The sequence below is a fragment of the Rattus norvegicus genome, chromosome 5 (genome assembly GCF_021556685.1).
Source record: "Rattus norvegicus strain SHRSP/BbbUtx chromosome 5, alternate assembly SHRSP_T2T, whole genome shotgun sequence".
Classification (NCBI taxonomy): Eukaryota; Metazoa; Chordata; class Mammalia; order Rodentia; family Muridae; genus Rattus; species Rattus norvegicus.
In genome coordinates, this window is record NC_141538.1 from 80,432,324 (window position 1) to 80,576,502 (window position 144,179).

The 144,179-nt window shown below is 42.2% G+C and overlaps 1 protein-coding gene, 3 long non-coding RNA genes and 2 pseudogenes across 13 annotated transcripts; 2 read left to right on the forward strand and 4 right to left on the reverse strand.

The window, feature by feature from the left end:
- Positions 1-33,935: 33,935 nt before the first annotated feature.
- LOC134478990 (uncharacterized) lies at positions 33,936-66,480 on the reverse strand. Of its 6 annotated transcripts, none has more exons than XR_015620914.1 (3): positions 65,761-66,480; positions 56,667-56,858; positions 33,936-34,504 (listed from the first exon to the last, which is right to left on the reverse strand). It is a non-coding gene; the product is annotated as an uncharacterized LOC134478990 (long non-coding RNA). The 6 variants fall into 6 exon arrangements; XR_015620918.1 differs by having other exon boundaries at positions 34,043-34,504; positions 65,954-66,480; XR_015620915.1 differs by having other exon boundaries at positions 34,137-34,492.
- Positions 66,481-66,717: 237 nt separating this feature from the next.
- Positions 66,718-68,691, forward strand: LOC148005824 (uncharacterized). The gene is made up of 2 exons (XR_015620926.1): positions 66,718-66,869; positions 68,094-68,691. It is a non-coding gene; the product is annotated as an uncharacterized LOC148005824 (long non-coding RNA).
- Positions 68,692-70,459: 1,768 nt separating this feature from the next.
- On the reverse strand, positions 70,460-77,761 carry Zfp37-ps2 (zinc finger protein 37, pseudogene 2; annotated as a pseudogene).
- Positions 77,762-78,892: 1,131 nt separating this feature from the next.
- Positions 78,893-84,739, reverse strand: LOC134478989 (uncharacterized). 3 transcript variants are annotated; one of them, XM_087551605.1, is made up of 7 exons: positions 84,585-84,739; positions 84,143-84,276; positions 83,840-83,913; positions 83,036-83,146; positions 82,587-82,688; positions 82,371-82,416; positions 78,893-79,154 (listed from the first exon to the last, which is right to left on the reverse strand). In XM_087551605.1, exons 1-6 carry the CDS (start codon positions 84,681-84,683, stop codon positions 82,391-82,393), a joined length of 546 nt encoding a protein of 181 aa, XP_087407731.1. In that variant the 5' UTR covers positions 84,684-84,739; the 3' UTR covers positions 78,893-79,154; positions 82,371-82,390. The 3 variants fall into 3 exon arrangements, with proteins under 3 accessions (XP_087407731.1, XP_087407730.1, XP_087407732.1); XM_087551604.1 differs by having other exon boundaries at positions 78,897-79,229; XM_087551606.1 differs by lacking the exon at positions 78,893-79,154 and adding an exon at positions 79,880-79,914 and having other exon boundaries at positions 84,585-84,735.
- A 3,534-nt stretch (positions 84,740-88,273) lies between these two features.
- Positions 88,274-91,834, forward strand: LOC148005825 (uncharacterized). Of its 2 annotated transcripts, none has more exons than XR_015620925.1 (3): positions 88,274-88,506; positions 89,671-89,762; positions 89,916-90,630. It is a non-coding gene; the product is annotated as an uncharacterized LOC148005825 (long non-coding RNA). The 2 variants fall into 2 exon arrangements; XR_015620924.1 differs by having other exon boundaries at positions 88,275-88,506; positions 89,671-89,734; positions 89,916-91,834.
- Positions 91,835-125,067: 33,233 nt separating this feature from the next.
- On the reverse strand, positions 125,068-133,817 carry LOC134478992 (major urinary protein-like; annotated as a pseudogene). The gene is made up of 6 exons (XR_015620906.1): positions 133,593-133,817; positions 133,134-133,268; positions 132,831-132,904; positions 132,024-132,134; positions 131,360-131,405; positions 125,068-126,899 (listed from the first exon to the last, which is right to left on the reverse strand). The product of XR_015620906.1 is annotated as a major urinary protein-like, transcript variant X2 (transcript).
- Between the last annotated feature and the right edge of the window lie 10,362 nt (positions 133,818-144,179).

Consider the following 144,179-nt stretch of genomic DNA (forward strand, 5'->3'; position numbering starts at 1 on the left):
TCCTTGAACACATTGACACAGGAGACAAATTCCCAAAGAACACAAATAACTCTGGGCTACAGAGCTAAGCAGAGAATTCTCAACAGAGGAATCTGGAATAGCTGAGAAGCACTTAAAGGAATTTTCAGAGTCCTCAGTCCTCAGGAAATGCAAATCAAATGACTCCGAGAGCCCTTCTTATACCAATCAGAATGGCTATAATTAAAAACTGAGGTGACAGCACAGGCTGGTGAAGATTGGGGAAAGGGGTTATTCACCCATTGCTGGTGGGAGGGCAAACTTGGACAATCACTTTGGAAATCAATTTGGCAGTTTCTCAGAAAATTGGAAATGAACCTGAAGTCTCAGCTATATGCCCCAAACATACCCCGCTCTACCACAAAGACGCTTGATCAGTTGTGATCATAGCAGCTTTATTTGTAGTAGCCAGGAATTGGGAATAGCCCAGATGTTCCTCAACTGCTGAATGGAGAAATGAAAATGTGGTACATGTAGACAATGAGATACTATTCAGCTATTAAAAACAAAGACAGCGTGAAATTTGTGGGCCAATGTATGGAACTAGAAAATATAGTCCTGAGTGAGGTGATTCAGATCCAGAAAGATACGCATGCTATCCAGTCACTTACAAGTAGACATTAGCCATAAAGTACAGGATGACCATACTACAATCCACAGACTCAAAGGTAATTAGGAGGGCCCAAGGGAGGCTTCATGAATCTCACTCAGAAGGAAACAAAATAGTCATCAAAGGGAGATAGGTGGGAGAGGGGGTAATGAGGGGAACTGTGATCAGGTGTGGGGAGAGGGTGCTGGGGAGGTCTGGGTGTGAGAACAGAAACTGGTGGGGACAATTCTGGAAGTAGGAGATCTAGGATAAGGGAGGCTCTGGGGAGTCTATAGGGATGACCTACCTGAGACTCCTACTAGCAGGGAATTTGGAGATTGAAGTGACCATCTCCTATAGCCAGGCAGGATTTCCAGTGGAGGGAGGGAGACATTAATCCACATACAAAACCTTCAACCCAAAATTTTCCTGCCTACATGATGTTCAGGGACAAATGTGGAACAGAGTTTGAGGGAATGGCCAACCAATGACTGCCCAACATGAGATCCATTCCATTTGAGAGAGTCAACCCCTGACAGTCTTAGTGATACTCTGCTATTCCTGGAGACAGGAGCCTGGCATAGCTGTCCCCTGAGAGGCTTCATCCAGCACTGAATGGAAACAGATGGAGACACCCACAGTCAAACATCAGGCCGAGCTCGGGGACTCTTGTAGAAGAGCTGCGGATAGGACTGAGCGCTAAGCTGAACAGGGCAAGGACACCACTTGCAGAACTACTGTTGTGCAAGAACCTCTTCTGGTAGTAAAATCTGTATTAGTCAGGGTTCTCCAAAGAACTTGTAGAATGAAAGAGAGGGGCTCTAATCTCTACTTCCTCCATTCTGTAATGTAAATTATATTTCATCATTTTCAGTTGAGTTTTTCCTTTTTCGGTAGTTTCTGGAGGTGTAGAATTTGGTTGCCACTTGAGGTAGTTATACAGGGGGTATCTACTGTTATAACCTTTGACATTGCTTTTTCACCCAGTAAACTGTAACGTCCTGTTCTCATCCCATTGTCTTGCAACATTTTCTAACTTACTTTTGAATTTATCCTTTGAACCGATAGTTATCTATATTTGCTTTATTTAATTTCCACCAATTGCTCAAATAAACTCTGCCCACTACCCCAAGTTCTTAACCCTGGATGACTTCTTCAAAGCCTCTACTGTTTGTTTTTAAGCAATATTCATCCATGACCCTGAGGGCCAGACTCTGTCACACAGAAACGCTTATGGGTCCTAAACCATTCACGGATTCTCAGAAGACAAACACTGTCTGCGTTGATCTTATGAGTATCAATAAAGACACCGTGGCCACCAAGATGTGCTCAGATTCTGGTTAAATATGAGACGGTAACAAAGGGAATTTTTTAGCATCTGAACATAGTGAAAATTCCTTAAGGTTTGCTCGGTCAGTGTTGGATAGAGGGAGAACCTGGTTTTGACAGGCTGTACTGTGTTGTGTCATTCCCCATATCTAGTCCAGGGGTGATTTTTGGTTTTGTGTTTTAAACTCTTTTTCAGAGAATGGTAGGTTGTGGGTTGAAGTGGAAACTTAGAGGCTCTTTGGAAAGTCTGTTGTGTGGGATGTCACACAGGTGAAGGCAGGTACAAGATAGAATGAGGCCTGCCATTGGATGAGAAGGGGGGATGAGGGGAGAAAAGTTTTAGAGAGAGGAGGAAAATGGAGTGAGGCAGAGGAAGCAGCAGAGAGAATATGGAGGCTGATGTGAAGATTCCTCTCTGCACATTTACGGGTTATGAATATTCTTAAGGGATGGATGTGGACAGGGCTTTGTATGTATAGGTGGGCAATTGTATCTTATCAATTGAATCAGAGGTTATTGTGTTGTTTGTTCTTTCATGTGGACATTTAAATCAAAGAGGGTTATGTGGCAGCTGGACACCCTAAGCTGCCACGGACTTGGGAGGTATATTTCTGGCCTGGTTCAACCTGCCTTGGGAACTGGAGAGATTGCTGCCAGGCTCAGAGAGTAGTCATAGGCAGTGTGGTATGGGATGAAGCAGAGCAGGTGAGAAGCTTTGCTGAGTGAGATGAAGATATCTACCAGATATCTTGGGGCACTATGATGCTGGATCTAGTACAGGAGAAAAGAAAGGTATATTTTATAATTTTACAGCAACACAGTTGGATGGTGTTTTGCTAAGGCAAACACATGAAGGAATGTTTGGCTGAAGCAGACACAGGAGAGATGATATTCTGATAAAGCAAGCACAGGAAAGGACACACGATGAAGGATTCTTTTCTAACAACATGCATTATTGGTCCATCTTACATGGCATGTTCAGGTGCAGTTGTTAGGACTACATAGAGAGAAATGCACCAAAACCTTCTGGTAGAATAGTGGTGTGCTGCAGTTTCTTGGCAGGCTCGGACTGATTGGATGCACATGCTGAGAGTCAGAACCCATGCTGAGGCACGACATATGGTGGACACATGATGCTTGGAGGGTTTAAATAGGGCTCCACAGAGTGACAGACAGGGCCTAGCTTACTTGTACAGCTGGCTGTACAAAGCTTGTGGATCTCAAGGCTTTGTCGCTCTTCACTTCCATGAGACAGACACAACCAAGAACTTCTGGCGTTCCTGTTGGCCCCTGCTGACTGGATCCAGGCTGAAGCCTGGCTGTCTCCACTAGGTTGTTCCCATTGTTGCTAACTGGATTCTACCAAACTTGACTACTGGTGTATCTGTGAAGTGTTTCCCCGTGGATTGAGCTGCTGCTGCTGACGCACGAACCTAACTGCCAATTTCTGGACAACACAGATTGGAGTTGCTCCAAAGTGTCCTGCGCGCGACCTCTCGCCAGCAAGAAAACACGCGGGGACATACGGATCCTTGCGGCAGCCAAAACTTTTATTCAATCTTAAGGAGAGCCCTGCGCGCCCACATGGGGCAGCTTATATACACCCTAGTGCGGCGCATCCACACCTGATTGGTCGCTTACCCATGATCTCATTGGGCACGCCCCGGAGTGGGCAAAGACCTGGCACAAAGGCACTCTTGCACATGCGCATACAGTCAAGTTCCTGAAAGGAAGTCGGCTGGCACGGCAGAGGCCAGCGCCATCTTGTAATGGCAGAAGCTATCCTGGCCTTCCACGTGGGGCACAGTGGAAGCCAGCGCCATCTTGTGGTGGCGAATGTTAAAGCGGCCCTCTACATCTCCCCCTATTTATTTATGTATTAATAACAGTCATGATTACCTTATCGCATGCAATGAGGAAACCTCAGCGATGTGGAAGGGCTGATCAAAGGATCATTGAGTCTCTCTCATCCCAGTGCAATGGATCCACAGATCCAAGGGGTGCAAGAGCAGAGAACTCAGATACAGAGAGAGAGTCTCTCTCATCCCAGTGCAATGGATCCACAGATCCATGGGGTGCAAGAGCAGAGAACTCAGATACTGACTAATTTTTGAAGATAGATAACCAAATTCCAGGGGAGGCCCCTAGTTCAATGGCCACAAGTGCTTGAGTGATAACGGCCTTGTCACGTTTCTGTCGAGATCTGAGTTTGAAAACCAACCATAGCATGAACACTAATCCACAGCATAGGGCTGCACCAAACAGAGCCACTCCCGATAAGTAGTGGGCACCTCATTTGGTTCTCTACAGCTGTTACCACCAAGGGCCGTAGTCAAGCCGCTCCTATAATAAAATTTTGAACTCGCAATTGTTAGCAACTACTCCAGAAAGTTCACCCACTGTGTTTGTCTAACAATAGATTGGGGGAGGATAACTCTAGACACTGCAGACACAATGTCTGCAGCAGTAATGGCTGCAAAAGTGTCAAGCGAAATACAATAGCAGCGAAAGTGTCAAGGTCTTTTCTGGGACAGTTTAGGATCAGTCATTTTTCTCTGGAACAACCAGCAGACAATGGAACTATTTCTGAGATCTGTACATCCAGTGAAGAGTTCCCCAGTCCACAGCAGCTTTACGCAGGTGGCATTTCTGTGAAGCTACAGTCTGTAAAATAACCAGTTAAGGCAGCAAGAGTCACCAGGGAATGAGGGGGGCAGTAACGGCTGGAGTCCAGTCTTCTCCAGCAAGCAGCAGTGCAAAGAGGGTCAGAGAGCGGGCCATAGTTGGACGGGACACACGCAGCGGTAACACTGACTGCAGCAATGCCAAAATCTCTGTGATGACAAAAGGTGAGGGGGAATCTTCTATCTTCCTCTCAGGGCAGAGGAATGACTCCAGGGACCCGAACCATGAGAGCTGAATCTTCATGTAACCAGGATCCGCAAGTCTCAGCAACCACTCAGGCAGCTGGCACACTCTTGTAGCATCCTGTAGAAAAAACACAAACATTCCCTCTTCCCCATATAAAATATCTGGACAGGTTCATGTCAATATGTGGATCTCTCTATTTCACCTATGCAGAAGTATGCCTAGTTGTAGGGTACCATAAACTTTGGCATCCAAATTTTAAAATTGAAATAAAAGGAGCATTATTTAGCGTACAAGGATAACTCCCCTTTTTATTTATTAAGATATAGTGAAGATATTATTTATTAAGGTAAGTCCTCGAGGATTAAATTGAGGACACTGAGCACTTGACTTGTATACCAAATTATTGTCTCCAGCATTATTGTTTTGGATATATAAAGAATGAGATTTTTTGACTAATTGTTCCTATGTAAGGCCTACAATCTGTCTGGTATCATTGTCCTCCCTTGTTAAGGAGCCCAGACAATCCAGTTTGAGTTCTTAAATGGTCTATTAAGGAACAGTACTTAGTGCTCTTAACCACTAAGCAATTTCTCTAGCACCTCACAAACTTTATTTACCTAAACATAAGCATTAATTAGAAATGTCAAATCCTGTAAATATTGTCCAATTTCAGTCTTACTAGAAATCCCTGAGCTGGCAGGACGAGGCTGAGAATTGAAAGTAAGCAAATGGAGTCTTCCTCTTTTTATATTAACTCCATTACCATTTTCAAAGAGCTGGGTCTATGGTTTTGTTTAGTTGTCTGAGCCAGGGCACTGAAAGGACAGTGAGTTGTCAGACAATTCACACTGAAATCATCACTCACTGATTTCATGTAGAAAACGTGCCTCTAATAAAGCATTAAGTAATTGAAATCAATTGTAAACCACAAGCCACACATTGGCTATCAGTATATGATTTGAAGGCTTGATTTAAAAAGTGGCTAAAGCACGGAATTTAATAATGTACTGAAGCAACAGAAACTCAAGAGAATAAACAAGTGATCCAATCATACATGTAGCCTTTTCATTAGATGAACCACCTATAAATACAGTAAGCACATTTCCTATGGGTTGTATGCACAAATATACAGGAAGTACAAAAGCATGCAAAGAGTAAAATTATCAATTTTGCCTGAAAAATTTGTATATGTAATAGGCCAAATATCAGGCCAAATATTTTGTAATAACCAATTAACTGTTGTTTGGAATAAGATATGTTTTATCAGCTTTCTTTTTAAAATACTTCCATGACTCTAGTCCACAACTCTGTATTAACACAGCTGAAGCTTTATCTCCAATGTGCATAACAAAGACCTAAGTCCTCTGGTAAGGTGAGGTACTTAGCCAATTAACATATCCTTAGAAGCTTGAAATTAGTTTCAAATATTCTTTTCTGGAGTAGTGCAACAGCTACTCCCCAAATATTAAAGCTCATTTTGAGAGCAAAGGTTTGTAGTAAAAATTTCCATATACACTGAAAGATTTAAAGTTCTAACTTTTTACATTGAAGAAGCGACAAAATTACATAATATAAGGCTGTTAGCCATTCTTAATGATATCACTTTATGGGCTCTCCAAAACTATAAGCAAGCTCACGGAATGAAAACTCAAAATCAATCCTCTAAATCTATCTTGAAATGGCAGTTGGAGTAAACATTCTGGCTGTAATGTTCTCACAAGTTCTAAAACCTCATCAATCTTTCATAAATCTTGTAACAATCTCTACCTGTTTGATTTTTTCTTAATTAAAAATAAGTTTGAGTTAGTCAATGTAACACTGGCAATCCTTAATCACAATCTTTAAGTTCTCTTTGTAACACTAGAGCATAACCACAAGGTCACCTGAGTTCTGAGTACATGACTAGGCAGCTGTCCTTGGGGTAGTGGAATTAGCATCAAAATACAGATAGCTTTAGGGCAAACCACAACTTTGGAAAGCAAAACTCGACCTCCAACAAACTAGTACAAAGTTTGACTGCCAATTCCTATATATGAACGCACGATGGTGTAGTCTCCAGTACCTCAACAAAGAGACATTGTCCTAAATTCTTTTAGAAGCCTGGTTTCTAGGATAAGAATTCCATAAAAATACTATCTCAATTTAGACCTGTTTCCCTGGGTGGGCTCATGCCACATGTTGTCTAGAATGTCTCCATACAAATTACCAGTTTTATGTCAACTTTCTGCTACCAATATTACACCTTTTTAACCACATCTAATAACTAAAAAGGCCAACAATCTATGACCAAGGCAAGTAGAGCATATTTACACATTTAAAACCAATCAGAAACAAAATTGAAGTGGCTACACATATCTTTAATATTTAGACCTAACACCATTTTTACCTTTTTAGCTATGATTTTAAGAGAAGCACCTTGTCACCTGTTGAGTCAAATAATAAGTCAGGGATATCTCTAAGAGAAACAGCTGTCAGCTCTTGTATCAAAGAAGCTGAGAAGCTGCTGGCGCCTTTAATATCAGCTCGTGCAGACGCTTAGCTCCTGGGCAGCTTCTCCAGCTGACCCAGACTCCTGGCTGCAGGTGTAGGGCTCTAAAGGCCTGATTGAAACTGTTTTTTATTCAATTGTTCCTTTTTGAAACGAGTTAAAACCAAATCAAGGTGTGAACAACCAGCAGATAAAGTTTTTACCATTTTTTCTTTTGAACATGAAACATAAAACATTTAAACAACAAGAAGCAAGAACCACAGACATAAACTGACAGACATGGGGACATCCTGGTGCACCAAGGACAGACAATAGACAAAGAGGGAAAAAAACCAGATGGTGTTCATGGTGACTATCCACTCGAGTGGAGTCGATATGGACGATGGATTGTCTCAATTCCTGGACTAGTCCATCAACGTGTTGAAACCCAATTCCTATAAGATATTGAGATATATTATCTGACCAGCACGACTGACATTCGCCAATGGTATGGAAGTGAAACACAACCCTGAATATTTTCACTCACAACCCAATTACATTAACTCCATCAAGCTGTGCATGGGCATTGAGATGTTCTTTTGTTTGATTCTCCTGAATAAATTTTCAGCGGTCTGCCTCTATCAAGTCTAATCAGTATGACTCTGCAAAGCTTCCAGAACCTAATCACGCCTTTTACAAGCACAAAGACATAGTTTTTCTACCAAAATACTGTGTTCCTTTTATCTCCTTTTCTTTTCGTTTTTTTCTTCAGAGACCTTTTCTCCCTCCAACATACTTTCTTGTTGTTCTGTAAGGACCCTCTGACCTGTCCTAACGGCTGTAACGGCTTCCCACACAAAGAAAAAAATACACAAAATTACCTGCCTTGTCCACGAAGGATCCATAACTTTTGGTTTCTTCACAGTGGCTCTCCACCTAGGCCCATATCTTTCTTCTTCATAGCGAGCTGCCTCATCTTCTAAATCCTCTTCCTCAGAGGAGCCAAGCTCGTCTGTTTCTGAACTATCAAGCCCCAAAACCTCTAACTCCATTACCAGATAAAGGCTTTTTTTCGGGGTTTTCTCCTCCTTTGCCTGTTTGTTTAATTTAATCTTAGCAGGGAGGCCCCCTTTTTTATTCAGGTTCCCTTTGTCTTCGGGGACCCCGTTTTTGCAGGGGTCCCTCCCTCAGTAGCTGAGGTGGCCACTGTCCCCGGGGCGTCCTTTCCCCGTTCTAGCACCTCTGACGGTGGTAAGACCGCAGAGGGGCCTGGTGCTTGAGATCGATCAGTATCATTTTTTCATTGCAACCTTTCACTACGCTCCGTTTCTGACATGCTTTCCTGAATTTCGTCCAGGGTCTCTTGGCCTGCCGCTATTATAGGACGAAAAATGTCTTTACCTAAACAATCCTTAACCATCTGCCAAATTCCTAACGTTCCCGGCCTCAGACTATCATGTAATAGAGGCCTCAACATCACCCTCAGCAGAAGGAGAAAGATACGTTAGGTCAAGACCAAACAATTCGGAAATTATCATGTCTCTCGGAGCTTACCTCAATTCTTGCCGCTTCTGGATTCTCTCCCTGGACGGAGGACTCCCTCTCGGCACCTGGCGATGGTGTGGCTTTTTTTATCCCAGGTTCTCGGCACCAGATGTCCTGCGCGCGACTTCTCGCCAGCAAGAAAACACGCGGGGACATACGGATCCTTGCAGCAGCCAAAACTTTTATTCAATCATAAGGAGAGCCCCTTGCGCCTGCATGGCATGGCTTATATACACCCTAGCACGGTGCATCCACACCTGATTGGCCGCTTACCCATGATCTCATTAGGCACGCCCCAGAGTGGGAAAAGACCTGGCACAAAGGCATTCTTGCACATGCACACACAGTCAACATCCTGAAAGGAAGTCAGCTGGCGCAGCGGAGGCCAGCGCCATCTTGTAATGGCAGAAGCTATCCTGGCCTTCCACGTGGGGCACAGTGGAAGCCAGCGCCATCTTGTGGTGGCAAATGTTAAAGCAGCACTCTACACCAAAGAACTTTTCTAAACAGGTCAACTTACCTTATATCCTTTCCTTTTTACTGCCTCTGGTGGGTGGTGGGTTACAAGGAAGGATAAAGTGTTTAAAAACCATCATTAAAAATAGGATTTGAAAAAAATTAAAGTTACAGTGGATTGTGTCACCTTAAATATGCTTGACTCCTCGGAAGTGACATTAGGATGTGTGGCCTTGTCAGAATAGGTGTGGCCTTGTTGGCAGAAGTTCATCACTGTGGAGTCGGGCTTTGAGTTCCTATCCTCAAGCTCCCCCTTGGCTACCCACATTAGACAGTCTCTTCCTGGCTGCCTTTGGATCAAGATATGGAACTCTCAACTCTGCCACGTCTGCCTGGATGCTGCCTCGCTTCCCACGGTGATGATAATGAACTAAACCTCTAAAATTGTAAGCTGCCCCAATTAAATGTTTTCCTGTATAAGAGTTACCTTGGTCATGATGTCTCCTCACAGCAAGGAAACCCTAAGGCACAGATCATTGAGTTTAAAGTCAACATAAATCATAAAGGAGAACTTTCTCTTTCACTTCAGGCTCAGCTGAGGGGAACTTTTCTGCTTCTCTGGAGCTGCTTAGAGCAGATATGGGTGGAACAGAGGGAGACTCACCTTAGGTAGCTATTTCCTCCTCCCTGTGTTCATGCTGCTTAGAGGAAAGGGACCCTGGATGAGAGGCCTGGCCTCTCCCCACGTCCTCACAGGGAGCAACATTGATTGAGACTGAGAGTCAAGCAACAAAAGAAGCAAGTGCTCCTGCTCCCTGAGTGGGTCATGTGGAGGGTGTGTGGGTGTGTGTGTGTTTGTGCGCGTGCATGTGCGCAAGTGTGTGTGCATGTGTGTGTGTCTGTGTGTGTGTGCATGTGTGTGCATGTGTGTGTGTGTGTGTGTGTGTGTGTGTGTGTTTCTTTCTTTTGGTGACCTGGCAAAGCTAAAAGCATTTGGGTCCCCAACAGGATTGGGCATAGGTCTTAAGCAAGGGGCCTTTCATACCAGAGGACGCCACTGGTCATTACAGGTAAACAGAACTGACAGAGACACATAGAAACACACAGACTCACAGATGGATTAGGCCCTGAGTTCTGGCAGTCAGTGCTGTCTACACACTGCTTACAGCCTGAATGGTACCTCCATCACGGATGGAGTTATAGGATCTGGGGCCTCTTACACTCCCACTACAGACATAAGTGTTTGGAGATAAAATGAAGGCTAATTCAGAAACTCTGGGTTCTCTTTTCAAATACATCTTAAACTTGCTCTGTGGGCTCACATCAACCACATTCTGTCATTGACCCACCCTCCTATTTCTAAAGTATAAAGGTCATTTGGGCCAAAAGAGGCTGATAAGAGTGTCTCCCTTCTAGTGAGAAGCACCTTGGAGTCCAGTTTATCAGTCACAAATATGTCATAATATGCTCCCAGTGAACAGGTCCCCAGACTTAGTAGGCCCCAGGACTTGCTGTGTGAGTGCAGGGAATCAAAGCCAGATCCTGTGGGAGAGAATCCAGTGCTCACTGGAACCATCTCTCCAGCCCCTACATCCTAAGTCTTAAAGAACTCTTCTTTAAGACTCTCTGAGCACATGCTTTAGAACACTGAAGAACAGAAGTTTTGCTTTGAAGAAAACTGCTATATGACAGACACATGTACAGTGCACCTTTGTCGCCAAGCAGAGCCTCGTTCTAGCTCATTGAAGCAGTCACTTAAATTCTGACATTTAGATATAGTGGGGAGAAATCTGGAGTTCTCTGATGCTTGACCTGGATTTGGTGCAACCCGTGCATGCCTGGCCTTCCTTCTATGTAGTTGCTGGTCCTTATCCTTACATTTCAGTGTCTACTGAACCACCCTCAGCCTGAACATCTACTTCTCTTACTTTTTTTTTTCATTCACCAAAGAGAGAATTTATTTTTACTACACAAAATGACTTGAAGCACTCATGTCTACCATTCAGGATACCCTTCTAAAAAGATGCAGGCTTGGGGTTGGAGAGATGGCTCAGCAGTTGAGAGCACTGACTGCTCTTCCAGAGGTCCTGAGTTCAATTCCCAGCAACCACATGGTGGTTCACAACCATCTGTAATGGAATCTAATGCTGTCTTCTGGTGACTGAAGACAGCTACAGTGTACTCACAAACATAAAAAAAAAAGATGCAGGCTTTCTGCAGGTCTGTGTACAGTGCCGGACTTCCACTTGGAGAGAAATTACCAATGCCAATGGATCTCATATTGCACTTTTTTCACTTAAGAGCAATTATTTGGATATGAAAGCATAATATTCCTAGGGTAATCAATAATCCCCCAATACAAGCAGGCACATGTGAACACACAGACTTTACCCATATGTATGCTCATTGTTCTCTGAAATGAGCACATTGGGAAGAACCAGAATGAAGTAATTAATCACCTATGTTTGGGGCCTACTATTGTGCTACACTGCTTGTAGATAAAATACTGAGGGGAACGAAACAGGTCTAGACAAGTTCTAACGACTGGGCCATGGTGTTTTGAGATGGGATTTAATGAATATGCTGTGAGAATATAAAAGGTTACAGACAATCAAATATTTTCTTTTCAGGGAAGGGGGTGAGATGGGCCTGTTTTTGTTTTGTTTTGTTTCACTTTGTTTTGACTGGAGAGACTGCCGTGGGTGCTGGGAACTGAATATTTCTTTCTCTGGTTGTGAGATTATCCTTTAATGACCAAGCCATCTCCAGCCCAAGAGTATATTTTGTAAGCTTGCTTCAGAGACATCATCTTAAACCAGTTTCCCAAGTTGGGATTATGATGTGTGAAGGGGATGTCAACTGAGAAAATTCTCCTGCTAGAAGGGTATGTGGGAAAGCCTGTGGTGCACTTTGTTTGACGTTTGACTTGAGAACGCTGCCCAGCTCACTATTGGAGAGGCCACCCTGTTCTGACAGTCTTAATGTACAAGAAAGCAGGCAGAGTATGCTATGATAAGCAAGCCAGTAACCAGTACTCCTCTATGGCCTCTTACCTCTAGGTTCCTGCCCTGAATTCCCTGGATGGTGAGCTCTAAGCTACAAGATGAAACGAATCCTTTGCTTTTAGTCATGGTGTCTTATCAGCAATAGAACCTAGCTAATAGTTTGCAATGGCAGACAGTTCTCTTGAAAACAGAATCATGTTGCTGTACAGAACCTTCTGGAATGCTTCCCCACCAAGCATTCTGAAGCAGACTCTGTGAGAAGCTGAGTGAGCAGCGGTATCTGCTACTGGGTAAAAACAGGGTGTGGAGGCATTTGTCGCAATAAAGCTGAAATCTTCGGCTAAGACACTTGTGAATTAGCATTCTGAATATGAAATAAAAACTCATCTGCAACAAGAATCCATTCTTAGTTTTTAATAGCAAACAAGAGAAATAAAGTAGTTACAGTTATGAGTCATGTTAACAAAATCTTGGTTCTATAGGAAACTCTTCATGAATATCAATACTTCAAACTCATTGTTCATAAATGAGTATAGAAATCTCAGGTCACTTTGTCAACTAACACTGTGGAATAGGCTCGGCTGTATTTTTAAACTGTGTTAATTTGTACATATAAAAGTATTTTAATGTGATATATATTTGAATAAGTCTCATGTACATGATAAAAATGTCAGACATCCATGCTGCACTCCTGTGTTCAGTGGTAGTCCCTATTTTCTTCTAGGTTAAAAAAAAACAAGTCTATTCATGTAGAAATATATCGGTATAAATGCATATATATGTACACAGAGGAATAAAAAGACAGACACGCATACACAGTCTTTGTCCACAGTGAGAACATACTATATACACTGTTCAACAATCTGTTTTCTGTACTTAAACGATATAACAAGTAGCATTCACTACAACACATTCCCAGCTGTTTTCCACATTTTTATTCAACTCTTATTAACAATGTCTAGACAAAATCCCTCAAAGTTTTCTATTGAAGTCTTTAATTCTAGCACTTGGGAGGCAGAGACAGGCACATCTCTGTGAGTTCAAGGCCAGCCCAGTCTAGTAACAAGTTCCAGGCTAGCCAGGACTATATGGTAAGATTCTGTCTCAAACAAAACAAAACAACTCCCCAACATTTTCTATTAATTCAGAAGCTAACGAAGACATTAACAAAGAAAGCTAGATGATACCGAAGGGTACCCTCACCCTAACATCCAGATAATAAAATAAGTGTCAGGAAGGAATGTCTCTGTCTTCTTGGACCCAATGGAAAGAAAGCTACAGTAAACCAGGGAAAAGATCACTGAAAGAGTTGGCTGCCTAGAAACAGGTCTTGTAACCTGTAGAAGATGAAATACACACAAGGATTATTGAACAAACAATGCATTAAGTTAAAAAACAGATTTGTGGTTATGCCAGGTATGGTGGCACATGCCTATTATTCCCAGTACACAGGAGGCTGAAATACCTTTTCATAAGTTTGAGATCAGCTGGAGCTACATAGCAAAGCATTACTAGTCTCCCCACTGTGATTAAATTTAGGATGCCATGATGTAAGTGTTATAAAAGCCATACTTATCCTACTTACCCACACACAGAAAGAAGCAGAAATGTAGGACTACTTGTTCTCAAGAACATAGTGTGCATAGTTTCACTTCCCTGTGACATCTAAGTTTCCAGTTCTTGTTCCTGTTGGAGTCTGGCTAAAGTCTCTACCCTTGGGTTGTAAGAGGTGTACTTTTGCCTCTTCAATAAATCCCTTTATTTTTACTAAGGCTACCTAAAATAAACTAAAACAGAACACATTTTCCAAGGAGAACTGAGGAGCCAGCAGATGACTGGGGCGCTACGAAGGGCAGCTGCTCTTCCCTTCTCTTCCATGAGTAACGTACGAAGGACATGTTTACTAACAACAAACAACTCCATGGTTCCTCTAAGTTCCCTGATGCTTTTGCAAAGTCATGAAATTCCTAGAAACTCACTTGGGAGATGCTTTACCATCTGGGTTTACAGTGGGTGTCCACCTGTTTTCCCAGTGACTTGTGGAATGCATGCCTTTGATCCTGTCACCATTCCAACAGGTGATGGCCAGTTTCAAGTTGATTCATGGCCCGAACACTTGCTCATGTTCTTTTTCCTACACATTGCCCAATTGAAAAATATACATTTATAAACGCTCTTCTTCTCTCAGCCTACTCCCTTACCAGCTCTCTGCATAGAAATGGAATGGAGAAATCATCTGAGGTAAGAGTTTTAAACATTTAAAGAGAGAAACATAGGTAAGAGTGAATAGCCACTCCAGTTTCTATGGAGAAAATCAGAGCATCTGAATGGATGTCGGAAATTCTCATTTTTATGGAGGGCATTTAGGATATCCTGGTTTGGGGTAAACTATAGTGGCTGCATTCATGGGGCAGAGTTCCAGATCAGTCAGGGCTACATAATAGAAATTCATGAGAGAGAAAGAGAGAGAGAGAGAGAGAGAGAGAGAGAGAGAGAGAGAGAGAGAGAGAGAGAGAGAGAATGTTTCGCGGAAATCTGTATAGCATAGACGGGAGAGTCCAGAAAAGCTGAACTGGAGCCACTCTTTCACCCAAGGACACAAGATTCGCATCCTGGGATAGAGAGATGAGCAGGACTCTCCAGGCAGCAGGACTCTCCGTCTTCTGATACCTAGTGATGATGGAGACAGGGACAAATTTCCTTCTTAAAAGGAAGTGATCAAGACTTACATCTGTTCTCTTGACATGTAAGATTAAAACAATCTTTGCCCGTGTGTACACATGTTCATACAGATGTGTGCACATATCCACATGCCCATGCGTGTGCGTGACAGTTTGTCATCAAGCCATTCCTGGACTGTTTTCTTCATCTTAGGTTTGAAACAAGGTTTCTCACCAAAGAGCTCACCAGTTGGCTAGACATGCTGGCCAACAAGTCCCAGCTCCGGTCTCCACCACCCTGGTGCCATATTACATGTGTGCACCTCCAGGCACAGCTTCTTACATGGAGGTTGAAGAGCTGAACTCAGGGTCATGCTCATGAGGCCAGTACTTTACAAACTGAGTCATCTCTCTAGCCCCATAACCAACTTCCTACAGGGATGGATGGAGCTGTCACAATGGGTATCCACTCCCCTAAAAGACAGAAAGTATGAAAAGACAACTTCACTATGAAGGTTTTATGAATCACAGTCATACTACACGACAAGATCATACCAGGGCACTAATAATTGATGAAGGGTGAAATAATTTTCTCTTCCTTTCTTGTTTTTTTCTTGTTTTTCAAGGCAGGGTTTCTTTGTTTAGCCCTGGCTGTCCTGGAACTCATCTGTAGACCAGGCTGGCCTCAAACTCACATAGATCTGTCTGCCTATGCCTCCTAAGTGCCAAGATCAGAAGTGTGTGTATCCCCCTTCTCAGGAAAATAATTTTCTTAATTTGAGACAGCAAGTGGAAACTGAATTTTAAGAGAAACCAAATGTATCTTCAGAAACTGAAGCATGGGCTCACTGGGACCTGCAAGTGCAGGTAATGCTTATGAGTGACACATCTGTACTGCAAATCAGGGAACTTGGACTCGTTAAACCCTCCTAAGTACTAGACTTAGAGATAAGACAAGCCGGATTCGTGTAGTGTCAGTGACAACTAAGAAAAACCAACAAATGGGACTTGACAAGAGGATCATGGAACACAGGTCAAAAGTAGGGAGCGTTAAGGGAGCCTCTGACTAATAAAAATGAGACTTTCCATAGCTGAATTTCCCACAAGCCACTCCAATAAGAAGGTACGACAAAGATGTCAGAGATGTCCACCTAGAAGCTGCCAGTCTAGAAAAATTAGCTTGTATTTGCATACTGGGAGATCTTTTGGAAAGATGCAATAGAGACTAGAACACCAGGACACATGACTTTAAGGGACCATCAGCAAAGTAAGGGAGCTGGTAACGCATACATTTAAAGACACAGCAAGAACTTAAGGTTGACAGCCATTAACAAGGGCACTAGAGGGCAAGAAGGTTGCTAGAGAGTGATGGTATTAGTTACTTTCATATTGCTGTAATAAAACGCCATGACTGTGACAACAGGGGGCAGATGGTTTCAGAGAGATATGTCTCTCTCTATAGTCATGACAGGGAGGCATGTCAGCAAGGGACCGTCACAGAGCAGGAAGCTGAATGTCACATCTTGAGCTGTAAGTAGGAAACAGGCCATACCTCTGTGTGTGGCACACACACAGTTGCGGCAGCCCTAATGAAAACACCCACCAACTGGGTGATGTCTCAAATGCCTGAGACTATGGGGGGATATCTCTTTCAAATCATCACAGGGATTAAGGACAGATGGACACTTACAGAGCAGGGGTATGAGGAGTTTTGTAGTTCATGGAAGGAAACAAAATTATTAGGAGTGTCCACCATCTCCAGAGATGCAGAAAAGAGACTGATCTAAGAATGTCTAAACTTACTATGAGAAAATATGACAATTATGGAACTGGCGTGCAGGGTGAGGACAGGGAAAATTGAGGTTTCTTTTTTAAATATGGTGAAGAGGAACGAGTTTGAACGTTGAAGAGTGTTCCGGAGGCTAAGCAAGAAGTATACAGTAGGGAAGGGGCTAGGTGATGGAGGTGATTTCAGGCTACTGAGCCCCGGATTTCAGCTTTCTCCATACCACTGTCAGAATGGTGACTGACTATATTCTTGCTCCTTATGGAACACCATGCCTCTCGGGCTACCCTGTAGCATGGCATTTGGAATTGCTGCACCTCCTCTATAAAGAGATTATGCATGCCTACCCCTGAGCCAGGCGGCTCGCTCTGACCATTTGAAAGTGAGCTACAGTGGGTAACTACCACATCCAAGCAGTGATTTAAGGAGTAATTAAGTGGTTCCATTCACCCATTCTTTTCTTCTCCGTGAAATACAAGCTTGTTGTGAGCTGCTCATGTGGACAGGTTTACAGAAGGTGATAATTAGAATCTCCAAGGTAAGAAAACATCTGAACTGTGAATTCCTTTTCTCCTGAGAGATTCTGGTGTTTTTCTACTAGTTCCTGGTTAAGAGACAAAAACCCGGAATTTTTAAGAAAATTTTTTTTTTCCATATTGGGGATTAAATCTAGGTCATTGTGCGAAATCACTCTCTATTTTGAGCTGTATCCCCAGCCCTAATGAAAGTTTTCAAATTACTCTTGGAAGAATCCCAAGCTTACCATCAAGGAACCAAAGACTTACTTGCACTGGTTCCTGTTTTCTTGAGTCTGTGCAGACTACTTGGGCTGTTCTTATTCACCCTTCCTGAAGACCACCGCTCTTCTTCTCCATCCAACTTAGAGACTAGGCCTTGTCTGGGATCTTGATTTCCTACTCATAAGAAATGGTAGACACTGAGGGTTGGACCAACCATTCAGAAATCAAGCCCCAAATTTTTTACTTCAGGGTCTTTCAAGGCTAGTGAACATATATGGCTTCTGATGTTTCAAAATAAGGATGCCCATGAACCTCCCTTTTAAGCACACCTTCCTTTTTGGAGTCAATGGCACAAGCATCATTCATAGCACTTGTTGCCATTCTGTCTAAGCTCCACCCCCACAGCTACTTGGCAGCATCCAGGTATGCTCTGCCTCACAGTTGCCTAGCAACAGCCATATATAGTACCTGACACTCTATAAGGAGCTTCTTCCCCCGCCCTCCTCTTATTCCCTCTTACTTTTTCTTTCCCTCTTGCTCTTTGTTCTTCCTGTTCTTGCCCCACTGCCCCCATGTACCCATGACTGGGCCACCTTTCCTCTCTTCTACTCTTCTCTCATTAAACCTCACCATGTGAAACCATGGTGTCTTAGTATTTTCTGTCCAGGCATGGGCTGAGATTCAAAACCTTAACAGTATTAAAAAGGTCTCAAAACTCCCTGATCAACCACTACCACCACCACCACTACCAAAATAAAACAAAACAAAACAAGAAAACATCAAGGGGAAACATGAAGGACTTGAGGAAGGAGGGACCACAGGGAACATGTTCTGGGTGTTGGGGAACTGTCCTTACCCATCGAGGCTGGATTACTGCAGTTTTCTAGCTTTGTATCCTTGTACACATTTCTCTGCCCAGGTTCCAACTGCTCCCATTCCTTCTGAGGAAAAGCCACAGACACATCCATGAACGTTACTGAGTCCTATCATTCTTATTCAGTTCACAGAGAATTGGACAGTTCGACCATATCAACCCTCACCTCTTCCCTCCCTTCTTCTTTACAAAGGGATTGGCTCTGTCTCTGGTGTTTAGAATTTCTTCCTTGGCTTTGAATGTTTCTACTATTTCACATCTCATTTCCACAAAGTGTTTGGTATCGAAGGGAGAAGGCTTTAGGGTGAACTCCAGCTGCCATGTTGACCTGGGACTAGTGAGTTTGTCTGGACCTTTCTCTGGGTTGCAGTCCCCTGGCTTATGGCACCATTATCAGGCCATTTTCTATCTTCCACAGAGTCCAGGCCTGGAACTGTTACCTAATTTTGTAAGTATTCTCAGGGATACCTTAGCTTGTGAACAATTTGTTTTGTTTTGTTTTTTTCTTTTTGTCTCTTAAATTTTTCCCCAGACTAAAAGTGAAAAGCCAGGCACAGTGGTGCATGGATGTGGCTGAAGCCACTGAGGAGGCTTTCGTCAGAGAATGATGTGGACCGTGGCAGGGGTGGGGGAGACAGGGAGATAGAGAGACAGAGAGAGATTTCAGCAATATTGGTTGGCTCTCTCAACAGCATTTTGCCATATTGTAGCAAACCACAGCAAGAATTTGATTCAGGATCCTGAGCTTGAACCAAATTTAATCTCTCGATCTATGGGCCAGCGGATCCTATGGGATGCTGGGCAAACTTTTGTCTTTATCCATTGGGCCTCTAATGACCAAACCTCCCCCGACCCCTAGCATGTCCTGAACTCTAGAGAGCTGCGACGTGCCGCGCCTCAAAGATGGCGCTGGTTACTGCCTTCCACCCTCCCAACAGTGAGTGCTGCTTGCAGTAAACAAGTCCTTATTTGGCTATGTCTGGCTAGCCTGCTATCTTCCACATAGTGACAGCCTATCTACATGACCCACGTGGCTTGTTAGGAGTGGCCAGTCCTAGCTATTTAAGTATGATGCAGGGCGTTCCCTGGGGAGAGAGAGCCAGAAGAGAGAGAGAGTCAGAATATTGTATCAAGGTTCCTGAGTAAAACTGCTTGAAGAAGATCTCCTGTGGTCATGTCTTCCTTGCTGGTCGAGGTTGGGCGTGGCAAGTGGTGGCCCGTACGGGGAATCCTTGAATCCAGCATAAAGGGACTCAACTCTCTCCGAGATCAGAACTTCTTTCAGTCAGGGCAGTGCTGGAAAGTTTCCAAGGTAAGGTGGGACAATAAGGACCGCAGGAAATAAGCGGCTATAAAGTCTCAGGGTAGTGAGCAAGTAAAGTTCACGGTAACAGCGAACTGAAAGTAAAGTTTGTGGTAGCAGCGAACTGAAAGTAGCAAGACGCGCGGTGAATTTAGCCATAGCAGCATAGAAAGTTTTTGTCATAGGGACCTCACAGTCTCGTCCAATTTTTCTGGCTCTTCAAGAGCTGTTTGAGCGAAAGAAACTAAAAATAAAAAGAAGCACCATAGAGAGATTTTTGAGCGAATGCGATGCCATTGCACCCTGGTTCGCAGCCTCTGGTAATCTCATGGTGGCGAGCTGGGACAAGTTAGGGAAAGACCTTGATTTTGCCCGGGAACAGGGGACTCTAAGACCTGGGGTCCGTACAGTATGGTGCTTAGTGCGTAGCTGCCTTGAGGATCAGAAATGTTGTCAGGCAGCTATAGAGAAGGGGCAAGCTGCCCTAGAAATGCTTCAAGAGGAGAGGTCAGAAAAGCAGGGAAGCGCAAAAGAGACAGACTCAGAAAAGACAGATACAGAGGAGGAAACAGATGAAACAGATTCAGAAGAAGAGTTACAAGAGTTGATAGATCAAATGCGGAAACAGTCTCTAAGGAATAGACAGAAGAAGAAAAGGAAAAAGCCTAAAATGGTGGAGGAACCTCCTGGGCAGTTCCCCTCGGCTCCTCCTCCCTGCAATGTTGTAGAGGGAGGAAGTAGAGGTTCGGGTAGTACATTCTGCCCAGAATGTGGAAGGCAGTCCGCACAGAACTATATCTGGCCTATCCTGTTTATGTGGATGCTAATCAACAAAGGTATCATGAGCCTTTAGACTTTAAGGTGATCAATTCCCTGTCGGAATCAGTCAGGACATATGGCATTACGGCCTCATTTGCCGTAGCTCAGGTTGAGGCCTTACACAGATTTTTCATGACTCCTGGTGATTGGACTAACCTTGCTCGGGCCTGTCTTAGTCCGGGACAGTATTTGGACTGGAAAGCTTTTCTTATTGAGTTTGCCAATGAACAGGCTACCACTAATTTGGCAGCGGGGGTAGGCCAGGCTGCCTGGGATAGGGATATGTTGCTGGGTCAGGGACGCTTTGCCAATGCTCAGACAGGGTATCCAGGACAGGTTTACCAGCAGATTAATGAAGTTGCAACAAAGGAATGGAAATCCTTACCTAATAAGGGAGAAGTGAGTGGAAACCTCACCAAGATCCTTCAAGGACCTATGGAGCCATTCTGTGACTTTGTAGCCTGATTAGTAGAAGCAGCGGGGAAAGTCTTTGGAGACCCCGATACTGCTATGCCCTTGATTAAACAGTTGGTCTATTAACAGTGCACAAGGGAATGCCGAGCCGCTATCACTCCTTACAAGAACAAGGGACTTGAAGCTTGGATGAAGGTCTATAGAGAAATAGGGGGACCTTTGACTAATGCTGGACTTGCGGCTGCTGTTATGCAGATGACGCAGAGAAAAGGAGGAAGCTCGGGAGCGTGTTTTAAATGTGGTAAACAGGGGCACCTAAAAAGGCAATGTCCAGAAAGGGGAAGTCTAGTTAGTACAGGAAGTGGCCAATGCCCAAGGCAACCAGGGCTGTGCCCCAAGTGCAAAAAGGGGAATCATTGGGCTAATGAGTGCCACTCGGTAAAAGACATCAATGGGCAGCCTCTTAGCTCGGGCTTTGGTGGAGCACGTCCAAAAAATGGACACCGGGGCCCCCGACCCCAGGGCCCACAAATATATGGGGCAGTCTAGAATCAGGATGTAGGACAGAGTCACGAGAGATGGCCGTCCCTTCGCCATCTGAGGGGCCAAGGAGAGCCACTAAGGGCTCCACAGGACTGGACCTCCGTTCCACCACCAGACTCGTACTAATTCCTCGGATGGGGGTCCAGTTGATAGAAATTGATTTTAAAGGACCCCTTGAGCCTGGCACAGTAGGGTTACTTATAGGGAGATCATCTACAGCTTTAAGAGAACTACATGTCCATCCAGAAGTTATTGACCCAGATTATACCGGGGTTGTCAAGATCATGGTAGAATCACCAAAAGGAATTACTGCTATTTCCCCTGGAGATAGAATAGCTCAGTTGTTACTTTTGCCTAGCCTTCATGAAAGATTTGCCGCTCAACAGAGAGAAGGGAATCAGGACCTGGGTTTTTCCTAGGGGCAGCTGAGGAAGGCATTCCCATTACCTGGAAAACAGAGGAGTCGGTGTGGGTTCCTCAGTGGCCGCTTTCCTCTGAGAAGCTTGCTGCAGCTAAAGACCTGGTAAATGAACAGCTGGCTATGAAGCATATGAAACCATCAGTGTCACCTTGGAATACCCCAATATTTGTGATTAAAAAGAAGTCAGGGAAATGGAGACTGTTGCATGATTTACGGGTTATTAATCAACAGATCCAAATCATGGGCCCAGTGCAACGCGGGCTTCCTCTTTTATCCTCTCTACCAGCCTGTTGGCCTGTTGTAGTGATTGATATAAAAGATTGCTTTTTCTCCATACCTCTTTGTCCAAGGGATAGTGAAAGATTTGCTTTTACTGTTCCATCATGCAATCATGAAGAACCTGATCAAAGATATGAATGGGTGGTTTTACCACAAGGTATGGCCAATAGCCCTACTATGTGTCAACTTTTTGTGGGCAACGCCATCGCCCCATTAAGACAAAAGTTTCCCACACTGAGATGTGTACATTTTATGGATGATACCCTTTTAACTGCAAAGAATGAAGAGATTTTAGATTTAGCATATGGATATTTAGTTAAATTGCTAGAAAGTAAAGGATTGATTATTGCCCCTGAAAAGGTACAAAAGAGCAATCTTGTAAATTATTTAGGAACAAAAGTAAGCCCTTATATCATTATCCCCCAAAAGGTTGAATTGAGGAAAGATAACCTTAAGATTCCTAATGATTTTCAAAAATTATTGGGAGATATTAATTGGGTCAGATGTTATTTAAAATTACCAAATTATGAATTAAAACCATTGTATAATATTTTGGCTGGGAATTCGGCCTTGGATTCTCCTAGACAATTGACTGATGAAGCAAGGGAAGCTTTAAAGAAGGTTGAAAAAGGATTACAAGGCACAATGTTACATCGATGGAAGGAGGGTGTGCTATGCATTCTAGCCACCTACATGCAGCCCACAGCATTGTTGTGGCAAGATGGCCCTCTGCTTTGGGTTTATCCCAGAGCTTCTCCAGCTAGATCAGTAGAGTATTATCCTATAGCAGTTGCACGATTAGCCCTGAATGGGATTCAACAGTGCATACAATATTTTGGTGTTTCCCCAACCTCAATCATAGCGCCCTATACAGGTCAGCAGATGAAGATCTTGTGTGGCACTGTGGATGACTGGGCTATATTACGCTGTGGATTCCATGGAGAGATAGATAGTCATTATCCAAAACACCCTCTGCTATCCTTCTTTAAGGAACATCCTGTGATTTTTCCTAAGGTAACCTCCAGTGTTCCCATACAGGGGGCCCCAAATATTTTTACAGATGGATCCAAAAATGGCTGTGGAGCCTATATGGTTGACCATCAAGAGCCAATTTTGTGTCAATATCAACCCTGCTCTCCACAAGAAATTGAACTCAAAATTGTGCTGGAAGTGTTTAAAATTGTTCTTTTGCCTTTAATTTGCTCTCTGATTCATCATATGTTGTTAATGCAGTGAAGATATTAGAAGTGGCTGGCCCTATTAAAATTAGCAGCACGGTATGCCAGCTGCTGAGGGAACTTCAGGAATTGATCTGGAAATGAGGTCACAAGTTTTTTGTCCAACATATTAGAGCTCATACAGGTTTGCCTGGTCCTCTCAGTGAGGAAAATGATCTTGTGGATAGATGTACCCGAATGGAGTTTATCTTCTTAAGCTCATCATTGGATCAAGCCCGACAGTTTCATCAACAATTTCATGTGCCTACCAAAACCTTACAGCAGAAGTTTCATCTGTCTCGAGCAGATGCTCGACAGATAGTTTTAGGATGTCAACAGTGTATCACTTTCCATCATCCCCCTAGTGTGGGGGTTAATCCCAGGGGCTTACTGCCTCTAAAGATTTAGCAAATGGATGTAACTCACATATCTGGATTTGGGACTCTAAAATGCATTCATGTTTCTGTGGATACCTGCTCAGGTGTCATTCATGCTACCCCTATGAGTGGGGAAAAGACACACAATGTTATTAGACACTGCCTAGGAGCCTGGGCTGCTTGGGGAAAGCCTCAACACTTAAAAACTGATAATGGCCCAGCATACACTGCCCAATCTTTCAAATCCTTTTGTAAACAGATGGATGTGCAGTTGAGCCATGGTCTGCCTTATAATCCCCAAGGTAAAGGTATTGTTGAGCGAGCACATCATACCTTGAAGGAATGCTTAATTAAACAAAAAGGGGGAATAGGCCATGGCAGAACTCCTAAGGAACAGATATCCTTAGCCCTTTTTACTCTTAATTTTTTAATTTTGGTTGATGATGGCCTTTCTGCCGCTGACCAACATCAGTGTTGGGCGGGCACATTGAAAGGTTATGTGAAGTGGAAAGATGTGCTCACTGGCTTATAGCATGGGCCAGACCCTCTGTTGGTGTGGGCAAGAGGGTCTGTTTGTGTGTTTCCTCAGGACCGGCAAGATCCGTTGTGGGTCCCTGAAAGATTGACCAGGAGGTGCAACAAGAATGAAGATCCTGCTGTTGCTGACACTTCTCGGTGTGACCCTAATGCTGGTCAAAAGGGAGCCCCAGTGGGGGATACTACCGGTGTTCCCGAGACTCATGCCAATACGTCATGACCTTTAAGCCCACTCCTCTAATTTGTCTAAACAGTTGTCAAGTTATCTTTTAGGTAATTGGACTGGAGAATTCGATTTCTTAATGGATCAGCTACATGTAGCCATCGTGACCGTGAACTCCACATGTGCAGACGCTAGACTGGCTATGGAATTGTCATCTTGGATTGCTGTTGCTATGAATCATCTTAGAGAGTGGGTGGGTATGGGAGCCCTGGCTGGACTCTTGCTGCTGGTCTCCCTAGTGAGCCTGTGGTGTCTCTGTAGAATGAGGTTTATTCAGAGGCGGCACGTGGCTATGGTGGTACAGACATTTACAGCCATTGAAGCAGGACAGTCCCCTAAAGCCTGGCTTATGGTCATTCAGAAGACCTAGTTGTACCTCGCCCCTGAGTATATGTGAATGACCTTGCCCAGCGACAGGCAACTACCTTTCTACCTAAGGCACGGAACCTTGTGGGCGACGAGGTGTCCTACGATGGGTTTAATGAAGGGATGAGCCTAAGACAAGGGGGGTCGCCATGCTCAGTGGTACCTTGCCTGCTTGATTAATTAAACAAAAAGGGAGAACTGTAGAGAGCTGCGACGTGCCAAGCCTCAAAGATGGCTCTGGTTTCCGCCTTCCACCCTCCCAACACTGAGCGCTCCTTGCAGTAAACAAGTCCTTATTTGGCTATGTCTGCCTGGCCCACTAGCTTCCGCATACTGACAGCCTATCTACATGACCCACGGGGCTTGCTAGGACTGGCCAGTGCTAGCTATTTAAGTATGGTGCAGGGCGTTCCCTGGGGAGAGAGAGCGAGAAGAGAGAGAGAGTCAGAAGGTTGTATCAAGGTTCCTGAGTAAAACTGCTTGAAGAAGATCTCCTGTGTTCGTGTCTTCCTTGCTGGTCGAGGTTGGGCGCGGCCCTTGTTAATGGCTGTCAACCTTAAGTTATTGCTATGTCTTTAAATGGATGAGTTACCAGCTCCCTTACTTTGCTGATGGTCCCTTAAAGTCATGTGTCCTGTTCTAGTCGTCTATTGCATCTTTCCAAAAGATCTCCCAGTATGCAAATACAAGCTAATTTTTCTAGACTGGCAGATTCTAGGTGGACATCTCCGACATCTTTGTCGTACCTTCTTATTGGAGTGGCTTGTGGGAAATTCAGCTATGGAAAGTCTCATTTTTATTAGTCAGAGGCTCCCTTAACGCTCCCTGCTTTTGACCTGTGTTCCATGATCCTCTTGTCAAGTCCCATTTGTTGGTTTTTCTTAGTTGTCACTGACACTACACGAATCCGGCTTGTCTTATCTCTAAGTCTAGTACTTAGGAGGGTTTAACGAGTCCAAGTTCCCTGATTTGCAGTACAGATGTGTCACTCATAAGCACTACCTGCACTTGCAGGTCCCATTGAGCCCATGCTTCAGTTTCTGAAGTGACATTTGGTTTCTCTTCAAATTCAGGTTCCAGTTGCTGTCTCAAATTAAGAAAATTATTTTCCTGAGAAGGGGGATACACACACTTCTGATCTTGGCACTTAGGAGGCATAGGCAGACAGATCTATGTGAGTTTGAGGCCAGCCTGGTCTACAGATGAGTTCCAGGACAGCCAGGGCTAAACAAAGAAACCCTGCCTTGAAAAACAAGAAAAAAACAAGAAAGGAAGAGAAAATTATTTCACCCTTCATCAATTATTAGTGCCCTGGTATGATCTTGTCGTGTAGTATGACTGTGATTCATAAAACCTTCATAGTGAAGTTGTCTTTTCATACTTTGTCTTTTAGGGGAGTGGATACCCATTGTGACAGCTCCATCCACCCCTGTAGGAAGTTGGTTATTGGGCTAGAGAGATGGCTCAGTTTGTAAAGTACTGGCCTCATGAGCATGACCCTGAGTTCAGCTCTTCAACCTCCATGTAAGAAGCTGTGCCTAGAGGTGCACACCTGTAATATGGCACCAAGCTGGTGGAGACCGGAGCTGGGACTTGTTGGCCAGCATGTCTAGCCAACTGGTGAGCTGTTTGGTGAGAAACCTTGTTGCAACCTAAGATGAAGAAAACAGTCCAGGAATGGCTTGATGAGAAACTGGCATGCACATGCATGGGCATGTGGATATGTGCACACATCCAGATGAACATGTGTACACACGGGCAAAGATTGTTTTAATCTTACATGTCAAGAGAACAGGTGTAAGTCTTGATCACTTCCTTTAAGAAGGAAATTTGTCCCTGCCTTCCACCATCATCACTGGGTATCAGAAGATTTGTGCTGCCATGCTACCTAGAGAGTCCTGCTTCCCGGAGAGTCCTACTCATCTCTCTATCCCAGGGTGCGAGTCTTCAGTCCCTGGGTGAAAGGCTCCAGTTCAGCTTTTCTGGACTCTCCCTTCTATACTCTACAGATTTCCACCAAACCTTCTCCCCCCTCCCCACTGAGAGCTGAGAGTCTCTCTCTCTCTCTCTCTCTCTCTCTCTCTCTTTCTCTCTCTTTGTCTCTCTCTGTCTCTGAGTGTGTGTGTGTGTGTGTGTGTGTGTGTGTGTCTTTCTGGTTCTCTGTCTCACTGTTATGTGTTTTCCTTTCTGTTCTTTCTGTATCTGTATTTGTCTCGGTATCTCTGCAGCTCTCTCTCTCTCTCTCTCTCTCTCTCTTCTCTCTCCTCTCTCTCTCTCTCTCTCTCTCTCTCTCTCTCTCTCTCTCTCTCTCTCTCTCTAACATGAATTTCTATTATTTAGCCCTGACTGGTCTGGAGCTCTGCCTCATGAATGCTGGGATTAAAGATGTGTGCCACCGTAGTTTACCCCAAACCAGGATCTCCTAAATGCCCTCCATAAAAGTGAGAATTCCAGACATCCATTCAGATGCTCTTATTTTCTCCACATAAACTGGAGTGGCTATTCACTCTTACCTATGTTTCTCTCTTTAAATGTTTAAAACTCTTACCTCAGATGATTCCTTCAAGATGGTCTCAGTTTGATGATGTTAGAGTCTTTTTTAGGAGTATGAATCTTTACATGAAATCATTAGATGGTAATAAAGTTTAAACTTCATCCTAAACCTTTACATGAAATACTGTGTTTTTACACTTGTTACAAATTTTTCTCCATATTTAGATTAAAATAGGAAACTCTTAAAATTGTGAACAAGGAGATGAGGAGATAGCGTAATCAGTAAAAGCTTGTTAAGCGGTATATGAATCCCATCCCTACGACCCACTTCAAAATCTAGATGTGCTGCTTTGTTCTTGCAACCCCATAATTGGGAAAGTTGAGACAGGAGAATCCCTGAGACTACCTGGCCAACCAGACTTGCTTAATTTACAAGCCATAGGTCAGAGGGAAAAACTTTTAAAGACAGGGTACAGTGCTCCTGAAAAACAGTACTTGTGTTAACACAGAGACACACACACACACACACACGCTCATTTGTGAAAATGTTAATTAGAGCAACAAACAGTAAAATACAATAATTCATGAACTTTTTACGCGAGTGCTTAGCCACCACAATTAGTATTTAATTTGCATTTATGCTTACTGCATACTTATGGCCTGTGTAAAATACAGGTGAGGGTACCCTCTGGTATTGCCTAGCTTTCTTTGTTAATGTCTTTGTTAGCTTCTGAATTAATAGAAAACTTTGTGGAGTTGTTTTGTTTTGTTTTGTTTGAGACAGAATCTTACCATATAGACCTGGCTAGCCAGGAACTTGTTATGTAGACCAGGCTGACCTTGAACTTTTTATGTAGACCCGGCTGGCCTTGAACTCACAGAGATGTACCTGTCTCTGCCTCCCAAGTGCTAGAATTAAAGACTTCAATAGAAAACTTTGAGGGGTTTTTGTCTAGATATTGTTAATAAGAGTTGAATAAAAATGTGGAAAACAGCTGGCATTGTGTTGTAGTGAATGCTACTTGTTATATCGTTTAAGTACAGAAATCAGATTGTTGAACAGTGTATAAAGTATGTTCTCACTGTGGACAAAGAGTGTGTATGTGTGTCTGTCTTTTTATGCCTCTGTGTACATATATATGCATTTATACCGATATATTTGTATATGAATATGTTGTTGTAAAAATATAAAAATAAAAAAAAAGTATGGATATCTTTTACCCCGTTATGTCTGCACCGTGGTGCCCCAAGATGTCTGCTAGGTATCTTGGTCGAAACACATCCTGGCCGCACACTTTCTTACACTCAAACCCTCACATAAAGGAACACACAATACAACAATCTTTGACCCAATTGGTAAGATATAATTGCCCACTTAAACATACAAAATCCGGTACCATCCATCCCTTGAGAACATTAATAACAACCTATAAATACACAGAGCAGAATCTTAACATCACCTGTCATCTTGTCCTGCCACGGTTTCTCTCCCTCTCTCCCTACTGTCTCTTCCTCTCTCCCTCAGTCTCCTCCTCTTCCTTCAAACTTCCCTCCCGCCCATCCTTCCTTCTCCTCCAATGACAGGCCTCCTTCTATCCTGTACCTGCCCCTCCCCAGTACTTTACAAATTCAATGGAGAGGTGGTTCTGGTGAAGTCACCTGAGTTCTGAGTCCTTGACTAGGCAGCTGTCCTTGGGGCAGTGGAATTAGCATCAAAATACAGTAACTTCAGGGCAAACCACAACATTTCACCCTTTTTGTCCAGTTAAAAAGCCTTGTCACTTATATATTGAGTACAATTACCATTCTACAATTTATAAAGCATTTGATATACTCAACACCCAGTCCATCACTATATCAGTTAAACAGAACATTCCATTCCATTCCAGCTTAAGAAAGGCTTAAAATCTATATCTTGCCTAGCTTGTATACTACCTGATAACTATCCAATAAAATATGTATATTTAGAGTTAAACAGCCTGATAGGCTATTTGACATCTTCAACCCCGTCAGAAATCTGGGAATGACCAAATATCTATACACAAAGGAAGCCTAACACAGCTTCCAGAACTGAGAGGTTGTAGAGACAAATCTCCACTAGCACAGTCCCCTGTTAGCAACATGTGAGCGCAAGACTTCAGCCTTCTGGCCCAAAATCAACTGAAAGACTCTTGAAATGCAGATTTTGAAGGGCTGATCACCCTGTTTTGGCAGAGTTTATCAGTCAACTATACTGCATAATTTGTCCTTTTCTGGACAGTATTAGTCTGCAGATGAAACATGCAGATTTGCCTAGTGGCTGCCTAGCCACAATGTATTGCCTCACCTAGAGGTAGAGATGTTCACAATCTTCATTAAATCCACCAAAGGGTAACTGTTAGGAGCAGATATGTCTCAACAAAAGATAAATAACTTTAAATCTCAAATTTTGTGGATTTCTGATGTTTTTGAAAATCATCTATCTATATAAGACAATCTGGACTGTTGTCCCCATATCCTAAATTTTATCTTGAAAGCACTCTCAAAAGCTCAGAGCCATGACTTTGCTATTTGAATCTTAACTCACAGGTGTAATCAACTCAGAAGTTTGTAATGACAACAATAGAAGGACTGGCTCTAAACCTTGTACTTTTAAACTTTAAACAAATAAGTTCTACATCAAAGCAAAGATATGATTTTAGCTTAGTTACCAAATGAGATTATGACTGTACAATTCAATCTAGCTAATTACTCCCTGTTAAATTACTACCAATTTTAAATTCCTCATAAAAACAATGTTAGAATAACCACTTTCAGCCCCCCAAAGTCCAGGGAATTGGGGCGATGACTCCTCCATAACTTCTTCAAGCTGTACATGGGCGTTGAGATATCCTTAGGGGTAGGGGGAAGGAAGAATGAAGCAAATGCTGTAGCAGGATGTGTCCTGACTGGACCCAGGTGAAAGTCCTTGAGACCAGGAATCCAAGTAGGCACACTCTGTAAAATACAACTCTCAAGACAAAAGTTTAGAATCGAGATATTGAAAGAGCGTACGCCCAAAACGGGGAGCCGCGTCTCTCGCTCCGATCGCAGGGTGGGGTGCCCCCAGGAATCACGAGGAGCCATTCTTGATGTAACAGCAAGAGGTAGCTTTATTAACGAGATCCCGGGTCTTAGCGGGATCCTGGGTCGACACGTGTCTCACACAGGAGACAGAGGAATCGACCCTGAGCTTCCAAACTCAGGGGTTTATATAGGGGAGGTTAGGGGCATTCGCGAGGGTGCACATGATTGGTCAATTCAAATGGTGCACAGTTACTTTCGGCGCAAAATTACATCAGCAAGGAGTACGTGTTATCTAGCAGCTCGGCAGGCAGGTAGGGTAGCTCATCTCACTCAGGGGGGTGAAGGAAGGGGAGGGTGTCCTTGGGGAAGGAAGGATGGTCAGTGTCCTTGGGGCTGATAGCTGGTTTGGCAAGTCCTATCTCTGGCTCTCCCTCAGGCATGTCCGGCCCTGCACATCCGGACTCTGACAATGAGCAACCTTTATGAAACTCTAGTTCTACATTCCCCACTTCTTTTTTTTTTGTTAATAGTTCTACTCCTAGAACTTCATGGAGAACTCAGCTTCATCTAGCATAACAGCTTGGTATTGTAGTCTTAACATGAGGATTCTAACCTGGACACTATCCAAGCCTATCCACCAAGGTCATGAGTAGCTTTTAGAACTTCTAAGCTTATACAGACTGTGATCCCTGAGGCACAGTCCCAAGAAGTGTTAAGAGTACTAACATATGCAATGTTACATCATTTGTAATGGAAATCAAGCCTATCCCACACCTATCTTGATAGAACCCAGTACAAACATGACTGAATTTCCCTCTAGGTCCCATCTCTCAGCCCCAACAGCTAGTATGCGGCTGGTGAGGGCTGAGAATTGACAGCTCTCAGGGTGGTCAGCAGCACCAGGTACGGTCCTTTCCAGCGAGGCTCGAGTGTCTGGGCTCAGTGTAGCTGCAATCTCCGACCTGGAACTGATGGGATGTCTCAGGGGTCTCCGGGGCATAGGCTGCTGTCAGCTGTGAGCAGATTTCTTTCTGTATCACCTGAAGGTCTTTCAGCCTGGCACACAAATCATTATTACTATGGCACTATGACATGTTGGTTCAGTAACATCATCTAATACAGTCAGGGGAGCTGAGGCCCCATATAAGATCTCAAAGGGGGTAAGGCTGAATCTGGAAGGGGTATTTCTTGCTCTGAAGAGAGCAAGAGGGAAGGAGTGTCACCCAGTCTGCGCCAGTCCCCATGGTTAATTTAATTTGGTCAGGGTCTCTCTTAAAATTTTATTTATTTACTCTACCTGTCCTGAACTTTGAGGTCTGTAAATACAATGTAATTTCCAATTGACCTCTAAATACTTGGCCACACCCTGGCTTACCTTGGCAACGAAAGTAGGGCCTTTGTCTGACCAGATTACCTTGGGCATTCCAAACCTGGGGAAGATTTCTTCCAGTATCTTCTTGATGATTGCAGAGGCCGTCTCTCGTTTGGTGAGGAAAGCATCTATCTATTCCTGAAAAAGTATCTACAAGCACTAGGAGATACTTGTGATTATATTTTTCTGGTTTTATCTCAGTGAAGTTCACTTCGACTTTTCACTAAACTCTCTAGGTCTCTTTGCCCTGTTTGCTTGCTAAGCATTCACTTATTGACATACCTTATACTTTTTACTGTCTCTCTGGCTAAAATCTTAAAGTCTGTTACATACACCTTAACTACTTGGACACACTTCTTATCTCCTAAATGAGTCCATTTCTGTATTTGGCAAAGTGAGTCTTTTCTTTGTTCTCTGGGGAGTATAGCTTTCCCCTCAAGTGTGCCATTGTCCTTTATCTTTTAAGCAATTTGGGCCTTTTCTAAGTGAGGCCATCCCTTAGTCCGATCCTAGTTCTCAGTGGCTGTCTCTTGCAGGCCTGCAACCAGGATAGGCTCCTGCTGAAAAGCTCTCAGGGAGAACTTTCCCTCGGGATGGAGACCCTCCAACTCCAAAGACCAGACCGAGACACCACAGGATGCAATCAGCAAGAGGATTTGGTTTATTGTCGGGATACACAGGCACAGGCACCTGCGGGCGCTTCAGTCACTCGGGGGACTGGCGCGCCCCACGGAACCAAGGATGGGCTTTTTATGGGATTTTGGGGAGCAGAAGCAAGCATACAGAAGCAGATGCATGGTTACAGGGATATAATTGGTGGATTCTAATGTGGCAAGGGTTTAGCCCGGGGGCGAGTTTCCTAGCTACCTTCCTGAAACATAAGGACTGACTTGGCCCCCCAAGGGTTCAGCCCGGGGGCAAGTTTCTTAGCTACCTTCTTGGAACATAACGACTGACTCGGCCCCCCACCAGGGTGTGGGACCTCTCCTGGGGCTTTTTTTTCATTGTCAGGTGCTCAACCGAAGTCGTCCTGTTGCCAGGCCTTCAACCAAACACATCCTGTTTGGCAGCCGCTGTGTACTCAGTGTTCTAACCTTTCCCTGAACCAGTCATCTTAAGTACAGCCTTGCAAAATGGCGTTACTGCTGTTAAGCTGGGGTCTTTCACTGCATAGCCATTTTTTGAGCCACTTGATCTGCTTCGTTATTGCCCCATCCCACTGAATCTCTTCCCTCCTGATATCCTGAGCAATGAATAGTACTCACAGTGGTTGGCTTCACCAGGGCATCCAAGAGATGGCAAAAGCATCTGAAGTGCTAATGTGCTGGGGGGGTAGAGGTTCAGCCATCCCAGATGACATTGTGTTGTCCACCATGGCAGCACCCACTTGTCTCTGACCTTCATTCATGAAGAGAACTGTTCCCGTCTGTGGACAAGGTCCTCGGCTTTCAGCAGGGGTCAATCAGCCAGTCGCAGAGGTCTTTCCTCCACCCATGGGCTTCTGCCAGTACTTGACACTCGTGCTGTGGTGGCTCCAGGTCCGGATTGGGCAGCAAGGTGACCAGATTGTTCCCAACCGGTGGAGAATCTAGTCCATGGCAGCTGACCAGTGGTCCCATCTTTTGGGACACTCTATTCAAAGGCAGAACATCAGCCACTCTATCACAGTTTAAGTCCTGGATTGGGTGATAATTGTTAGTGCCCGGCTGGCAGGAGTGATGTGTTCCAGGCAGATCAGGACTAAGTCACACATCTCCCAGCATCAGGTACTGGTGCACTGAGACAGGTCTTAAGCTCCACATACACAGTCTGTAGATATGCATACACATGGCCTCACCCAGCCATTTCAGCCCACGCAAGCCATTTTGGAGAGCAATTTTCTCATGAACAAGGGATAGGGGCAGTCAGGGATGACTATGAACTAGTGGGTGGGTTACCGGGCCCACGCCAAGGTCCACTGTTCTTCGGGCAGTCCATAAGTATTGTTCGTTGCCAGTAGCCCCTTGCACTCAAGGTCTTTGGATATTGGCCCACTGGGGGGCATAGGAGCACAGAGCATTGGGTCCCTGTATCCACACTTCCCTTCTATCTCTGTACATAGCCAGCACTCTAGGACCAAGAGGCTCTCCAGTGTCCCCTCTTGTTCTTTCTGGGGCAGTCCCTGACCCAGTGTCTTTTTTTTCTTTGCATTAGGCACACTGATCTTTAGCCAGGAATTCTCTTCTGTTGCCAGGTACTGTCTTCCTTGGTTCCCTAACTACTGTGGCCAGTATATGTTCCTCTCTTGTCTTTTATCTCTCTTTAGCTCTCTAGCTTCCTCTTCTTTTAGTCTCTTTTCTTCCCTAGCTTCCTGCTCTTTTTACCTTCTTTCTTTCTTTCTTTTTTTTCAGTCTCTCTGCATCTTCTTCTACAGCTATTAGGTGCTGTCCACTTTTCTGCACAGACCCTGAACCACGCATCAACTTATTTTCTCTGCAACTTACAATAACTCTCTCAGTGACTTAGCTTAACCCTTCAAGTTTCTTTAACTTTCTCTTCATATCTTTTCCTTATCTTAGCTAGATTGGTGGGGCACTTTCCAGCCCCTCAGAGACCCACCCTTGGAGCCTGGCGGCAGACCTGGCACTCCCTACCTTCAGGCGTCTGAAGAGAGCAGGCAGAAGTGAGGGCCTTCTATCCGTGTCTGGAACATTTTTTTCTGGTCTCCAGTAGGATTCCGTCTTTCATCAGTGGTAAAGAAGACCTGTAACAGTTACTAACAAGCATCTCAAATGGGATGGTGAGAAAACAAGAGAATCTTGTGAAGAGGGCAAACAGCATTTATCTCTCTTCAGTGTCAGCTCTGTGGCTTTGCCTCTCAAGAGAACCAGCCTTCAAATGACACTAGGCTTTTAGTAACAACTAATAACAAAAGGATGGAGAGATGGTTAGAACCTGGTTGCTAGATGCCAGGTGGCTGACAGAAGAATCGTAATCAGTTCACCTGGGGCTATCAGGACCTCAGTAGTAGCCCTTTACCAAACTGTCTCACTGGGTTTAAAGGGCCCAAGGAAAAGAAAACATTAATCCTGACCTTGGCCACCTCCAAGTAATTTAGTGCTGGAGACTGACTCCTCCCTTGGAATAAAGACAGCAGATAAGGCAGGCTTCCTTAAAGAACTTCTCTAAATGAGTGCTCTCCTACTGTGAGCAAATGTCAGAAATTCCTTTCCTGTTCTTGTTTTCCTTATAGCCCCACCTAGCTCTTAGCCTTTTTAGATTATTCTTCCTGTAGCATTTCTAACACAGCCTGTCCCCCCTTTTTTTTTAGCCTGTTAACAGCATTTCTGATCTTTTAGGCAGTTATGCACTAAGTGTCATACCGGCTGAAACTCTACCTTTAAGATTCTTTGCTCCCAAGCAATATTTACTCACTTCTCTAGCTTATTTCAGCTGGCTGCGAGCACAAGCACAGATAAAACACTGTTTTAAAAACTAACTTTGGCTATCAACCAACACACCGCCACTAGAGCGGGGTCCACAAAATTAAGTTCCTTACTCACTAAGCATTAAGGGGACCAAGTAAAACTCTTCAACGAACAAAGCAAACAGTTTCATGATTTCAAACACAGTCGTCGGTCCAAGATTTTAAACACGGTCGTCAGTCCAAATTCAAACACGAAACAAAAGCCAAAAAAAGACACTCGGCAATACCACAGAAAACAAACCAGACAAGCAAGACTAAAACAAAGCATCCTATAACCAATTTCACAGATGCCTGGTACCTTCAGTACCTGGCCCAAACTGCAGCTTAACCTTAGCTGCTTCTGGGATACCAAACACAGAAACAGAATACAGACAACAAACACTAACACACCTAAGCACACTTGTCCGTGCCTATACTTAAATAGGCAGCCGAACATGACCTCCAAAGTCACAGTCAGATCTTTTTGACTGTCCGTTGCCGGGTCCTCCTGACAAAATTCGGCTCGTGGAACGTCTCTCACGCGTCCCAGAGCCAGGACCCAACAAAGACTGGCTCGTGGAACGTCTCTCACGAGTCCCAGAGCCTGCGCGATTGGGGCGTCCCCTGGTGCGCTTTCTAAAAAGGAAAAAAAGAAAGAAAAAGACTATTCGGAGTAGGAATCCTTCATCTACTCACAGGCGCCATTTCGGGGTGGGGAACCTTCTTCCACCCGTGCACAGGGCAGGAATCCTCCTTCTGCCCAGACAGTACACTCTCAAGCTAGCTTTCTACGGGGTGGGGAACCTTCTTCCACCCGGGCACAGGGCAGGAATCCTTCTTCTGCCCAGACAGTGCACTCTCAAGCTAGCTTTCTACGGGGTGGGGAACCTTCTTCCACCCATGCACAGGGCAGGAATCCTTCTTCTGCCCAGACAGTGCACCAAGACACTAAACCGGTACCGAAAAACACAGACTACAGGACTTAATTCATACACACTCACACACAGCGGCCGCTTTCCGGCACTCACACTTACGTACCTCCAAGTGGCATTTGGGGTTCCGGGGGGTCACACTCCGATCCCGGACGAGCCCCCAAATGAAAGAGCGTACCCCCAAAACGGGGAGCCGCGTCTCTCGCTCCTATCGCAGGGTGGGGTGCCCCCAGGAATCACGAGGAGCCATTCTTGATGTAACAGCAAGAGGTAGCTTTATTAACGAGATCCTGGGTCTTAGCGGGATTCTGGGTCGACACGTATCTCACACAGGAGACAGAGGAATCGACCCTGAGCTTCCAAACTCGGGGGTTTATATAGGGGAGGTTAGGGGCATTCGCGAGGGTGCACATGATTGGTCAATTCAAATGGTGCACAGTTACTTTTGGCGCAAAATTACATCAGCAAGGAGTACGTGTTATCTAGCAGCTCGGCAGGCAGGTAGGGTAGCTCATCTCACTCAGGGGGGTGAAGGAAGGGGAGGGTGTCCTTGGGGAAGGAAGGATGGTCAGTGTCCTTGGGGCTGATAGCTGGTTTGGCAAGTCCTATCTCTGGCTCTCCCTCAGGCATGTCCGGCCCTGCACATCCGGACTCTGACAATGAGCAACCTTTATGAAACTCTAGTTCTACAATATCTTTTTGTTTGATTCTCCTGAATAAATTTTTCAGGCAGTCTACCTCTATCAAATCTGATCAGTATGACTCTGTGAGGTTTCCAGAGCCTAATCACACTTTTAAAAGAACACAAAGACAAAATGTTTCTCCCAAAATACTGTGTTCCTTAGTCTGAAACCAGAAAAGCTTGTATCCTGCACTGTCTCCCAGAGTAATAATATAACCATGAAACTCAAAGTCACACCCATCATGAAGACTAACCAATTTTTTAAAGAGGAAGTAAGCTAAACAATGAGCCTGATAGGCTTTTGTACTCTGGGATATCAGGAAATTAACCCAAAACTCCCATGGAGCCCACGTTAAGAGAATCTGAGCTTCCTGTGGTGGTAGATATCAAAAGTAACCACAAACCCTTGCTAGCCGGCATCAACAAGCCATATGGACTTTAGCGGGGTAATTCATAAAACAAACCAAATACCTTTTATCAATTCCAGTATCAATAAGCAACACATCATACGAGGACTTTAGCCCAAAATGTCTCAATCTGTCATGTAGTGCCATATTGGATTTGGGCCTGGCTGCTTTGTAACTGCATGGCCACAGTTAAGAAGTCATGGGATTGTTGGACAGAGGCCTCTCCCATGTATTTACGGCACAGGAAGAAAATACCAAGTAGTAAACACCCGGTGTCTCCACTGCATGACCTCTGCTGAGCCCAGCTGATGCATGTGGAACCGACACACCTGGACCACACCTGGGTGGTGGTCAATTTACTTCTGCCTTTTACTTCCTCAGCCTTTATCCTTGAGATTTAGGCTGGTCTTCTGGGATTTCTCCCTAATTAATTAAGGTCTCCTAGTCGGTCTTTCGTTACCTAAGTCACGAGCCAGGTAGACACGAGTCAGGGTTTCCCACTGTGCTTCCCAGATATTTTCTACCTGGAGACTTGGGTATATAAGTGGTGAATAAAGCTACAGGAGACTCTCACTCTCACTCTTCTTCCTAACTCTCACTCTTCTTCCTCACTCTCACTCTTCCTTCCGCTCTTCCACTCTTCCTCTGTCTCTCTGTCTCTGTCTCTCTCTCTGTCTCTGTCTGTCTGTCTGTCTGTCTGTCTGTCTCTCTCTCTCTCTCTCTTCCTCCCTCTCTCTCTTCCTCTCTTCCTCTCCTGGCTTGACACGATAACCTGTGTGTGTGTGTGTGTGTGTGTGTGTGTGTGTGTGTGTGTGTGTGTGTTTCTTTCATCCTGTAGGCTTTCGCCCGATTCTCGGTACTGTGTCGGTGCTGGCGCCAACACTGTCAAGCTCTCTACCCGGAGACACAGATTTTTATTTAACCTTAATAACTTCTATAATATATGCCTGCATTCACTCTCCCTGGTGTTATAGACATTAATCACAACTCTCTACTTGAAGGTAGTGACTAATTTTTCCCTATCTAAGATCCGAACCATAGATAAAAATCACCACATGATTCGGGTAATCTCTTTACTCTCCTTAAAACAAACAGCTTCTATCAATTCTAATACCAATAAACAACTTAAAACTCAGGAATTTAATCCAAAATATATCCATCTGTTAAGCTCTCTACCCGGAGCCACAGATTTTTCTTTAACCTTTATAGCTTCTAAAATATATGCCTGCATTCACTCTCCCTGGTGTTACAGACATTAATCACAACTCTCTACTTGGAGGTAGTGCCTAATTTTTCCCTAAGTTCTGAACATCTGGCAATGTGTTGTAGTGAATGCTACTTGTTATATCGTTTAAGTACAGAAATCAGATTGTTGAACAGTGTATATAGTATGTTCTCACTGTGGACAAAGACTGTGAATCTGTGTCTGTCTTTTTATGCCTCTGTGTACATGGATATGCATTTATACCAGTATATTTGTATATGAATAAACTTGGTTTTTTAACCTAGAAGAAAATAGGGGCTACCACTGAACACAGGAGTGCAGCATGGATGTCTGACATTTTTATCATGTACATGAGACTTATTCAAATATATATCACATTAAAATACTTTTCTATGTACAAATTAACACAGTTTAAAAATATAGCCGAGTCTATTCCACAGTGTTATTTGACAAAGTGACCTGAGATTTCTATACTCATTTATGAAAAACAAGTTTGAAGTATGGCATTAAACTTTGATATTCATGAAGACTTTCTTGTAGAACACAGATTTTGTTAACGTGACTCATAACTGTAACTACTTTATTTCTCTTGTTTGCTATTAAAAACTAAGGATGGATTCTTGTTGCAGATGAGTTTTTATTTCATATTCAGAATGCTAATTCACAAGTATCTTAGTCGAGGATTTCAACTGAATTGCGACAAATGCCTCCACACCCTGTTCTTACCCAGTAGCAGATACCTGTGCTCACTCAGCTTCTCACAGAGTCTGCTTAAGAATGTTTGGTGGGGAAGCATTCCTGAAGGTTCTGTACAGCATCATGATTCCGTTTTCAAGAGACCTGTCTGCCATTGCAAACTATTAGCTAGGTTCTATTGCTGATAAGACACCATGACTAAAAGCAAAGGGTTCATTTCATCTTGTAGCTTAGAGTTCACCATTCATGGAATACAGGGCAGGAACCTAGAGGTAACAGGTCATAGAGGAGTACTGCTTACTGGCTTGCTTCTCATAGCATGCTCCTCTTGCTTTCTAGAACATTAGGACTGTCAGCCCAGGGTGGCCTCTCCAACAGTGAGCTGGGCAGTGTTCTCAAGGCAACCGTCAAACAAGAAAGTGCACCACAGGCTTTCCCACGTACCCTTGTAGAAGGAGAATTTTCTCAGTTGACATCCCCCTCACACATCATAATCCCAACTCGGAACTGGTTTAAGATGATGTCTCTGAAGCAAGCTTACAAAATATACTCTTGGGCTGGAGATGGCTTGGTCATTAAAGGATAATCTCACAACCAGAGGAAGAAACACTCAGTTCCCAGCACCCACAGCAGTTTCTCCAGTCAAAACAAAGTGAAACAAAACAAAACAAAAACAGGCCCATCTCACCCCATCCCTGAAAAGAAAATATTCGATTGTCTGTAACCTTTTATATTCTCACAGCATATTCATTAAATCCCATCTCACAACACCATGGCCCAGTCATTAGAACTTGTCTAGTCCTGTTCCGTCCCCCTCAGTATTTCATCTACAAGGCAGTGTAGCACAATAGTAGGCCCCAAATATAGGTGATTAAATACTTCATTCTGGTTCTTCCCAACATCCTCATTTCAGAGAACAATGAGCATAAATATGGGCAAAGTCTGTGTGTTCACATGTGCATGCTTGTATTGGGGGATTATTGATTACCCTAGGAATATTGTGCTTTCATATCCAAATAATTGCTCTTCAGTGAAGAAAGTGCAATACGAGATCCATTGGCATTGGTAATTTCTCTCCAAGTGGAAGTCCGGCACTATACACAGAGTGGCAGAAAGCCTGCATCTTTTTTTTTTTTTAAGTACGTGAGTACATTGTAGCTGTCTTCAGACACCAGAAGACAGCATTAGATTCCATTACAGATTCCATTACAGGTGGTTGTGAGCCACCATGTGGTTGCTGGGAATTGAATTCGGGATCTCTGGAGGAGCAGTCAGTGCTCTTAACCGCTGAGCCATCTCTCCAACCCCAAGCCTGCATCTTTTTAGAAGGGTATCCTGAATGGTAGACATGAGTGCTTCAAGTCATTTTGTGTAGTAAAAATAAATTCTCTCTTAGGTGAATGAAAAAAATTAATAGAACTAGATATCAGGGCTGAGGGTGGTTCAGTAGACACTGAAGTGTAAGGATAAGGACCAGCAACTACATAGAAGGAAGGCCAGGCATGCACAGGTTGCACCAAATCCAGGTCAAGCATCGGAAAACTCCAGATTTCTCCCCAATATATCTAATTGTCAGAATTTAAGTGACTGCTTCAGTGAGCTAGAATGAGGCTCTGCTTGGCCACAAATGTGCACTCTACTTGTGTCTGTCATATAGCAGTTTTCTTCCAAACAAAACTTCTGTTCTTCAGTGTTCTAAAGCATGTGCTCAGAGAGTCCTAAAGAAGAGCTCTTTAAGACTTAGGATGTAGGGGCTGTAGAGATGGTTCCAGTGAGCACTGGATTCTCTCCCACAGGATCTGGCTTTGATTCCCTGCACTCACACAGCAGGTCCTGGGGCCTACTAAGTCTAGGGACCTGTTCACTCGGAGCATATTATGGCATATGTGTGATTGATAAGCTGGACTCCAAGGTGCTTCTCAATGGAAGGGAGACACTCTTATCAGCCTGTGTTGGCCCAAATGACCTTTATACTTTAGAAATAGGAGGGTAGGTCAATGAAGGAATGTGGTTGATGTGAGCCCACAAGTTTAAGATGTATTTGAAAAGAGAACCCAGAGTTTCTGAATTAGCCTTCATTTTATCTCCAAACACTTATGTCTGTAGTGGGAGTGTAAGAGGGCCCCAGATCCTGTAACTCACTCCATGATAGAAAGTACCATTCAGGCTGTAAGCAGTGTGTAGACAACACCGCCTGCCAGAACTCAGGGCCTAATCCATCTGTGTGTCTGTGTGTCTTTCTATGTGTCTCTGTCAGTTCTGTTTACCTGTAATGACCAGTAGTTTCCTCTGGTATGAGAAGCCCCTGGCTTAAGACCTATGCCCAATCCTGTTGGGGACCCAAATTCTTTTGGCTTTGCCAGGTCACCTAAACAAAGAAACACACACACATGTACACGCATGCACACGCACACGCACACAGGCACACACGCACACACACACACCCTCCACGTGACCCACTCAGGGAGCAGGAGCACTTGTTTCTTCTGTTGCTTAACTCTCATTCTCATTCAGGGTTGCTCCCTGTGTGGAGGTGGGGAGAGGCCAGGCCTCTCATCCAGGGTCCCTTTCCTCTAAGCAGCATAAACACAGGGAGGCAGCATCCAGGCAGACGTGGCAGAGTTGAGAGTTCCATATCTTGATCCAAAGGCAGCCAGGAAGAGACTGTCTAATGTGGGCAGCCAAGGGGGAGCTTGAGGATAGGAACTCAAAGCCCGACCCCACAGTGATGAACTTCTGCCAACAAGGCCACACCTATTCTGACAAGGCCACACAACCTAATGTCACTTCCCAGGAGCCGGGGATATTTAAGCCAATACAATCCACTGTAACTTTAATTTTTTTCAAATCCTATTTTTCAATGCTTTAACCTTCCTTGTAACCCACCACCCACCAGAGGCAGTAAAAAGGAAAGGATATAAGGGAAGTAGACCTGTTTAGAAAGTTCTTTGGAGCAACTCCAATCTGTGTTGCCAGAAATTGGCAGTTTAGTACATGTGTCAGCAGCAGCAGCTCAATCCACGGGCAAACACTTCACAGATACACCAGTAGTCCAGTTTGGTAGAATCCAGTTAGCAACAATGGTTACAACCTAGTGGAGAGAGCCAGGCTTCAGCCTAGAATCCAGTCAGCAGGGGCTAACAGGAACACCAGAAGTTCTTGGCTGTGTCTGTCAGGGAAGTGAAGATCGACAAAGCCTCGAGACCCACAAGCTTTGCACAGCTGTACCAGTACGCTAGGCTCTGTCTGTCCCTCTGTGGAGTCCTATTTATACCCTCCAAGCATCATGTGTCCACCATGTGTCGTGCCTCAGCATGTGCATCCAATCAGCCCGAGTCCGCCAAGAAACTGAGCACACCACTATTCTACCAGAAGCTTTTTGGTGCATTTCTCTCTATGGAGTCCTGACAACTGCACCTCAACTATGCCATGTAAGGTGGACAAACACATGCATGTTGTTAGAAAAGAATCCTTTGTAGTGTGTCCTTCCTTGTGCTTGCTTTAGCAGAATATCATCTGTCCTGTGTCTGCTTCAGTCAAACATTCCTTCACATGTTTGCCCTAGCAAAACACCATCCACCTGTGTTGCTGTAAAAATATAAAAAAAGCTTTCTTTTCCCCGTACTAGATCCGGCACCATAGTGCCCCAAGACAACTGGTAGATATCTTCATCTCAGTCAGCAAAGCTTCTCACCCGCTCTGCTCCATCCCATACCACACTGCCTATGACTACTCTCTGAGCCTGGCAACAATCTCTCTTCCCATCCAGTTCCCAAGGCAGGTTGCCACCAGGCCAGAAATGTACATCCCAAGTCCATGGCAGCTTAGGGTCACTGGCTGCCACATAACTGTCCTTGATTTAAATCTCCACATGTAAGAACACACAACACAATAACCTCTGATCCAATTGATAAGATATAATTGCCCACCTAAATATACAAATATACAAAAATATACAAAGCCCTGTCCACATCCATCCATTAAGAATATTCATAACCTGTAAATGTGCAGAGAGGAATCTTCACATCAGCCTCCATATTCTCTCCGCTGTTTCCTCTGCCTCACTCCAGTCTCCTCAACTCTCTAAAACTTTTCTCCCCTCATCCCTCCTTCTCATCCAATGGCAGGCCTCATTCTATCTTGTACCTGCCTTCGCCTGTATGACATCCTACACAACAGACTTTCCAAACAACCTTTAAGTTTCCACTTCAACCCATAACCTACCATTCTCTGAAAAGGAGTTTAAAACACAAAACCAAAAATCACCCCTGGACTAGATATGGGGAATGACACCAGACAGTACAGCCTGTAAAAACCAGATTCTCCCTTCGATCCAGCACTGACTGAGCAAACTTTAAGCAATTTTCACTAAGTTCAGATGCTAAAAAGATTCCCTTTGTTACCGACTCATATTTAACCAGAATCTCAGCACATCTTGGTGGCCACAGTGTCTTTATTGATACTCATAAGATCAACGCAGACAGTGTTTGTCTTCAGAGACTCCGTGGATGGTTTAGGACTCATAAGGGTGTCTGTGTGACAGAGTCTGGCCCTCAGGGTCATGGATTAATATTGCTTAAAAACCAACAGTAGAGGCTTTGAAGAAGTCATCCAGGGTTAAGAACTTGGGGTAGTGGGCAGAGTTTATTTGAGCAATTCATGGAAATTAAATAAAGCAAATATAAATAACTATCGGTTCAAAGGATAAATTCAAAAGTAAGTTAGAAAATGTTGCAAGACAATGGGATGATAACAGGACGTTACAGTTCACTGGGTGAAAAAGCAATGTCAAAGGTTATAACAGTAGATTCCCCCTGTGTAACTACCTCAAGTGGCAACCAAATTCTACACCTCCAGAAACTACCAAAAAAGGACAAACTCAACTCAAAATGATGTAATATAATTTACATTACAGAAGGAGGAAGTAAAGATTAGAGCCCCTCTCTTTCATTCTATAAGTGCTGTCCCTTTGCAGAACCCTGACTAATACAGATTTTAGTACCAGAAGAGGTTCTAGCACAACAGTAGGTCTGCAAGTGCTGACCTTGCCCTGTCCAGCTCAGCGCTCAGTCCTATCCCCAGCTCTTCTACAAGAGTCCCCGAGCTCGGCCTGATGTTTGACTGTGGGTGTCTGCATCTGTTTCCATTCAGTGCTGGATGAAACCTCTCAGGGGACAGCTATGCCAGGCTTCTGTCTCCAGGCATAGCAGAGTATCACTAAGACTGTCAGGGGTTGACTCTCAAATGGAATGGATCTCAAGGTGGGCAGTCATTGGTCGGGCATTCCCTCAAACTCTGCTCCATCTTTGTCCCTGAACATCATGGAGGCAGGACAAATTTTGGGTTTTAGGTTTAGTAGCTGGATTAATGTCTCCCTCCCTCCACTGGAAGTCCTGCCTGGCTGTAGGAGATGGCCACTTCTATCTCCATATTCCCTGCTAGTAGGTGTCTAAGGTAGGTCATCCCTATAGACTCCCCAGAGCCTCCCTTATCCTAGATCTCCAGCTATTTCCAGAATTGCCCCCCACCAGTTTCTGTTCTCACACCCAGACCTCTCCAGCACCCTCTCCCCACACCTTATCCCTGTCACATTCCCCTCCTCACCCCTCTCCCACCTATCTCCCTTTGATGACTATTTTGTTTGCTTCTGAGTGAGATTCATGAAACCTCCCTTGGGCCCTCCTAATTATCTTTGAGTCTGTGGATTGTAGTATGGTTATCCTGCACTTTATGGCTAATGTCTACTTATAAGTGACTAGATACCATGCATATCTTTCTGGATCTGAATCACCTCACTCAGGACGATATTTTCTAGTTCCATCCATTTGCCCGCAAATTTCAAGATGTCTTTGTTTTTAATAGCTGAATAGTATTTCATTGTGTAGATGTACCACATTTTCTTTTTTCCATTCATCAGTTGAGGAACATCTGAGCTATTCCCAATTCCTGGCTACTACAAATAAAGCTGCTATGAACACAGTTGAGCAAGCGTCTTTGTGGTAGAGTGGGGTATGTTTGGGACATATAGCTGAGACTTCAGGTTCATTTCCAATTTTCTGATAAACTGCCAAATTGATTTCCAAAGTGGTTGTCGAAGTTTGCACTCCCACCAGCAATGAGTGAATATTCCCTTTCCCCACATCTTCACCAGCATGTGCTGTCACCTCAGTTTTTTATTATAGCCATTCTGATTGGTATAAGAAGGAATCTCGGAGTCATTTTGTTTTGCATTTCCAGAGGACTGAGGACACTGAAAATTCCTTTAAGTGCTTCTCAGCCATTCAAGATTCCTCTGTTGAGAATTCTCTGTTTAGCTTTGTAGCCCAGAGTTATTGGTGTTCTTTGGGCATTCGTCTCATGTGCCAATGTGTTCAAGGAAGTTCCCCCAATTTCTCTTCTATTAGGTTCAGTGCGTCCGGTTTTATGTTGAGGTCATTGATCCACTTGGACTTGGTTTTGTGCAGGGTGATAGATATGGCTCTATTTGCAGTCTTCTCCATGCAGACATTCATTTAGTTAAGCCAGCACCATTTGATTGAAGATGCTTCTTTTTTCCATCGTATGATTTGGCTTCTTTATCAAAAATAAGGTTTCCATGGGTGTGTGTGTGTGTGTGTGTGTGTGTGTGTGTGTGTGCGTGTGTATGATTTCCAGACCTTTGATTTTATTCCATTCATCAACCTGTCTCTGTAACAACACAGTGTAGTTTTTATTACTATTGGCTCTGTAGTGCAGCTTGAAATCAGGATGGTGATTCCTCCAGAGATTCTTTTATTGTTCAGGATTGCTTTGGTTACCCTGGGTTTTTGCTTTTCTATTTGAGATTGAGAACTGCTCTGTAAAGGTCTGTAATGAATTGTGTTGGAATTATGATGGGAGTTGCCCTGAACTCATAGACTGCTTTGGGCTATCTGGCCATTTTTGCTGTGTCAATCCTACTGACCCATGAGCATGGGAGTTATTTCAATCTCCTGATAACTGCCTTGATTTCTTTATTCAGGGACTTGAAGTTCTTGTCATACAGATCTTTCACTTGCTTGGTTAGAATTATACCACCATAGTTTGCATTACTCATGGCTATTGTAAAGGTTGCTGCTTCCCTAATTTCTTTCTCGGCCTGTTTATTGTTTTATAAAGGAGGGCTACTGATTTATTCTGAGTTAATTTTGTATCCAGCTACTTTGCTGAAGTTGCTTATCAGCTGGTAGAATTTTGGGAGTCACATACGTTTACTATCTCATCATCTGTGAATAGTGATATCTTGACTTCTTCCTTTCCAATTTGTTCCCCTTTGATCTCCTTTAGTTGTCTTCTACTCTACCGAGAACTTCCTCCAAGCACTATGTTAAATTGATAGAGAGAAAATGGGCAGCCTTGTCTTATCCCTGATTTTAGGGGAACTGCTTTATATTTTTCTTTATTTTTTTGATGTTGGCTTTTGGCTTGCTGTATATTGTTTTTATTGTGTTTAGAAATGCACCTTATATCTCAGATCTCTCCAAGACATTTACTATGAAGGAGTGTTGGATCATGTCAAAGACTTTTTCTGCATCTAGTGAAATGGTCATGTGATATTTTTCTTTTAGTTTGTATGTACAGTGGATTTCATTGATAGATTTCTGTACATTGAACCATCCCTGTATCCCTGGGATGAAGCCTACATGATCATGGCGAATAATATTTTTGATGTGTTCCTGGATTCAGTTTGCAAGCATTTTATCGAGAATATTGGCATCAATGTTCATAGCGGAAATTGGTCTGAAGTTCTCTTTATTTATTGAGTCTTTGTGTGGTTTAGGTATCATTGAATTCTAGAAAGTGCTTAATTCATTTCTTTATTTCCAGTGGCTGGACAATGGAGCTGGGGGTCCGGGGGTGGGCAGTACGCAGCTCAGGGCAGTATTTTGTTAAGAATGTGTTTGTACAGATTTTCATGTTTTATTTCTTTGTCATGGAGTATCAGAATGATTAAGAGAATATCAGTGGTTGTCATATTTAAATTTTGAGATATCAAAGGAATGTCCCTTGAAGGAACATCATAAAATTTATAATGCACTTATGGTTGTATGAGGGATACTTACATCACGCTGTGTACAATTATGACTCTGTTAAACACATAACGCCTTTGAGGCTGTACATGGGGTAGTTACACAGGCATAGTTATGACCTGGGTGTTACTTCCACCTGAAAATTAAGCATGACAAAGAGATCTGACTGTGTGTCACATTGATCAGGGGTGGGCTTGTAATGGCTGTTCTTGGTTGTCAAGGACATCTGGAATTAACTAAACCTTAGCCAATGTATGAGTGAGAGAGTGGCTAAGTCAATTGAAGATGGAAAGACACACTTTTCATCTGGATTTTTTTGAGGACGGAAGATCCACCTTGAACCTGGGTCACCCCCTCTGCTGACAGCTTACATAGAAGATGTGGAAGAAGGAAGATCCCTCCCTAGAGCCTCCTCTTACCCTGGCTAGCAGGTCCACTCCTTCATGAGTGTTAGGGCCTACTTTGGAATTCTGACATACACTGAAAAACAGCTACGACATCCAACCTTGTTGACTAAACAACTCCTGAATTCTTGAACTTTATGTTAATAGATTACGTGAACTAGAGTCTGTAGACCATTCTAATAAACTAATCACACACACATACACACACACACACACACACACACACACACAGACACATACTGTAACTTTTATTCCTCTAGGGAACCCCACTTAATACAATACCACGAAGACACTTACATTTGATTTGTATTGGGTAAGAAGTAATGAAAGCATTCACAAAAAGACTGGAACAGAAAAAAAGTGCTAAGACAAACTCACAAAAAAGGACCAAGAATAGTTTCTTATGGAGAAAAACCTAAGACTATCTAAAGTAACTCCGGTAAAAGAATCTAACTTCAGAATTAGGGGTATAGGCCGCTGGTGGTGAATGGTGACTTTGTAACCATGACACCCTCATTCAATCCTCAGCACCCAAAAAACAAAAGAACAGAATGTAACTTTGAGGTTAGAAGACTAGTAACCAAGGCTTTTAGTTGAAACATTAGCCTGAAACATTTGTAATGAAAGATGAGATTAATATTTTAATGTAGATTAAAAATGGATCCTTTGGAGCTGGAGTTACAGATGGTTGTGAACCACCATGTGGGTGCCATGAACCAAACCTAAGTCCTCTGGAAGAACAGCCCTATGCTTTTAACCGGTGACAAAGCTCTCCAGTCCTGACTTGTCTAGTTAGAACTTTTTTTAGTTTTATTTTATGTGTATAAGTGTTTTGGCTGCATGTATATCTGTTCACCACATATACCACTCGTGCCTGAAGAGGTCAGAATAAGGTTTCATATCTTTTGAAACTGAAGGTATAGATGGTTGCGAGCTATCCTGTGTATGCCGGAAACTGAACTCAGGTCCTCTGTGAGGACACTGAGCGGTCTTACCCACTGAGCTATCTCTCCAGCCTCGACTTTTCTACTCTTAAAAAGGACGATTAAGAGTACAAGTTTTGTGCTCCAACTCTCCAGCTACTGGTTGTAAATTATTAGCAGAAACCTAACAGAGACCTAACATGCACAAAGGAAGCCTCAGCAATGTGGCTGTAGGTACAGCGTAACACTGAGGTTGGCCAGTAGGGAGCAACCCTACACACATTGCTGCACTTGCTCTGTGAGCCCCCAGCATCAATTTCTTCCTGTGGTTAAGATTCTTACACTTTAGTCTGTAGATGAGCTTAACAGAACTACACATGCGTAATTACAGAGGCCGTGGTTTGGTTATCGGGTCCGTCCTATTATCTCCAGAGTTTCAGTCCTTATTTGGTTTGTCAGTAGTATTTGACTGGCTCCTCCATATTTTTATATATCTCATTAATACCCTATTGCATAGTGGATGGATGAAACTGTATGCTACTAAGCTGAGTGCCACAACCAATTAACACGGAATGTCACAGAGATTGGTACTTCTCTGCACTCTAACACTTATAGTTATTTTATTATTTATAAATAAATTTCTGACACTAGATTTATACTGTATTTAAGACTGGACTTTCTTTTCTTTTCTTTTTTTTAATTTCTATCACATGTAGGTCCGTTTTTTGTAGTCATTTGATAACTATTTACAGTTCCTTTGCATCTAAATAAAACCAAAGCGATCACCTCTTCAGAAAACCAGTTCTCAGGCTTACAATGAAATTACTTCTGAATTGCTATGTATCAAATAAATTAAGAGGGATAAAGCCAATCATTGCCATATCATCTTCATAGACACATATAATAAGCCTATTTTTGACATTTCTTGTTATATTTCCATTTATATTAATTTTAATGAGTGTGTGTGTGTGTGCGCGCGCGCGCGCGCGTGCATGCGCGCAGGCACGCAAGTGCATGCCGAGGCCTGACAAGGGCACTTGGCCTACAGGTGGTTGTGAGTTGTTCGATGGGGCTGCTGGGAACTTCTGTCCATCCTGCCCTCTGGAAGCATGTCTCGAGACAGTATCAACTACCGAGGTGACTCCCAGCCCTAAGCACTTCTTCAGGTATCCAGTCTTAAGTTTTTCACATCCGTGGCCAAAATATTTTTACATTCTGAATTTTAAAACCACTAATCATGCTTCAGTTAAAAAAGAACTAACGTCCACGGAAGCATCCACTGTTCAGGTGAACTGTATGAACCGCCAGCACAATTCAGTTTCTGACCTGTAAATGGTGGTTATATATGGTTCGGTTCAGTTAATGTCAGTGGGAGAAGTCCTGAGATAACTTATAAAACTATTTGCAACAGAAAACACAGAAAATTATGAGTAATGAAGAAAGAAGAAGAAAAGGAAGACAGAAGCAAGAGGCGCCTACATCACGAAGGTTGAAACCAGCATCACACCGACTCTCATGCATCCAGCATCTGTGTGGATCAGTCAACGGCACATAGATGCCTTCACGTCCACCTGTACACAGGGATACGGGCGTCAGGTTTCAAAACACTAGGCAGAGGAGTTATCTTTATTGTTTCTCATGTAGAGTTGGTTTTTGTTTGTTTTGGTGTTTTGTTTTTTCTTTCCTTCATGAGTAACCTCTAGTGCACTTGTTATATGGCTTCTGATGTTTCAAAATAAGGATGCCCATGAACCTCAACTAAGCACACCTTCGCTTTTGGAGGCAATGGCACAAGCATCATTCCTAGCACTTGTTGCTATTCTGTCTAAGCTCCACCACACAGCTACTTGGCAGCAGCCAGGTATGTTCTGCCCCACAGTTGCCTAGCAACAGCCATATATAGTACCTGACACTATAAAAGGAGCTGCTTCCCACCCCAAAAGCTTGACCTCAGAATGCAAACTGCTAACTTAGTAAGGTGAACTGCTTCAGCTGTTTACCTCAGAGAACATTGGACTTTAAATGACTGGACATAATCTCATCATTAAAGAAAAACAAAGGTATTGTTCAAAGTCATATTTGCTGATGGAGGTCCAAGTAGAAATGATGTCAAGAGTCTGCTTACAAAGACACACAGTTATAAATGGGAACATATTTTGTATCCATATAAATTGTATTTACCCTGGAACTAGAAACATAAAATAGTGTTTGATGTGGGGAATTAAAGAATTCAAGAAGGAGGCAAGTCCGCGATAGGTTTATTTCCACTTCGCATCAACTCTCTAGTATGTACTATTTATTTTCATCTTTCCATAGTGTTAGCTAAGACTCAGAAAGATCTAGTGCAATGCCCACCTCATCCAGCAAGGAAGATGCAACACTGTTGGATTCTTCTCAACACCCTTTATTGCAGGAACACCTCATTCTTGGTACGGGAACCCCAAGCAACAAAGGCACCAGCCTTATATACAAAACAGGCTATGGCTATATACTTGTCCTCTAGGGATTGGTGGATCATGAAATACCTCATTAGCATGAATATCACTCCAGCCTGATAGCTTGCTGGAGAAATGCCAGGACATGTGCTTTGTGGGTGTTAACCACAAATTACCACCAGATGTCAGCGCCATCTTTTATCTATATGTGCCGCCCCTACAACTCCTCCTTTTTTGTATTATAAAAAAAAAGAAGCCATTAGATGGAGGTAGTGGTCTGAGAGAGTTCAGACATGTCTCACAGAGTGCCCAACTCGGCTATGGCAGGCCACTCTTGTACCCCAATGGCAATAAATGAACTTATGCTGTAACACACCGTTCTTGGCTATATGTGCCTTTTTATTGGGGAGAAATTGGGCAGAGGACCATTTGACCAGCCCGTATGTTCAAACGGGGTGTAGCCACCTCTGTCTATGACTGGTCTAGATCAGGGTGTCACGTCAATATTGTCATTGCTCCTGTCTTAGGTCATTCCTCTCGGCAGCTTGGCTATTCCTGTCACTGTGTTACCCTATTGCCACCGGGACCCTGTCTTAGGTTGGTCTGAGCCCAAGGAAAGTTGCCCGTCTCTGGATACAATGAGTTCACATGACAGTGACAAAATAGGATCTAGGGAGAACTCTTAATTTTTCAAAGAGGCCAGGCATGTGTTGGGAGAAGCACGACTTGCAATGGCGACCATAGCCTTGTAAACAATCGCTTTGTGTCTGGCATGCTCTTGTTTTAAATGGCAGAAGAGCTATAGACATACTCCACATCCCAAAAGATCAATGGCCCCCCAGGCAAACATGCCAGCCCATTCTTTAAAAAAGGAGGAAGCATCGGTAATCCATGAGGTCAAATCTCCAAACGTGATAGGATTCAATCTAGTGTTGTTAACGACAGCAATCTGCATCAGCAATTGTCTCGATAGTTGCTCCACTTTCATGGACCAGTTTCCTTTCAGATAATTCGAGATTTCTTTGCTCTCTTGAGAATACTGAGAAAAATTAACTTGCAAAGAAGTAATGCATAAACCTCTAAGGGAGGAAATGCAGGACAGCTGTGTCATATGATATATTGCTTCAATTTGTTCTTGAATTAAATCCATTCATTGATTAGCTAATAGAAAGGCAGATGTCAAGTGGGCATTAAATTGTTCTTGTATCTCTAATGCCTCTGCTGTTCTTTCCACAATTTGAATGATAGTCTCAGCCGTCTGTACTTGATTAGTCATAGCAATCGCGGCTGGTGTTGCTGCAGCGGCTGATAGTACAATGTCTGAAGTTATAGCTGCCATAATACCAAAATCCCCTTTGCTTCTTAGTAAATGAAGTGTGGGAAAACTATCTGGGTTGGCCTCTACTGGGATTGGCACAAAAGAGGGAATCTTGACCATCACTGCAGTATCATTGGTGCCATCCCAGTATTCAGTTAAATAGCAGACTACATCAGAGTTGTTACATTTTATAGCATCATCACTTACATTAGTGCTTATCAGAAAGAAGAAATGTGGTCTAACACATACTGAAGCTCCAACGGCAGTATCATTTGATAAAGGCCATTAATCTTTACATTTACTAAACTGGTTTTGTTATTTGTTCTAGTGACTGAAATATTATACAATGTAAAGTCTTCACCTAATAATTGGGCAAAAGGAATTAGAGATGTGTATGCTCCCTGCTCATTTGATAATACCCATTGATACCAAGGCCAAAATAAGGCTTGCCAGACTTATTTTCCCCCCGATCATACTGTACATTGCCAAGAGGAGGGGAAAATTCAAGTCGCCATAGGAATTGTTTTGCTCTATGGAATGGATTCTGACATGGGGAAAAATTAGGTGGAAACGTTTGATATGGGAGCAAGTAGGTAGGACTCTACGACAGGTAGACTTATCCAGTGTGTGATTTCCTTGCCCCAGGCGTGATGGAAAACTACAATTATGCATCATAATCAAAGTTGTAATGTTCAACTCAGCAGAATTATTGATTGATGTGTCTCCACGGCCTGAAGAGGCTCCTTGGGTAACTTGATTCAAATCAGCCAGGATGGTCCCAGTGCCCATAGCACTATTGCTCATAGGATCCAACCAATTAGCCAATTTTGTCCTTCGCAGCCATATACAAGGCTGGGAGGAATTTTTAAGAGTGAAACATAATGTATGCAACAAAGAAAGATTAGTGGCAGTATACCGTTGGGACAATTCTCCATTAGGCACTATACAAGGAACATCACGCAAACAGGAGGTGGAGAAGAAGGTTGGCAAAACAGTAGAATTGCTATGAACTGGCATAAGTACTGGCCAGGATCTGGCAATAGCCCACAGAGTGAGTGAATCAACCTGGATTACCATTCCCAGCAATAATAGAGTGCATAGTTCCATTGTCAGGAGTAGCAGGAGGCAGTTTGCAAGTCAAACGCTCAGGCACACAAATTGGATTGTCTTGATTCTGTGGAAAAACACAAACAGCTCCCCTAGATCTCGAAATCACGGGATCTGGGCCACGCCATTCATCAGTTAAGGCATCCTTCCACTTTACTTCTGCATTACTCATAAGTGTAGTACAGCCATGTCCGTCCAAGATTAAAAAGTTCAAAGTAAAAAGCGCTAATGACAACTGTTCTCTTGGTGTTTTGCCATAGGCAATTCCCCCTTTTTGTTTTTGTATAAGCTCTTTTAAGGTAGGCTGTGCTCTTTCCACAATTCCTTGACCCTGGGGATTGTAGGGTAATCCAGTAGTATGCGTGACCTGCATTGTCTGGCAAAATGCCTGAAAGGACTTTGCAGTGTAGGCAGGCTCATTGTCTGTCTTGAGACTATCAGGCTTTCCCCAGGCTGCCTACGCCTCTAAGCAACGACTAATGGCATTACGAGCTTTTTCACCAGTCATCAGAGTGGCATGTATAATACCGCGGAACAGGTATCAACAGAAACATGAGCATATTTTAAATTTCCAAATTGAGATATGTGTGTGACATCCATCTGCCAAATTTTTAGCAGAATCAGACCACGAGGGTTAATTCCCACCTGAGGAGGGTGTGAAATTGAACAAAATTCTGGCAACGAAATATCACAGCATGAGCTGCAGCTCTAGAGATTTTAAATTTTTGTTGAAGAGTGAAGGCAGGAACATGAAACTTTTGATGAAAATCTCTAGCGAGATCAACCGGAGCTGCATGAAAAATAAACTCTCTACAAGTACTGGCATCCACCAGGGCGTTATTGCTGGCAATGGGACCAGGCAAATTAGTATGAGCTCGAATATGTTGTCTGAAAAATGTATTTTTCTGGCACAAATCAATTTTTGTAATTCTGAAAGAATTTGACATACAGTACTAGTCGACCTAATTGGCCCTGCAATTTCAAGTGAGCGCACAGCATTAACTACATAAGCAGAATCAGAAATTAAATTAAAGGAATCATGAAATCTTTTAAGAACTTCCAATACAATATTACATTCTATAATTTGGCAGGTGCCTGGACTGTATTGAATTAATACTCCTTCTTGAGAATCAACCATATAGGCATCTACACCTGTTTTGGAGCCATCTGTATAAATATCTAATGCTCCAGACAAAGGCTCTGAGGCAGTGATCTTAGGAAAAATCACTGGATGTTCAGAAAAAAATTGTAACAAAGGATCCTTAGGATAATGATTGTCAAACTCTCCATCAAAACTACAGCATAATATGGCCCAATCATCTATCAGGGCACACAATGTTTCCATCTGAGCTGTAGTATAAGGTATAATAATTTTCTTGGGTACAATACCAAAATTCTGAATGCAAGATTTTGCACCTAACATAGCAAGCTGTGCAACAGCAGAAGGGTAATATTCAAGGGTCTTATTAAGAGAAATATGGGGATAAATCCAAAGAAGCGGTCCTTGTTACCATAGCACTCCTGTAGGCTGATGAAAAATTCTCAGTATACACTAAAGGAGATCTTCCTTTTCCTTGCACCTTCTTAGCATTGCCTTTTCCAGTCTTTCTTCTACTTTCCTTAAGGATAATCGTGCTTCCTTGGTTAAAGCACGGGGTGAAGTAAGCTGAGAATCCCCTTTCAGGATCTCATAGAGTGGTTGTAACTCTACATTGGGCATTTTAATATAGGGTCGAATCCAATTTATGCTTCCTAGTAATTTCTGAAAGTCATTTAATGTTTTTAAATGATCTTTTCATCAAGTGGCTGACAAAAGAATTGTAACCAGTTCACCTGGGACTTTCAGGACATCAGTAGCAGCCCTTTATCAAACTGTCTCAGTGGGCTAAAGGCCCATGGAAAAGAAAACATTAATCTTGACCTTGGCCACAGCCTCCAGTTGGAGTAAGTTGAAGAGCCGGTGCCAAGACTTTCTCCTCTCATCATCATAGAGTAAAGCCTGTTCTGTCTGGGAAAACAAAGTTACTCACAGTCTTCTGCGGACTCTTTCTGAAACTATTTCAGGGACTCCCCTGTCCCCAAACCTGGGGCATTTTGACCATAGGGGCAGGAACTGGCTGCTGAGGGGATAGGACCAAAGGCACTCTCCATGTTAATGATGACCAATGGGAAAAGTAACTTAATGTTGGAGATCAACTCCTCTCTTGGAATAAGGCCAGCAGATAAGGCAGGCTCCCTTAAAGAACTTCTCTTCATGAACGCTCTCCTTCTGTGAGCAAGCGTTGAAGGTCAGGCCACTAAAGGCAGGAACTGGAATTTTTTTTCTCTTACCCTGTTACTTGAGGTATGGATAAATTCTTTTCTTGTTCTTGTTTTCCTTAGAGTCCTCCCCCGCCTCGTTCTCAGCCTTTTCAGATCATTCCTCCTTAGCATTTCTAACACAGCCCGTCCCTTTTTTATAGCCTGCTGACAGCATTTCTGATCTCAGCTGCCCACCGTGAGATTCCCAGAGACAGAGAACCAAGGTGCAATGGCATCGCATTCACTAAGAAATCTCTCTAGAGTGCTTCTTTTCATCCTAAGCCTTTTTCTTTCAAACAGCTCTTGAATAGTCAGAAAAATTGAGTGAGACTGAGAAGTCCCCATGCTCACTACAGAAGCTCCACAGCTAGTTTCGCTCCCCCCTACTGTGTGGGTTTCGAGCAGAAGCACAGGTAAAACACTATGTTTCAAAAAATAATGTTGGCTATCAACCAACACACCGCCACTAGAGCGGGGTCCATAAAATTAAATTTCCTTTCAATTTTAAGTTTACGCTGACCAAGAAGCTCCTGAAGAGCAAACGGGAGCGGGGTGCAGTGTGAGTTTCCCATGCTTTACGAGCTTATTTACGATCCATTTATGAGCAGGGCGGGCTGACGTGTTTATTTACACACGATTGTAGCTCATCATTAGTGGGCTCTTCCCAGCAAATGCACTCATGCCCGGGAAGGTGGCAATTCAAACAGTAACAACACCACCACACAAAAAGGGTAAAAGGCAAAAGTGCTAGTCCAACCCACAGAGCATCAATTGGGGAAAACAACATTGCTGTGCTCCACAAACCTTTTTGCCTCTAAACCAAGGCTTCCATCGCCTCTGCTTAGTCCAGAGAACTTTACTGTCCCTAATAGGGAACTTTATAGTCCCTTGTCCAGGAGCTTTATATTCCCTCACCCAGGAGCTTTATTGTCCCTTATCCAGGAGCTTTATTGTCACTTATCCAGGAGCTTTATTATCCCATCTGGAAACTTACCGACGTCGCCGTCCTGAGGTTGAAGAGTTGTGAATCCACGAGGATGTCCTCGGGTCCCAGTAAAGGCCACCAGTTGCAACGCCCACCTCGTCCAGCATGGAAGACGCAACACCGTTGGATTCTTCTCAACACCCTTTATTGCAGGAACACCTCATTCATGATACAGGGACCCCGAGCAACAAAGGCACCAGCCTTAAATACAAAAACAGGCTATGGCTATATACTTGCCCTCTAGGGATTGGTGGATCATAAAATACCTCATTAGCATGAATATCACTCCAGCCTGATAGCTTGCCAGAGAAATGCCAGGACATGTGCTTTGTGGGTGTTAACCACAAACGACCAGCAGATGTCACCGCCATCTTTTATCTATATGTGGCGCTCCCTACAATTAAGTAACTATACAAGGCCATACAGCCAGTCAGCGAGAGAACTTAGATTTAAACCCAAGCCTGTCCATCTGACTCAGGAGCATTTGTTCTTATTAATGCCACTACACAGGTCTGGATGTTTTTACCGGAAGGGAGGATGGTTAAATAGTTGAAAGAGGAAGAAACAGCATTGTAGAGCTCCAGACACATCGGACTGAAACTGCACGTGGGTTTCTTTAAAATATGGAGGAGGGGGTGTAGCTTGAGATTGAATGAGACATGACTACTGGCCCCTCTTGGTCTACAAGTATTTGGTAAATGCTTGACTAGGGGATTATTATTTTTCTTTTCTCCTCTTCTTCTTTCTCCTGCTCCTCTCCCCTCCTCTTCCTTTTTTTGGTTGATTACGGTGTGTGTGACACATGTGCACATATGTGCACATGCCTGTGCCTTTGCTTGTATACTCAGGAGTCAGAACAGGGTGCCAGTTGTCTCCCTCTGTCTCCTTTTACTTTATCCCCTTCAGACAGGGTCTCCCTCAGAATCTGGGACTTAGTATATTTCAGGTAGGCTGGCTGGCCAGTAAGTCCCAGCAATCCTCCAGTCTCCACCATCTACCTAGTGTTGGGGTTAAAGGCAGCCATGACCAGCTTTTTTAATGTGAGTTCTGAGCATCTGCTCTGGCCTTGCTTGGAGCCCGCACAGCCCTCACAGCAAGTACTTCTCAACTGATCTGTCTTCCCAGCAACTCACATAGAGGCTTGCCTTGAGCTTCCTGAGTTTCTGAATGGTCTTGTATCTGTGGCAGTCCCCCAGCTCCAGCCTCCTGAATGCTAAGATTACAGGTTGTAGCACCACGTCTGGCTATAGATTACTGCTTTTCTAGTAATGAACGAGAAGATGCTTCCCCAACAGAAGGCAACAGCCAGTCCCTTCCACTTAACACTCCTCAGTACATGTGGGCTGTTCATGTGACTGAAGCACTGAGGCTGTTAAGAAATGACGAGACAAAGCACGTGGGTAAGGAGTTTAAGGAGTGTACGTGTAACCAGCTAATGGCCCATGTGTAACTAGCTAGCATTTCTGAAACTGACTAATAGGAAAATGATTTAATGACTTTTACCTGAGACTTACCCTCAGCTAATTGAATATATAACCCATTCAGAAAGCCTGCGGAAACATTCGAGTCACTTACATGGTGCCAGGCTGTGTTTGGGGCCAAGAAGAACATCAATGAACACGGGCTTATTTGATTCATGTCCCAGAGAGGAAATATTCTGTAGTCCCTCCAGCAGAGTGACAGATAGGACTGCTGACCTCAGCTCAACATCAGTTCTAAAGCACCTGCTTCTGTCAGTCTCAGAGGATGCTTGGAGCCACTGGAATCTACCTGCTTAACTCCCAAAACCTAGAGCAGTCTCCAGAAAACAGGCAGAAACAAACCTTAGGGGACAAAGAGATTATTGGCCAGGAACTCATGAAGGATGAAGGGAGCTAGGAGACAGCAGAATCAAGGAAGGAAAGTTATCCTGTGTTAGGCAGAAATGCTATGCCACAGTTTTGCTCGATCATGGGGTGGGGGCTGTGCACCCCAAAGAGACCAGCATCTCAGCTCAAAGACAAGGGAGTCTGAAGCAGTTAACAGTTGGGACAGCTAGCTATTCACACTCCTCACAACCAAGCAGTCTTTTTTTCAAGGGTGGGGGTGGACTCTAAGCTATACTGCATCATGATGTCTGGGATTTCATTCTGCTATCCATGAGTATTCTTTCTTCACAGGTCTCGAGTCCTTTCTTCAACTAGGTATCTGTCACAGGAACATTGCAATACAAAGATATTAACTCAGGGGAATCTGAAAGCCACCGAGGCCAGGAACCATGCGTCCACACTACTGCATGCTCAGAAGGGTCAGTGCCTTGGCAGTGTTAGCCTTCAGTCACCAATGTCTGATGGAGGGAAGGCAGGATGACACCAGAAGTGGGAGATACTGGAGAGATGATTCCCGGTTAAATTCCCAGCACCCACAGGAATCCATAAGTCTAGTTCCAAGGACCCGACACCCTATGTGGGCACTGCGTGCATGTGCTGTACAGACATACATGCAAGCAAAACATTCATACACATAAAGTAATCTATTGTTTTAAGCACAAGAGAATTGACCATACTAACAGGAACTAGGCAGAGGGCCTTCTAGGGTGTGGAGAGAATGGATACATATGTGAAGGCCATGGCAAACAGGAGTACAAATAGTTCAGAGAGCCAAAGGAAACCTTGCTGGAACACAGTGAACACAGGAATTACGAAATGAGTTAAGGCTACAAAGGGAGTTGTGTCAGTTTACAGGGGCTGCCCTCTCTATCTCATGCAATATGGGTGACTTCAGCAAAAATTAGACTTTCTCATTTCTGGCAGCCAGAACTCTGGGAGCAAGGTGTTTGATGGGGCTTGCTTCTTCTGAGCTCTTTCTCATTGGTGGAATCATGTTCCCCGGTCTTCAGAAAATCTCTTCTCTGATCCATCCTGTATCCTAGTCTTTTCTTTGAGGACACTGGTCAGTCATTTTGACTTAGGGTTCACTCTGAAGACCTCATCTTACCATATTTACACCAAATCACACCTTCAGGCACTATGGGTAAATCTTCCAATATATGTATTTTTGGTGGGCACACTTATCCCGAATCAGCTCATGTGGGCCTGTGAGGAGCTTGGGAGGGGTTGGTTTTCATGTAGCCCAAGTGCCCTTCTCAGGGCTCGGCATGCACCTGCATGCGTGCGCATGCACACACACACACACACACACACACACACACACACACATACACACACACACACATTAAAATTAATCTAAATGGTCAAATATAACAAGAAATTCTAAAAATGGGCTTATTATATGTGTCTATGAAGATGATATGGCAATGATTGGTTTATCCGTCATAATTTATCTGATAAACAGCAATGCAGAAGTAATTTCATTGTAAGCCTGAGAACTGGTTTTCTGAAGAGATGATCGCTTTGGTTTTATTTAGATGCAAAGGAAATGTAAATAGTTTTCAAATGACTACAAAGAATGGACCTACTTGAGATGGATATTAAAAGAAAAAGAAACTCCAGTCTTAAATACGGTATAAATCTAGCGTCAGAAATTTGTTTATAAATAATAAAATAACTATAAGTGTTAGACTGCAGAGAAGTACCAATCTGTGTGACATTCCGTGTTAATTGTTTGTGGCGCTCAGTTTAATCTCATACAGTTTCACACATCCACTATGCAATACAGTTTTAATTAGATATATGAAAATATGGAGGAGCCAGTCAAATGCTACTGACAAACTAAATAAGGACTGAAACTCTAGAGATAATAGGACAGACCCGACAACCACACCACAGCCTCTGGAATTACACATGCATAGTTCTGTTAAGCTCATCTACAGATGAAAGAGTAAGAATCTTTTTTTTATGTTGTGTTCACTTTTTTTTTTTATTATTAACTTGAGTATTTCTTATATACATTTCGAGTGTTATTCCCTTTCCCGGTTTCCGGGCAAACATCCCCCTAATCCCTCCCCCTCCCCTTCTTTATGGGTGTTCCCCTCCCCATCCTCCCCCCATTGCTGCCCTCCCCCCAACAATCTAGTTCACTGGGGGTTCAGTCTTAGCAGGACCCAGGGCTTCCCCTTCCACTGGTGCTCTTATTAGGATATTCATTGCTACCTATGAGGTCAGAGTCCAGGGTCAGGCCATGTATAGTCTTTAGGTAGTGACTTAGTCCCTGGAAGCTCTGGTTGCTTGACATTGTTGTACATATGGGGTCTCGAGCCCCTTCAAGCTCTTCCAGTTCTTTCTCTGATTCCTTCAACAGGGGTCCTATTCTCAGTTCAGTGGTTTGCTGCTGGCATTCGCCTCTGAGTTTGCTGTATTCTGGCTGTGTCTCTCAGGAGCAATCTACATCTGGTTCCTGTCCACCTGCACTTCTTTGCTTCATCCATCTTGTCTAATTGGATGGCTGTATATGTATGGGCCACATGTGGGGCAGGCTCTGAATGGGTGTTCCTTCTGTGTCTTTTTTAATCTTTGCCTCTCTCTTCCCTGCCAAGGGTATTCTTGTTCCCCTTTTAAAGAAGGAGTGAAGCATTCACATTTTGATCATCTGACTTGAGTTTCATTTGTTCTATGCATCTAGGGTAATTCAAGCATTTGGGCTAATACCCACTTATGAATGAGGGCATACCATGTGTGTTTTTCTGTGATTGGGTTACCTCTCTCAGGATGATATTTTCCAGTTCCAACCATTTGCCTACGTATTTCATAAAGTCATTGTTTTTAATAGCTGAGTAATATTCCATTGTGTAGATGTACCACATTTTCTGTATCCATTCCTCTGTTGAAGGGCATCTGGATTCTTTCCAGCTCCTGGCTAGTATAAATAAGACTCCCATGAACATAGTGGAGCACGTGTCTTTTTTATATGTTGGGGCATCTAATCTTAACAACACCGAGAAATCAATACTGGGTCTCACAGAGCAAGTGCAGCAAGGTGTATGGTTGGCCCCTACTGGCCAACCTCAGTGTTGCGCTGTATCCTACAGCCGCATTGCTGGGGCTACCTTTGTGCTTGTTAGGTCTCTATTAGGTTTGTGCTTATAATTTGCAGCCAGTAGTTGGAGAGTTGGAGCACAAAACTTGTACTCATTATCGTCCTTTTTAAAAATAGAAAAGTCTAGGCTGGAGAGATAGCTCAGTGGGTAAGAGCACTCGATGCCCTCACAGAGGACCTGAGTTCAGTTTCTGGCATACACCAGATAGCTCACAACCATCTATAACTCCAGTTTCAGAAGATATGACACCTTATTCTGACCTCTTCAGGCACGAGTTGTATATGTGTTGAACAGACATACATGTAGCCAAAACACTTATACACATAAAATAAAACTAAAAAAGTCTAACTAGACAAGTCAGGACTGGAGAGCTTTGTCACCGGTTAAAAGCATAGGGCTGTTCTTTCAGAGGACTTAGGTTTGGTTCATGGCACCCACATGGTGGTTCACAGCCATCTGTAACTCCAGCTCCAAAGGATCTATTTTTAATCTACATTAAAATATTAATCTCATCTTTCATTACAAATGTTTCAGGCTAATGTTTCAACTAAAAGCCTTGGTTACTAGTCTTCTAACCTCAAAGTTACATTCTGTTCTTTTGTTTTTTGGGTGCTGAGGATTGAATGAGGGTGTCATGGTTACAAAGTCACCATTCACCACCAGCGGCCTATACCCCTAATTCTGAAGTTAGATTCTTTTACCGGAGTTACTTTAGATAGTCTTAGGTTTTTCTCCATAAGAAACTATTCTTGGTCCTTTTTTGTGAGTTTGTCTTAGCACTTTTTTTCTGTTCCAGTCTTTTTGTGAATGCTTTCATTACTTCTTACCCAATACAAATCAAATGTAAGTGTCTTCGTGGTATTGTATTAAGTGGGGTTCCCTAGAGGAATAAAAGTTACAGTGTGTGTGTCTGTGGGTGTGTGTGTGTGTGTGTGTGTGTGTGTGTGTGTGTGATTAGTTTATTAGAATGGTCTACAGACTGTAGTTCAGGTAATCTATTAACATAAAGTCCAAGAGTTAAGGAGTTGTTTAGTCCACAAGTCTGGATGTCATAGCTGTTTTTCAGTGTATGTCAGAATTCCAAAGTAGGCCCTAATGCTAATGAAGGAATGGACCTGCTAGCCAGAGTAAGAGGAGGCTCTAGGGAGGGATCTACCTTCTTCCACATCTGTCAGCAGAGGGGGTGACCCAGTTTCATGGTGGACCTTCCCTCCTCAAAAAGATCTGGATTAAAAGTGGGTCTTTCCATCTTCAATTGATTTAGCCACTCTCTCATACGTGCATTGGCTGTTAAGGTTTAGTTAATTCCGGATGTCATTGACAACCAAGAAGTAATTACAAGCTCACCCCTGGTCAATGTGACACACAGTCAGATCTCTTTGTCATGCTTAATTTTCAGGTGGAAGTAATAGCCAGGTCATAACTGTGCCTGTGTAACTACCCCATGTAGAGCCTCAAAGGTGTTATGTGTTTAACAGAGTCATAATTGTACACAGCGTGATGTAAGCATCCCTCGTACAACCAAAAATTCATTATAAATTTTATGATGTTCCTTCAAGGGACATTCCTTTGATATCTCAAAAGTTAAATATGACAACTATTGATAATCTCTTAATCGTTCTGATACTCCATGACAAAGAAATAAAACATGAAAATCTGTACAAACACATTCTTAACAAAATACTGCCCTGAGCTGCATACTCCCCTCCCTGGACCCCCACCTCTATTGTCCAGCCACTGGAAATAAAGAAATGAATTAAGCACTTTCTAGAATCCAATAATACCTAAATCACACAAAGACTCCATAAATAAAGAGAACTTCAGACCAATTTACACTATGAACATTGATACATATATTCTGGATAAAATGCTTGCAAACCGAATCCAGGAACACATCAAAAACATTATTCACCATGATCATGTAGGCTTCATCCCAGGGATACAGGGATGTTTCAATGTACAGAAATCCATCAATGCAATCCACTGTATATACAAACTAAAAGAAAAATATCACATGATCATTTCACTTGATGCAGAAAAAGTCTTTGACATAATACATCACTCCTTCATATTAAATGTCTTGGAGAGATCTGAGATATAAGGTGCATTTCTAAACACAATAAAAACAATATACAGCAATCCAAAAGCCAACATCAAAAAATAAAGAAAAATATAAAGCAGATCCACTAAAATCACAGATAAGACAAGGCTGCCCATTTTCTCTCTATTAATTTAACATAGTACTTGGAGGAAGTTCTAGCTAGAGCACTAAGACAACTAAAGGAGATCAAAGGGGAACAAATTGGAAAAGAAGAAATCAAGGTATCACTATTCACAGATGATGTGATAGTACACGTATGTGACTCCGAAAATTCTACCAGCTGATAAACACCTTCAGCAAAGAGGCCACAGACAAAATTAATTCAGAATAAATCAGTAGCCCTCGTTTATAAAGCAATAAACAGGCCGAGAAAGAAATTAGGGAAGCAGCAACCTTTACAATAGCCATGAATAATGCAAACTATGGTGGTATTACTCTAACGAAGCAAGTGAAAAACCTGTATGACAAGAACTTCAAGTCCCTGAATAAAGAAATCAAGGGAGTTATTAGGAGATTGAAATAACTCCCATGCTCATGGGTCAGTAGGACTGACACAGCGAAATGGCCATATAGCCTAAAGGAATCGATGAGTTCAGGTCAACTGCCACCATAATTCCAATGCAATTCATTACAGACTTTTACAGAGCAGTTCTCAACCTCAAATAGAAAACCAAAACCCCAGGATAACCAAAACAATCCTGAACAATAAAAGAACCTCTGGAGGAATCACCATCCTGATTTCAAGCTGCACTACTGGGCCAATAATAATAAAAACTACACCGTGTTGTTACAGAGACAGACAGGTTGATGAATGGAATAAAATCAAAGGTCTGGAAATCACACACACACACACACACACACACACACACACACACACACACACACACACCTATGGACACCTGATTTTCGATAAAGAAGCCAAAATCATACGATGGAAAAAAGAAGCATCTTCAATCAAATGGTGGTGGTTAAACTGAATGTCTGCATGTAGAAGAATGTAAATAGAGCCATATCTATCACCCTGCACAAAACTAAAGTCAAATGGATCAAGGACCTCAACATGAAACCGGACATACTGAACCTAATAGAAGAGAATGTGGGGGAACTTCCTTAAACACATTGGCACAGGAGTTGAATCCCCAAAAACCGCCAATAACTCTGAGCTACAGAGCTAAACAGAGAATTCTCAACAGAGGAATCTTGAGTAGCTGAGAAGCACTTAAAGGAATTTTCAGTGTCCTCAGTCCTCAGGAAATGCAAAACAAATGACTCTGAGATTCTTTCTTATACTAATCAGAATGGCTATAATCAAAAACTGAGGTGACAGCATATGCTGGTGAAGATGTGGGGAAAGGGAATATTCACCCATTGCTGGTGAGAGTGCAAACTTGGACAACCACTTTGGAAAACAATTTGGCAGTTTCTCAGAAAATTGGAAATAGTTCTACCTGAAGTCTCAGCTATATGCCCCAATCATACCCCGCTCTACCACAGAGACACTCGTTCAGCTGTGATCATAGCAGGTTTATTTGTAGTAGCCAAGAATTAGGAATAGCTCAGATGTTCCTCAACTGCTGAATGGAAAAAAGAAAATGTGGTGCATCTACACAATGAGATACTATTCAGCTATTAAAAACAAAGACATCGTGAAATTTGCGGGCAAATGGATGGAACTAGAAAATATCGTCCTGAGTGAGGTGATTCAGATCCAGAAAGATACGCATGGTATCCAGTCACTTATAAGTAGACATTAGCCATAGTGCAGGATAACCATACTACAATCCACAGACTCAAAGGTAATTAGGAGAGCCCAAGGGAGGTTTCATGAATCTCACTCAGAAGCAAACAAAATAGTCATCAAAGGGAGATAGGTGGGACAGGGGGTGAGGAGGAGAACTGTGATCAGGTGTGGGGAGAGGGTGCTGGAGAGGTCTGGGTGTGAGAACAGAAACTGGTGGGGGCAATTCTGGAAATAGCTGGAGATCTAGGATAAGGGAGGCTCTGGGGAGTCTATAGGGATGACCTACCTTAGACGCCTACTAGCAGGGAATATGGAGATTGAAGTGGCCATCTCCTACAGCCAGGCAGGACTTCCAGTGGAGGGAGGGAGACATTAATCCAGCTGCAAAACCTTCAAACCAAAATTTGTCCTGCCTCCATGATGTTCAGGGACAAAGATGGAGCAGAGTTTGAGGGAATGGCCGACCAATGACTGCCCACCTTGAGATCCATTCCATTGGAGAGTCAACTCTGACGGTCTTAGTGATACTCTGCTATGCCTGGAGACAGCAGCCTGGCATAGCTGTCCGCTGAGAGGCTTCATCCAGCACTGAATGGAAACAGATGCAGACACCCACAGTGAAACATCAGGCCGAGCTCGGGGAGTCTTGTAAAAGAGCTGGGGATAGGACTGAGCACTGAGCTGGACAGGTCAAGGACAGCACTTGCAGACCTACTGTTGTGCTAGAACCTCTTCTGGTACTAAAATCTGTATTATTCAGGGTTCTCCAAAGGGAGAGAACTTATAGAATGAAAGAGAGGGGCTCTAATCTTTACTTCCTCCTTCTGTAATGTAAATTATATTACATCATTTTGAGTTGAGTTTGTCCTTTTTCGGTAGTTTCTGGAGGTGTAGAATTTGGCTGCGACTTGAGGTAGTTGTACAGCGGGAATCTACTGTTCTAAACTCTGACATTGCTTTTTCACCCAGTGAACTGTAATGTCCTGTTCTCATCCCATTGTCTTGCAACATTTTCTAACTTACTTTTGAATTTATCCTTTGAACCGATAGTTATCTATATTTGCTTTATTCAATTTCCATGAATTGCTCAAATAAACTCTGCCCACTACCCCAAGTTCCTAACCCTGGATGACTTCTTCAAAGCCTCTACTGTTGGTTTTTAAGCAATATTAGTCCATGACCCTGAGGGCCAGACTCTGTCACACAGACACACTTATGAGTCCTAAACCATCCACGGATTCTCAGAAGACAAACACTGTCTGCGTTGAGCTTATGAGTATCAATAAAGACACCGTGGCCACCAAGATGTGCTCAGATTCTGGTTAAATATGAGACGGTAACAAAGGGAATCTTTTCAGCATGTGAACTTGGTGAAAATTGCTTAAAGTTTGCTCGGTCAGTGTTGAATCTAAGGAAGAATCTGGTTTTTACAGGCTGTATTGTGTTGTGTCATTCCCCATATCTAGTCCAGGGGTGATTTTTGGTTTTGTGTTTAAACTCTTTTTCAGAGAATGGTAGGTTGTGGGTTGAAGTGGAAACTTAGAGGCTCTTTGGAAAGTCTGTTGTGTAGGATGTCACACAGGCGAAGGCAGGTACAAGATAGAATGAGGCCTGCCATTGGATGAGAAGGAGGGATGAGGGGAGAAAAGTTTTAGAGAGAGGAGGGCAGAGGAAGCAGCAGAGATAGAGGCTGATGTGAAGATACCTCTCTGCACATTTACAGGTTATGAATATTCTTAAGGGATGGATGTGGACAGGACTTTGTATGTTTAGGTGAGCAATTATATCTTATCAATTTGATCAGAGGTTATTGTGTTGTGTGTTCTTTCATGTGGAGATTTAAATCAAAGGGAGTTATGTGGCAGCCAGAGACCCTAAGCTGCCATGGACTTTGGATATATATTACTGGCCTGGTTCAACCTGCCTTGGGAAATGGATGGGTAGAGAGATTGTTGCCAGGCTCAGAGTAGTCATAGGCAGTGTGGTATGGGATGGAGCACAGCAGGTGAGAAGCTTTGCTGACTGAGATGAAGATATCCACCAGATGTCTTGGGGCACTATGGTGCAGAATCTAGTACGGGGTAAAAGAAAGCTTTTTTTTTTTTATAATTTTACAGCAACACAGTTAGATGGTGTTTTGCTAGGCCAAACAGGTGAAGGAATTTTTGGCCAAAGCAGACACAGGAGAGATGATATTCTGCTAAAGCAAGCACAGGAAAGGACACACGAGGAAGGATTCTTTTCTAACAACATGCATGTGTTGGTCCAACTTACATGGCATAGTTGAGGTGCAGTTGTCAGGACTCCATAGAGAGAAATGCACCAGAAACCTTCTGTTAGAATAGTGGTGTGCTGCAGTTTCTAGGCAGACTCGGTCTGATTGGATGCACATGCTGAGGTATGACACATGGTGGACACATGATGCTTGGAGGTTGTAAATAGGATTCCACAGTGTAACATACAGGACTTAGCTTACTGGTACAGCTGGCTGTACAAAGCTTGTGGGTCGCGAGGCTTTGCCGATCTTCACTTCCCTGACAGACACAGACAAGAACTTCTGGTGTTCCTGTTGGTCCCTGCTGACTGGATCCTAGGCTGAAGCCTGGCTGTCTCCACTAGGTTGTTCCCATTGTTGCTAACTGGATTCTACCAAACTGGACTACTGGTGTATCTGTGAAGTGTTTGCCTGTGGATTGAGCTGTTGCTGCTGCTGACGGACGAACTAAACTGCCAATTTCCGGACAACACAGATTGGAGTTGCTCCAAAGAACTTTTCTAAACAGGTCTACTTCCCTTATATCCTTTCCTTTCTAACTGCCTCTGGTGGGTGGTGCGTTATAAGGAAGGTGAAAGCGTTTAAAAACCATCATTAAAAATAGGATTTGAAAAAAATTAAAGTTACACTGGATTGTGTCAGTTTAAATATGCTCGGCTCCTGGGAAGTGACATTAGGGTGTGTGGCCTTGTCAGAATAGGTGTGGCCTTGTTGGCAGAAGTTCATCACTGTGGTGGTGGGCTTTGAGCTCCTACCGTCAAGCTCCCCTCCTGGCTGTCCACATTAGACAGTCTCTTTCTGGCTGCCTTTGGATCAAGATATGGAACTCTCAACTCTGCTATGTCTGCCTGGATACTGCCTCGCTTCCCACGGCGACAATAATGAACTAAACCTCTAAAACTGTAAGCTGCCCCAATTAAATGTTTTCCTGTATAAGAGTTACCTTGGTCATGATGTCTCCTCACAGCAATGAAACCCTAAGAAAAAGATCATTGATTTAAAAGGTGACATAAATCATAAAGGAGAACTTTCTCTTTCCCTTTAGGCTCAGCTGAGGGGAACTTTTCTGCTTCTCTGGGGGTGCTGCTTAGAGCAGATATGGGTGGAACAGAGGGAAACTCACCTTAGGTAGCTATTTCCTCCTCCCTGTGTTCATGCTGCTTAGAGGAAAGGGACCCTGGATGAGAGGCCTATCTTCTCCCCACCTCCACCCAGGGAGCAATCTTGATTGAGACTGAGAGTCAAGCAACAAATAAGCAAGTGCTTTTGCTCCCTGAGTGGGGCACGTGGAGGGTGTGTATGTGCATGTGTGAGAGTGTTCATAAATGAGTATAGAAATCTCAGGTCACTTTGTCAAATAACACTGTGGAATAGACTCGGCTGTCTTTTAAAACTGTGTTAATTTGTACATATAAAAGTATTTTACTGTGATATATATTTGAATAAGTCTCATGTACATGGTAAAAATGTCAGACATCCATGCTGCACTCCTGTGTTCAGTGGTAGCCCCTATTTTCTTCTAGGTTAAAAAAACAAGTCTATTCATATACAGATATATCGGTATAAATTCATATATATGTACACAGAGGCATAAAAGACAGACACACATACACGGTCTTTGTCAACAGTGAGAACATACTATATACACTGTTCAACAATCTGATTTCTGTACTTAAACGATATAACAAGTAGCATTCACTACAACACATTCCCAGCTGTTCTCCACATTTTTATTCATCTCTTATTAACAATATTTAGAAAAAACCCATCAAAGTTTTCTATTGAAGTCTTTAATTCTAGCACTTGGAAGGCAGAGACAGGCACATCTCTGTGAGTTCAAGGGCAGCCCGGTATACAAAACAAGTTCCAGGTCAGCCTGGTCTACATAACAAGTTCCAGGCTACCCAGCAGTATATGGTAAGATTCTGTCTCAAACAAAACAAAACAAAACAACTCCCCAAAGTTTTCTATTAATTCTGAAGCTAACGAAGACATAAACAAAGAAAGCGAGACGATACCAGAGGGTACCCTCACTTGTATTTTACACAGGCCCTAGTATGCAGTAAGCATAAATGCAAATTAAATACTAATTGTGGTGGCTAAGCACATGCCTAAAAAGTTCATGAATTCTTTTATTTTACTGTTTGTTGCCCTAATTAACATTTTCACAAATGAGAGAGAGAGAGAGAGAGTGTGTGTGTGTGTGTGTGTGTGTGTGTGTGTGTGTGTGTTTGTGTGTGTGTGTGTGTCAACATGAGTACCGTTTCTCAGGAGCACTGTACCCTGTCTTTAAAAGTTTTTCCCTCTGACCTATGGCTTGTAAATTAAGCAAGTCTGGTTGTCCAGGTAGTCTCTGGGATCTCCTTTCTCAACTTTCCCAATTATGAGATTGCAAGAGCACAGCAGCACATCTAGATTTTGACGTGGGTCCTATACCGCTTAACAAGCTTTTACTGATTACGCTATCTCCTCATCTCCTTGTTCACAATTTTAAGAGCTTCCTATTTTAATCTAAATATGGAGACAATTTGTAACAAGTGTAAAAACACAGTATTTCCTGTAAAGGTTTAGGATGAAGTTTAAACTTTATTACCATCTAATGATCTCATGTAAAGATACATACTCCAAAAAAAAGACTCTACCATCATTAAACTGAGACCATCTTGAAGGTTAAACAATACCAAACCAGTCAGCTGTCAGAGTTCCCACATTAATCTTCCTCCTGAGATTGCTCTTCCAAGTGAATTTTCATATTCTTCTCTAGTAAGACAAGCATTTTGTTTGAAGGCTTTACCACATTCAACACACTCATAGGGTTTCTCTCCAGTGTGGGATCTCTGATGAATAACTAGTTGTGATTTTGCATTGAAGGCTTTTCCACACTCATAACATTCAAAGGGCTTCTCCCCTGTATGAGTTCTCTGATGTACAATGAGGTGTGACTTCTGACTAAAGGCTTTTCCATATTCTACACACTCATAGGGTTTCTCTCCTGTATGAACTATCTGGTGTTGAGTAAGGCCCTCAATTTGCTTAAAGGCATTACCACATTGATTACATTCAAAGGGGCAATCCCCGGTGGGAGTTCTCAGATGGTAGGTAAGAGATGAGCTATGTCCAAAGGCTGCTGCACTCCTTACATTTATAAGGTTTCTCCTTCGTGTGAGTTCTCTGATGGATAACTAGGTGTGACTTTTTGCTAAAAGTCTTCCCACACTCAGTACATTCAAATGGCTTCTCGCCTGTATGAATTCGCATGTGTTTAGTCAGGGATGAGCCATACGTAAAAGCTTTGCCACATTCATTACATTCATAGGGTATTTTGCCCGTGTGTGTTCCCACATGTTCGGTGAGAGATGAATTATATCTGAAGGATTTGCCACATTCCTTACACTCGTACGGCTTCTCGCCCGTGTGAGATCTTATGTGTTGCATAAGGTTTGAGCTGTGCCTAAAGGTTTTGCCACATTCGTTACATTTGTAGGGCTTTTCTCTGGTCCGGATTCTCAAGTGGTCAGTGAGGGCATGTTTGTGACCGTGGGCTTTGAAACACTGGACACACTCGTACGGCTTTTCCCCAGTGTGAGTTCTCTGATGTACGACAAGGTGGGACTTTTGACTGAAAGCTATCCAGCATTCGTTACATTCATATGGTTTCTTCTCGGTATGAGTTCTTTGATGGTCAAGGATCCCCTGTTTATGGCTGAGGACCTTCCCACATTGATTACATTCATAAGGTTTCCCAGAGATTGGAGCCTTGTCAGGTTTAGATGGACTACGGCAGGGTGATTTCCATTTCTCCCAGGTCTGAATTTTGTCTTCCTTGGTATGGGATGCGCTATGACGGCATACTTTCTCACATTTCTTGCCTGTTTGGTTTTTGTCACCTTTACCAAACAATTTATTGTTGGGTGACTTGTCACATTTCTTTCTATTTGAAATCTCATCTCTGTTCACATTGGATGCAGAATGGCTGAGTGATTTCCTATATTTGCTAGCTCTATCGGGTTTCTTTTTCGCAGAGTTTTTAATCTGACTGGGCAAGTCTAACTTCTGATTCAAGTTCTTCCCATACAAATTGGATTTATGCAATCTTTTTTCAGAAGGATCGTGTTTTGAATGGACATTTTTCTTCTCCAACAAAGTACACTCACTGCTTTTCTTACTGTTTGAACTTTTCTTCCTGAATGTCACTTCTGTAGTGAGTTTCCTTTGGAATTTCTGCTTCCCCTCCATCTGCACACCATCTTGTTGGACCTCTAGAATAGAACTGATGAGAGATTCTTGTGAGTTTCTGCACCCCCACTGAACGTCTTTATAAGTTTCCTAAAGAGATTCCCTCCTTGGTTGGGGTTGAATATGTACCACCCTAACATCCCAATAATAAAATAAGTGTCAGGAAGGACTGTCTCTGTCCTCTTGGACCCAATGGAAAGAAAACTACAGTAAACCAGGGAAAAGACAACTGAAAGAGTTGGCTGTGTAGAAACAGAATCTTGTAACCTTAGGGTAGAAGATGAAATACACACAAGGAATATTGAACAATGCATACGTTAAAAAACAGATTTGTGGTTATGCCAGGTATAGTGGCACATGCCTATTATTCCTAGTACACGGGAGGCTGAAATACCTTTTCATAAGTTTGAGGTCAGCCGGAGCTACATAGCAAAGCATTCCTAGTCTTCCCACTGTGATTAAATTTAGGATGCCATGATGTAAGTGTTATAAAAGCCATACTTATCCTACTTACCCACGCACAGAAAGAAGCAGAGATGTAGGACTACTTGTTCTCAAGAACATAGTGTGCATAGTTTCACTTCCCTGTGACTTCTAAGTTGCCAGTTCTTGTTCCTGGTGGAGTCTGGCTAAAGTCTCTACCCTTGGGTTGTAAGAGGTGTACTTTTGCCTCTTCAATAAATCCCTCTATTTTTACTAAGGCTACCTAAAATAAACTAAAACAGAACACATCTACCAAGGAGAACTGAGGAGCCAGCAGATGATTGGGGCACTTCGAAGGGCGGCTGCTCCTCCCTTCTCTTCCATGAGCAATGTACCAAGGACATCCTTACTAACAACCAATGACTCCATGGTTCCTCTAAGTTCCCTGATGCTTTTGCAAAGTCATGAAATTCCAAGCAACTCACTTGGGAGATGCTTTACTGTCTGGGTTTACAGTGGGTGTCCATCTGTTTTCCCAGTGACTTGTGGATTGCATACCTTTGATCCTGTCACCATTCCAACAGATGATGGCCAATTTCAAGTTGATTCATGGCCCGAACACTTGCTCATGTTCTTTTTCCTACACATTGCCCAATTGAAAAATGTACATTTAGAAACGCTCTTCTTCTCTCAGCCTACTCCCTTACCAGCTCTCTGCATAGAAATGGAATGGAGAAATCATCTGAGGTAAGAGTTTTAAACATTTAACCAGAGAAACATAGGTAAGAGTGAATAGCCACTCCAGTTTATATGGAGAAAATCAGAGCATCTGAATGGATGTCTGGAATTCTCACTTTCATGGAGGGCATTTAGGAGATCCTGGTTTGGGGTAAACTATGGTGGCACACATCTTTAATTCCAGCATTCATGAGGCAGAGTTCCAGACCAGTCAGGGCTACATAATAGAAATTCATGAGAGAGAGAGAGAGAGAGAGAGAGAGAGAGAGAGAGAGAGAGAGAGAGAGAGAGAGGGCTTCAGAGATGAGGAGACAAAAACAGATACACAAAGAATGGAAAGAGGAAAACACATACACAATGAGACAGAGAAACAGAAAGACACACATAAACACACACAAACTCAGAGAGAGAGAGAGAGAGAGAGAGAGAGAGAGAGAGAGAGAGAGAGAGAGAGCGCATTGCAGAGATGAGGAGACAAAAACAGATACAGAAAGAATGGAAAGAGGAAAACACATACACAGTGAGACAGAGAAACAGAAAGACACACACACATAAACTCAGAGAGAGAGAGAGAGAGAGAGAGAGAGAGAGAGAGAGAGAGAGAGAGAAAGAGAGAGAGAGGGAGCATTGCAGAGAGGAGGAGACAAAAACAGATACAGAAAGAACAGAAAGAGGAAAACACATACACAGTGAGACAGAGAAACAGAAAGACACACATAAACACACACAAACTCAGAAAGAGAGAGAGAGAGAGAGAGAGAGAGCATTGCAGAGATGAGAAGACAAAAACAGATACAGAAAGAACAGAAAGAGGAAAACACATACACAGTGAGACAGAGAAACAGAAAGATACACACACACACACTCAGAGAGAGAGATGGGGGGGGGACACACACTTTCAGATGGTGGGGGAGTATGTTGGGTGGACATGTGTATAGTATAGAAGGGGGAGTCCAGAAAGCTGAACTGGGGCCGCTCTTTCACCCAGGGATTCAGGACTCGCACCCTGGGATAGAGAGATGAGCAGGACTCTCCGGGCAGGATGGCAGCACTAGTCTTCTGATACCCAGTGATGATGGGGGAAGACTGGGACAAATTTCCTTCTTCAAAGGAAGTGATTGGGTTGGGGATTTAGCTCAGTGGTAGAGCGCTTGCCTAGCAAACGCAAGGACCTGGGTTCGGTGTTCAGCTCCAAAAAAAAAAAAAAATAGGAAGTGATCAACACTTACACCTGTTCTCTTGACATGTAAGATTAAAACAATCTTTGCCCGTGTGTACACATGTTCATTTGGATGTGTGCACATATCCACATGCCCATGATGTGCGTGACAGTTTGTCATCAAGCCGTTCCTGGACTGTTTTCTTCATCTTAGGTTTGAAACAAGGTTTCTCACCAAACAGCTCACCAGTTGGCTAGACACGCTGGCCAACAAGTCCCAGCTCCGGTCTCCACCGCCTTGGTGCCAGATTACAGGTGTGCACCTCCAGACACAGCTTCTTACATGGAGGTTGAAGGGCTGAACTCAGGGTCATGCTCATGAGGCCAGTACTTTACAAACTGAGCCATCTCTCTAGCCCCATAACCAACTTCCTACAGGGATGGATGGAGCTGTCACAATGGGTATCCACTCCCCTAAAAGACAGAAAGTATGAAAAGACAACTTCACTATGAAGGTTTTATGAATCACAGTCCTACTACGTGACAAGATCATACCAGGGTACTAATAATTGATTAAGGTGGAAATCATTTTCTCTTCCTTTCTTGTTTTTTTTCTTGTTTTTCAAGGCAGGGTTTCTTTGTATAGCCCTGGCTGTCCTGGAACTCACTCTGTAGACCAGGCTGGCCTCAAACTCACATAGATCTGTCTGCCTATGCCTCCTAAGTGCCAAGATCAGAAGTGTGTCTATCCCCCTTCTCAGGAAAATAATTTTCTTAATTTGAGACAGCAAGTGGAAACTGAATTTTAAGAGAAACCAAATGTATCTTCAGAAACTGAAGCATGGGCTCACTGGGCCCTGCAAGTTCAGGTAATGCTTATGAGTGACACATCTGTACCACGAATCAGGGAACGTGGACTTGTTAACCCTCCTAAGTACTAGACTTAGAGATAAGGCAAGCCAGATTCGTGTACTGTCAGTGACAACTAAGAAAAGCCAACAAATGGGACTTGACAAGAGGATTATGGCACACAGGTCAAAAGCAGGGAGGGTGAAGGGAGCCTCTGACTAATAAGAATGAGACTTTCCATAGCTGAATTTCCTACAAGCCACTCCAATAAGAAGGTAAGACAAAGACGTCGGAGATGTCCACCTAGAAGCTGCCAGTCTAGAAAAATTAGCTTGTATTTGCATACTGGGAGATCCTTTGGAAAGATGGAATAGAGACCAGAACACCAGGATGCCTGACTTTAAGGGACCATCAGCAAAGTAAGGGAGCTGGTAACTCATCCATTTAAAAACACAGCAAGAACTTAAGGTTGACAGCCATTAACAAGGGCACTAGAGGGCAAGAAGGTTGACTAGAGAGTGATTGTATTAGTTACGTTCACATTGCTGTGATAAAACGCCATGACCGTGTCAACAGGGGGCAGATGGTTTCAGAGAGATACATCTCCCTCTCTACACTCATGACAGGGAGGCATGGCAGCAAGGGACCGTCACAGAGCAGGAAGCTGAAAGTCACATCTTGACCTGTAAGTAGGAAACAGGCCATACCTCTGTGTGTGGCACACACACAGTTGGGCCAGCCTTAATGACAACACCCACCAACTGGGTGATGTCTCAAATGCCTGAGACTATGGGGGGATATCTCATTCAAATCATCCCAGGGATTAAGGACGTATGGACACTTACAGAGAAGGGGTATGAGGAGTTTTGTGCTTAGTGGAAGGAAACAAAATATTAGGAGTGTCCACCATCTCCAGAGATGCAGAAAAGAGACTGATGTAAGAATGTCTAAAATTATTACAAGAAAATATGAAAATTAGGGAACTTGTGTGCAGGGAGAGGACAGGGAAAATTGAGGATTCTTTTTTAAATATGCTGAAGAGGAACGAGATTGAACATTGAAGAGTCTTCTGGAGGCTAAGCAATAAGTATACAGTAGGGAAGGGGCTAGGTGAGGGAGGTGACTTCAGGCTACTGAGCACTGGATTTCAGCTTTCTCCCTACCACTGTCAGAATGGTGACTGACTATACTCTTGCTCCTTATGGAAGACCATTACTCTCAGGCTACCCTGTAGCATGGCATTTGGAATTGATGCACCTCTTCTACAAAGAGATTATGCATGCCTACCCCTGAGCCAGGCGACTCGCTCTGACCATTTGAAAGTGCGCTACAGCGGGTAACTACCACATCCAAGCAGTGATTTAAGGAGTAATTAAGTGGTTCCATTCACCCATTCTTTTCTTCTCCATGAAATTAAAGCTTGTTGTGAGCTGCTCATGTGGACAGGTTTACAGGAGAAGGTGATAATTAGAATCTCCAAGGTAAGAAAACATCTGTGCTGTGAATTCCTTTTCTCCTGAGAGATTCTGGTGTTTTTTTCTACTAGCTCCTGGTTAAGAGACAAAAACCCGGGACTTTTAAGAAAAAATTATTTTTTCCATATTGGGGATTAAATCTAGGTCCTTGTGAGAAATCACTCTCTATTCTCAGCTGTATCCCAAGCCCTATGGAAATTTTTCAAATTACTCTTTGAAGAATTCCAAACTTACCACAAAGAAACTAAAGACTTACTTGCACTGGTTCCTGTTTTCTTGAGTCTGTGCAGACTACTTGGGCTGTTCTTATTTACCTTTCCTGAAGAACGTCACTCCTCTTCTCCATCCAACTTAGAGACTGGGACTTGTCTGGGATCTTGATTTCCTACTCATAAGAAATGGTAGACACTGAGGGTTGGACCAACCACTTCAGAAATCAAGCCACAACTTTTTTACTCCAGGGTCTTTCAAGGCTAATGAACATATATGGCTTCTGATGTTTCAAAATAAGGATGCCCATGAACCTCAACTAAGCACACCTTCCCTTTTGGAGGCAATGACACAAGCATCATTCCTAGCACTTGTTGCTATTCTGTCTAAGCTCCACCCCCACAGCTACTTGGCAGCAGCCAGGTATGCTCTGCCCCACAGTTGGCTAGCAAATGGCATGTATAGTACCTGACACAATAAAAGGAGCTGCTTGCCCCCCCCACCTCTTATTCCCTCTTACCCTCTCTTTCCCCTCTTGCTCTTTGTTCTTCTCTGTTCTTGTCCCATCCCCCTCCCCCATGTGCCCATGACTGGGCCACCTGTCCTCTCTTCTACTCTTCTCTCATTAAACCTCGTCACGTGAAACCATGGTGTCTTAGTGTTTTCTGTCCAGTCAAGGGTTGAGATAAAAAACCCTAACAGTACTAAAAAGGGATCAAAAGTCCCTGACCAAACAACCAACCACCACGACCACCACCACCACCACCAACACCACCACCACCACCACCACCACTGCCAAAATAAAACAAAACAAAACAAGAAAACATCAAAGGGAAACATGAAGGACTTGAGGAAGAAGGGACAGCAGGGAACATGTTCTGGGTTGTGGGGAACTGTCCTTACCCATCGAGGCTGGATTACTGCAGTTCTCTAGCTTTGTATCCTTGTACACATTTCTCTGCCCAGGTTCCAGCTGCTCCCATTCCTTCTGAGGAAAAGCCACAGACACATCCATGAACGTTACTGACTCCTATCATTGTTATTCAGTCCACAGAGAATTGGACAGTTCGACCATATCAACCCTCACCTCTTCCCTCTCTTCTTCTTTACAAAGGGATTGGCTCTGTCTCTGGTGTTTAGAATTTCCTCCTTGGCTTTGAATGTTTCTACTATTTCACATCTCATTTCCACAAAGTATTTGGTATCAAAGGGGGAAGGCTTTAGGTGAACTCCAGCTGCCATGTTGACCTGGGACTAGCGAGTTTGTCTGGATCTTTCTCTGGGTTGCTGTCCCTTGGCTTATGGCACCATTATCAGGCCGTTTTCTATCTTCCACAGAGTCCTGGACTGGAACTGTTACCTAATTTTGTAAGTATTCTCAAGGATAGCTTAGCTTGTGAACAATTTGTTTTTTTGTCTCTAAACTTTTGCCAAGACTAAAAGTGAAAAGCCTGGCACGGTGGTGCATGGATGAGGCTGAAGCCACTGAGGAGGATTTGGTCACAGAATGATGTGGACTGTGGCAGGGGTTGAGAAGACAGAGAGACAGAGGGAGATTTCAGCAAAATTGGTTGGCTCTCTCAACAGCTTTTTGCCATAATGTACCAAACCACAGCAAGAACTTGATTCAGGATCCTGAGCTTGAACCAAATTTAATCTCTCGAACTAGGGGGCAGAAGATGCTATGGGGTGTTGGGCAAACATTTGTCTTTATCCATTGGGCCTCTAATGACCAGACCTCCCCCGACCCCTAGCATGTCCTGAACCATGTTGAGCAGCCATAGCCTTAGAAAGATGTGTCTCTCCTAGATCTGTTGGAAAAGATAGTCTATGGATGGAAGAATCGTCAGCAAGTCTCATGCGTCTATGGTCCTTATAAAGCCTCTAAGGCAGGAGCCCTAGAGAGCATTCATCAGGTCTTGGGACTGCTCTAGAGGTGGTGAGATCCTGAGACTCAGATTAGATTCTGGGACATGAGGAACGATCTTGGGTACAGGACTAAGGAGGTCCCCTCATTCTCTCATGGGTTAGCCCTCTGGACACATAGACATACATTTAAGTGCAAGGGTAATCATTTATTGAACTGCAAGAACAAGAAATTTGTGCGGAATGATCATGGGTGGGGCAAAGAGAAATTTAAGAAAGCTTTTAATTTTCGATGTGTTATCCTGGGTATCTAGGGAAGATGCTGGAGTGACGAGGATTGCACTTTTCTGTGAGACAGGATGGAAATCAGATCGCAGAATTTGTCTCAGGATGCTCCATGGACAGGAAATGGTGGTGCTGGAGTCCTGGTGAAAAGTCTCCACTCAGCACTGAGTAATCCAGGAAGAAAGGATACAGGAACCCATTAAGCACTTCTTGGATTGACTTCTGGACAGACAGGCACTCTATTGTATAGAACAAAGGATGAAGAAATAGATCTTGCCCTGCAATCTAATCAACAGTATTTGCCAGAAAACAGGGATTAAAGGCATAGTACAAATGACTCTTTCCTTATGGATGACCTATGAAAAATGAAGTAACAAAAGGTCTGAGGATTGTTTCCACAATCTTTGGCATAAGAAGCTCCGAAGAATGGTCATTGCCTTGAGGAATAATGGTGAAAGCCTTGGCCACTTTTTTTTTATATTTTTAAATTTTTATTTATTTTATTTTATTTTTTTTTTTAGCTTGAGCATTTCTTATTTACATTTCGAGTGTTATTCCCTTTCCTGGTTTACTGGCCAACATCCCTCTAATCCCTCCCCCTCCCCTTCTTTATGGGCTACATGGTGTTTTTTTGTTTTTTATTCTTTTTTTTAAAATTTAATTATATTTTTTTATTAACTTGAGTATTTCTTATTTACATTTGAGTGTTATTCCCTTTTCCGGTTTCCGGGAAAACATCCCCCTAACCCCTCCCCCTCCCATTCTTTATGGGCTACATGGTGTTTTTTGTTTTTTATTATTTTTTTAAATTTTATTTTATTTTTTTATTAACTTGAGTATTTCTTTTTTTTTTAACTGTCAGAAACAACCAAACCTTAGTGGTTTATTTATCCATTTATTTGTCCCTCCACAGTTGTCAGTTGCCTATAAGGGAAGCATGCAAGGAAAATTGTTTATATTCACCAAAACCACACATTTGAACATCATATAAAAATGCATTTCCCAATTATTTTAAATAATTTTTAATTTGATGCATTGTGGTGATTTTCTAACATACTTTAACATAGTCTTCAGTCCCACCCAGTATAAGATCATGTTTTCCTCTCCCCCCCCCCCAATCCTACCCTCTTTCCCTCTTAGGGCCCTCCCTCCATATACCCTTGTTGCTTTCTTCTCCCTCCCAAGTGGGACTGAGGCATCCTCATGTGAGCTCCTCAGTTTGTTGACCTTTTTGAATTATGTGGACTGTATCTTGGTTATTCTGTATTTTTTAATTTTTGTGTAATATCCACTTATTAGTGAGACCATACTGTGCATGTCTTTTTGGGTCTGAGTTACCTCACTCAGCATGATATTTTCTAGCTCCATCCATTTGTCTGCAAAACTCAGATTATCCTTGTCCTTAATAGCTATATAGTATACTATTGTGTAAATTAACCACATTTTCTGTATCTGTTCTTCTGTTGTGGGACATCTGGATTGTTTCCAGCTTCTGGGCATCACAAATAAGGCCTCTATGAACATAATGGAACATGTGCCCCTGTGGCATGGTGGGGTATCTTTTGGGTATATTCCCAAGAATGGTATTGCTGGGTCTTTAGGTAGGTCTATTTTCAATTTTCTGAGGAACCTCCAAATTGATTTCCAGAGAGGTTGTACCACCCACGTGCAATCCCAACAACAATGGAGGAGTGTTTCTTTCTCCACATCCTTGCCAACATGTTTGTCACCTGAGGTTTTGATCTTAGCCATTCTGGTTGGTGTAAGGTGGAATCTCAGGGTCGTTTTGATTTGCATTTCTCTGTCATTAAGGACATTGAAGACTTCTTAGGTGCTTCTCAGCCATTTGAGATTCCTCTGTGTGAATTCTCAGTTTAGTTCTTTTTTTTTTTATTAACTTGGTACTCTATTGTATAGAACAAAGGATGAAGAAATAGATCTTGCCCTGCAATCTAATCAACATTATTTGCCAGAAAACAGGGATTAAAGGCATAGTACAAATGACTCTTTCCTTATGGATGACCTATGAAAAATGAAGTAACGAAAGGTCTGAGGATTGTTTCCACAATCTTTGGCATAAGAAGCTCCGAAGAATGGTCATTGCCTTGAGGAATAATGGTGAAAGCCTTGGCCACTTTTTTTTATATTTTTAAATTTTTATTTATTTTATTTTATTTTTTTTAGCTTGAGCATTTCTTATTTACATTTGAGTGTTATTCCCTTTCCCGGTTTCCGGGAAAACATCCCCCTAATCCTCCCCCTACCCTTCTTTATGGGCTACATGGTGTTTTTTGTTTTTTATTATTTTTTTAAATTTAATTTTATTTTTTTATTAACTTGAGTATTTCTTATGTACATTTCGTGTGTTATTCCCTTTCCCGGTTTCCGGGAAAACATCCCCCTAACCCCTCCCCCTCCCATTCTTTATGGGTGTTCCCCTTTCCATCCTCCCCCCACTGCCGACCTCCCCCCAACAATCCCGTTCACTGGGGGTTCAGTCTTAGCAGGACCCAGGGCTTCCCCTTCCACTGGTCCTCTTACTAGGATATTCATTGCTACCTATGAGGTCAGAGCCCAGGGTCAGTCCATGTATAGTCTTTAGGTAGTGGCTTAGTCCCTGGAAGCTCTGGTTGCTTGGCATTGTTGTACATATGGGGTCTCTAGCCCCTTCAAGCTCTTCCAGTTCTTTCTCTGGGGGTCCTATTCTCAGTTCAGTGGTTTGCTGCTGGCATTCGCCTCTGTGTTTGCTTTATTCTAGCTGTGTCTCTCAGGAGCGATCTACATCCGGCTCCTATCAGACTGCACTTCTTTGCTTCATCCATCTTGTCTAATTGGATGAGCCTTGGCCACTTTTAAAGACTTTCATACATTGTCTGAGTGAAGTCTTGGGAAATGGGAAAGAGGGGTCAAAGGAGTCTGCTCTCCAGACTGTAGGAGAAATGGAGATCATGCAACTCCACTTCCAGGTAAGAAGCCAAGGTTGTACGGAGTTCAGATGAAGATCGTATTGTGCAGAGTGGGATGGAGTGGGACCGCACTCTCTGAAGAGCAGTCATACTCACATCCTGCTACTCTCTGTTTCAAACTTTAACTCTTAATGACACTTAACACATCACTGAGCCCTTTTTACACAACCGTGCAGCAACTATGGAAAACTCATTCCCTTGTTTTCTTGCCTAAGTGCTTAGGTCACTTTGCTTTAGAGCTCAAAATAGGACCAGATAGTCACAAATCCACATAATTCAAAGCCATTGTTCAAGCTTTCCTCAAAGACTCCTTATCAAATTATTCTTATAATAATTTGGGGGCACCATACTAATGCTTTTGGAAGGGCCTGGTCCATGCCCACCCACCCCTTGCTCTCACTGGAGATTGCCCACCTGGAGGCTCAGGCCTGTCTTCATCCTCGGGCCTGGAGACAGCGATCTGCATGGTGAGAACAAGAACATGTTCAGGTACCAGGTCCACGTTATTCCCTGAAGAGGAAATGAGGTGCCTCTCCAGCTTTCAACAACTGGCTGATAGCAAATCCCCCAGGTTCATTTCTTCTATGATATAATATTCAGGACGAGAAAAATAAGTGAGTCCTGACTTACCAGTCTTGGTTAGGTCAATGATATTGTCCCTAGTGATTCCATGCGCCTCACATAGTTTTGCAAACTTTTCCTTGATGTCTGAACTCAGATCCTTTGTTCTTCCTGTGAAAAGAGCAGCAGTGAGTGTAGCAGCTGTGTCCTAGGCATTGACCAGAGGACTAAGCGAGGGGACAGGGGTTCCCCCATAAGGGAGAGAAAATGGCTGGTGACATGGTTGACAGGTGTGGGTCCAATCTATCCTGAATGTGGCACCCACGCAATGGCCTTCTGGCACACGGAGAGATTTCAGAGTGAGCCCATCACTGTGCTTGAGGCAGGGTGTTGGTGAACATCCTCGACCTTCAGGAAGTGAGAAAGAGGCAGGACCAAGCTGGGAATACCATACTAAAGCTAGAGTTTCCTTCCTCTCTTCCCACCCCAAGATCAGTGTCCGTGTGGAAATACTTTACCATAGAGCTCCATCAGCTGGAAGGCTTCCCCATTGTTGACATTAACGAGATGAAACATGACATATCTGTCATAGTCTGTCTTAAGTATAGTAAATATATTCCCTCCGTCATCTGTGGAGGAAATGGGACACAGCTCAAAAATACTCTGGCCTGCAAGAAATTATGTAAACCCTTTACCTGTTCTACCCCAAATATAAAAATCATTAAAATACATATCCTGGAAGAGATGGGGGGCAGGGATGTCTGCTGCTTCCCATCTGTAGCTTTCTGGACTTGATGAAGTAACTTCTAAGGAAGGGGCCCTGGGAGGATGCCCACTAGAGAACACTTAGGCACAGCAGCAACTCACTCTCTCTCATCCTCTCTGAGGCTCACCTGCCTCCCTCAGCACCTGCAAGCGACACGTCTGTCTTTCATAAGTCTGCCGTCTCATATGGCACATCCTGAGCAATGTGCACCGGTGCTAGCTACCGGGCAGTAACAGATTCCACCTCACCATACTTATCTCCCTTGCCTGCCACAGGGTGCTAGCTATTAGATGGCCCCTGTGTCCCTGGCTAAATCAACCATGTCAGGAAGTGCTTGAGATTCTACAAGGGGTTGTGGTGAGTTCGCTAGTAGAAAGTTTGACTGGAAGGTGCGAGTTCCTGACTTCAATCCCCAGTAAAACACACGCACACACACAGACACACAGACACACACACACACACACACACACACACACACACAAACACACACACGATAAAGTTGGTAGGGTTTACTAAATTCCTTGTGGATATGTAGACAGATATTGTATATACTTACACTCAAGAAAATATTCGCCATCCTTTGGCGTTTTGTAGGCAACCGAATATAGTTTCCTGCACTCTCCATTTTCCCTGTAAAACAGAGCAAGCTGATGCTTAGGGGATTTTTGATCTGGCTGGCTTCTTCACCCTCTACTCTATAGGTATCTCCAGTTTCTGATTCCATTGTCCTTTTGAATATTTTTGCAAAATTAGCAAAATGGCTTTTTTTAAAGGTTATTTCATTTCTGTCCAATACTTTAGTAATCACGAATTTGTGCTTATTTCTTCTTCCTCAGCTAAGGGCAGACACCTCACTTACTTAATACAGAACTTGAAGCCTAAGGAATTCTCCAAGACATCGATGTGCTGCACAAAAAATCTCATGCTGCCATTCTGTTCTATCTTTTCTCTTTTGTCAGAGGCCACGACAATAGAAAACCAATCCCCATTTAGCTGTAATGGATAAGAAAATGCTTAAGGGAGAAGGGGGTCGGGATAACGCATGGACATGTTTCTTCTTGAATTTGGCTTGATAGAGTTGTCACAATACCTAACATTCTGCCCCTGCCTCTCAGTGAGAGCAGAAGTCCCCAAACATTGTTAGATCTGAATACCATACAACTGGTTTTACTTCAAGGTCTGAAGCCATTCGTTTGTCTAATAGAACAAGCCACTGTACCCATCCCCTCAGAGGACCCACTTGGCTTCAAGAGTTCTCCAAAGCACTCTCTGAGTCAGAAGTTACTATTCACTGAGCCTACCTTGTCCACATCGAGGTTCCCTCTCTCGGAATTAGCTTCTTCTGCATGGCCACAGACCAGGGTCAGGCCTAGACACAGCAGCAGCAGGAACAGCTTCATGTTGGTAGGGATAGAATTGCCTCTCTGCTGGGACAATCTCCCTGCTGATGGTGTCCACACTCCACCTCCAGCACTTTGCTCGTCTTTATACTCTCTCTGGGTTCGAGTTTTTTTTTTTTTTCCTTCTCATATGGGCCTCTTTCCCTCAGCTATGTGGAATGTTTTCTCATGTATTGATGTGAAGCCAAGGATTGTTCATGCTCTTTTCAAACTTGGCAATGTCATATCCTATGGATTGATTCTATCACTCATACATTTCGCAAAACATATTCCCAAGAAAAACAGTGGAAGTTCTAGAGGGCTGCCATCCGGAACCAGATCCAACTTTGGATCTGACTTGGAATCAGAAAGCCAGTTATGGAGTAGGTGGGTATTGAACTGGAAGGTCAGGCATGGAGAGAATCTTTGCTTCAAAACTTGAGTGGAGTGTGGAAGAAGCTGAATTACTTGGGTTTTCTTTGAAAAGATTCATTCACATTTCATGCGTATGAGCATTGGTCTTGCATGTGTACCATGCACACACCTGGGCCCAAGGAAGTCAGAAGGAGGGCAAAAGAAGGAATCCGATTCTTTGAAACCTGTTCTTGCTGAGGACCCAGGTTCAATTCCCAGCACTCACATGGCATCTCACAACTGACTCTAACTCCAGTCACAGGAAATGACCCTCTTTTGGCCACTGTGACCTCCTGTACACATGTGGTACATATGAACTCACTCATTCACGCACATATGCATAAAAATAATAAATCTTAACTTAAAAAAATTATCAGGGTCTTCTGAAGCTAAGCTGACAGCCCCTACCCCAACCCCCACCCCAAAGCTTGACCTCAGAATGCAAACTGCTAACTTAACAAGGTAAACTGATTCAGCTGTTTACCTCAGAGAACGTTGGACTTTAACTGACTCGACATAATCTCATCATTAAAGAAAAACAAAGGTATTGTTCAAAGTCATATTTGCTGATGGAGGTCCAAGTAGAAATGATGTCAAGAGTCTGCCTACAAAGACACACAGTTATAAATGGGAACATATTTTGTATCTGTATAAATTGTATTTACCCTGGAAGTAGAAACATAAAATAGTGTTTGTAGTGGGGAAATAAAGAATTAAAGAAGGAGACAAGTCCTCGATAGGTTTTATTTCCATTTTGCATCAACTCTCTATACTATGTACTATTTATTTTCATCTTTCCATAGTGTTAGCTAAGACTCAGAAAGATCAAGTAACTATCCAAGGCCATACAGCCAGTCAGCGAGAGAAATTAGATTGAAACCCAAGCCTGTCCATCTGACTCAGGAGCCTTTGTTCTTATTAACTCCACTATATATGTCGGGATGTTTTTACAGGAAGGGAGGATGGCTAAATAGGAGAAAGAGGAATAAACAGCACTCTAGTGCTCCAGACACATTGGACTGAAACTGCACGTGGGTTTCTTTAAAATATGGAGGAGGGGGTGTAGCTTGAGATTGAATGAGACATGACTACTGGCCCCTCTTGGTCTACAAGCATTTGGTAAATGCTTGACTAGGGGACTATCATTTTTCTTTTCTCCTCTTCCTCTTTCTCCTGCTCCTCTCCCCTCCTCTTCCTTTTTTGGTTGATTATGGTGTGTGTGCACACATGTGCACACATATGCAAAGGCCTTTGCTCGTATATGCAGGAGTCAGAACAGGGTGCCAGTTGTAGCCCTCTGTGTCCTTTTACTTTATCCCCTTTAGACATGGTCTCTGGGACTTAGTGTGTTTCAGATAGGCTGACTGGCGAGTAAGTCCCAGCAATCCTCCAGTCTCCACCATCTACCTAGTGTTGGGGTTAAAGGCAGCCATGACCAACTTTTTAATGTGAGTTCTGAGCATCTGCTCTGACCTTGCTGGGAGCCCACACAGCCCTCACAGCTAGTACTTCTCCACTTATCTGTCTTCCCTGCAACTCACATAAAGGCTTGCCTTGAGCTTCCTGAGTTTCTGAATGGTCTTGTATCTGTGGCAATCCCCAGCTCCAGCCTCCTGAATGCTAAGATTACAGGTTGTAGCACCACGTCTGCCTATAGATTACTACTTTTCTAGTAATGAACGAGAAGATGCTTCCCCAGCAGAAGGCAACAGTCAGTCCCTTCCACTTAGCACTCCTTAGTACATGTGGGCTGTTCATGTGACTGAAGTACTGTGGCTGTTAAGAAATGACTAGACAAAGCAGGTGGGTAAGGGGTTTAATGAGTGTTGGTGTAACCAGCTAATGGCCCATATGCAACTATCTAGCATTTCTGAAACTGACTAATAGGAAGATGATTTCACTTCTTTACCTGAGTCTTACCCTCAACAAATTGAATAAATACCCCATTCCAAAAGCCTGCGGAAACATTCGAGTCACTTACATAATTCCAGGGTATGTTTAGGGCCAAGAAGAACATCAATGAACACGGGCTTATTTGATTCATGTCCCAGAGAGGAAATATTTTGTAGTCCCTCCAGCAGAGTGATAGATAGGACTGCTGACCCCGGCTCAACATCAGTTCTAAAGCACCTGCTTGTGTCAGTGTCAGAGGATGCTTGGAGCCACTGGAATCCACCTGCTTAACTCCCAAAACCTAGAGCGAGCCCCAGAAAACAGGCAGAAACAAACTTTAGGGGACAAAGAGATTATTGGCCAGGAACTTGTGAAGGACGAAGGGAGCTAGGAGAACGCAGAATCAAGGAAGGGAAGTTATCCTGTGTTAGACAGAAATGCTATGCCAAGTTTTGCTCGATCATAGGGGCGGGATGTGCACCCCAAAGAGACCAGTATCTCAGCTCAAAGACAAGAGAGTCTGAAGCAGTTAACAGTTGGGAAGGCTAGCTATTCACACTCCTCACAACCGAGCAGTCTTTTCTTCAAGGTTGGGGGTGGACTCTAAGCTGTCCTTCATCCTGATTTCTGGAATTTCATTCTGCTATCCATGAGTAGTCTTTCCTCACAGGGCTTGAGTCCTCTCCCCAATTAGGTATCTGTCACAGGAACCTTGCAATACAGAGATATTTAACTCAGGGTAATCTGTAAGCCATCGAGCCCAGGAACCATGCGTCCACACTACTGCATGCTCAGAAGGGTCAGCGCCCAGGCATTGTTAGCCTTCAGTCACCAATGGCTGATGGAGCGCAGGCAGGATGAACCAGAAGAGGGAGAGACTGGAGAGATGATCCCCGGTTAAATTCCCAGCATCCACAGGAATCCATAAGTCTAGTTCCAGGGATCCGACACCCTATGTGGGCACTGCGTGCATGTGCTGCACAGACATACATGCAAGCAAAACATTCATACACATCAAATAATCTATTGTTTTAAGCACAAGAGAATTGACCAGACTAACAGGAACTAAGCAGAGGGCCTTCTAGGGTGTGGGGAGAATGTACACATAGGTGAAGGCCATGGCAAACAGGAGTACAAACAGTTCAGGGAGCCAAAGGAAACCTTGCTGGAACACAGTGAACACAGGAATTACGAAATGAGTTAAGGCTAGAAAGGGAGTTGTGACAGTTTGCAGGGGCTGCCCTCTGGAACTCATGCAGTATGGGTGACTTCAGCAAAAATTAGACTTTGTCCTTTCTGGCAGCTAGAACTCTGGGAGCAAGGTGTTCGCTGGGGCTTGCTTCTTCTGAGCTCTTCCTCGTTGGTGGAATCGTGTTCCCGAGTCTTCAGGAAGCCTCTTCTCTGATCCATCCTGTATCCTAGTCTTTTCTTTTGAGGACACTGGTCAGGCATCTTGACTTAGGTTCACCCTGAAGACCTCATCTTACCATAATTGCACCAAATCACACCCTCAGGCACTATGGGTAAATCTTCCAATGTACGTATTTTTGGTGGGCACTCTTATCACATATCAGCTTATGTGGACCCGTGAGGAGCTATGTAGGGGTTGGTTTTCATGTATCTGGTAAGGACCTGAAGCATTTTAGAATTACAGTAGGAGCATGGTCAGAGGTGTGCTTTCAAAGTTCATCTGGCTGCATTTGGATAACAAAGACCAACAGGAAGGCAGGAGAAGAGAGAAAAAAGTTGCTATCAGTGGTTCTCAAACGTGTAGATCGAGACCTTACATGGGTTCTCAATGTTTGGGTTGTGACCCCCACCTGGGTCACATGTCCTATATCCTGCATATCAGATATTTACATTTCAATTAATAACAGCAGCAAAATGACATTTATGAAGTACCAACGAAGTAAGTTTATGGTTGGAGGCCACCATAACATGAGGAACTGTATTAAAGGGTCATAGCATCAGGAAGGTTGAAAACCTTTAGGCAGGAGATCATGAAGGAATTTACTGGAACATGCTGGGAAGAGATCATGTAAGCTTACTCTCCATAGCTGGAATTAGAGGGAGGTCTATAGAGAAAGTACATTGTGTTCAGAGAATGTGAGGTGTTAAGTACACATTGGTATTCTGTATCCTTATGTAGATACAATTTAGAGTTATTGCCATTAATATCATGACCAAAAGAAACTTAAGTACGAAAGGGTTTAATGTAGCTTACAGTCTATCATGAAGGGAAGTTGTGTGTGTGTGTGTGTTTTGTGTGTGTGTGTGTGTGTGTGTGTGTGTGTGTGTGTGTGGTGGGAGGACTCTATGAGAGAGCGTGGAGGCAGGGACTAAAGCAGAGTCCTTAGGAGAACATTGCTTCCTGGCTTGTTCCCTGTGGATTGTGAGCCTGCCTTCTTATATAACTCAGAACACCCTGCCTAGGGTGGTACATCCATAGTGAGGTGGGTCCTCCCGAATCAGTTTCCTAGAGGCATTTTCTCACTTGAGGGTGCCTCCTTCCAAATAACTCTAGCCTGTGTGGAATTGAAACAAAAACAAAAATAAAAATATGACCCAAGAAAGTTAGTAATGAAGGAAAAAAACAAAACAAAACACCAAAACAAACAAAAAACAACTGTACATGAGAAACAAAAAGGATAACGCCTCTGCCTAGTGTTTTGAAACCTGACGTCTGTATCCCTGTGTACAGGTGGGCGTGAAGGCATCTATGTGCCGTTGACTGATCCACACAGATGCTGGATGCATGAGAGTTGGTGAGATGCTGGTTTCAAACTTCCTGATGTAGGCACCTCTTGCTTATGTCTTCCTTTTCTTCTTCTTTCTTCATTACCCATAATTTTCTGTGTTTTATGCTGCAAATAGTTTTATAAGTTATCATAGGACTTCTCCCCCTTGACATTAACTGAACCGAACCTATATAACCGCCCTTTACAGGTCAGAAACTGAATTGTGCTGGCGGTTCATACAGTTCACTGAACGGTGGATGCTTCCGTGGACGTTAATTCTTTTTTACCTGAAGCATGATTAGTGGTTTTAAACTTCAGAATGTAAAAATATTTTAGCCACGGATGTTAAAAACTTAAAAGTGGATACCTGAAGAAGTGCTTAGGGCTGAGAGGCACCTCGGTCGTTGATACTGTCTCAAGACATGCTTCCAGAGGGCAGAATGGACAGAAGTTCCCAGCAGCCCCACCGAGCAACTCACAACCACCTGCAGCCCAAGTGCCCTTGTCAGACCTCGGCGTGCACCTGCACGCGCGCACACGTGCACACACGCACACACATTAAAATTAATCTAAATGGTCAAATATAACAAGAAATGCTACAAATGGGCTTATTATATGTGTCTGTGAAAATGATATGGCAATGATTGCTTTATCCCTCATAATTTATTTGATAAACAGCAATTCAGAAGTAATTTCATTGTAAGCCTGAGAACTGGTTTTCTGAAGACATGATCACTTTGGTTTTATTTAGATGCAAAGGAACTTTAAATAGTTTTCAAATGAGTACAAAGTATGGACCTACTTGAGATGGAAATTAAAAAAAAAAAGAAACTCCATTCTTAAATACAGTATAAATGTAGTGTCAGAAATTTGTTTATAAATAATAAAATAACAATAACTGTGTTAGAGTGCAGAGAAGTACCAATCTGTGTGACATGCCGTGTTAATTGGTTGTGGCGCTCAGCTTAATCTCATACAGTTTCATCCATCCACTATGCAATACAGTTTTAAATAGATATATAAAAATATGGAGGAGCCAGTCAAATACTACTAACAAACCAAATAAGGACTGAAACTCTGGAGATAATAGGACAGACCTGACAACCACACCACGGCCTCTGGAATTACTCATGCGTAGTTCTGTTAAGCTCATCTACAGAGGAAAGAGTTAGAATCTTAACCACAGCAAGAAATCTATGCAGGGGGTTCACAGAGCCAGTGCAGCAATGTGTAGGGTTGCCCCCTACTGACCAACCTCAGTGTTGCGCTGTATCCTACAGCCGCATTGCTGGGGCTTCCTTTGTGCATGTTAGGTCTCTCTTAGGTTTGTGCTTATAATTTGCAGCCAGTAGCTTGAGAGTTGGAGCACAAAACTTGTACTCATTATCGTCCTTTTTAAAAATAGAAAAGTCGAGGATGGAGAGATAGCTCAGTGGATAAGAGCACTCAATGCCCTCACAGAGGACCTGACTTCAGTTTCCGGCATACACAGGATAGCTCACAACCTCCAGTTTCAGAAGATAGGACACCTTATTCTGACCTCTTCAGGCACGAGTGGTATATGTGGTGAACAGATATACATGCAGCCAAAACACTTATACACATAAAATAAAACTAAAAAAACGTCTAACTAGACAAGTCAGGACTGGAGAGCTTTGTCACCGGTTAAAAGCATAGGGCTGTTCTTTCAGAGGACTTAGGTTTGGTTCTTGGCACCCACTTGGTGGTCCACAACCATCTGTAACTTCAGCTCCGAAGGATCCATTTTTAATCTATGTTAAAATATTAATCTCATCTTTCATTACAAATGTTTCAGGCTAATGTTTCAACTAAAAGCCTTGGTTACTAGTCTTCTAACCTCGGAGTTACATTCTGTTCTTTTGTTTTTTGGGTGCTGAGGATTGAACCCAGGGTGTCATGGTTACAAAGTCACCATTCACCACCAGCGGCCTGTACCCCTATTTCTGAAGTTCGATCCTTTTACTGGAGTTACTTTAGATAGTCTGAGGTCTTTCTCCATAGGAAACTGTTCTTGGTCCTTTTTTGTGAGTTTCTCTTAGCACATTTTTTCTGTTCCTGTCCTTTCATGAATGCTTTCATTACTTCTTACCCAATACAAATCAAATGTAAGTGTCTTTGTGGTATTGTATTAAGTGGGGTTACTTAGAGGAATAAAACTTACAGTGTCTGTGTGTGTGTGTGTGTGTGTGTGTGTGTGTGTGTGTGTGTGATTAGTTTATTAGAATGGTCTACAGACTGTAGTTCAGGTAATCTGTAACATAAAGTCCAAGAATTCAGGAGTTGTTTAGTCTACAAGGTTGGATGTCATAGCTGTTTTTCAATGTATGTCAGAATTCCAAAGTAGGCCCTAAATCTCATGAAGGAATGGACCTCCTAGCCAGAGTAAGAGGAGGCTCTAGAGAGGGATCTTCCTTTTTCCCCATCTTCTATGTAAGCTGTCAGCAGAGGGGGTGACCCAGTTTCAAAGTGGACCTTCCCTCCTCAAAAAAATCCGGATTAAATGTGGATCTTTCCGGGATGATCAAAATGAGAATGCTTCACTCCTTCTTTAGAAGGGGAACAAGAATACGCTTGGCAGGGAATAGGGAGGCAAAGATTAAAACAGAGGCAGAAGGAACACCCATTAAGGACCTGTCCAACATGTGGCCCATACATATATAGCCACCCAAATAGATAAGATGGATGAAGCAAAGAAGTACAGGCCAACAGAAACGGATGTAGATCTCTCCTGAGAGACACAGCAAGAATACAACAAACACAGAGGCGTATGCCAGCAGCAAACCACTGAACTGAGAACAGGACCCCTGTTGAAGGAATCAGAGAAAGGACTGAAAGAGCTTGAAGGGGCTCGAGACCCCATATGAACAACAATGCCAACCAACCAGAGCTTCCAGGGACTAAGCCACTACCTAAAGACTATACATGGACTGACCCTGGGCTCCAACCTCATAGGTAGCAATGAATGGCCTAGTAAGAACACCAGTGGAAGGGGAAGCCCTTGGTTCTGCCAAGACTGAACCCAGAATGAACATAATTGCTGGGGGGAGGGCAGTAATGGGGGGAGGATGGGGAGGGGATCACCTATATGGAAGGGGAGGGGGAGGAGTTAGGGGGATGTTTGCCCAGAAACCGGGAAAGGGAAATAACATTCAAAATGTAAATGAGAAATTCTCAAGTTAATAAAAAAAAAAGAAAAAAAAGTGGGTCTTTCCATCTTCAATTGACTTAGCCACTCTCTCACTCATGCATTGTCTGTTAAGGTTTAGATAATTCCGGATGTCTTTGACAACCAATAACAGCCATTACAAGCCCAACCCTGGTAATGTGACACACAGTCACATCTCTTTGCCATGCTTAATTTAAGGTGCATTTCTAAACACAATAAAAGCAATATACAAGCAGTTTGCTGCTCCCAAACCCCATGGGAGAGAGAACTCACCGCCTGAGACTGCAGAGTGGAAGAGACCACCAACACTGCCCACCCCTGCCCACATCATTGGCCCAAGAGGAAACTGTATACGGCCTCTGGGTTCCCGTAGAGGAGGGCCCAGGAGCAGCAGGTCCGCTGCATCTGAGACACCTCTGGAACCTGAAGGGACCGACCGGATAAACAGTTCTCTGCACCCAAATCCCGTGGGAGGGCGAGCTAAACCTACTGAGAGGCAGACACGCCTGGGAAACCAGAAGAGACTGCACTCTGCGCACATCTCTGACGCCAGAGGAAAACACCAAACGCCATCTGGAACCCTGGTGCACGGAAGCTCCCGGAAAGGGCGGCGCAGACATTCCTGGTTGGTACCCCCACGGAGAGCTCATGACCAACACCCCAAAAGCAAACTTGAGCCTCGGGACCACAGGTAAGACAAACCTTCCTACTCCAAATGACCTGCCTAGTGATCTCAGGACACAGGCCCACAGGAACAGCTGAAGACCTGTAGATAGGAAAAACTACACGCCCGAAAGCAGAACACTCTGTCCCCATAACTGGCTGAAAGGAAACAGGAAAACAGGTCTACAGAACTCCTGAAACACAGGCTTATAGGACAGTCTACCCACTGTCAGAAATAGCAGAACAAAGTAACACTACAGATAATCTGATGGCGAGAGGCAAGTGCAGGAACCAAAGCAACAGAAACCAAGACTACATGGCATCATCAGAGCCCAATTCTCCCACCAAAGCAAACAATGAATATCCAAACACACCAGAAAAGCAAGATCTAGTTTCAAAATCATATTTAATCATTCTGCTGGAGGACTTCAAGAAAGATGTGAAGAACTCCCTTAGAGAAACACAGGAAAACATAAATAAACAGGTAGAAACCTACAGAGAGGAATCACAAAAATCCCTGAAAGAATTCCAGGAAAACACAATCAAACAGTTGAAGGAATTAAAAATGGAAATAGATGCAATCAAGAAAGAACACATAGAAACAACCCTGGATATAGGAACCAAAAGAAGAGACAAGGAGCCGTAGATACAAGTTTCACCAACAGAACAGAAGAGATAGAAGAGATAATCTCAGGAGCAGAAGATTCCATAGAAATCATCGACTCAACTGTCAAAGATAATGTAAAGTGGAAAAAGCTACTGGTGCAAAACATACAGGAAATCCAGGACTCAATGAGGAGATCAAACCTAAGGATAATAGGTATAGAAGAGAGTGAAGACTCCCAGCTCAAAGGACCAATAAATATCTTCAACAAAATCATAGAAGAAAACTTCCCTAACCTAAAGAAAGAGATACCCATAAGCATACAAGAAGCCTACAGAACTCCAAATAGATTGGACCAGAAAAGAAACTCCTCCCGTCACATAATAGTCAAAACACCAAACGCACAAAATAAAGAAAGAATATTAAAAGAAGCAAGAGAAAAAAGTCAAGTAACGTATAAAGGCAGACCTATCAGAATCTCACCAGACTTTTCCCCAGAGACTATGAAAGCCAGATGATCCTGGACAGATGTCATACAGACCCCAAGAAAACACAACTGCCAGCCCAGGTTACTGTATCCTGCAAAACTCTCAATTAACATAGATGGAGAAACCAAGATATTCCATGACAAAAACAAATTTATACAATATCTTTCTACAAATCCGGCACTACAAAGGATAATAAATGGTAAAGCCCAACATAAGGAGGCAAGATACACCCTAGAAGAAGCAAGAAACTAATCGTCTTGGCAACAAAACAAAGACAAGAAAAGCACACAAACATAACCTCATATCCAAATATGAATATAACAGGAAGCAATAATCACTATCCCTTAATATATCTCAATATCAATGGCCTCAACTCCCCAATAAAAAGACATAGATTAACAAACTGGATACACAACGAGGACCCTGCATTCTGCTGCCTACAGGAAACACACCTCAGAAACAAAGACAGACACTACCTCAGAGTGAAAGACTGGAAAACAACTTTCCAAGCAAATGGTCAGAAGAAGAAAGCTGGAGTAGCCATTCTAATATCAAATAAAATCAATTTTCAACTAAAAGTCATCAAAAAAGATAAGGAAGGACATTTCATATTCATCAAAGGAAAAATCCACCAAGATGAACTCTCAATCCTAAATATCTATGCCCCAAATACAAGGGCACCTACATACGTAAAAGGAACCTTTCTAAAGCTCAAAACACACATTGCACCTCACACAATAATAGTATGAGATTTCAACACCCCACTCTCATCAATTTAGAGATCATGGAAACAGAAATTAAAGAGACGTAGACAGACTAAGAGAAGTCATGAGCCAAATGGATTTAACAGATATTTATAGAATATTCTATCCTAAAGCAAAGGATATACCTTCTTCTCAGCTCCTCATGGTACTTTCTCCAAAATTGACCATATAATTGGTCAAAAAACGGGCCTCAACTCGTACAGAAAGCAATAATCCCATGCGTGCTATCAGATCACCATCAGCTAAAGCTGGTGTTCAGTAACAATAAGGGAAGAACGCCCACATATACGTGGAAGTTGAACAATGCTCTACTCAACGATAACCTGGTCAAGGAAGAAATAAAGAAAGAAATTAAAGACTTTTTAGAATTTAATGAAAATGAAGGTACAACATACCCAAACTTATGGGACACAATGAAAGCTGTGCTAAGAGGAAAACTCATAGCTCTGAGTGCCTGCAGAAAGAAACAGGAAAGAGCATATGTCAGCAGCTTGACAGCACACCTAAAATCTCTAGAACAAAAAGAAGCAAATACACCCAGGAGGAGTAGAAGGCAGGAAATAATCAAACTCAGAGCTGAAATCAACCAAGTAGAAACAAAAAGGACCATAGAAAGAATCAACAGAACCAAAAGTTGGTTCTTTGAGAATATCAACAAGATAGATAAACCCTTAGCCAGACTAACGAAAGGACACAGAGAGTGTGTCCAAATTAACAACATCAGAAATGAAGAGGGAGACATAACTACAGATTCAGAGGAAATTCAAAAAATCATCAGATCTTACTATAAAAGCCTATATTCAACAAAACTTGAAAATCTGCAGGAAATGGACAATTTCCTAGACAGATACCAGGTACTAAAGTTAAATCAGGAACAGATAAACCAGTTAAACAACCCCATAACTCCTAAGGAAATAGAAGCAATCATTACAGGTCTCCCAACCAAATAGAGCCCAGGTTCAGACGGGTTTAGTGCAGAATTCTATCAGACCTTCATAGAAGACCTCTTACCAATATTATCCAAACTATTCCACAAAATTGAAACAGATGGAGCACTACTGAATTCCTTCTTTGAAGCCACAATTACTCTTATACCTAAACCACACAAAGACCCAACAAAGAAAGAGAACTTCACACCAATTTTCCTTATGAATATCGACGCAAAAATACTCAATAAAATTCTGGCAAACCGAATCCAAGAGCACATCAAAACAATCATCCACCATGATCAAGTAGGCTTCATCCCAGGCATGCAGGGATGGTTTAATATATGGAAAACCATCAACGTGATCCATTATATAAACAAACTGAAAGAACAAAACCACATGATCATTTCATTAGCAGCTGAGAAAGCATTTGACAAAATTCAACACCCCTTCATGATAAAAATCCTGGAAAGAATAGGAATTCAAGGCCCATACCTGAACATGGTAAAAGCCATATACAGCAAACCAGTTGCTAACATTAAACTAAATGGAGAGAAACTTGAAGCAATCCCACTAAAATCAGGGACTAGACAAGGCTGCCCACTCTCACCCCACTTATTCAATATAGTTCTTGAAGTTCTAGCCAGAGCAATCAGACAACAAAAGGAGGTCAAGGGGATACAGATCAGAAAAGAAGAAGTCAAAATATCACTGTTTGCAGATGATATGATAGTATATTTAAGTGATCCCAAAAGTTCCACCAGAGAACTACTAAAGCTGATAAACAACTTCAGCAAAGTGGCTGGGTATAAAATTAACTCAAATAAATCAGTAGCCTTCCTCTACACAAAAGAGAAACAAGCCGAGAAAGAAATTAGGGAAATGACACCCTTCATAAGAGTCCCAAATAAAATAAAATAAAATAAAATAAAATTCCTCAGTGTGACTTTAACCAAGCAAGTAAAAGGTCTGTATGATAAGAACATCTAGCCTATGAAGAAAGAAATTGAAGAAGATATCAGAAGATGGGAAGATCTCCCATGCTCATGGATTGGCAGGATTAATATAGTAAAAATGGCGATTTTACCAAAAGCAATCTACAGATTCAATGCAATCCCCATCAAAATTCCAATCCAATTCTTCATAGAGTTAGACAAAAAAATTTGCAAATTCATCTGGAATAACAAAAAACCCAGGATAGCTAAAACTATCCTCAAGAATAAAAGGACTTCTGGGGGAATCACTATCCCTGAATTCAAACAGTATTACAGAGCAATAGTGATAAAAACTGCATGGTATTGGTACAGGGACAGACAGATAGACCAGTGGAATAGAATTGAAGACCCAGAAATGAACCCACACACCTATGGGCACTTGATTTTTGACAAAGGAGCCAAAACCATCCAATGGAAAAAAGATAGCATTTTCAGCAAATGGTGCTGGTTCAACTGGAGGTCAGCATGTAGAAAAATGCAGATTGATCCATTCTTAATCACCCTGTACAAAGTTTAAGTCCAAGTGGATCAAGGACCTCCACATCAAAGCAGATACACTAAAACTAATAGAAGAAAAACTAGGGAAGCATCTGGAACACATGGGCACTGGAAAAAATTTCCTGAACAAAACACCAATGGCTTATGCTCTATGATCAAGAATCGACAAATGGGATCTCATAAAACTGCAAAGCTTCTGTAAGGCAAAGGACACTGTGGTTAGGACACAACGGCAACCAACAGATTGGGAAAAGATCTTTACCAATCCTACACCAGATAGAGGCCCTATATCCAAAATATACAAAGAACTCAAGAAGTTAGACCGCAGGGAGACAAATAACCCTATTAAAAATGGGGTTCAGAGCTAAACAAATTCACAGCTGAGGAATGCCGAATGACTGAGAAACACCTAAAGAAATGTTCAACATCTTTAGTCATAAGGGAAATGCAAATCAAAAGAACCCTGAGATTTCACCTCACACCAGTGAGAATGGCTAAGAACAAAAACTCAGGTGACAGCAGATGCTGGCGAGGATGTGGAGAAAGAGGAACACTCCTCCATTGTTGGTGGGATTGCAGACTGCTACAACCATTCTGGACATCAGTCTGGAGGTTCCTCAGAAAATTGGACATTGAACTGCCTGAGGATCCAGCTATACCTCTCTTGGGCATATACCCAAAAGATGCCCCAACATATAAAAAAGACACGTGCTCCACTATGTTCATCGCAGCCTTATTTATAATAGCCAGAAGCTGGAAAGAACCCAGATGCCCTTCAACAGAGGAATGGATACAGAAAATGTGGTACATCTACACAATGGAATATTACTCAGCTATCAAAAACAATGACTTTATGAAATTCATAGGCAAATGGTTGGAACTGGAAAATATCATCCTGAGTGAGGGAACCCCATTACAGAAAAACATACATGGTATGCACTCATTAATAAGTGGCTATTAGCCCAAATGCTTGAATTACCCTAGATGCCTAGAATAAATGAAACTCAAGACGGATGATCAAAATGTGAATGCTTCACTCCTTCTTTAAAAGGGGAACAAGAATATCCTTGGCAGGGAAGAGAGAGGCAAAGATTAAAACAGACACAGAAGGAACACCCATTCAGAGCCTGCCCCACATGTGGCCCATACATATACAGCCATCCAATTAGACAAGATGGATGAAGCAAAAAAGTGCAGGCCAACAGGAGCCGGATGTAGATCGCTCCTGAGAGACACAGCCAGAATACAGCAAATACAGAGGCGAATGCCAGCAGCAAACCACTGAACTGAGAATAGGACCCCCGTTGAAGGAATCAGAGAAAGAACTGGAAGAGCTTGAAGGGGCTCGAGACCCCATATGTACAACAATGCCAAGCAACCAGAGCTTCCAGGGACTAAGCCACTACCTGAAGACTATACATGGACTGACCCTGGACTCTGACCTCATAGGTAGCAATGAATAACTTTTTAGAGCACCAGTGGAAGGAGAATCCCTGGGTCCTGCTAAGACTGAACCCCCAGTGAACTGGATTGTTGGGGGGAGGGCGGCAATGGGGGGAGGGTGGGAAGGGTAATAACCATAAGGAAGGGGAGGGGAGAGGGGGATGTTTGCCCGGAAACCGGGAAAGGGAATAACACTCGAAATGTATATAAGAAATACTCAAGTTAATAAAAAAGAAAAAGAGAGAGAATTACTCATTTCTTTTCCAATCAAAATTCCAACTCAATTCTTCATAGAGTTTGAAAGAGTAATTCTCAAATTCATTTGGAATACCCAAAAATCCAGGATAGGGAAAACTCTTCTCAACAAAAACAGAAGTTCTGGGGGAATCAGCATCCCTGACCTCAAGCTGTACTACAGAGCAATAGTTATAAAAACTGCATGGTATTGGTGCAAGGACAGGCAGGTAGAACTATGGACTAGAATTGAAGACCCAGAAGTGAACCCACACACCTATGGTCACTTGATAATTGAGAAAGAAGCTAAAATGATCCAGTGGAAAAAGATAGCATTTTCAGCAAATGGTGCTGGTTCAACTGGCAATCATTATGTAGAAGAAGGAAAATCAATCCATTCTTATCTCTTTGGACAAAGCTCAACTTCAAGTGGTTCAATGACCTCCACATAAAACCAAATAAACTGAATCCAATAGAAGAGAAAGTGGGGAAGAGCCTTAAACACATGGGCACAGGAAAAATTTTCCTAAACAGAACATCAGTGGCTTATGCTTTAAGATCAACAATGGACAAATAGGATATCATAAAACAGAAAAGCTTCTATAAGGCAAAGGACACTGTCATTAGGGCAAAACGACAATCAACAGATTGGGAAAGGATATTTACCAATTCTACATCTGACAGAGGGCTAATGTCCTGTATATACAAAAAACTCATTAAGTTAAAATCAAGAGAACCAAATAACCCTATTAAAAATGGGGTACAGAGCTGAACACAATTCTCAATTGAGGAATCCCAAATAGATGAGAAGCACCTAAAAATGTTCAACCTCCTTAGTCATCAGAAAATTAAAACAACACTGAAATTCTACCTCACAACAGTTAAAATGGCTAAGATCAAAACCTCAGGTGACAGCAGAAATAGGAACACTCCTCCATTGTTGGTGGGATTGCAAGCTGGTATAACCACTCTGAAAATCAGTCTGGAGTTTCCTCAGAAAAGTGGAGGTCCTGAGGACCCAGCTATTCCACTCCTGGGCATATACCCAAAAGATGCTCCAACATATAACAAGGGTATACAGTCCACTATATTCATAGCAGCCTTATTTATAATAGCCAGAAGCTGGAAAGAACCCAGATGTCCCTTAACAGTGCAATGGATACGGAAATGTGGTACATTTACACAATGGAGTACTATTCCGTTATTAAAAACGGAGACTTCATGAAATTTACAGGCAAATGGATTGAACTGGAAAATATCATCCTAAGTGAGATAACCTAGTCACAAAAGAACACACGTGGAATGTAGTCACTAATATGTGGCTATTAGGTGAGAAGCTCAGAATACCCATGATTCAATTCACAGATCATATGAAGCTCAAGAAAAAGGATGACCAAAGTGTGGATGCTTCAGTTCTATTTAGAAGGGGAAACAAAAGACTTATGGAAGGTAGAGGGTGGGACTGATTTAGGAGGAAGTGAGGAGGTGGAGGAGGGGGAAAAGTGGCAGTATCAGGTATGGGAGGAGACAGGGAAGATGTACAGATGGTCAGGAAAATGAAAAGAGGTGTGTAGTAATGAGGGACAGGGATCTGGCGGTAGCCACAAGAAAGTCTCACATACCAGAAAAGCAAGTGTCTCCCAGTACCCAACAGGGATGATATTAGCTGAAATATCCTACAAAGGGGAGAGAAAATCTGTAGAGACCATATACAGAGGTTAGACATGGCTCATAAGTGAGGGATGGGGCCACCCACCGACATCCAAAATTTTAACCCAGAATTGCTTCTGCCTAATGGAAATACAGGGACAAACAGGGGAGCAGAGACTGAAGGAAAAGCCATCCACAGACTGCCCCACCTGGAGATCCCTCTCATATTTAGCCAGAAACACAGACACTATTGCTGATGCCAAGAACTAAATGGACAATTTTCTAGACAAATATCAGGTTCAAAAGTTAAATAAGGAACAGGTAAAACATCTAAGCAACCACATAACTCCTAAAGAAATAGAAGCAGTTATTAAAAGTCTCCCAACCAAAAAGAGCCCTAGACCATATAGGTTTAGTGCAGAATTCTACCAGACCTTCACAGAAGACCTCATACCAATACTGTCCAAACTATTCCACAAAATAGAAACAGACAGAGCAGTACCAAATTCCTTCTATGGAGCCTCAATTATTCTTGTACCTAAATTACACAAAGACCCAACAAAGAAAGAGTATTTCAGACCAATTTCTCTCATGAATATTGGTGCAAAAATACTCAATAACATGCAAACTGAATCCAAGAATACATCAGAACAATCACTCATCATGATCAAGTAGGCTCCATCTGCTGTGGCCAGAGTGGGTGAGTGAGTGGGAGATCACCCTCATAAAAGCAAGATGAGGGGTATGGATAGGGGGCTTGTGGAGGGGAAGCTGAGAAAGGGGATAACATTCAAAATGTAAGTAATAATATATCCAATAAAAAAAGGTGTTACCCTGCAAGCGACAGCTGACTTCATTTTGCTATGGTAGGCAGCATCCCTGTAATTGTGGCTTGATGGTCTGTGATAAGTCACAGGCACAGATATGTCATTTCTTATATAAACACTAGTGGAGGACTAATTCTCTCATTTAATTCTTGTAGACAATTGCCTTACTGTGGTCTTAAGACTCTGTTGTCCCAGAAGCATACTTTGAAACTTTTTATGATGAGGAAGTTGTTGTGAGAGGTGTTTTTGGAACATCATTATGGCTCTCAATTTATGAATGGGTTTAGCGCTCTTCTAAAGTGGTCCAAGGATTCCTATCTCTACCTTGCCTCCACAGTGTGAAAATGCAGTAAGGAGGCATCATCGTCTGTGAGTCTCTTAAGAGACAGCCTGCTAGTGATGTATTTTGATCTTCCATGATTTCAAAGTTGTTTATGTACTATGAGCTGATAAGCAATCCCATCTAAAGTATTTGGTTATATTAGCCCATATAGGGTAGGGTAAGTCTGTAGACACAATTCTTGTGTGCAGCGCAGAGTGATAGGGAGTAGTAAGTAGGCATGGGGAATTTTATTAAAAGATGGAGAAAATGAGAGGGTATGGGGAGAAAGGGGTACATGCAAGTGGAGAGGAAAGCATGAGTTGTGACTCAAGAGCAGGCCTTTCCCCAACTTCCCACCTGAAGGCAGAAATGCTGTTGAAAGCTCCTATTGGTAAAGGAGGAAAACTGTCTTATCCAAGCTTCTGAGCTTAGTCCAGCAGTAATTCTCCTTGGCGTATGGAGGACTATTCGTGTCAGAGTTTAATGTATGACACCAATCCCTCTAAAGAGAGCTGGTATTCTTTTCTTCCAGAATATTGTGAGTTTATAAAAATAGAAGGAATGAGTACATATGCTTTTGTCACCTCTGTGATAGCTTTGTGCCAAGTCTACACCAATTTCAGATAGGAGCTTCCTAGAGCAAAGGTGTGGAACAATTGGATAATTTTAGTTTCCTTGAATAAAATGTATTTGCAAATTGTACAGAGACGATAGAAGACAGAAGTCACTTGTCTGCGGAAAGAGCCGTGTCATATTCGATTTTCAGTAAATTACCACGACTAAGAAATGTAAATATATGTGATTCAAATGCAAAGGTGGGTAGAAAAAACTAGAAGGGAGAAAGGAAGGGCTTTGAAAGAAAGGTGAAACTCATGTGTATATCCACAGAAATCACTACAGGAAGAGGCCTGAGAGCTGCCAGCATGTCTCATACAAGCACAAGCCAGTACAAGGAGGAAAGACTGAAGGAAGCTGTCACTCACCTTCAGGTAGAAACAGGAAGGTAATCAAAAGGCAAAGGCTACGCTCAATCTGTTTGTGCCACTCCAGACACAAGACAGTTTGCAAGAATCCATTTCCATTCTGCTCTGTTATGTGGCAAATTTGAGCCTTCTAAATTATCTTTACATTCTTCCTAAGTTTACATTATTCTGAAGGTTACACAACAAAATATTTATTCACAACTTAGTCCAAGGCTGGCAGTTTTGCAGTAATATTAAAAAGCATTTAACGGAAACAAAGAGAATAAAGTTTCCCTTACACCAAACCTTATCCATTATTAATTAAAAATGCTTAGTTCAATATAATTTATGGCTAAGAATATAGAAGCAAACAACTCATACAGGCAAACAAAGACACACGACCACCTAGGCATGTACTGAACCAAGCATTTTAAATGAAACTCAGGCACACCATTTGTTCCCTTTCGATGACCTGTTTTAATGACTGATTCTAAACCACACAAAATGGAATTCCCAAAACATGAGTAATTTCCTAGTGTATGTGTAAAATCCCCTATGTAACTAATAATGGTATATTTTAAAATATCATATACATCAAAGCGAAAGTAAGAAATAGTTGTTTCTTTTTGCTTTGTGTGATTTTAAAACCTCATTCCTATAAACATTTGTAGATAATAAAATATCTACACTGATCTCTCATTAAAATAATACACCCAATTACAAGATAATCCTGCCCCTAAAAGTATATTCTCTTAAGATGATATCCAATTAATTAAAGCACATACTTATCTGCCACTTAAGTAAATTCCTAGGACAATTTTAGATTCATTTGTAATAGATAATTTTGAGATGGTAAGATAAATTTCAATCTTTTTGGGTCATTGCCCCTCTTACTAGTTTGTGTATAATTATTAAATTAAGTTTATGTTTTCAGTTACCTTTTCCTACTGAGTGTCCTGCAGAATATTCTCTGACAAAGCAGGGGAAAGAGGAGAAATGTTCCTGTCACCATGGCAAATCGTGAAGCATTTTCAAACAGGAGAGAATCTTTATCAAGAAATCAGGGTAAAATGGCAGTTACAATGGTAGGTGCGTAGCCACTCCTTTCTAAGAAGAACTCACTCTCTCCTGGGTCCACACGTATACTAAAATTAAGATGGAAACCAGTCATCTCTGCCTCACTCTTCATGTCTATATTTCTTTGGGATATCTCTGTATATGGGGATTTAAACCCTCTAAAAAGCACTGAGCTAGACTATAAATCTATCTCATTTCCTATTAAAGATGAGGATTTGAAGCTAACAGTAACTGAGGCATTTTATAGCTTTTTAAAATGTTCTTTTCCAGACTTCCAAAAATTAGGCAAAGGTTCTAACCCCGCAGTCACCCTGGAGTCCAGGAAGAGTAGAGTTCTCAGGAGAGATCATCCATGACACTGGACTCTGGAGCAGAAGTTCTCATTTTCTAAGCACCAGCCTATCTCGTAAATCAATAAAGATGTCTTTTAACCACATTGCAAATTGGGAACTGACACAATGACTAACCAGATTGTACTTTGCTCAGGTATTGCACCAAACAAAGTAACTATTCCATCCAGTCTTCATAGGGAAACCACTGAATTTATTAGTTTATGTACAAAAAGACAATATGAGTGACCAGAAATGAGTTTTTCAATGAAAAGTATCACTATAGCATGGATGAAGACTTCATCACAGCAGCCTAGATGGGATTCCCTCTTCAGTTAACTTTCTACCTTCTATTTCTTCTAGCACCTCTTGAGAGGAGACAATGTGCAACTGGGACAGAATTACATATATGTGGTGAGGGAGTGTCTAAAAGCCAGATTTTGACCTCTCCTGAATAGTCAGCTTTTGAGGATTATAACACCTTTTATGCAGGGGAAGAATGTTGTGATCTCCAACATCAGAACTATGTAGTCCTGACTTAATTTGGGGTAATTATTTTATTTATTTATTTATTTATTTATTTATTTATTTATTTATTCATTTATTTATTCACTTTAAGAAACTTCTTTCTCTGCTTCTTATCATTACTCTTTAATTGCTATACATGGATGATGTTGAGACTACTCCTTTGGGATTTCCACAGAGAAGGCTTTTGCCTTGAAACTCTAGAGATGTGACCATGAGCTAAGGTATAAAATGTAGGTGTTGTTTAGAAGATTTTTGTCAGAAGACACAAGTTTGTTAGGCAGGGGTAATAGATTTAGAGATAACGTGATGTGCATAATTAAACACAATATATTATTGGTGCATTCTTAAAGAAATTTACATGTTACAAATGTAATAAAAATATAAGGTAATGTACTAAGTTATCAGTATGATTTAGCCATTACATATGTATGTATATAAAACATCATTGTGTTATAAATTATTAATGCAATTTGGTCCATCAAGAGGAGAATTTTAAAAATGAAAAGTAACGTTGATAGCAAATATTCCAGACTACTTGTGTAAACCTAATAATTCTGGAAGATTTCCTGTTCACATCACCTTACATTAATAACTAAAATGATATTTTTATTTAAATTCTACCAAATGTTAACACCATGGAAGTGACAACAAAGTAAGAAATTGCTAGATTAGTATTGCAATTTGGTCTATTGCTATATATTGTAATGCTAAATTCTATACCTGAGAGTCTAAGACTATGAGTGATTTCTCATGTTTACAAGCTTTTGCTGTGCAAATTTTGTTCCTTGTTTTAAAAGTATTGGCTTAAAAGTTGGCAACAGCCAATTACTGGAGGGATTTGAGGTAGGTGGGTTATGAGTGATCTGAATGGAGGAGAGGAGATCTAGAGGAAAGAGGAAGAAGGAGAAAGAAAAGGAGGAGGAAGCTGCCATGAGGGGAGAGGAATCATGAGTACATGGACAGGAGAAAGAACTAGTATCTTGGGTACAACTCGGCAATTAGAGGAGTTGATTAGGAACCAGTAGACATTTCCAGAATGGTTGTACCAGCTAACAATCCCATAAACAGTGGAGGAGTATACCTCTTTCTCTATATCCTTACCAGCATCTGCTGTCATCTGAATTCCTCATATTAGCTATTCTGACTGGTGTGAGGTGGAATCTCAGGGTTGTTTTGATTTGAATTTCCCTATGTCTAAGGATGTTGAAGATTTCTTTAGGTGCTTTGCAGCCATTCACTATTCCTCAATTGAGAATTATTTCTTTAACTGGGTATACCATTTTTAAGAGGATTATTTGGTTCTCTGGAGTTCTTTGTGTATATTAGATATTAGCCATCTATCAGATGTAGGATTGGTAAATATTTTTCCCAATCTGTTGGTTGCAATTTGTCCTATTGACAGTGTCCTTTGCCTTACAGAAGCTTTAAGGTCCCATTTGTTGACTGTTGATCTTAAAGTATAAGCCATTGGTGTTCTGTTCAGGAAATTTTCCCTGTGCCTATGTGTCCAGGCTCTTCCCACTTTCTCTTCTATTAGTTTCAGTGTATCAGGTTTTATCTGGAGGACATTGAACCACTTAGACTTGAGCTTTGTACAAGGAGACAAGAATGGATTGATTTGCATTCTTCTTGGTTCTTAAGAAAATTGGACATAGTGCTACCTGAGTATCCAGCTATACCTCTCTTGGGCATATACCCAAAAGATGCTCCAACGTAATGCAAGGGCACATACTCTACTATATTCGTAGCAGCCTTATTTATAGTACCCAGAAGCTGGAAAGAACCCAGATGCCCTTCAACAGAGGAATGGATATAGAAAATGTGGCACATTTACACAATAGGGTTCTCCTCAGCTATCAAAAACAATGACTTCATGAAATTCTAGGCAAATGAATGGAGCTAGGAAATATCATTCTGTGTGAGTAACTGACTCACAAGAGAACACACATGGCATGTACTCAATATGGATATTAGCCCTAAAGCTCGGAACACCCAAGATAAAATTCACACACCATATGAAGCTCAAGAAGAAGGAAGACCACAATGTGGATGCTTCAGTCCTTCATAGTAGGGGAAACAAAATAATCATGGAAGAACAGACAGGGACAGAGACTGAAGAAAATGCCATCCAGAGACTGCCCCACCTGAAGATCCATCCCATATGCAACCACCAAACCCAGACACTATTGCTGATGTCAAGAGTGCTTGCTGATAGGAGCCAGGTACAGTGTCTCCTGAGAGGCTTTGCCAGAGCCCTACTGATACAGATGAGGATGCTGGCAGCTAACCATCAGATTGAGCATGGGGATTCCTGTGGAGGAGTTAGAGAAAGGACTGAAGGAGCTGGAGGGATTTGCAACCCCATAGGAAGAGCAACAATATCAACCAACCAGAACCCCCAGAGCTCCCAGCAACTTAACTGCCAACTGAAGAATACACATAGAGGCACCCATGGCTTCAGCAGTATATGTAGCAGAGGATGGCATTATCTGGCATCAATGGGAAGGGAGGACCTTGGTCCTGTGAAACTTGTTTCCCCAGTGTAGAGGAGTGCCATGGTGTTAAGGTGGGAGTGGGTGGGTGGGAGGGGGGTGTCCTCATAGAAGTAGGGGGAAGGGGTATGAGAGGGAGGGTTTCCAGAGGGGAAAGTGGGAAAGGGGATAACATTTGAAATGTAAATACACAAACTATCCAATGTTTTAAAAAAGTGAACATATAAAATAAAAACAAAGAAAAATCCCCTAAAAAAAGAAGAGTTAATAAGGGTGTCCCCATTCTCTGAAACTGTTTGTGCTACAGGTTAGTGTTCGTAGGTTCCTTTTCTTTTGGATATAGGGTCACTGAATAAAATTAAAAAATTATGGTGGTATGCAGGGACTTCTTTGGTGTTAAGGAGCAACATATAAAGTCATCTTCATAATGATCAATTTAAATAATAGTGTATTTACTACAAAATGAAACATTTCCTAAAATTTCAGGTTCCATTAAATTTAATGACTTTATAGGCACATAAAATTATGAGATAAATATTGACATTTTAATAAAGTTACATAGAGCCTTATGATATAAATCTTAAAATAATTGTAATGTAATTACATTGTCTTATGCCACTCTAGTTTACATTATCACTACTTTGCAAATTGCCTTTGTACATTATTCATTTCTGTTCTGTCCTTGGAACCATGGATTCTAAGTAAAAGCACCATTGCATAAGTGAGAAACTGCCAGAGTCAGCTAGAACATGGCCAAAAATCAGGTAAACGTGTTGCAAGACTCTCTAGTCTATCATTTTACTGAGCCCGGGACATTTGATCATGTTGCAATGAGATAATAATATGGGCTACATGTATTCTAATTCTCTTGAACTAGAGGCAAAATTACATTTAACATAAGGAAATAACGTACTTACTTAAAGAATCACAGAGGCTGGTCTAGAAGTTAAAATAGCGATCTCAAGGATATAACAATGAAAGGAGAAGAAAACACAGTCCTGACTGATGGCCACTGCTTAGCATGTAGCAAGTAAAACACACCCTGAATAAATGCCTCTGCTTAGCATATAGCAATCCTGACCTCATTCCCCTTTCTTCCTGCAAAAGTCACCCGTAAGTGCCTGTGGACCTGAGGATGGATTTTGTTTAAGTGATGATACTCTTCCCATTTTCTCAGGGCTGACAATTTATTCCTCATTGATCCTGTTTCCTTAATACTGGTTTTTAAAGTAGAGTAAACATACTTGTTTCCTGAAAAATGTTACTCTGTGATTTACATTAGAAGACAATCCTATTATTTGCTATTGAAATCTCTATGACTTAAAACCCTAATACTCACCAGCAAGCATATAAATATACACATATAACTTTGGTGCTAGGATTTTTCCCTTGCTGACCAGGTCTTGGCATGCTGTAGTAGGTTTGGTGAGTCATCTGGGCATAAATCCTGTTATATCTAGAAGACATTGTTTCATGAGAGTCAGGCTCTTAAAATCTTTCTGCTTCTTCTTTAAAACAATTCCCGAGTCTCTAAAGGAGGGCTTTGATGAAGAGTAAATACTTCAAAGTCTCACTGACTTTGCATATTTTCCAGTAGTCATTCTCTGTGCTAATTCCCATCCACTGCAAGAAGTTATTCTGATGAGGGCTTAATTTTAATGAACTGATCTACGGCTATAGCAATGTGTCATTAACAGTAACTTTATTGTTATGTTCCTTTATTGAATATTATTGAAAAATAATATTAGGATTTCTCCTAGGCTCATAACCTATTACTAATCATGCATTCTTGGTTCTTGACTGCTTTAGAAATGTCGGCTCTGAGGTGGGTTTCATCTCATCCCGTGTGCCTTAAATCCAGTTTTAAAAGTGTTTTGGTTACTGCCCTCACATTTGTACCTCTATTGTTCCAGTGCCTTTACAAGCGGGTAACTGTTTTATGTCACACTGTTTAGAACTGGGTGAAAACCATTAACTCTCTCCTCCTCTAGCATGGTAAAATCACTTTCAGTACTGTGAGTAGCAGGCAGTATGGCTGAAGTTTCTTGCCAGGCATCAGAACCATCGCTCCGCATTTGGTGGTGTACATAAGTGTTCTCGGTTTATAGGGCCTTATCATCAAGTTATGGAAAACAACAAAATACCTTGATAATATCCAGTGATGTTTGTTGGTTCTGTGGGAACTTTTGGCCAACGACTCAACAAAATGTAGCCTATTCCTATCACTGGAGGTTTTATTTGGTGGCAGGAGATACCAAGCGGAGCCATTCTCACCACCATGACATGATGATTCCATTTCCCTATGGCTATTAAAGAGGGCATTAGTGTTACGTCCAGCACCTTAGTACTCAGGAGGATTCTCAATCTAGTCCTTGACCTCCTTGTGCTTGTTTAACAATCAAAGCATTTTCCACTTGAATTGAGTTTTTCCCCTTTTGAAAGTAATTTCAGGGCACAGATCTTCCTGGTTGCTGCTGCCACAGAGAGCTCTTGGGCAGCACCCCGCAAGCAAACTTGAGCCTCGGGACCACAGCTAAGACCAACTTTTCTGCTGCAAGAGACCTGTCTGGTGATCTCGGGACACACAGAGGCAGAATTCCTCTAGGACCGGGCACCTCCTGTGTTTACCGGGAGTCCCAAACCCGCGGATCCCGGCCTGCAGCAGCTCTCTGCTCCCAGACACCGTGGGAGAGAGACCCGACCGCATGGTCAGGTGGGCACTCCTGAGGCTGCAGAGTGGAAGAGACCACCAACACTGCCCACCCCTGCCCACATCCCTGGCCCAAGAGGAAATTGTATAAGGCCTCTGGGTTCCCTTGGGGGAGGGCCCAGGAGCGGCAGGACTGCTGCGTCTGAGACACCGCCGGAACCTGAAGGAAACAGACCGGATAAACAGTTCTATGCACCCAAATCCTGTGGGAGGGAGAGCTAAACCCTCAGAGAAGCAGACACGCCTGGGAAACCAGAAGAGACTGCACTCTGCATACACATCTCGGACTTCAGAGGAAAACACCAAATGCCATCTGGAACCCTGGTGCACTGAAGCTCCCAGAAACACAGATCTTCCTGGTTGCTGCTGCCGCGGAGAGCTCTTGGGCAGCACCCCTCGAGCAAACTTGAGCCTCGGGACCACAGGTAAGACGAAATTTTCTGCTGCAAGTGACCTGTCTGGTGAACTCAAGACACAGGCCCACAGGAACAGCTGAAGACCTGTAGAGAGGGAAAACTACACGCCCGAAAGCAGAACACTCTGTCGCCATAACAGGCTGAAAGAAAACAGGAAAACAGGTCTACAGCACTCCTGACACACAGGCTTATAGGGCAGTCTAGCCACTGTCAGAAATAGCAGGACAAAGTAACACTAGAGATAATCTGATGGCGAGAGGCAAGTGCAGGAACCCAAGCAACAGAAACCAACACTACATGGCACCATCGGAGCCCAATTCTCTCACCAAAACAAACATGGAATATCCAAACACACCAGAAAAGCAAGATCTAGTTTCAAAATCATATTTGATCATGATGCTGGAGGACTTCAAGAAAGACGTGAAGAACTCCCTTAGAGAACAAGTAGAAGCCTACAGAGAGGAATCACAAAAATGCCTGAAAGAATTCCAGGAAAACATAAATAAACAAGTAGAAGCCCATAGAGAGGAGTCTCAAAAATCCCTGAAAGAATTCCAGGAAAACACAATCAAACAGTTGAAGGAATTAAAAATGGAAATAGAAGCAATCAAGAAAGAACACATGGAAACAACCCTGGATATAGAAAACCAAAAGAAGAGACAAGGAGCTGTAGATACACGCTTCACCAACAGAATACAGGAGTTGGAAGGGAAAATCTCTGGAGCAGAAGATTCCATAGAAATCATTGACTCAACTGTCAAAGATAATGTAAAGCAGAAAAAGCTACTGGTCCAAAACATACAGGAAATCCAGGACTCAATGAGAAGATCAAACCTAAGGATAATAGGTATAGAAGAGAGTGAAGACTCCCAGCTCAAAGGACCAGTAAATATCTTCAACAAAATCATAGAAGAAAACTTCCCTAACATAAAAAAAGAGATACCCATAGGCATACAAGAAGCCTACAGAACTCCAAATAGATTGGACCAGAAAAGAAACACCTCCCGTCACATAATAGTCAAAACACCAAACACACAAAATAAAGAAAGAATATTAAAAGCAGTAAGGGAAAAAGGTCAAGTAACATATAAAGGCAGACCTATCAGAATGACACCAGACTTCTCGCCAGAAACTATGAAGGCCAGAAGATCCTGGACAGATGTCATACAGACGCTAAGAGAACACAAATGCCAGCCCAGGTTACTGTATCCTGCAAAACTCTCAATTAACATAGATGGAGAAACCAAGATATTCCATGACAAAAACAAATTTACACAATATCTTTCTACAAATCCAGGACTACAAAGGATAATAAATGGTAAAGCCCAACATAAGGAGGCAAGCTATACCCTAGAAGAAGCAAGAAACTAATTGTCTTGGCAACAAAACAAAGAGAAGAAAAGCACACAAACATAACCTCACATCCAAATATGAATACGACAGGAAGCAATAATCACTATTCCTTAATATCTCTCAACATCAATGGCCTCAACTCCCCAATAAGGAGACATAGATTAACAAACTGGATACGCAATGAGGACCCTGCATTCTGCTGCCTACAGGAAACACACCTCAGAGACAAAGACAGACACTACCTCAGAGTGAAAGGCTGGAAAACAATTTTCCAAGCAAATGGTCGGAAGAAGCAAGCTGGAGTAGCCATTCTAATATCAGATAAAATCAATTTTCAACTAAAAGTCATCAAAAAAGATAAGGAAGGACATTTCATATTCATCAAAGGAAAAATCCACCAAGATGAACTCTCAATCCTAAATATCTATGCCCCAAATACAAGGGCACCCACATACGTAAAAGAAACCTTACTAAAGCTCAAAACACACATTGCACCTCATACAATAATAGTAGGAGATTTCAACACCCCACTCTCATCAATGGACAGATCATGGAAACAGAAATTAAACAGAGACGTAGACAGACTAAGAGAAGTCATGAGCCAAATGGACTTAACGGATATTTATAGAACATTCTATCCTAAAGCAAAAGGATATACCTTCTTCTCAGCTCCTCATGGTACTTTCTCCAAAATTGACCATATAATTGGTCAAAAAATGGGCCTCAACAGGTACAGAAAGATAGAAATAATCCCATGCGTGCTATCGGACCACCACGGCCTAAAACTGGTCTTCAATAACAATAAGGGAAGAATGCCCACATATAAGTGGAAATTGAACAATGCTCTACTCAATGATAAACTGGTCAAGGAAGAAATAAAGAAAGAAATTAAAGACTTTTTAGAATTTAATGAAAATTAAGGTACAACATACCCAAACTTATGGGACACAATGAAAGCTGTGCTAAGAGGAAAACTCAGAACGCTGAGTGCCTGCAGAAAGAAACAGGAAAGAGCATATGTCAGCAGCTTGACAGCACACCTAAAAGCTCTAGAACAAAAAGAAGCAAATACACCCAGGAGGAGTAGAAGGCAGGAAATAATCAAACTCAGAGCTGAAATCAACCAAGTAGAAACAAAAAGGACCATAGAAAGAATCAACAGAACCAAAAGTTGGTTCTTTGAGAAAATCAACAAGATAGATAAACCCTTAGCCAGACTAACGAAAGGACACAGAGAGTGTGTCCAAATTAACAAAATCAGAAATGAAAAGGGAGACATAACTACAGATTCAGAGGAAATTCAAAAAATCATCAGATCTTACTATAAAAGCCTATATTCAACAAAACTTGAAAATCTGCAGGAAATGGACAATTTCCTAGACAGATACCAGGTACCGAAGTTAAATCAGGAACAGATAAACCAGTTAAACAACCCCATAACTCCTAAGGAAATAGAAGCAGTCATTAAAGGTCTCCCAACCAAAAAGAGCCCAGGTCCAGACGGGTTTAGTGCAGAATTCTATCAGACCTTCATAGAAGACCTCATACCAATATTATCCAAACTATTCCACAAAATTGAAACAGATGGAGCACTACTGAATTCCTTCTTTGAAGCCACAATTACTCTTATACCTAAACCACACAAAGACCCAACAAAGAAAGAGAACTTCAGACCAATTTCCCTTATGAATATCGACGCAAAAATACTCAATAAAATTCTGGCAAACCGAATCCAAGAGCACATCAAAACAATCATCCACCATGATCAAGTAGGCTTCATCCCAGGCATGCAGGGATGGTTTAATATATGGAAAACCATTAACGTGATCCATTATATAACAAACTGAAAGAACAAAACCACATGATCATTTCATTAGATGCTGAGAAAGCATTTGACAAAATTCAACACCCCTTCATGATAAAAGTCCTGGAAAGTATAGGAATTCAAGGCCCATACCTTACCATAGTAAAAGCCATATACAGCAAACCAGTTGCTAACATTAAACTAAATGGTGAGAAACTTGAAGCAATCCCACTAAAATCAGGGACTAGACAAGGCTGCCCACTCTCTTCCTACTTATTCAATATAGTTCTAGATGTTCTAGCCAGAGGAATCAGACAACAAAAGGAGGTCAAGGGGATACAGATCGGAAAAGAAGAAGTCAAAATATCACTGTTTGCAGATGATATGATAGTATATTTAAGTGATCCCAAAAGTTCCACCAGAGAACTACTAAAGCTGATAAACAACTTCAGCAAAGTGGCTGGGTATAAAATTAACTCAAATAAATCAGTAGCCTTCCTCTATACAAAAGAGAAACAAGCCGAGAAAGAAATTAGTGAAACGACACCCTTCATAATAGACCCAAATATATAAAGTACCTCGGTGTGACTTTAACCAAGCAAGTAAAAGATCTGTACAATAAGAACTTCAAGGCACTGAAGAAAGAAATTGAAGAAGACCTAAGAAGATGGAAAGATCTCCCATGCTCATGGATTGGCAGGATCAATATAGTAAAAATGGCCATTTTACCAAAAGCAATCTACAGATTCAATGCAATCCCCATCAAAATACCAATCCAATTCTTCAAAGAGTTAGACAGAACAACTTGCAAATTCATCTGGAATAACAAAAAACCCAGGATAGCTAAAACTATCCTCAACAATAAAAGGACTTCAGGGGGAATCACTATCCCTGAACTCAAGCAGTATTACAGAGTAATAGTGATAAAAACTGCATGGTATTGGTACAGAGACAGACAGATAGACCAATGGAATAGAATTGAAGACCCAGAAATGAACCCACACACCTATGGTCACTTGATTTTTGACAAAGGAGCCAAAAGCTTCCAATGGAAAAAAAGATAGCATTTTCAGCAAATGGTGCTGGTTCAACTGGAGGTCAATATGTAGAAGAATGCAGATCAATCCCTGCTTATCACCCTGTACAAAGGTTAAGTCAAAGTGGATCAAGGACCTCCACATCAAACCAGACACACTCAAACTAATAGAAGAAAAACTAGGGAAGCATCTGGAACACATGGGCACTGGAAAAAATTTCCTGAACAAAACACCAATGGCTTATGTTCTAAGATCAAGAATCAACAAATGGGATCTCATAAAACTGCAAAGCTTCTGTAAGGCAAAGGACACTGTGGTTAGGACACAACGGCAACCAACAGATTGGGAAAAGATCTTTACCAATCCTACAACAGATAGAGGCCTTATATCTAAAATATACAAAGAACTCAAGAAGTTAGACCACAGGGAGACAAATAATCCTATTAAAAATGGGGTTCAGAGCTAAACAAAGAATTCACAGCTGAGGAATGCCGAATGACTGAGAAACACCTAAAGAAATGTTCAACATCTTTAGTCATAAGGGAAATGCAAATCAAAACAACCCTGAGATTTCACCTCACACCAGTGAGAATGGCTAAGATCAAAAACTCAGGTGACAGCAGATGCTGGCGAGGATGCGGAGAAAGAGGATCACTCCTCCATTGTTGGTGGGATTGCAGACTGGTACAACCATTTTGGAAATCAGTCTGGAGGTTCCTCAGAAAATTGGACATTGAACTGCCTGAGGATCCAGCTATACCTCTTTTGGGCGTATACCCAAAAGATGCCCCAACATATAAAAAAGACACGTGCTCCACTATGTTCATCGCAGCCTTATTTATAATAGCCAGAAGCTGGAAAGAACCCAGATGCCCTTCAACAGAGGAATGGATACAGAAAATGTGGTACATCTACACAATGGAATATTACTCAGCTATCAAAAACAACGACTTTATGAAATTCGTAGGCAAATGGTTGGAACTGGAAAATATCATCCTGAGTGAGCTAACCCAATCACAGAAAGACATACATGGTATGCACTCATTGATAAGTGGCTATTAGCCCAAATGCTTGAATTACCCTAGATGCCTAGAACAAATCTAACTCAAGACGGATGATCAAAATGTGAATGTTTCACGCCTTCTTTAAAAGGGGAACAAGAATACCCTTGGCAGGGAAGAGAGAGGCAAAGATTAAAACAGAGACTGAAGGAACACCCATTCAGAGCCTGCCCCACATGTGGCCCATACATATACAGCCACCCAATTAGACAAGATGGATGAAGCAAAGAAGTGCAGACCGACAGGAGCCGGATGTAGATCGCTCCTGAGAGACACAGCCAGAATACAGCAAATACAGAGGCGATTGCCAGCAGCAAACCACTGAACTGAGAATAGGATCCCCGTTGAAGGAATCAGAGAAAGAACTGGAAGAGCTTGAAGGGGCTCGAGACCCCATATGTACAACAATGCCAAGCAACCAGAGCTTCCAGGGTCTAAGCCACTACCTAAAGACTATACATGGACTGACCCTGGACTCTGACCTCATAGGTAGCAATGAATATCCTAGTAAGAGCACCAGTGGAAGGGGAAGCCCTGGGTCCTGCTAAGACTGAACCCCCAGTGAACTAGACTATTGGGGGGTGGGCGACAATGGGGGGAGGGTTGGGAGGGGAATACCCATAAGGAAGGGGAAGGGGGAAGGGGATGGGGATTTTTGCCCGGAAACCGGGAAAGGGATTAACACTTGAAATGTATATAAGAAATACTCAAGTTAATAAAAAAAATGGAAAAAAAAGAAAGTAATTTCAGATATTCTCATATAAAAATAATGAATCAGATACAATGTCATAATTTTGGCAATAGGGAATTAGGGTCATATCTGTAAAAAGCTGTCCTTGAATCACGTGGAAACTAGCAAATAGTCTTGGTTTTTGCTTTGAGACACCTAACGATGTCTTATTTTGTTTGATAAATATATCACAGGCATTTTTTTAAATGAGGGAGAACAGGAGCACCGACCCATTAATACCATAAAGAACTCTGTCATGATATGCAGTTTTCATCTGTGATACATATTTTATAGGACATTCTTAAATCATTCTTTCATGGCATTATTCATGGTATATTGCTAAATGGGATAAAAAACTAAGCACCCTTTTAAAAAGCGATGGGGAAAAACAGTAAAAAAAAATCATAAAAGCACACATGTTCTTATCAAAATCTGACTTTTCTCTCACATCAAAAACAGAATAAAAGGAAATAAAGTGACTTGATTGAAGTATAAGCCTTGTTTAGTCATAGGAAGGTGGCTTAAGCATGGAGAAGTATGTCATTTCCTAAATTTGTTTCTAAGGTAAATCTGTAAAGCTCAAGCCCAGAAAAGTCTGCAGAAAATAAATGGTTTTACAGCTCCCATTGCCTGGGAATGGCAGCTGAGTGACCTCAAGTAGTCCTCGAGATCAGTGATCTGATGCTCCAGTGTAACCAAAAGGAGAAAATGAGGATCAGGTAGTTGTCCTCACCCTGGGTGTTGAAAGCTTGCTATCTTAACAGGAAAATGGAAATCCTATTATTCAGAGACATTTATATTTAATTTGTATAGTGTTACTGATCAGAATCCAGCTGTTCTCTTCAAAATAGTCAGGAGGAAGTAGATGCTTATCCAAAGGAGAGATTGCAATAAAGGTTCCTCACAAGTCATGGAAGATTATTATATTAAACAAATGTCATGGTCCATGTCTTTGTGTTTGAACAACTGAAGGTAAATATTTACATTTTGAACACTGGTTGATTTAAACAGGAAAAGCCCTAGATTTGGTAGAAAATAACTACGATTGCTATAAATCTTCTTTAAAGTCAGCCTTACTACACATGGAAAATAATTTCAACCAGTTAGCGATTCTATAAGATATGCCACAGCCTTTTTTCAAATTTAATATAGATAAGAGACAAAGGCATGTTCAGAGGTAAAATACGAAGACATTTAGAACAGCTGCATGAGGAGATGAAGCCTTAACAATCTCTTGGCAGTGCTGATAGGAAAATATACTGTGTTCATCTCCTTCTAATTCACTCAATTTTCAAAACACATCAAATGAAAATGTGCATTAATATTTAGGAAATTAAGCTAAATTAAAAATCAGCCAATTCTCAAGGGTGCCTATTAAGGCTGCGATGTTCTCTAAGAATATTGTTAATGAACTTTCAGAATGGAATTATGTCAAGGCCTTGCATAGCCTTGCATGTATGTATATGTGGTTTCTAGAAACTCCACACCAATGCTGTATACAGCATCCTGAAAGGGTATAACGTCCATTCCGAATGATTTTGAAAGTTCACATAAGCAGGCATATCTGTGCAGTCATCCTAGAACTAGAGTTGTGTGAAAAGGGGAAAGGAAATGACAACATTGCTTACAAATGACCTGATTTTACAATTTCTTCCTGCTGCTGCTACATAAAAGAAGGGGAAACATCACTGGGATATAGTGTGCATTAGCAAAATTATGAAAAATTTATTTAATGATTATGCTTCAGATTCACACACATGATTAGAGGCCTCATCTCATGTTGCAGGGTAATTTTTTTTTCTTTTGGGGAAACAGAACATGTTAACCTATCCTGACAATTTGCAAACACATACATAAGCACTGTGGAAAATGCAATGGTGTAGAAGGAGGAAAATTAGACATTTCAAAACTCATAAAGAAAACAAGATGCATGGCCATAAAAAGGTGATATCAGAAAATAAATGCCATTTCTGCAACTTGTGTTTCTGTTTCTTCTGAACCATAAACCACATATTTTAGCAAATCAAAAATATATCTTTTCAACTGATGGATGATGAATATTACTGAGAACAGAATCACATTCTACATCTCATAGAAGAGTCAACATCTATCTACCTAAACTTAGACATTTGAATTACATATTTGACTTGTCTGTCAAGTTCCCAGGCAGCAAAACGTGTAAAAACTGTCTTTATTTAGTACATGAAATGTGAAAGAATTTTCAATGTTGTTAACATACTTAAAACAATGCAAGGGATTCAAGACATATTAAACATTTTTTTGTATTTAACTTTTAAAATATTTATAAATTTATTTTATGTATGTGAGTTCTCTATCTTCATGTACCCCTGCATGCCAGAAAAGTGTATCAGATCTAATTACAGATGGCTGTGAGCCACCGTATGGTTACTGGAAATTGAACTCAGGACCTCTGGAAGAGCAGTCCATGCTTCTAACTGCTGATCAATCTCTTCAGCCCCAAACATTCTTTCTCCTAAAGAATAGTCTTTTAGGATTGTAGTCCTGAGTGACAATTCACTGTAGAACCCTTGGTTGGTGTCTTATGAGTGTACCCTTATGGATGGCATCAAAGGTAAGTGTTGACATGCCTAAGGAGTTGTCTTTGCTTTTTAAAAGACCAAGATGGGCATCAGCAACACAGGGAGTATTAAGGCTCCTGAGAACTATAACAGAGGACATCATGCTGGTGCCTGAGGAGGGGACCTTCTATAGGCCTCAGTACTGTTTAAGCCACAATCCAGGCATAAAGGTCAAACAGGTTTGACATGATACTGAAAGGAAAGACTCAAAAGTGATTGCAGCCTAATCCCCCACTAAGTCAAGGAGATAGAAAGCAGGAACAGGATTAAAATTGATTCATCATAATAATAACATGTGGCATTTCCTGCTTTTCATGTTGAAATGAGTCTCTTTGGCACTAAAGTTCCTGTTTTCCTCCTTCTGCTCCCACATCAGAAGAGAATATCATCTGCATTCTCCATCTCCTAGGAGGCACACTGAACACTGATGTCTAGGGAGCAGTGCTGGTATCAGTTTCTCAGTGAATGTCAAAGGCAAGAGGGAACAACAAAACTCTGCCATTTTGAGAACTGTTCCAAGCATGTTGTGCACTAGAGAGCGTCACACAGGTTGTCATCTAGGAGGAGAATGAACAGAGAGACAGGGTATGTGCTCCTCTGGGACTCTGCAGGTGTAGCCCTGAAGTACTCACTTCAAACAAGTAGATTTTTGCAATTATTCATGGCACAACAAAATTATTCATCAATTTCACATTATACTGGAAAAGACGTCGACGCTTCTACCACATAGCTACCACCCTGATGCTCAAATAAAGCCAATGGATCACAGGCAGGTTTATTTATCCTATGAATTTGATACATCTCTGTGGGATTTTCTTAGTAGAAATTATACACCAATTTGGAGAATATGTTTTCTTCCTCCAAATATTTAATACTTTTCTCTAGGTTTTGGAAAGAATGCAAGCAAATGTTTGACAAACCGAAAACTATATGTAAAGGAGCAGAAAAAGGAAATCAAAAGAAAACCAACGGTAAAAATTCAGTCATCAACCAAGAGACATTTTGCATGCATACATTTTAAAAATGTCCTTGTGCAAACTCTCTATGTTTTCTCTAATATGCAGATCCCCATGCTTTTTGTGTGCTTACTTTGGAATACTTCAGGAATGTAAAACCTAGAAAAAGGGTGGCATGAAACCTTAAGATAAAACATACAGGACCACATATATTAAATGAGGGTGGAGAGGGTTTATACTGTAGGCAGAAAGGTGCAAATCAGGAGAACAGAGGCAGAGGAAGGGATGGGGTGGGTATAAATAACAGGAAAGGTATGAGAACACTGCTTGGTAACTACTTGGTAATCTCCCTAAAAGGCAGGTACCATTTGAAGGCAAGATTAGACAATGCAGGTCTTTGGAGCAATGGGTCATTAAAACTAAAAACCAATTGTCAGGTGCGAGTTACATCCATAGGGTTTAGAGAAATGACCAAGCTCCCTAAAATAATCCAGTCCTTGCCATTTCTGTTGGTTACTCGCCATAATGAGATATAATTCTACTGCTGCAGCCACTATAGGTCGGATATGAAGAGAAATGAAGCAGGATCTGAGCTAGAAGATAGCTTCTTGATGGTTTCTCTCACAGTAGTAAATGTGCTGTGCACGCGGCTGTGTGCCAAAGACATCAGAGTGACCCAGCTGTGAACTCTATGATTTTATATTCCCTGACAGGCAAGGTACACCCATTGGTGCACCGATGACACAATTGTTTTATGGGGGGACCTAAGAAGGGTGCTTAGATGAATTAATGTAGCACCAAAACACCTCCTAAATATCTTTGATTATAGCTAGACAGAGGATGGTCTTAGCCTTAAACAGAAAAGTTTCCTCTTATAGTGAGCCTAGATAAGGTAAAGCCCCATGGCTGTATATGATGCTGAGAACCAAGGATCGCTGAGGGTCTTAGATAAGACATTCATGACACCCAAGTAAGGAGCAGGGACGTTACAGAAAAGGGGTAGAAACAATGAAGAAGCCGTAGAAGAGGAGAGAGGCTGCAACATAATATCTTGTTAGCAAGAGGTGGAAATGCAAAACAGACTCACAGCCGTGGTGCTTACTGACACTGGGTCTACAGAAATTATGCCCTCCTCACATCGGCTGTGGGAGAGCAGGACCCTCAGAGACCTGAAATATACATGTATTGTTCCTCTGTTGGCATCACACAGATTCTTGGAAGATGGAAACAATGATATCAATTTGTGGGTCCACTGTAGAGTCCAGCAGTCTCTGATGATTAGTCCTGAATTTGGAATCACATAGTTACCTTTGATTAAACTTCATCATGCAAACACACAGACACACACACACACACACACACACACACACACACAAACACACATATATACATACACCCAGACACACACACACATACACACACACACACACTCAAACACACACACACACACGTACACAGGTACACACACACAAACACATGCACATGCACATACATGCATACATACACACATGAGATTCACATGACATAGAAGAAGGGGAATGGAGATAGTATTGGGGAAACGGACCAAAAATACAGTGTGGTAGTATAAAAAACAATAACCACAATTACAAAGTATAAAGAAACAAAGCTTATTTATAAAAAGAACAAAACACCTTTGTGAATAATTTTATGACATTTGTTTTTCCATATTCGGATTCCTATAATCTTCATCACAGAACCAACATTCATCATAAGGGACTCTGCCACAGGTTCCTTTATAGGTGTTGTTTCCTTCCTTTCCTCACACCATGGCAGCTTTTATCTGATTTTCGCCCCTATGATGTGTCATTTCCAGTCCACATTGTATGCAAGATTCTGACTTTCTCTCACCATAGTGCGTTTAAGGCTGAGTCAGTTCTATATATGACTTGTGCTTTATAATTGGCTGAGTGATACTGATATAGCTGTTCTACAGTGCTATGTGGGGTACTGAATATTTCTAAATGGACCATGTCTTAAAGACAGAGTCCCTGCATTGATGTTAAGGGAGATAATGCTATTGGAAAGTTCAATAGACTTCTGCAGGTGGGACCTTAAGCAAGCTCTTAGGTAACATAAGACCTTGTGTAACAGGCTCATCTAGCAATGAGGTGGGCACTGATCCTGAGTAACACACATTACCACTTAGGGACACAAAGCAGTGACCCAGCCCATGCTTTGACTAAGATGACTCCACCCCAACCCCACCCTGCAAATCCCTTTCACTCCAGTTCCTTTCCCTTCTCAAGTGTTTTATTAAAGTGGTGGAAAATTATCTGCTGTGCTGTTTTTTCGCATACATCTGGGTTCAGAAATATACTTGTCATAAGCTGCTCGATCACTAGCTTTTGTGGTAAATATTAAAAATACCCACTGACCCTTGCTTGCCAGCACTGCAGATGCCATGTGGCCCTATGGTGCCTTACTAGTGTGGGAAGATTCATTTTTTAATTATTACTGCAACAATTAGCAGTGCAAGTTATATGTAGAAAAATCTCTTTTAGTGACCGAAAGTGTATTTATTTATTCACTAGGTGCTATTACACAATAAAGCTATATTTAAATTTTTTTTACAAATTAGACAACTGGAAAATATTTAATCAATAATTCTTTAAATAGCCTCTGGTTTGATACAGTAAAATTTGATCAAATTTATTTAAAACTTTACAGGTATCTTTTCTTTATTTTTATTATCTAGCATACTATATGAATTAATTTATATAGCAATAGGATATAAATGGCATACTATACATTATATTTATCCACATATATACATTTCTGAAAACACACTGTTACATTTTACAAAGCTAAAATTTGAATAAAACATTATTCCTTTTTGTGCTTCCTTCATTTTATAAATTTTGTACAGTACTCACCTATTATGGCTATCATTTGAAAGAAATTAATGTTTTAAATAAAATGATGAGATTTAAGTGAGAAAAAACCTCCAAATAAAATTTAAAACACCAACTACCAAATTATAATAATAAAATACTTTGTAATTGCACAATTAGTATGGTAGAGGTCTAATTTATATTCCTTCTCACCTATCCCCACCTGTGTGTGTGTGTGTGTGAGAGTGTGTGTTTGTGTGTGTGTGTGTGTGTGAGAGAGAGAGAGAGAGAGAGAGAGAGAGAGAGAGAGAGAGAGAGAGATTTTAAAATTTATGAAACAAAAACCTAATCAAAGCAGCACTTTCCTTTCTATGTGTGGCAGAGAGGACAAAAGCCTGATATTTCTGAGAAGATGCAAATTGAAGTACTTTTTAAATTCAGAATAATTTTGGTTAAAACTTTTTCTTGCTGGAAGACAATTATTTAAGCTATCATGGAGGGAATGCACGGAGGGAACAAGAAGAGACTGTCTTCTGCGTGCAGTTATTAGTGGGTGAATGTAATTATTAAAGCGTCACTTTAAAATTCTGAATTTAACAACTGTGTTATTTTCTGTTCAGCCTCTATTCATAATAACTCTTCGGAGTTTGAATCTCCCCATTAGTTAGTGACTGTAATATCTACCTTCCATGACACACTAAAACACATTCATTGGGTTGATACGTCTTAATTGCTTACTTATCTAATAAACATCTCCCAGTAGTACATTTTAATTTTATGTCACAGTTCACATGAATTTAATTTTTGTAATCTCCCTACACTTCCACTCTACAAGCTAATACAACAAAGAAAACATCAAAATGGTACAACCTAAGAAATGCTTGCTATGTTGGTTGTTAAATTGCATACTTGGTGAAAGTTACTAATCTTGATGTCTGAGACATTTAGGTTTATCTTAGATATCTACCATAAGATTAGATTATTTTACATTAGCGGTTGGGATAGGGTGTTTGTGGAGGGGAAACCAGGAAACGGGTTAACATTTGAGAGGTAAATAAATAAAATATCTAATGAAAAAATAAATTGTACTTCTTTTAAACTGGAAAACTAAACAAAAGGAAACATAACAGCAGCAGCAGCAGCAGCAGCAGCAGCAGCAGCAACAACAACAACAACAACAACAACAACAACAACCTCCAGTCAGAGCAGAATGAAAGAGAAGAAAATTTCATTGTCAAGTAGAGAAGGCCTAAGGTTGAACTCTGAAATGCACTCTGCGGCCTCAGATGGAGTAAATGATTTACTGGGACCCAATTTCCTTTTGAACATTTCTAATGGTAGTATTAGTGTAAGGATTATACAAGGCTCTTAAATAGATTGTTTGGAATATACGTCTCAGTGAGAGTAGTTGGTTATATGTTTATTAAAAGAGTAAACGTCATAGCCATACCCTCTATAAAATGAATATTACTGAAGGACACATTTTACAGTGTTTAAATGGAGTACAAAGTAGTTATAAATATGCAGTTTAATTTGAAGTAAAAATAGTATTCTAAATTCAGTACTTGAAAAGAATTAAACTGTTTTTTTATATTTTATTGAGAGCAGAATTTATCAAAAGTGTCGTTTTGGTGGATTTATAAGAAATTTTCTGATCAATAACTCCCCTTTCTGGGTTTATTTAAAGCACAAACACTGGGCTTGACTAAGAAGAGTTTAGCTAATTTCTTAGCAATAGAAAAATTGAAGGAAAGCAATACTCTGCAGGATTGGATCCTGACTTCAGAGAGAAAGGCACCATCCTGGATTTCTGATACTCATTAGAGAAAACATGCAAAGTAATGAATATTTTAATAGACATTTTTACTAGGTCACTCAGTTCTGCCATAGATGCAATAATCTTACTGGTATTTTACTAACATGAGCATTCTGCCACGGCCTTATTTTATTAAGACACTGTCATTATTACAAAACGGCAACCAACAGATTGGGAATTATTGTTACCAATCCTACATCTGATAGAGGGCTAATATCCAAAAGAACTCAAGAAGTCAGACTCCAGAGAGCCAAATGACCCTATTAAGGAGAGTGTGTCCAAATTAACAAAATCAGAAATGAAAAGGGAGACATAACTACAGATTCAGAGGAAATTCAAAAAATCATCAGATCTTACTATAAAAGCCTATATTCAACAAAACATGAAAATCTGCAGGAAATGGACAATTTCCTAGACAGATACCAGGTACTGAAGTTAAATCAGGAACAGAAGATACCCATTGAGGCTGGATTGCTGCAGGTCTCTAGCTTTGTATCTTTGTACACGTTTCTCTGCCCAGGTTCCAGCTGCTCCCATTCCTTCTGAGGAAAAGCCACAGACACAGCCATGAACGTTACTGACTCCTATCATTCTTATTCAGTCCACAGAGAATTGGACAGTTTGACCATATCAACCCTCACCTCTTCCCTCTCTTCTTCTTTACAAAGGGATTGGCTCTGTCTTTGGTGTTTAGAATTTCATCCTTGGCTTTGAATGTTTCTACTATTTCACATCTCATTTCCACAAAGTGTTTGGTATCGAAGGGGGAAGTCTTTAGGTGAACTCCAGCTGCCATGTTGACCTGGGACTAGCGAGTTTGTCTGGACCTTTCTCTGGGTTGCGGTCACTTGGCTTATGGCACCATATCAGGACATTTTCTATCTTCCACAGAGTCCTGGACTGGAACTGTTACCTAATTTGGTAAGTATTCTCAAGGATAGCTTAGCTTGAGAACAATTTGGTTTTTTGTCTCTTAAATTTTTGCCAAGTCTAAAAGTGAAAAGCCAGGCACGGTGGTGCATGGATGCGGCTGAAGCAACTGAGGAGGCTTTGGTAAGAGAATGATATGGAAGGTGGCAGGGGTGGGGGAGACAGAGAGACACAGAGAGATTTCAGCATAATTGGTTGGCTCTCTCAACAGCGTTTTGCCATATTGTAGCAAACCACAGCAAGAACTTGTTTCAGGATCCTGAGCTTGAACCAAATTTATCTCTTGATCTAGGGGCCAGAGGATGCTATGGGGTGCTGGGCAAACTTTTGTCTTTATCCATTGGGTCTCAATGACCAGACCTCCCCCGACTCCTGGCATGTCCCGAACCATGTTGAGCAGCCATAGCCTTAGAAAGATGTGTCTCTCTTCGATGTATTGGAAAAGATCGTCTATGGATGGAAGAATTGTGCAGCAAGTCTTATGCGTCTATGGTACTTATAAAGCCTCTAAGGCAGGAGCCCTAGAGAGCATTCATCAGGTCTTGGGACTGCTCCAGAGGTGGTGAAATCCTGAGACTCAGCTTATATTCTGGGACATGAGGAAAGATCATGGGTACAGGACTCAGGAGGTCCCCTCATTCTCTCAATTGTTAGCCCTCTGGACACATAGACATACATTTAAGTGCAAGGGTAATCATTTATTGAACTGCAAGAGCAAGAAATTTGTGCGGAATGATCATGGGTGGGTCAAAGAGAAATTTAAGAAAGCTTTTAATTCTCGATGTGTTGTCCTGGGTAACTAGGGAAGATGCTGGAGAGACCGGGATTGCACTTTTCTGTGACACAGGATGGAAATCAGATCGCAGAATTTGTCTCAGGATGCTCCATGGACAGGAAATGGTGATGCTGGAGTCCTGGTGAGAAGTCTCCACTCAGCACTGAGTAATCCAGGAAGAAAGAATACAGGAACCCATTAAGCACTTCTTGGATTGACTTCTGGACAGAGAGGCACTCTTGTATAGAACAAAGGATGAAGAAATAGATCTTGCCCTGCAATCTAATCAACATTATTTGCCAGAAAACGGGGATTTTTTTTTATTAACTTGAGTATTTCTTATATACATTTAGAGTGTTATTCCCTTTCCCGGTATCCGGGCAAACATCCCCCTCCCCCCTCCCCTTCCTTATGGGTGTTCCCCTCCCAACCCTCCCCCCATTGCCGCCCTTCCCCCAACAGTCTAGTTCACTGGGGGTTCAGTCTTAGCAGGACCCAGGGCTGCCCCTTCCACTGGTGCTCTTACTAGGATATTCATTGCTACCTATGAGGTCAGAGTCCAGGGTCAGTCCATGTATAGTCTTTAGGTAGTGGCTTAGACCCTGGAAGCTCTGGTTGCTTGGCATTGTTGTACATATGGGGTCTCGAGCCCCTTCAAGCTCTTCCAGTTCTTTCTCTGATTCCTTCAACGGGGGTCCTATTCTCAGTTCAGTGGTTTGCTGCTGGCAATCGCCTCTGTATTTGCTGTATTCTGGCTGTGTCTCTCAGGAGCGATCTACATCCGGCTCCTGTCGGTCTGCACTTCTTTGCTTCATCCATCTTGTCTAATTGGGTGGCTGTATATGTATGGGCCACATGTGGGGCAGGCTCTGAATGGGTGTTCCTTCAGTCTCTGTTTTAATCTTTGCCTCTCTCTTCCCTGCCAAGGGTATTCTTGTTCCCCTTTTAAAGAAGGAGAGAAGCATTCACATTTTGATCATCCGTCTTGAGTTAGATTTGTTCTAGGCATCTAGGGTAATTCAAGCATTTGGGCTAATAGCCACTTATCAATGAGTGCATACCATGTATGTCTTTCTGTGATTGGGTTAGCTCACTCAGGATGATATTTTCCAGTTCCAACCATTTGCCTATGAATTTCATAAAGTCATTGTTTTTGATAGCTGAGTAATATTCCATTGTGTAGATGTACCACATTTTCTGTATCCATTCCTCTGTTGAAGGGCATCTGGGTTCTTTCCAGCTTCTGGCTATTATAAATAAGGCTGCAATGAATATAGTGGAGCACGTGTCTTTTTTATATGTTGGGGCATCTTTTGGGTATATGCCCAAGAGAGGTATAGCTGGATCCTCAGGCAGTTCAATGTCTAATTTTCTGAGGATCCTCCAGACTGATTTCCAGAATGGTTGTAGCAGTCTGCAATCCCACCAACAATGGAGGAGTGATCCTCTTTCTCCACATCCTCGCCAGCATCTGTTGTCCCCTGAGTTTTTGATCTTAGCCATTCTCACTGGTGTGAGGTGAAATCTCAGGGTTGTTTTGATTTGCATTTCCCTTATGACTAAAGATGTTGAACATTTCTTTAGGTGTTTCTCAGCCATTCGGCATTCCTCAGCTGTGAATTCTTTGTTTAGCTCTGAACCCCATTTTTTTAATAGGGTTATTTGTTTCACTGCAGTCTAACTTCTTGAGTTCTTTGTATATTTTGGATATAAGGCCTCTATCTGTTGTAGGATTGGTAAAGATCTTTTCCCAATCTGTTGGTTGCCGTTTTGTCCTAACCACAATGTCCTTTGCCTTACAGAAGCTTTGCAGTTTTATGAGATCCCATTTGTTGATTCTTGATCTTAGAGCGTAATCCATTGGTGTTTTGTTTAGGAAATTTTTTCCAGTGCCCATGTGTTCCAGATGCTTCCCTAGTTTTTCTTCTATTAGTTTGAGTGTGTCTGGTTTGATGTGGAGGTCCTTGATCCACTTGGACTTAGGCTATGTACAGGGTGATAAGCATGGATCAATCTGCATTCTTCTACATGTTGACCTCCAGTTGAACCAGCACCATTTGCTGAAAATTGTCTTTTTTCCATTTGATGGTTTTGGCTCCTTTTTCAAAAATCAGGTGACCATAGGTGTGTGGGTTCATTTCTGGGTCTTCAATTCTATTCCATTGGTCTATCTGTCTGTCTCTGTACCAATACCATGCAGTTTTTATCCCTATTGCTCTGTAATACTGCTTGAGTTCAGGGATAGTGATTCCCCCTGAAGTCCTTTTATTGTTGAGGATAGCTTTAGCTATCCTGGGTTTTTTGTTATTCCAGATGAATTTGCAAATTGTTCTGTCTAACTCTTTGAAGAATTGGATTGGTATTTTGATGGGGATTGCATTGAATCTGTAGATTGCTTTTGGTAAAATGTCCATTTTTACTATATTAATCCTGCCAATCCATGAGCATGGGAGATCTTTCCATCTTCTGAGGTCTTCTTCAATTTCCTTCTTCAGTGTCTTGAAGTTCTTATTATACACATCTTTTACTTGCTTGGTTAAAGTCACACCGAGGTACTTTATATTATTTGCGTCTCTTATGAAGGGTGTCGTTTCCCTAATTACTTTCTCGGCTTGTTTCTCTTTTGTATAGAGGAAGGCAACCGATTTATTTGAGTTAATTTTATACCCAGCCACTTTGCAGAAGTTGTTTATCAGCTTTAGTAGTTCTCTGGTGGAACTTTTGGGATCACTTAAGTATACTATCATATCATCTGCAAATAGTGATATTTTGACTTCTTCTTTTCCGATCTGTATCCCCTTGACCTCCTTTTGTTGTCTGATTGCTCTGGCTAGAACATCAAGAACTATATTGAATAAGTAGGGAGAGAGTGGGCAGCCTTGTCTAGTCCATGATTTTAGTGGGATTGCTTCAAGTTTCTCTCCATTTAGTTTAATGTTAGCAACTGGTTTGCTGTATATGGCTTTTACTATATTCAGGTATGGGCCTGGAATTCCTATTCTTTCCAGGACTTTTATCATGAAGGGGTGTTGAATTTTGTCAAATGCTTTCTCAGCGTCTAATGAAATGATCATGTGGTTTTGTTCTTTCAGTTTGTTTATATAATGGATCACGTTGATGGTTTTCCGTATATTAAACCATCCCTGCATGCCTGGGATGAAGCCTACTTGGTCATGGTGGATGATTGTTTTGTTGTGCTCTTGGATTCGGTTTGCCAGGATTTTGTTGAGTATTTTTGCGTCGATATTCATAAGGGAAATTGGTCTGAAGTTCTCTTTCTTTGTTGTGTCTTTGTGTGGTTTAGGTATAAGAGTAATTGTGGCTTCATAGAAGGTATTCGGTAGTGATCCATCTGTTTCAATTTTGTGGAATAGTTTGGATAATATTGGTATGAGGTCTTCTATGAAGGTCTGATAGAATTCTGCACTAAACCTGTCTGGACCTGGGCTCTTTTTGGTTGGGAGACCTTTAATGACTGCTTCTATTTCCTTAGGAGTCATGGGGTTGTTTAACTGGTTTATCTGTTCCTGATTTAACTTCGGTACCTGGTATCTGTCTAGGAAATTGTCCATTTCCTGAAGATTTTCAAGTTTTGTTGAATATAGGTTTTTATAGTAAGATGTGATGATTTTTTGTATTTCCTCTGAATCTGTTGTTATGTCTCCCTTTTCATTTCTGATTTTGTTAATTTGGACGCACTCTCTGTGTCCTCTCGTTAGTCTGGCTAAGGGTTTATCTATCTTGTTGATTTTCTCAAAGAACCAACTTTTGGTTCTGTTGATTCTTTCTATGGTCCTTTTTGTTTCTACTTGGTTGATTTCCGCTCTGAGTTTGATTATTTCCTGCCTTCTACTCCTCCTGGGTGTATTTGCTTCTTTTTGTTCTAGAACTCTTAGGTGTGCTGTCAAGCTGCTGACATATGCTCTTTCCTGGAAAACTGGGATTAAAGCATAGAATAAATGACTCTTTCCTTACAGATGGCATATGAAAAATGAAGTAACGAAAGGTCTGAGGCTTGGTTCCACAACATTTGGCAAAAGAAGCTCTGAAGAATGGACATTGCCTTGAGGAATAATGATGAAAGCCTTGGCCACTTTTAAAGAGTTTCCTACGTTATCTGAGTGATGTCTTGGGAAATGGGAAAGATGGGTCAAAGGAGTCTGCTCTCCAGACTGGAGGAGAAGTGGAGATCATGCAACTCCACTTCCAGGTAATAAGCCAAGGTTGTATGGAGTTCAGATGAAGATCTTATTGTCCAGAGTGGGATGGAGTGGGCCACAGACTCTGAAGAGCAGTCGTACACACATCCTGCTAATCTCTGTTTCAAACTTTAACTCTTAATGACACTTAACACATAGCTGAGCCCTTTTTACACAACCATGCAGCAACTATCGAAAACTCACTCCCTTGTTTTCTTGCCTAAGTGCTTGGGTCACTTTACTTTAGAGCTCAAAATAGGACCAGATAGTCACAAATCCACATAATTGAAAGCCATTTTTCAAGCTCTCCTCAAAGACTCCTTATCAAATTCTTCTTATAATAATTTGGGGGCACAATACTAACGCTTTTGGAAGGGCCTGCTCCATGCCCACCCCCTCCTTGCTCTCACTGGAGATTGCCCACCTGGAAGCTCAGCCCTTTCTTCAACCTCGGGCCTGGAGACAGCGATCTGCAGGGTGAGAACAAGAACGTGTTCAGGTACTAGGTCCACTTTATTCCCTGAAGAGGAAATGAGGTGCCTCTCCACCTTTCAACAAATGGCTGATAGCCAATCCCCCAGGTTTATTTCTTCTATGATATAATATTCAGGACGAGAAAAATAAGTGAATCCTGACTTACCAGTCTTGGTTAGGTCAATGATATTGTCCCTAGTGATTCCATGCGCCTTGCATAGCTTTGCAAACTTTACCTTGATGTCTGAACTCAGATCCTTTGTTCTGCCAGTGAAAAGAGCAGCAGTGCTTATAGCAGCTGTGTCCTAGGCATTGACCACAGGACTAAGTGAGGGAGCAGGGGCTCCCCCAATAGGATGAGAAAATGACTGGTGACATGGTTGACAAGTGTGGATCCAATCTATCCTGAATGTGGCACCCATGGAATGGCCTTCTGGCACACAGAGAGATTTCAGAGTGTGCCCATCACTGTGCTTGAGACAGGGTTCAGGTGAACATTGTCGATCTTCGGGAACTGAGAAAGAGGTGGACCAAGCCGGGAAGACCATACTAAAGCTAGAGTTCCTTTCCTCTTTTCCCACCCCAAGATCAGTGTCCGTGTGGAAATACTTTACCGTAAAGCTCCATCAGCTGGATGGTTTCCCCGTTCTTGACATTAACGAGATGAAACATGACATAATTGTTATAGTCTGTCTTAAGTATAGTAAATGTATTCTCTCCGTCATCTGTGGAGGAAATTTGATACAGCTCAGAAATTCTCTTGTCTGCAAGAAATCATGTAAACCCTTTACCTGTTCTACACCAAACATAAAAAATCTTTAAAATACATATCCTGGAAGAGACGTGGGGCGGGGATGTCTGCTGCTACCCATCTGTAGCTTTCTGGACTTGATGAAGTAACTTCTAAGGAAGGGGTCCCTGGGACGATGCCCACTAGAGAACACTTAGCCACAGCAGTGACTCACTCTCTCTCTCATCCTCTCTGAGGGTCACCTGCCTCCCTCAGCACCTTCAAGCGACACGTCTGTCTTTCATAAGTCTGCAGTCTCACATGGCTACATCCTGAGCAATGTGCACCAGTGCTAGCTACCGGGCAGTATCAGATTCCACCACACCATACTCATCCCCCTTGCCTGCCACTGGGTGCTAGCTATTAGATGGACCCGTGTCCCTGGCTAAATCAACCATGTCAGGAAGTTCTTGAGATTCTACAAGGGGTTGTGGTGAGTTCGCTAGTAGAAAGTTTGACTGGGAAGTGCAAGTTCCTGAGTTCAATTCCCAGCAACACACACACACACACACACACACAGACACACGCACACACACACACACACACACACACACACACATACACACACGATAAAGGTGGTAGGGTTTACTAAATCCTTGTGGATAGATGTATAGACCTTCTATATACTTACATTCAACAAAATATTCGCCATCCTTTGGCGTTTTGTAGGCAACCAAATAGAGTTCCCTGCACTTTCCATTTACCCTGTAAAACAGAGCAAGCTGATGCTTAGGGGATTTTTCATCTGGCTGGCTTCTTCACCCTCTACTCTATAGGTATCTCCAGTTTCTGATTCCATTTACCTTTTGAATATTTTTGCAAAATTAGCAAAATGGCTTTTTTTAAAGGTTACTTTGTTTCTGTCTGATACTTTGGTAATTACGAATTTGCTCTTATTTCTTCTCCCTCAGCTAAGGGCAGACAGCTCACTTACTTAATACGGAACTTGAAGCCTAAGGAATTCTCCAAGACATCGATGTGCTGCACAAAAACTCTCATGCTGCCGTTCTCTTCTATCTTTTCTCTTTTGTCAGAGGCCACGACAATCGAAAAACCAATCCCCATTGAGCTGTAATGGATAAGAAAATGCTTAAGGGATAAGGGGGTAGGGATACCGAATGGATGTGTTTCTTCTTGAATTTGGCTTGATAGAGTTGTCACAATACCTAACATTCTGCCCCTGCCTCTCATTGAGTGCAGAGGTCCCCAAACGTTCTTAGATCTGAATAGCATACAACTGATCTTACTTCAAGGTCTGAAGCCATTACTTTGTCTAATAGAACAAGCCACTATACCCATCCCCTCAGAGGACCCGCTCAGAGTGGGTCCTCAGAGGACTCAAGAGTTCTCCAAAGCACTCTCTGAGTCAGAAGTTACTATTCGCTGAGCCTACCTTGTCCACATCGAGGTTCCCTATCACGGAACTAGCTTCTTCTGCATGGCCACAGACCAGGGTCAGGCCCAGACACAGCAGCAGCAGCAACAGCTTCCTGTTGGTAGGGAATAGAATTGCCTCTCTGTCGGGACAATCTCTCTGCTGATGGTGCCCACACTCCACCTCCGGCACTTTGCTCGTCTTTATATGCTCTCTGGGTTCCAGTTTTTTTTCCCTTCTCATGTGTGCCTCCTTCCCTCAGGCTTTGGGGAATGTTTTCTCATGTACTGATGTGAAGCCAAGGATTGTTCCTGTCCTTTTCAAACTTGGCAATGTCATATCCTATGGATTGATTCTATCACTCATTCATTTCGAAAAACATATTCCCAAGAAAAACAGTGGAAGTTCTAGAGGGCTGCCATCAAGAACCAGATGCAAGTTTGGATCTGACTTGGAATCAGAAAGCCAGTTATGGAGTAGGTGGGTACTGAACTGGAAGGTCAAGCATGGAGAGAATCTTTGCTTCAAGACTTGAGTGGAGTGTGGAAGAAGCTGAATTACTTGGGTTTTCTTTGAAAAGGTTCATTCACATTTCATTCATATGAGCATTGGTTTTGCATGTGTACCATGCACACACCTGGGCCCAAGGAAGTCAGAAGGAGGGCAAAAGAAGGAATCTGATTCTTTGAAACCTGTTCTTGCTGAGGACCCAGGTTCAATTCCCAGCACTCACATGGCATCTCACAACTGACTCTAACTCCAGTCACAGGAAATGACCCTCTTTTGGCCCCTGTGATCTCCTGTACACATGTGGTACATATGAACTCACTCATTCAGGCACATATGCATAAAAATAATAAATCTTAACTTAAAAAGATTATCAGGAATGGTCTTCCGAAGCTAACCTGACAGCCCCACCCCCAAACCCACCCCAAAAGCTTGACCACAGAATGCAAACTGCTAACTTAGTAAGGTAAACTGCTTCAGCTGTTTACCACAGAGAACGTTGGACTTTAACTGACTGGACATAATCTCATGTTCAAAGTCATATTTGCTCATGGAAGTCCAAGTGGAAATGATGTCAAGAGTCTGCTTACAAAGAAACACAGTTATAACGGGAACATATTTTGTATCCTTATAAATTTTATTTACCCTGGAACTAGAAACATATAATAGTGTTTGATGTGGGGAAATAAAGAAATCAAGAAGGAGGCAAGTCCTCGATAGGTTTTATTTCCACTTTGTATCAACTCTCTATAGTTTGTACTATTTATTTTCAACTTTCCATACTGTTAGCTAAGACTCAGAAAGATCAAGTGCAATGCCCACCTCGTCCTGCAAGGAAGATGCAACACCGTTGCATTCTTCTCAACAGCCTTTATTGAAGTAACACCTCATTCTTGATACGGGGACCCCGAGCAACAAAGGCACCAGCCTTATATACAAAACAGGCTATGGCTATATACTTGTCCTCTAGGGAGTGGTGGAACATGAAATACCTCATTAGCATGAATATCACTCCAGCCTGATAGCTTGCCAGAGAAATGCCAGGACATGTGCTTTGTGGGTGTTAACCACAAATGACCACCAGATGTCAGCGCCATCTTTTATCTATATGTGCCGCTCCCTACAACTCCTCCTTTTTTGTATTATGAAAAAAAAAGAAGCCAATAGATGGAGGTAGTGGTCTGAGAGAGATCAGACATGTCTCACAGAGTGCCCAACTCGGTTATGGCGGGCTACTCTTGCAATTAGTACTGCACCCCAATGGCAATAAATGAACTTATGCTGTAACACACCATTCTGGGCTATACGTGTGTTTTTATTGGGGAGAAACTGGGCAGAGGAGCATTTGACCAGTCCGTATGTTCAAATGGGGTGTAGCACCTCTGTCTATGACTGGTCTAGATCAGGGTGTCACGTCAATATTGTCATTGCTCCTGTCATAGGTCATTCCTCCTGGCAGCTCGGCCATTCCCATTACTGGGTTACCCTATCGACACCGGGCCCCTGTCTTAGGTTGGTCCTAGCCTGAGGAAAGTTGCCCGTCTCTCGAGACAATGCGTTCACATGACAGTGACAAAATACGATCTAGGGCGAACTCTTAATTTTTCAAAGAGGCCAGCCATATGTTGGGAGAAGCACGACTTTCAATGGCAACCATAGCCTGGTAAACAATCGCTTTGTGTCTGGCATGTTCTCGTTGTAAATTGCAGAAGAGCCATAGACATACTCCACATCCCAAAAGGACAATGGCCCCCCAGGCAAACATGCCAGCCCATTCTTTCAAAAAGGAGGAAGCATTGATAATCCATGAGGTGAAATCTCCAAACGTGATACGTTCCAATCTAGTGTTGTTAAGGACAGCAATCTGCATCAGCAATAATCTTGATAGTTACTCCACTTTCATGGAGCAGTTTACTTTCAGATAATTCGAGATTTCTTTGCTCTCTTGAGAATACTGAGAAAAATTAGCTTGCAAAGGAGTAATGCATAAACCTCTAAGGGAGGAAATGCAGGACAGCTGTGACATATGATATAGTGCTTCAATTTGTTCTTGAATTAAATCCATTCGTTGATTAGTTAATAGAAAGCCAGTCAAGTGGGCATTAAATTCTTCTTTTATCTCTAATGCCACTGCGGTTCTTTCCACATTCTGGTTGATAGTCTCAGCCGTCTGTACTTGATTAGTCATAGCAATCTCGGCTGGTGTTGCTGCAACGGCTGATAGTAAAATGTTTGAAGTTAGAGCTGCCATAATACCAAAATCCCCTTTGGTTCTTAGTAAATGAAGTATGGGAAAACTATCTGGGTTGGCCTCTACTGGGATTGGCACAAAGGAGGGAATCTTGACCATCACTGCAGTATCATTGGTGCCATCCCAGTATTCAGCTAAATAGCAGACTACATCAGAGTTGTTAAAATTTAAAGCATCATCGCTTACATTAGTGCTTATCAGAAAGAAGAAAGGTGGTCTAACACATACTGAAGCTCCAACGGCAGTATCATTTGCTAAAAGGCCATTAATCTTTACATTTACTAAACTGGTTTTGTTATTTGTTCTAGTGGCTGAAATATTATACAGTGTAAAGTCTTCACCTAATAATTGGGCAAAAGGAATTAGAGTTGTGTATGCTCCCTGCTCATTTGATAATACCCATTGATACCAAGGCCAAAATAAGGCTTGTCAGACTTATTTTTCCCCTGATCATACTGTACATTGCCAAGAGGAGGGGAAAATTCAAATCCCCGTAGGAATTGTTTTGCTCTATGGAATGGACTCTGACATGGGGTAAAATTAGGTGGAAACGCTTGATATGGGGGCAAGTACGTAGGACTCTACGACAGGTAGAGTTATCTAGTGTGTGATTGCCTTGCCCCAGGCGTGATGGAAAACTACAATTATGCATCATAATCAAAGTTGTAATGTTCAACTCAGCAGAATTATTGATTGATGTGTCTCCACTGCCTGAAGAGGCTCCTTGGGTAACTTGACTCAAAGCAGCCAGGATGGTCAGTGCCCATAGCACTATTGCTCATAGGATCCAAAAAATTAGCCAATGTTGTCCTTCGCAGCCATATACAAGGCAGGGAGGAATTTTTAAGAGTGAAACATAATGTATGCAACAAAGAAAGATTAGTGGCAGTATACCGTTGGGACAATTCTCCATTAGGCACTATACAGGGAACATCACGCAAACAGGAGGTGGAGAAGAAGGTTGGCAAAACAGTAGAATTGCTATGAACTGGCATAAGTAATGGCCAGGGTCTGGCAATAGGCCACAGAGTGAGTGAATCAACCTGGATTACCATTAGCAGCAATAATAGAGTGCATAGTTCCATTGTCAGGAGTAGCAGGAGGCAGTTTGCATGTGAAACGCTCAGGCACCCAATTGGATTGTCTTGATTCTGTGGAAAAACACAAACAGCTCCCCTAGAGCTCAAAATCACGGGATCTGGGCCATGCAATTCATCAGTTAAGACATCCTTCCACTTGACTTCTGCCTTACTCATAAGTGTAGTGCGGCCATGTGCATCCAAGATTAAAAAGTTCAAAGTAAAAAGCGCTAATGACAACTGTTCTCTTGGTGTTTTGCCATAGGCAATTCCCCCTCTTTGTTTTTGTATAAGCTCTTTTAAGGTAGGATGTACTCTTTCCACAATTCCTTGACCCTGGGGATTGTAGGGTAATACAGTAGTATGCGTGACCTGCATTGTCTGGCAAAATGCCTGAAAGGACTTTGCAGTGTAGGCAGGCTCATTGTCTGTCTTGAGACTATCAGGCTTTCCCCAGGCTGCCGACGCCTCTAAGCAACGACTAATGGCATTACGAGCTTTTTCACCAGTCATCAGAGTGGCATGTATAATACCGCGGAACAGGTATCAACAGAAACATGAGCATATTTTAAATTTCCAAATTGAGATATGTGTGTGACATCCATCTACCAAATTTTTAGCAGAATCAGACCACGAGGGTTAATTCCCACCTGAGGAGGGTGGTGAAATTGAACAAAATTCTGGCAACGAAATACTACAGCACGAGCTGCAGCTCTAGAGATTTTAAATTTTTGTTGAAGAGTGAAGGCAGGAACATGAAACATTTGATGAAAATCTCTAGCGAGATCAACCGGAGCTGCATGAAAAATAAACTCTCTACGAGTACTGGCATACACCAGGGTGTTATTGCTGGCCATGGGACCAGGCAAATTAGTATGAGCTCGAATATGTTGTCTGAAAAATGTATTTTTCTGGCACAAATCAATTTTTGTAATTCTGAAAGAATTTGACGTACAGTACTAGTCGACCTAATTGGCCCTGCAATTTCAAGTGAGCGCACAGCATTAACTACATAAGCAGAATCAGAAATTAAATTAAAGGAATCATGAAATCTTTTAACAACTTCCAATACAATATTACATTCTGTAATTTGGCAGGTGCCTGGACTGTATTGAATTAATACTCCTTCTTGAGAATCAACCATATAGGCATCTACACCTGTTTTGGAGCCATCTGTATAAATATCTAATGCTCCAGACAAAGGCTCTGGGGCAGTGACCTTAGGAAAAATCACTGGATGTTCAGTAAAAAATTGTAACAAAGGATCCTTAGGATAATGATTGTCAAACTCTCCATCAAAACTACAGCGTAATATGGCCCAATCATCTATCAGGGCACACAATGTTTCCATCTGAGCTGTAGTATAAGGTATAATAATTTTCTTGGGTACAATACCAAAATTCTGAATGCAAGATTTTGCACCTAACATAGCAAGCTGTGCAACAGCAGAAGGGTAATATTCAAGGGTCTTATTAGGAGAAATATGGGGATAAATCCAAAGAAGCGGTTCTTGTTGCCATAGCACTCCTGTAGGCTGATGAAAGATTCTCAGTATACACTAAAGGAGATCTTCCTTTTCCTTGCACCTTCTTAGCATTGCTTTATCCAGTCTTTCTTCTACTTTCCTTAAGGATAATCGTGCTTCATTGGTTAAAGCACGGGGTGAAGTAAGCTGAGAATCCCCTTTTAGGATCTCATAGAGTGGTTGTAACTCTACATTGGGCATTTTAATATAGGGTCGAATCCAATTTATGCTTCCTAGTAATTTCTGAAAGTCATTTAAAGTTTTTAAATGATCTTTTCATCAAGTGGCTGACAAAAGAATTGTAACCAGTTCACCTGGGACTTTCAGGACATCAGTAGCAGCCCTTTATCAAACTGTCTCAGTGGGCTAAAGGCCCATGGAAAAGAAAACATTAATCCTGACCTTGGCCACAGCCTCCAGTTGGAGTAAGTTGAAGAGCTGGTGCCAAGACTTTCTCCTCTTATCATCATAGAGTAAAGCCTGTTCTGTCTGGGAAAACAAAGTTACTCACAGTCTTCTGCGGACTTTTTCTGAAACTATTTCAGGGGCACCCCTGTCCCCAAACCTGGGGCATTTTGACCATAGGGACAGGAAGTGGCTGTTGAAGGGATAGGACCAAAGGCACTCCCATGTTAATGTTGACCAACGGGAAAAGTAACTTAATGTTGGAGATCAACTCCTCTCTTGGAATAAGGCCAGCAGACAAGGCATGCTCCCTTAAAGAACTTCTCTTAATGAACACTCTCCTTCTGTGAGCAAGCGTTGAAGGTCAGGCCACTAAAGGCAGCAACTGGAATTTTTTTCTCTTACCCTGTTATTTGAGGGATGGATAAATTCTTTTCTTGTTCTTGTTTTCCTTAGAGTCCTCCCTCGCCTCACTCTCAGCCTTTTCAGATCATTCCTCCTGTAGCATTTCTAACGCAGCCTGTCCCTTTTTTATAGCGTGCTGACAGCATTTCTGATCTCAGCTGCCCACTGTGAGATTCCCAGAGACAGTGAACCAAGGTGCAATGGCATCACATTCACTAAGAAATCTCTCTAGAGTGCTTCTTTTCATCCTAAGCCTTTTTCTTTCAAACAGCTCTTGAAGAGCCAGAAATATTGGGTGAGTCTGAGAAGTCCCCATGCTCACTAAAGCAGCTCCACAGCTAGTTTCGCTCCCCCCTACTGTGTGGGCTGCGAGCAATAGCACAGATAAAACACTATGTTTCAAAAAATAATGTTGGCTATCAACCAACACACTGCCACTAGATCGGGGTCCATAAAATTAAATTTCCTTTTGATTTTAAGCTTACGCTCACCAAGAAGCTCCTGAGGAGCTAACAGGAGCGGGGTGGAGTGTGAGTTTTCCATGTTTTACGAGCTTATTTACAATCCATTTACAAGCAGGGAGGGCTGACATGTTTATTTACACACGATCTTGTAGCTCATCATTAGTGGACTCTTCCCAGCAAATGCAATCATGCCCGGGATGGTGGCAATTCAAACAGTACAACACCACCACACAAAAAGGGTAAAAGGCAAAAGTGCTAGGCCAACCCACAGAGGATCAATTGGGGAAAACAACATTGCTGTGTTCCACAAACCTTTTTGCCTCTAAACAAAGGCTTTCTTCGCCTCTGCTTAGTCCAGAGAAATTTATTGTCCCTAATAGGGAACTTTATAGTCCCTTGTCCGGGAGCTTTATAGTCCCTCACCCGGGAGCTTTATTGTCCCTTAGCCAGGAGCTTTATTGTCACTTATCCAGGAGCTTTATTGTCCCATCTGGAAACTTACCGACGTCGCCGTCCTGAGGTTGAAGAGTTGTGAATCCAGAAGGATGTCCTCGGATCCCAGTAAAGGCCACCAGTTGCAACACCACCTCGTCCAGCATGGAAGACGCAACACCGTTGGATTCTTCTCAACACCCTTTATTGCAGGAACACCTCATTCTTGATACGGGGACCCCGAGCAACAAAGGCACCAGCCTTAAATACAAAAACAGGCTATGGCTATATACTTGTTCTCTAGGGATTGGTGGATCATGAAATACCTCATTAGCATGAATAACCCACCAGCCTGATAGCTTGCCAGAAAAATGCCAGGACATGTGCTTTGTGGGTGTTAACCACAAACGACCACCAGATGTCAGCGCCATCTTTTATCTATATGTACCGCTCCCTACAATTAAGTAACTATACAAGGCCATACAGCAAGTCAGCGAGAGAACTTAGACTTAAACCCAAGCCTGTCCATCTGACTCAGGAGCCTTTGTTCTTCTTAACTCCACTACACAGGTCGGGATGTTTTTACCTGAAGGGAGGATGGTTAAATAGGAGAAAGAGGAATAAACAGCACTGTAGAGCTCCAGACACATCGGACTGAAACTGCACGTGGGTTTCTTTAAAATATGGAGGAGTGGGTGTAGCTTGAGATTGAATGAGACATGACTAGTGGCCCCTCTTGGTCTACAAGTATTTGGTAAATGCTTGACTAGGGGATTATCATTTTTCTTTTCTCCTCTTCCTCTTTCTCCTGCTCCTCTCCCCTCCTCTACCTTTTTTGGTTGATTAAAGCATGTGTGCACACATGTGCTCATGCCTGTGCCTTTGCTTGTATATACAGGAGTCAGAACAGGGTGACAGTTGTCTCCCTCTGTCTCCTTTTACATTATCCTCTTCACACAGGGTCCCCATCTGAATCTGGGACTCAGTGTGTTGCAGATAGGCTGGCTGGTCAGTAAGACCCAGCAATCCTCCAGTCTCCACCTAGTTAAAGGAATCCATGACCAGCTTTTTTAATGTGAGTTCTGAGCATCTGCTCTGACCTTGCTGGGAGCCCGCACATCATTAACAGCCAGTACTTCTCCACAGATCTGTCTTTTCAGCAACTCACATAGAGGCTGGCCTTGAGCTTTCTGAGTTTCTGAATGGTCTTGGATCTGTGGCAATCCCCCCAGCTCCAGCCTCCTGAACGCTATGATTACAGGTTGTAGCACCACATCTGGCTATAGATTACTGCTTTTCTAGTAATGAATGAGAAGATGCTCTCCCAGCAGAAGACAACAGCCAGTCCCTTCCGCTTAACACTCCTCAGTACTTGTGGGCTGTTCGTGTGACTGAAGCATTGAGGCTGTTAAGAAATGAGTAGAAAAATCATGTGGGTAAGGGGTTTAAGGAGTGTACGTGTAACCAGCTAATGGCCCATTTATAACTAGCTAGCATTTCTGAAACTGACTAGTAGAAAAATGATTTAATGACCTTTACCTGAGTCTTACCCTCAATTGAATAAATAACCCATTCAGAAAGCCTGCGGAAACATTCGAGTCACTTACATGGTGCCAGGATGTGTTTGGGGCCAAGAAGAACATCAATGAACATGGGCTTATTTGATTCATTTCCCAGAGAGGAAATATTCTGTAGTCCCTCCAGCAGAGTGACAGATAGGACTGCTGACCCCAGCTCAACATCAGTTCTAAAGCACCTGTTTCTGTCAGTGTCAGAGGATGCTTGGAGCCACTGGAATCCACCTGATTAACTCCCAAAACCTAGAGCGGTCTCCAGAAAACAGGCAGAAACAAACCTTAGGGGACAAAGAGATTATTGGCCAGGAACTCCTGAAGGACAAAGGGAGCTAGGAGACAGCAGAATCAAGGAAGGGAAGTTATCCTGTGTCCGGCAGAAATGCTATGCCAAGTTTTGCTTGATCATAGGCTGGGGGATGTGCACCCCAAAGAGACCAGCATCTCAGCTCAAAGACAAGGGAGTCTGAAGCAGTTAACAGTTGGGACGGACAGCTATTCATACTCCTCACAACCAAGCAGTCTTTTCTTCAAGGTTGGGGGTGGACTCTTAGCTATACTGCATCATAATGTCTGGGATTTCATTCTGCTATCCATGAGTAGTCTTTCTTCACAGGTCTCGAGTCCTTTCCCCAACTAGGTATCTGTCACAGGAACATTGCAATACAAAGATATTAACTCAGGGGTATCTGTAAGCCACCGAGGCCAGGAACTATGCATCCACACTACTGCATGCTCAGACGGGTCAGCGCCTTGGCAGGCACAGTGTTAGCATGCAGTCACCAATGGATGATGGAGGGAAGGCAGGATGACACCAGAAGAGGGAGAGACAGGAGAGATGACTCCCGGTTAAATTCCCAGCACCCACAGGAATGCATAAGTCTAGATCCAGGGATCCAACCCACTATGTGGGCACTGCGTGCATGTACTGCACAGACATACATGCAAGCAAAACATTCATACACATAAAATAATCTATTGTTTCAAGGACAAGAGACATTCTTTGATATCTCAAAATTTAAATATGACAACCCCTGATATTCTCTTAATAGTTCTGAAATAAAACATGAAAATCTGTACAAACACATTGTTAACAAAATACTTCCCTGATCTGCGTGCTGCCGTCCCTGGACCACCAGCTCCATTGTCCACCCACTGGAAATAAAGAAATGAATTATGCATTTTCTAGAATTTAATGATACCTAAACCACACAAAGACTCAATAAATAAAGAGAACTTCAGACCAATTTCCACTATGAATATTGATGTCTATATTCTTGATAAAATGCTTGCAAACTGAATCCAGGAACACATCACAAACATTATTCGCCATGATCATGTAGGCTTCATCCCAGGGATATAGGGATGGTTCAATGTACAGAAATCCATCAATGCAATTCACTGTACATACAAACTAAAATAAAAATATGACATGATCATTTCACTGGATGCAGAAAAAGTCTTTGACATAATCCAACACTCCTTCATATTAAATGTCTTGGAGAGATCCGATATATAAGGTGCATTTCTAAACACAATAAAAACAATATACAGCAAGCCAAAAGCCAACATAAAAAAAATAAAGAAAAATATAAAGCAGTTCCACTAAAATCAGGGATATGACAAGGATGCCCATTTTCTCTCTATCAATTTAACATAGTGCTTGGAGGAAGTTCTAGCTAGAGCACTAAGACAACTAAAGGAGATCAAAGGGGAACAAATTGGAAAGGAAGAAGTCAAGGTATCACTATTCACAGATGATGTGATAGTACATGTATGTGACTCCCAAAATTCTACCAGCTGATAAACACCTTTAGCAAAGATGCAAGATACAAAATTAACTCAGAATAAATCAATACCCCTCATTTATAAAACAATAAACAGGCTGAGAAAGATATTAGGGAAGTAGCAACATTTACAATAGCCATGAATAATGCAAACTATGGTGGTGTAACTCTAACCA

Bases quoted from the DNA above. Each gene is read 5' to 3' on its own strand.
- LOC134478989 (XM_087551605.1), bottom strand. From the start codon at position 84,683: ATGAAGCTGTTCCTGCTGCTGCTGTGTCTAGGCCTGACCCTGGTCTGT. The intron at 84,277-84,584 runs GTAGGCTCAGTG...TATCCATTACAG, and splicing joins GGAACCTCGATGTGGACAAG to CTAAATGGGGATTGGTTTTC. The intron at 82,417-82,586 runs GTAAGTCAGGAC...CTCACCATGCAG, and splicing joins CATTGACCTAACCAAGACTG to ATCGCTGTCTCCAGGCCCGA.